The 139111-nt window shown below is 42.0% G+C and overlaps 4 protein-coding genes across 5 annotated transcripts; 1 reads left to right on the top strand and 3 right to left on the bottom strand.

Annotated features, from left to right (window-relative positions):
* Positions 1-41615: 41615 nt before the first annotated feature.
* On the bottom strand, positions 41616-64860 carry SPA17 (sperm autoantigenic protein 17). Of its 2 annotated transcripts, XM_038005047.2 has the most exons (6): positions 64721-64860; positions 63278-63458; positions 56894-56964; positions 46291-46377; positions 43071-43157; positions 41616-42152 (listed from the first exon to the last, which is right to left on the bottom strand). In XM_038005047.2, the coding sequence occupies exons 2-6, from the start codon at positions 63429-63431 to the stop codon at positions 42132-42134; spliced, it is 420 nt and encodes a 139-aa protein (XP_037860975.2). In that variant the 5' UTR covers positions 63432-63458; positions 64721-64860; the 3' UTR covers positions 41616-42131. The 2 variants fall into 2 exon arrangements, with proteins under 2 accessions (XP_037860975.2, XP_037860974.2); XM_038005046.2 differs by lacking the exon at positions 41616-42152 and having other exon boundaries at positions 42666-43157.
* Positions 64861-64916: 56 nt separating this feature from the next.
* Positions 64917-102653, top strand: SIAE (sialic acid acetylesterase). The gene is made up of 10 exons (XM_008021338.3): positions 64917-65051; positions 69090-69251; positions 77602-77777; positions 83552-83690; positions 88556-88733; positions 90170-90279; positions 90846-90979; positions 98486-98643; positions 99616-99811; positions 101192-102653. The coding sequence occupies exons 1-10, from the start codon at positions 64985-64987 to the stop codon at positions 101441-101443; spliced, it is 1572 nt and encodes a 523-aa protein (XP_008019529.1). The 5' UTR covers positions 64917-64984; the 3' UTR covers positions 101444-102653.
* Positions 102654-106337: 3684 nt separating this feature from the next.
* TBRG1 (transforming growth factor beta regulator 1) lies at positions 106338-116204 on the bottom strand. Its single transcript, XM_008021336.3, has 9 exons — positions 115845-116204; positions 114092-114162; positions 113174-113406; positions 112473-112609; positions 112032-112178; positions 108289-108386; positions 107919-108029; positions 107362-107504; positions 106338-106682 (listed from the first exon to the last, which is right to left on the bottom strand). Exons 1-9 carry the CDS (start codon positions 115992-115994, stop codon positions 106537-106539), a joined length of 1236 nt encoding a protein of 411 aa, XP_008019527.1. The 5' UTR covers positions 115995-116204; the 3' UTR covers positions 106338-106536.
* Positions 116205-117568: 1364 nt separating this feature from the next.
* Positions 117569-126682, bottom strand: PANX3 (pannexin 3). The gene is made up of 4 exons (XM_008021335.3): positions 126502-126682; positions 125141-125283; positions 120784-120998; positions 117569-118920 (listed from the first exon to the last, which is right to left on the bottom strand). Exons 1-4 carry the CDS (start codon positions 126680-126682, stop codon positions 118281-118283), a joined length of 1179 nt encoding a protein of 392 aa, XP_008019526.3. The 3' UTR covers positions 117569-118280.
* Positions 126683-139111: the final 12429 nt, after the last annotated feature.

Raw genomic sequence — 139111 nt, 5'->3', positions numbered from 1 at the left:
GTAGATACCAGGCCTAGACTCTGTGCTTTTCTCTTCCCAAATTAGAGCTGAGGAATTCGGGATTTGGTGAGTTTGCAGTAAAGTCTCCCAAGTTGCTAGGCAACATCCCTCTGCAGACTGCACTGCCTCTGGGCCCTTCTTCCTGCTGGTCAGAACTGAAGGGGGGGGGGTATCTTTACAACACTCCCCCCCCCAACCAACTCCCACACAGGCAACACAGCCCTTCCCTCTTCCTGAAGGACACCTTTGTGTGGGGTGAGGGTGTCTCTGAACACTGGAGGGCCCATAGGAGAACAGATACGGCAACTGTCAGTTCCATCCGCAAAGCAACCATTTCAGCAACAGCCCACTCAGGGCGCCTACGCAGAACTGGCCACAGTGCTGGCCCTGGGGGATGGGAAGGCTCTGAGGTGAAGAAAAGACAGAGAGGAAGGCAGAGCCTGAGATGAGAAGACAGACACTCACAAACTCAAATACCAGTGGCAGGAGCGGCAACACATATGGCCTCATAGAAATTACACACACAGACCCAGAGATGCAGACACACACACTGCCCACACACCCAGAGAAACACACCCTGCATGGGCTGTCACCCACTGACATCCAAAGACATGCTCAGCGTGGGCCCCTTCACCGCTGTGGGGCCGGGGCATCCACTAGCCCTAGTGAAAAGTCTCCTCTTCTGAGCCTCTAGGTGGCTGGGGTTTGCCAGCAAGGTGGACTGGTAGGACTCAGCCTGTGATACTCAAATAGCTGAGCTAGGAGAAAGGACAGATGCAGTAAGGGATGGCTGGGTCTGCCTCTGCAGGCTCTGGTCTTTGGCAGAATGATGCCAAGTTATACTCCCCATGGTAACCTGCCTGGCCTACGGCCTGGGTGCCACTGGTCAACATGTGGAGTATGACTTACTGGCCAGATGGGCTTAGACTCGTAGTTGTTCTTGATTTTTCGAATTTTAAAGCTTCTCATCTACGGTGTGCAGCCCCCATAGCTACTGAAGGAGAATGGCTGGCCTGGAAAGGAGATGAGCTCTGGAAGGGAAGGGTCAGGTTAGAGAGGCAGCTGGGGCATGTTGTTGGGTGCCGTGGGATGGAACCAGCAGGAAGCACAGAGGTGAGAGGGGTAGGTGAGGGATAGACAAAAGAGAGGATAAAAGATGGATTAGTGGGAAGCTCCTGTGGTCCAATACAGATTCTTCTTGGGACAGATGGAAGGGGATTTGGAGAGGGTTGGTCCTAGTAAGCAGGGAGAAAAAGCCAAGGCATGTGACAATCTATTTGCCAATAACTTGTGGCTTCCCCTCCTCGGAGTGGGCACCTTCTGAACATCATATCCCACTTCAAGCCCACGGAGGGACTCATAATCAGAAGGGGGCTAGAAAGTAAGAGGCCTGTGCCTTTGGTGGAGCTGATCTGGGGGCTTCTTAGGTCAGGATTTTACCCATTTGAGTGGAGGGGGTGGAGGTAGCAGGAAATTCAGTTTTCTCTGCAAATATTTCAGCTTTTGCTGTTGTAGTATTTTTAGCAACCTGGTTGGCAGAGGAGCAGCCCGGGTACATTTTTAAAGGGGCCTCTGCCAGGCTGGAGGCCTCTTCCCATCCTCACCCCACATGTCAGAAAGGAGAGGGGGAGAAAACACGTGGTTTAAGGGGTCCATTCAAAGGCAGAAATCAGGTTTGCTGGACATTAGGTGACCGTTAAGTCATTTTCACCAGTAGTCATTTCGTTTAGTCATTGTCAGCATCGTGATTGTTACCGGCATTATCATGAGGAGTAAATATTTATTGAACTTCTGCTATGTTCAGGGTGCTGCTAGGGAGACAATATGGGAGGCTTGATATAATATATTTGCTAAGATGGGGAAAGAACCACTATTCCAGAGTGAGTTCTAGGCTAAATCTGAATAGCACTTTACAAAGTGCTACCACATCTATTATTTAAAGTGGTGTTCTTGAGAACAGTGTGAGGAGGTATTAATCTTCCTTTCTTCCTTCCTTCCTTCCTTTCTCTCTCTTTCTTTCTTTCTTTTTCTTTCTTTCTTTCTTTCTTTCTTTCTTTCTTTCTTTCTTTCTTTCTTTTTCTTTTCTTTTCTTTTCTTTTCTTTCTCTTTCTTCTTCTTTTTTTTTTTTTTTGAGACAGAGTCACATGCCATCACCCAGGTTGAAGTGCAGTGGCACAATCTTAAGCAACCTCCACCTCCCAGGTTCAAGCGATTCTCCTGCCTCAGCCTCCTGAGTAGCTGGGATTACAGGCGCCCACTACAACACCTGGCTAATTTTTTCGTACTTTTAGTAGAGAGGGGGTTTTGTCATGTTTGCTAGGTTGGTCTCGAACTCTTGGCCTCAAGTGATCTGCCTGCCTTAGCCTCCCAAAGTGCTGGGATTACAGGAGTGAGCCACCATGCCCAGTCTAGGAGGTACTGTTATTTCTAACCTCTTTTTCTGAGGAGGAAACTGAGGCTGGGAGATGTTAAGTGACTTGCTATTTGTCCAGCATTAGATCTCTGTTGAAATGCAGAACTAGGACTAAAACCCAGGAGCTCTGACTTCCAATTCTGTGTTTCTCCTCTACAGTGCTCCTAGCATATGTTAAGCAAATCAGACGTAATCTCTTTTCTTTTGGATGTTGTAATCTGATGGAAAAAGTACATATATGTGTGCATGTGTGTGTATAAAATAATGAATGATAGATACCAAAGGAATTAAGCTGGCAGTACCTGTTACGGGAGTTGAGGTGTGGGAGAAATGACTGAGAATTTGAATGGTCAAGGAAGGCTCCCTGGATGATGGTTTGAAGCAAGTGTGAATCTAAAAGTATCTGAGACAGTTATCAATCAATTTGGAGAGTTCATTTTGCCAAGTTAAGGAAGCACCTGTTGACATATCCTCAAGAGGTACAGATGATGTATGCCCAAGGTAGTTGGGTATAAGCTTGCTTTACAAGCTTGTACAAGGGGTACAGCTTGCTTTTATACTTTTTAGGAAGACATAATACATCAATCAATACTTGTAAGATGTACATTGGTTTGATCTGGAAAGACGGGACAACTTGAAGTTGTGGTGGAGGGTGGTGGCTTCCGGGTTATAGGTAGATTTAAAATTTTTCTGATTGGCAATCAGTTGAAAGAGTTATTATCTAAAGACTTGGAATCAATAGAAAGGAAATATCTGGCTTACATGGATAAGCAGAGTTTTATCATGCAGACAAAGCCTCCAGGTAGCAGGCTGCAGAGAGAATAGATGATAAATGTTTCTTATCAGACTTAAGGTCTGTGTTGATGTTAATGCTGGTCGACTTTTCCTGAATTCCAAAAGAGAGGAGGGTATAATGAAGCATGTCAGACCCACTGCCTTCCCATCATGGCCTGAACTAGTCAGGTTAACTTTGGAATGCCCTTGGTTGAAAGGAGGGGCTTGTTCAGATGGATGGGGGAGCCTTAGAATTTTATTTTTGGCGTACACAAAAATACGATTTAGATAAGTGAAGAGGGCCAGTAGTGGGCAGAAGAGCATTTGAGGCAGGAGCAAATGTGAGCCATGCGCCACACTTAGTGTCCCTGTAAGTGCATGCCACCCCAGCCCAGAAGGGCCCTGAGGACAGCAGTCCCAGTCTCTTTCCTCTCACCCAGGGTTTTATGTCCAAAGCTCAGTGCTCTGAATTCATCTACAGTACCATAGCCCTGCTCTTCCTCAGAGCTCTAATGCACACCTGCCCCTTGCTTCTATAGAAGTGCCAGGTGTCTGGCTCCTCTGCCTTCATCCTATTTTTTCTAGGCCTCAGATGTAGTTCAAAGCCCTGGATGTGTTAGCTCCTTATTCCTATTTTGCTCCAAATACCTACTTGTTCTTATCTTTCCACCTCCCTTTCCTCAGCTTGCTTCCCCACCTCTCCTAATGTGTGAAAGCTCCTGATGGCTAAGCAATGTGTGTCCCTGCTGGGCCTGCACATCTTGCCTGCAAGCATTAGACCAGCACAACTTTTTAATAACAAGGCACCAACCATTTGAATAACAAATTCTAGAACAAACCTAATAATAAGCATTTCAGTGTTGGTCCAGACAAAGGCCTGTTTTAATTGATTTCTGCAAAAAGACTTACACGAGATGTAGTTTTTACCTTATTTCCTAGTCCATTTAAGGACGTTTGCTCCTTTTGTGGTTCTGCTGGATAGTCAGATACAAGAAGTTCCTGGTTTAACCAGCAATGCATGCCTGCTGGACCAAGTGAGGTTCAGGCCATTCTCCCTATCATTGTCTACCTCTAGGTAGAAGGAAGGGGGCACTCTTATCCAGGACAGGGATACCCTCGTAAAATCATCCAGAATGAGTGGCTCTTGCCTGCGTGTATGTGGTCAGCATCCCAGGCTCTCACTTTTCCATGCTGATGCTCTCTGGTCTGACAGCTCGGACTGATGGTTCTAATCTGGATCCACTGGCTATGGCTATGTCATTAATTTGACATCTAGTATTTATTGCTTCATATTAACACTTAAAAAACTTTTTTTTAATGTTAGAAACATAGGCAAATGTATGTTATGTTAGAAACGTAGGCAAAAGTAAATAAAGTAATGAACTCCCCTGTATGCATCATCCACATTCAATAATTCTCAACTTATCATCAAACTTCTTTAATTCATATGCCTTCCGATCCCCCATTATCATTTCAATGATACATATCTAAGCACGTCTCTCTGAAAAATAAGGACACTTCCATACTTATTTTTAAAGCATCTGTTAATTAGCCTTATATAAGTTCTGCGGGGAAACAGATTAGATTCTGAGGCTCCAATGTACAATATGGCAGCTACAATTAATAATACTATATTGTTTACTCGAAATTTGCTAGGAGAGTAGATCTCAAGTGTGCTCACCACACACACGTACACCAAAAATGGCACCTCTGTGTAGTGATGGATGTGTTAACTAATTTGATGTGGTAATCATTTCACAATGTATACATATTTTAAATCATCCCACTGTACATTTTGAATATATACAATTTTTATTTGTCAATTATACCTCAATAAAGCTTGAAAAATATAAAATGAAGGCTGGGCATGGGATTACATGCCTGTAATCCCAGCACTTTGGGAGGCTGAGGCAGGCAGATCAATTGAGCCCAGGAGTTTGAGACCAACCTGGGCAACATGGTGAAACCCCATCTCTAAAAAAAATGCAAAAATTAGCCAGGCATGGTGGTACATGACTGTAGTCTCAGCTACTTGGGTGGCTGAGGTGGAGGGTCAGCTGAGCCTGGGAAGTCAAGGCTGATTGTGCCACTGCACTCCAGCCTGATAGAAAAAGACTCTGTCAAAAAAAAAAAAAAAAAAAAGAAAAGAAAAAAAAGAAAAATACAAAAACATAGAGAAAAAACTAAGGAAAGAGATTAGAGATGTTGTCTTTACCACTGTAGCCTTAGCACAATATCCAGAACATAGTGGATACTCAATAAACAGTTTTTGAATAATTGAATGAATAAGCAGGAAAATGAATGAATATGTATCAGAGAAAGCAGGCAGTAAAGAAAAGTATATTGCTGTGGTCAGGCATGACGTTCTTTGTAGCAGGCCATGATTCTCTTAGAGGTCCAGGTATGTCTTCAGCAAGAACTCACAGTTAGGCTTTAAATAGGGAGGCAGCTCTTCATCTCTCTGAGATTTGGTGTTGAGGCTTCCATTTTGAGGAGCGGAGACAGAGAGAAAGTTGATGCTGAGGTGGCCTTTTTTGGGGAGCATTTGGGAGACAGAACAAGACCGGGCCTGAAAGCCAGGAAGGAGCCACGTCTGTTCCAATGTGTCTAGTTTAATGTCACTCTCTGTCTAGTTCCATTTTATTATTTCCTTTCTTTAACTTGGTTAAGCAATTCTACTTTGTCTTAGCTGTGCTAGGGGACATTCAAAGAAGAGAGGCCAGGGTGGGGCAGTCAGCTTGGTGGCAGCAGTCCTTATGGAGGCATCACAAGAGGAAGCGACTTTCAGCCCTCGTGGCCTTAGTGTCCTGTTGCAGGTGGAGATTTGTTTCCAGTGCTAATCTTGGAGGGTTTTATTTTTATTGAAAAAGATGAGACATTTCTTTCATTGGGTGGTCTGACATAGCAGATTCCAATTGCTTAAATAAGCTCATAGGCTAATGACTTCTGCCTACCAGGTCAAAGCGGCAGCCTGTTGAGTAGACAAAGACCACATTTTCACTGCTGTTTATAAGGAATTAAGGGCCTAACACCTATCATCTTCTCTAAACCAATCCAAGTCAGCCATCTGGGTGAAGATGGTGTTACCAATAACCATCTTCACTGAGTTTTCATATGAGCTTCTCATAGTAAGTGTTGGCATGTTCTGAAGTTTTGGACTTCAGAAGAAAGAAGACATTGACAGGATTGTTCCAGTGAACTGTCATCCACTATGGCCAAGATACAGATGAGCAGATATTAGAAGTCAGCCTTTGCAAGGCCTTGGTGGCAGGCCATGTGCAAGCCAAAGCTTCTTCAAGGGTATTCCCAAAGTGAAAGATACTTCACATACCCTGGACTTGGATCATGACACAGGAATTGGTCATATGAACAAATGTCTTTCTTGATGTAAAAATGAGAGTTTTTTTACCCAGATAAGCCCTGGCTCTAATCCTGGAAAGTGATGATTGTTTTGACTTTTTTTCTTCTTTTTGGTCAGACTGAAGCACTGAAAGGTAAAGGATTATTAACTACGAGTTTTTGTTATTCTGTAGTTTGGGTGGGACATTTAAGTTTAATGAGATAGGTACTGATAGTTATTTGGGTTGCTGTATTTGTGTTATTTTTGCTTTGTCTTCATGGGATTGTGTGTTGGAGTCGAGTGACTGAGGGGAGAGCTGGAACGTGAGCTGTTTTTGGATTGGGTTGTTAGTGGAAATGTTCTCTCTGCTTAGAGAAAAGGCATGTTTAGAGAGAAGGAAATGAAAGTAAAAACCACACTTCCTTTTGACCCTGGGGTCTTAAGATAACTCTTCCATAGATGTTCAGCGTTCATATATACCTAGTAGAAAGAGTCAAAGGTTTGTACTGGACACAATCCTATCTAGTAGATGTTCTTCAAAAGAGGAAGAATATAAAGCTTGATCCTTAAAGGAGAGACAATACTTTCTTTTTTTTCTTTTAATCTGAAGTCTCACTCTGTCACTCAGGCTGGAGTACAGTGGTGAGATCTCAGCTCACTGCAACCTCTGCCTCCCAGCTTCAAGCGATTCTCCTGCCTCAGACTCCTGAATAGCTGGGACTATAGACACTTGCCACCACTCCTGGCTCATTTTTGTATTTTTAGTAGAGACGGTGTTTCGCCATGTTGCAGGCTGGTCTTGAACTCCTGACCTCAAGTGATCCACTTGCCTCAGCCTCTTAAAGTGCTGGGATTACAGGTGTGAGCCACTGCGCCCAGCCTGAAGAAGAGAAAACACTTTCTGTTCCACTCCACTCCACAGGATGGTGGAGCTATGCTACTTTACTATTTGCTAAACACATGTCAGATCATGACAACAAGGTCCTGCACTTTGGATAATAAGTGGGATTGTACAGACCTTAATGAAACCATCCTGGCAGACACTGTTGCTTACCTAGTCAATATCCATGCACTCCCTGTTCTTGCTTGATGACACAACTGCAGTTTTGTTGGGGTGGTTATGGATCCAGACGTGACAATGGGCCATAGTCTAAGCCTGTTTAGGGCTAATCATGAGACACAGATATAGCCAGTGATATACAAGCTAATTTTTGCTGAGAAATCTGAAAAAGCTCCTACTTCCCAGATAGGAGAGGGCACATGGTATTACCAGTCTCTGTTTCTTATTCCCTCAATACAGAGCTGAAGTCTGGAGCTGTATCAGCTGTCTTATGACCATGAAGCAAAATGTCAATATGATAAAATCATGAGGAAAAAACCCCTCATAATCCTATAGACTTAAGCCACTATCATTCAGTCTTTCTATAACATTTATATGAATGAGGCTGGACTCGGTGGCTCACCCCTGTAATCCCAGCACTTGGGAGGCTGAGGCAGGCAAATCACTTGAGGTCAGGAGTTCAAGACCAGTCTGGCCAACATGGTGAAACCCTTGTCTCTACTAAAAATAGAAAAATTAGCCAGGTGTGGTGGCAGGTGCTTGTAATCCCAGCTACTCAGGAGGCTGAGGCAGGAGAATCGCTTGAACCCAGGAGGCAAAGTTTGCAGCGAGCTGAGACTGCCACTGCACTCCAGCCTGGGAGAGAAAGCGAGACTATCTCAAAGAAACAAAACACAGATTTATGTGAATGACTCCCTAATATGCCACAATAATACAAGACATGTTCGAATGCATCAGATCAATGCACCTATCTTTTTGACAAGATAGGGACAGCATGTGGAAGTTGTTTCCAAGGATTCTTTGATAACAGACCCTGAAATGTCTAAGTTGGGATACCTTATAATTCAGACATAAATTTATGCAATCTTGTGCAACCTTGATTTCCTAATGGGTTTTTCTAGCTTGACTTTGCTTAGCTGAAAGAACCATTGCAGGATTCCAAGTGACTGTTTGTTGTTCCCGTAGTCACACTCAGGCCTTTGTCCCCCGGTCTGTCTCATTATTTCTATCATGTCAGCCTCTCCCAGTTGTCCCGTGTCTGGAGTATGGGCTTGCTATAATTTGAATTACTAGTAACTAAGGAAATTCCTTTAAGACAAAGATGAGGACCCAGAGATAGATGAGGACTGGATGGGTTTAGGCATTTTATCTCTCAGCCAAATGGCTGATGTATATTGGTTTTTTTTTTTTTTTAGATGGAGTCTCTCTCTGTCACCCAGGCGGGAGTGCAGTGGCGCGACGGTGGCTCACTGCAAGCTCTGCCTCCCGGGTTCACGCCATTCTCCTGCCTTGGCCTTCTGAGTAGCTGGCACTACAGATGCCCACCACCACACCCAGCTAATTTTTTTGTATTTTTCGTAGAGATGTAGTTTCACGGTGATAGCCAGGATGGTCGCGATCTCCTGACCTCGTGATCCGCCCGCTTCAGCCTCCCAAAGTGCTGGGATTACAGGCTTGAGCCACCGCACCCGGCATATATTGGTTTTAAAAAAGTGATAGATGGTAGGCCCTTACTCCCTTATGAATGGCAGTGAATGGCTGGTCCTCATTCCACCCAGCTGACCACTGGTTTGGCCTGGTAGGCAGTAGTCATTAACCCACGAACATTGTCAAGGGAATTAGAATCAACCGCATCAGACAACCCAATGAGGAAACTTCTCTTCTCTTTCAATAAAAACAAAACCCTCCAAGGTTAGCACTGGGAGAATATCAATTAAAGGCAGAGTGAATGTTCATCTAGAGTCCCTCATTTGTGCAGCCTTTGGAGCTCCTTCAGTGGGTGGCTCCCGTCCTCCACCATTCCTGCAGACAGCACTCGGTAGTCTGTAACAGTTGCCAATCTCGTTATTCGGATATTCTGAAAGATTAATTAGATACCCTTAGGACAAGGACTCCCTGAAAGTTCTTGTCTCCCTTAAAATGAGTATTACTTACTTTTAATTATTAGATGGAAATGGCATATACTGACAAGCAGAAACCTCTGGGACACTGGTAGGGCACTACTTTTTATTATACATTTTTATTGTTGTCAACAAATGTATATATACATATATACAAGGGCTTAAAAATTTATCTTAGGCTGGGCACTGTGGCTCACACTTGTAATCCCAGCACTTTGGGAGGGCAAGGTGGAAGAATCGCTTCAGCCCAGGAATTCCAGATCAGCCTGGGCAACACAGTGAGACCCTGTCTTTACAAAAAACGAAAAAGTTAGCTGGGCATGGTGGCACACGCCTGTAATCCCAGCTACTCAGAAGGCTGCGGCAGGAGGATGGCTTAAGCCCAAAAGTTCAAGGCTGTGGTGAGCTAGGATCACACCACTGCACTCTAGCCTGGGCAACAGAGTGAGACCCTGCCTCTAAAAATAGAAAAATAAAAATAATTCATCTTAAACTAAAGCAAAGATTCTACAAATTTAGAAGGTCTTAAACCATTTTCCGGGAAGCACTTTCTGTGCCAAATCTTTTATTATGAGCATTTATTATGTGCCATCTGCTTTATACTAAGTGCATTACATACTGTATTGATCAAGACTCTTTGGGTGGAAAAGGATAGAAACTTAACTTACATTAACATAAGCACTGACTCACTGAAAGGGCAGAGGTGGAGTTCCAGGAATGTAAAATCTTATTAAGACTCTCTTCCTCCCTTTGTGTTTCTTGTTTCTGCTTCCTTCTGCATAATGCTGACATTTCCATAATGCTGGAACCGTGGCTGCAGGCAGCTCTGAACTTAAGCCATTATAGCCTTGGGACCAAGGAAGAAATAGAATTCTTCAATTCCAACCTCATTAATAATAATTGTAAAATTCCCAGAGGAGATCACTGATAAACCAGATTTGAGCCTTATGCCTATCCTAGCACCAATCCTTGTGGCTAGGTGAGGGAAGTATTATAATTGACCCAGCCTGTGGCACAACCGTGTGGCCAACTGGATTCTGTAACTGGCAGGGTCCTGCAGAACCATTTGTTAAGAGTGGGGGAAGAGCAGTTCCACAAAAGAAAAGGGTGTTTTGGACTGGATGACTAAAGAATGCACACGCATCTCAATACTTTATGTTGTGTCATGCCCACAATAATCCAAGCAAATGCCAATGGTGAAGAAATACCATTCCCCATGTTTTATAGGTAAAAAATATATATATACGGGGAAAAGAAAGGTTAAGTAACTTGAACAAGGCCATACAGCTGGTAGGCAGTAAAGCTGGGCTTCTATTCAAGTCTGTTTGACTCCAAAGCTGTCCCCACTATTTGGCCACCTCTCCTGCCTGGATGAATTTCTCCTCAATCTGTGTATCTTACTTAGAGTGATGAAGTCATGAAGACAGAAGACTAAATTTGCATATTAAGCAACATTCTCCCGCTCTGCTCCCCTCTGCGAAAGGTCATTTTGGCACTGAGGGCTCTCCCAGGGTTCTGCTTTCTTCTGGAATAACTGGCTCAAACAAAACTGGGGATGTTATGAAGCCACTTAACTGGGCTGACGTGGCTAGACCAGGGGCTTAGAACAATGCCGTCAGGTTTCTGGCTCCCTTTCCATTTTTCAGCAGTGCCTCCCTCAGGGTCTCTCTGTGTTAGATTTACCCTCAGACTGGCCTTTTATGGTGGTGGAGAAAGGAAGGTTATTATAATCCCCAAACTCTCAAGAGAAAAAGGAACTGTCTCTCTCTATGTATCTGTATATAAAATTTTGTGAAAGGGCTCTAAGCAACCTCTCTTGGGCATTTGCTTATGTTACTGACAAATACTCCAGGACCACACAGACTGGGGGAAGGTTGAGCCAGCCCTATGAAGGGACCCTGGCAGTCAAAAACATAGCCATGTTGACGCCTAGCAAGGCGCAATCACTGCAGAGTAAAGAGCTGTGATCAGCTCCCCCTTTCCCTATATGCCCTCTTGCTAAGTGGGTGCCTTATTGGCAGTTATTACACTGCCTTGTCATTTCTGTCTTACCTTCCTCATCAGGCTGTGACTGCCTGTAGAACCAGGATTTGGCCTTCCTTTTTTTTTTTTGAGATGGAGTCTTGCTCTGTTGCCCAGGCTGGAGTGCAACGGCGCGATCTCGGCTCACCGCAACCTCCGCCTCCCAGTTCAAGCAATTTTCCTGCCTCAGCCTCCTAAGTAGCTGGGACTACAGGCACCTGCCACCACGCCTGGCTAATTTTTTGTATTTTTAGTAGAGACAGGGTTTCAGTATGTAGGCTATACTGGTCTTGAACTCCTGACCTCAGGTGATCCACCTGCCTCGGCCTCCCAAAGTGCTGGGATTACAGGCATGAGCCACCGTGCCCAGCCTGGCCTTTCATTTTGACATCCCAGCATCTAGCATAGTGTCTGATACATGGTAGGAGCTTAATAAATATTTAATGAATGAATGAATATAATATAATGCTATGATTTATGTAATTTACAATGCTATGGTTAAGAAAACAAGCATTCTCCAAAGATCTGGTATGCACCACAGTAGTAAAAAAACTACCACTTAGATGCCATTGCATAATTGACCAAGTAAATTATAGGTACTTGGCCAACAAATTTTACGTATTCATCTCATTTAAACCTAAACACCATGGACAGTTATGTGCCACTTCTTATCAGCCTTGCACTTGACTGGGTGAGGGTGAGGGAAGTTCGCAACGTAGAGGACGCAGTCTGTACAAAGTGTTTGGTCTTATGGAGAGGCAAGACAATCAAGATAATTAGAAAACCTCTTTCAGATGATACATAATAAGTTCTTCCACTCAAATTGATGCTCAGGAGCTTCCTGGCCAAAGTCCAGTGTCTGTTTGGGGTTGCAAGGAGGAACTGGGGATATATTCAGAGCAAGGTTAGAGGAGTGACAACAAGATGAACTAAAAAAACATGATGTGTGGAAAGGTTCATGGAACGGGAATGACTCAGGTTGGAGAAGAGAAGACCGAGAGGAAACTGAATCATTTCCAAGACAAAGAAGGGCTCTCTTGCTGGGGGATGATGGCCAGCTGTCCTCCTTTGCCTCTGCTTGCAGAGCAAGGGGAAATGGGCTTAGACCGAAGGCAGGGCTAAGATTAGAGAGAAGGAAGAACTTGGCAGTGAAGGATGTTGTATAACCTAGTTTTTGAGACAACTTGGGGACTGAGGAGACTCCCACACGCCTGGTCTGAGCCCAGTGGACGTGCATGTGGGGTGATCTGGCTGACTGGCTGGGAAGGGAGGAGGAGGTCCTGAGGCTGCATCTTTCTCTGTGTCCTCGATTTCCCGTTGGAAGTTAAGTTCCCAAATTTTGGAGCTGGCAAGGCAGCACCTCCCCCACCCACCACGCACTGCACCAGTGTTCCTGGGCTGGGTAATAATGCCTGTCATTTCCTCTCCCGGGGGAGTGGGGCTGCAACCGCCCTGACAGCCCCGAGGGATTGAAGGCAACTAAAAATAGTGCATTAAATATAATCTGTTGAGGGGCACATTTGCATTGCTTTTCTTTCCCCCTCGCCTGTCTCTTCATCCTTCCTGGCAGGCCAGGCCCGGGTCTCGCTCTGGGCACTGGGAATCAGGTTCCGGGCACTGGCTGCTCTCATTTTGCAGCAGAAGGGCTCTCTAGTCAAGAGGTCCGAAGGAGAAAATTCATACAGTACAGTCAAGGGTCCCCAGGGGTGTCCCCTTCCACTCCCCTCTATTGCCCCTGGGCCTCTGGGTCCTTCAGGGCCTGAAGGTGCAGGGGGAGGAGCTGCAAGTAGGGGAGGCAATGTTGAGAAGGAGAGCCAGCCACGGCTTTGTTCTCCCATCAGCCACTTCCGTCTGCTACACAATCTCTCTGAGGTTAAATATTAATTAAGAGCAGAATGACAGTGAGAGCTGAGCAGTGTCACTTTCTGTCCCAACACAAATGCTAATTTCCTCCCCTGTAGAAAGTGACTTTGGAGTGGGATTGGCAGCGCAGGGGGAATAGCTGGGGAGAGGGGAGGAGAGGCAGTAGGGAGAGATGGGTGGCAGCGGCAGCAGCCCTGCGTCAGAACTATTAAGACTGATAAGGCAAGAAAGGTGTTTGTGCTGGGATTCCAGAGGGAAGACAGGACATATCCAGTCACAGAGGACACCATCACGGCACAATCCTAAGCTCTTCCCACTTTAACGATAGTCACCTAAGAAGTTGAGGTAAAGCTGGGTCTCCCCACTTCCCTAAGACTGAGTTCTTAATCTTGGGTCTGTGCACTGGTTTTGGGGCTCATCAAACCTGGGTGCTGTTTGCAAAACTGTTCCTGTGCACATCACCAGTTTTTTTGGAGACAGAGTTTCCAGCAGGGCTGGTATGTGATCCACAGTGTCATCCTCAGCATGTGGTGCCATCTTTGAGGTCAGCTTATGGTTTGAGATGGCTGCTGGAGTCTCAGCTGAACACCTAGATTTTAGGCAGGAAGCAGGAAAAAGTTGGTGGGCAGGAAAGACCAAAAAGTTCCACTCCAGTTTTCTGTCCCTCTTTTAAAGAGCTTTCTTAGAAATCCATTTCCATCTTACTGTCCATAGCTACCTGCAAGAGAGGCTGGGAAAATATGATAGTTTCGCTGACATGGGGCATCTCCATGTAATAGCAGTGTTTGTGTTTGTAGGAAAGAAAAGGAGAGAATGGTAGACAACTAGGAATTTCTGCTGCAGTGTCTGTCTCACAAAAGGTCAAGAACCTCGGATTTGGGGGAGGAGATGCTACCATCTCTCAAGGGTCTCTGTGCCCACTGCTCAGACAAAGCTGACTGGAGGAAAAAGCCTACCATGCAAATGCCTACCTTGGTACGAATTCCTAAGCTCACAATTGGTCCTCAGAAACTGGTCCTCCTGAGTGAGGTTGGCAGGGTTATTCTCTGACCAGGGCTTGGTTATTAGAAGGGAGGCTAAAAAGGAGATGCTTGTTCCATTGAGGACCATGGCCTTGTGGGGGGCTTTGCAGCATATGCGTGGGAACAGTTTTGTTTGGTCTCCGATAATTATCTTCTTCCTGGCAATACTTTCCTCCCTACAGCCTGGAACAGGTGGCTGAGGAGAGGGAAGACATTCTCACTTCTTAAGGAAAGATGAAGTGAGGCAGGCTCTGGGGTGTGGGTGTGGGAGGGGTGAGCTGGGCCAGTCTGAGATTCCGCTTGTTTGGGACTTAGATGGCATATTTTCCTCAGTCCATTTCTCTTAGATCTTTGAGCCTTTGCACAAGCTGTTCCATCTGATTGGAGTGGTTACCCATTGGTGGACTCTTAATCCCTCTCTAAGAGTCAGGTCCATGAAGCTATTCCTGATTTTTCTTGACCATTCTCTCTATCCCCCACCCCTGCCCCAGGAACCTTCTTGTGATTCTGTAATCCTCTGTACGTGTTATGTGATCTTCACAACCACACCTGTCACATCGTTTAAAACTATCGACTTGCTTTCCTCCACAGCGCTAAGAGTTCCTTCATGGTAGAAAATGTTTTGGACCATCTATGGTATATGACTTGCAAAGTGTTTGATGGGGATGAACAAACTTTACAAAGTGTTAATGAACATCTGCTGTGAGCAAAATGCACTGGAGATAAGAAGGGGATTAACATTAAAAATGACAAAGACAGTCAGGCATGGTGGCTCATGCCTGTAATCCCAGCACTTTGGGAGACTGAAGTGGGAGGATCGCTTGAGTCCTGGAGTTCGAGAGCAGCCTGGGCAACATAACGAGACTCCATCTCTACACAAAAAATTAAAAATTAAATGAGCATCATGGCACATGCCCGTAGTCTCAGCTACTCGGGAGGCTGAGGCAGGAGGATCGCTTGAGCCCAGAAGGTCGAGACTGCAGTAAGCTATGATCACACCACTCCACTCCAGCCTGGGCAACAGAGTGAGACCTTGTTTCAAAAAAAAAAAAAATGATGAAAAAAATGATGAAAAAAAATGATGAAGACACTGGCTTCTAGGAGTTCGCAGTCTAGTGGGGGAGATAGACCTGTAGATTACGGATCTGATAAAATGGTAACCATGATAAGGTGCAGGGATCTTTAGAACAGGGGAGGGAGAGATTAACAGAACTGAGGGGTTCTGGGAAGGCGATGCTGATTTGTGCCAAGGCTTTGAAGGAAAAGTCACATCCCTACCTTTAGGGCAGAGAAAGGGCAAGGACAAAGGAAAAAGCAGGAGTCATCTCTGGAGATCAGGTGTTTTGGGGTTGGATAATCCACATGGGAATCTGGGAGTATTTCTATTTGTTGGGTTTTTTTAAAACATGGGGAAGCTGGTGCTGTGTGTGTGTTAGGTCGATTTGAAGACTTGACCTTCGTCTGCTTTTTGTGTAAGAAGACTGGGCCATTTGTTCCTGTACGGATTGAAGGTGTTTGTGAAAGTGTCAGGACTGGGTGACGGGGCCATTCAGGGAAGAGGAGGCAAGAGGCCTGGGTGGGGACAGGGTCTGGGACGGTTGTCACCTTGGTCTGAGTGTTTTGGGGGCCTGTAGGAAGGAGGGCCCATGCTAGGCTCTCCCCTCACCCTTCCCTTTTTTGTCTTTCTTAAAATACCCTGTGTTCCTGCAGCAGTGCGGCTGCTAATCTAAAATAAAAACAGCAGGAAATGCAAATGGTCAGGTTCTCCTAGCAACAGGAGCCAACCCACGCAGGGCGTGTGGAGCAGAGCAAAACTGTCCTGAGGCTGGGATGCGGGTGGCTGGGGTAAGGAAAATGTCTTCTCGTACAGCTTGGCCCTTCCAGCCTCCAAGAGGGACTGGCTGGTGGGCAGCCACCTGCTGTGCAGAGGAAACCCTCACTGGGGTGGACTGGGACAGAGGACTGTGTGCCAGGGAGAAGGTGCAAGGGTTGGGGAGAGAACAGAGCCCTAGTTGAAGACACCTCCCGACTGCAGTGGCTGGAATGCTGCGTCTCAGAGAACCGACACTAGGGGTCTGACTAGGTGCATGGTTGGGAAGGGCCTGGATTTGTGTACACATTTCCATGTGTCCATTTCAGTAAACCTGTTGAGCCTTGTCATTTTTAAGATGATGAAATGAAAGGATGTACGGGGTTCAAAATCAGGAAACTACAAGATTCCTAGAGACATCTGGTTCCGTCCTCTTTTGTTACAAAGGAAAAAACTGTGGTCCAGAGAGGTAAGTGACATTCTCAGAACACAGACATCATTAGTGGAAGGGGTGGAAATGGAAAACAGGCATACAGGCGGAGACATTTTATTTGAAGTAGAAGCTGCCAATGTCTCTCCTCTGTTCACAGCTAGACAGTTAGAAGCCATGATAACCTCACTGGGCCCCTTGTGGGGTTGCAGGGAGAAATCGTCTTAGGCATATCAAAGAAGGCTGAAGACATTTGAGAGATAAATGGGAGTCATGTCCCCAGAGGGATGCCGTAGAAAAGTGAGCACCTGGAGGTGAGAGGGGCACTGGCTGGGGGTAGAAACCAAAGGATGTTGCTCAGAGTGCCATGCAGCTCCAGTGGTCGCTATGCACAGTCATTTGTTGGGGGTCTCATCATGGAAAAGGGTGAAAAAGAACATCACTGTGTCAAGGCTGCACAGTGAAACTGGAGAAGGTGAGGTGACTTGCTCAAAAGACAGCCCCAAGTGTGGGTGAACTTGGAAGAGAACCTTGGAATTCTGGCTCCCTGGATCCCAGAGAAGTCCGTGTGCCCTAGACAGTGTGGTTTCCTATTACATAAGCAACTCTTTTATTACTCACACTCGCTTCCTCCTGCAAGATTCCTACAGTATCTCCCCCTAGAAAACACAGTGGAAGAAGAGGGTTCTTAGTTCTAGCTGAGTCTCGGTGACTTGAATGCCTGGTCACTCCTAAGGATTCCAGGGTAACTAGCAAGGTGAATAACAGTAAGAAGCCACGTCAGGGAAATGGGTGCACTCAGAATCATGGGCCCGTGAATGATCTGCATGCTTCACTTCTCCATGGCTGCATGGCGCCCCATGGCCAGAGTACTCTGAGTGACCTCAGTGCCTTCCCATACTGCCTCATCCTTTCTGGCCAAAGCCCCAAATAAGGCAGTTGATGATTAGAAGAAAGAACACGGGCTTTGATATCTGCAGCCTTGACTCAAATTCTAGTTTAGTAACTGTGTGACCTTGGGGAACTTGCTTAGCTTCTGAGTATTGGACTCTTTAGCTATAAAACAAGAGCAATTATGTCTATCTCATAGATGCATGTAAAATGCTAGCATAGCCAGACATACAGTACGCACTCAACAAATATTGGTTTCTACACTTCTTACTTGTGGTTGCAGTTGCTCAGGGACCAGGTGGGAGTTTCAATTTCTATTGCCAAGGCAGGGAATGCTATTTTCCAGGTATTCCAAGATGGAGCTCAGAATGCAATGCTCCCACACACAAAGAATAGTTTGCCTTTATTATTGATTAAATAAGTTTTTATGGGTGGATCTGGGAATGCGACGTCTGTTTTTCGCCATTATATTCCCAGCACCTGATAGAGTAGACAATCCATAAACATTTGTTGAATGTTGTATATATGAGAAAAGCACTCTAAATTATAGACAATCAGCTTACAGAAGAATATTTGAAACATAATGAGGTTCATAATATTTGAAACATAAGTTCAATCTACTTATAGAACCTCTTTGAGGTCAGGCCTAGGAAGACAGATCTGGGGGCCCAGGGTGGTACCTGCTATGCTAGTGACTCTACCAAGCCATGACCCATTGCAGCCCAGCCCCTGGACAACTCCCTGGGTCAGACAACAGACTGCACAAATCCCTATACATGGGTTTCGAGGATGTGGGGTTGGGGGTGAGTTCTTCCCAGGAGACCTCTGGGTTGATGGAGTCAGTAAAGTGTATCATCATCACCCTTGGCCTTGGCCACGCGATCCTCTATTCCACCCTTCCGGCAGCACAGACGAGGGGCATATTCAACTGAGATCTCCTCCCTCCAAGGAATTGTTTGTTCTTCCGTCTTAGTCATAAAATCTCCTTTCCCCTGTCTCTCTCCTTCCTCCTTCTCTCTCTCTTTCTCTGACACACACACACACACACACACACACAAGTGCACGCACACACACACAGAGCTATGAATTTGAATATTGATTCTGCCATTTTAACTCAAAATTCTGTTTCTCAAATGTGGGTAGTGTTGGCTTACTCACTGTTCTCTTGTTGCTGGAGTTGTAAAAATCAATGTCCCATTGCTGAGATCGAAGCTCCCTGTGTCTCTGGGGGGCTCAGCAGGGACGATGGCCTCCAAGTGGACCTCTGGGAAATCTCGAGGCATCAGAGCTGAGGGCTCAGCATGCGAGGTCCCCAGGGGGCCACAGACCCCTCCTCCTGGGAAGAGTGCTCCTGCAGAGCTTATTTGCAATCTCCTGGAGTCCCAGACTCACCAAAGGATTCAGATCCTCTTCTTTTTGCTTCCTACATAGAGCACATTATAGACCTGCAAGAGGAATCAGAATTCCAGACTCCCTTAGTGAGAGACAAAGTGTTAGGTCTAAGCTTTTTTCTTTCTAAAATAAGGGTCCTCCCTGGAATCAGGCTGCCTGATAGCATTATCCGTGAAACTGGTGGAGAGTAAGAAAATCGTATTTCTCTTCATGGGTGGGAAATCAGGTCATCCTCTGCAAAGGTATAGAATACTCCCCCAGGCTGTGGAGAGCATGTTCTGGTTTCTACCCAGAAAAACTATAGAGGAAAACTGTGGCTGCCTACTACTGAGTATCAGGGGAAAAAGCAGAGATATTTTTAACATACGGAATATCAGTGAACAGAATGCTAAGGAACTAGAAAACTTATTCCAATAAATAGGAAGCATATGCTCTGCCTAAAGCAAACTCAGCTTTTGCTATATACAAATTTCATGAAGGAAAATAATGTAGGAAATTGCGGAAATATCTGACCATAAGTGGGCTAATACCACTTGCTATAGGGGACCTGGAAGGCTGTGCAGATGGACTGGGGAAAGCGACCGGTGCGCCACGGTGCGTGGAGCCGTTGGCCGTCTTGTCACGTGGGTCTGGGATCACCCAGACTCTCAAGAGTGCTGGGGGCACAGAGTCCAGATGGACACTCCCCCACACACAACCCCAGTGTGTAATGGGGTGCACGGCACTGACAATCGGAGCATCCCCGCTGGCTTCACCTCCCTGAGTCTCCAAGCATGGACGATGGCAGTCTCAGTGGCAGAGATTCCCGGGCTTTGGGTTTTATACCACAGGTTCTTCTTCTTGCAACCAGGAAAAGCAATTTGTACGCATCTCATTAGCGAGATGCCAGTAATTGGGGATATTAATTTTATTGCTAAACCTGACAAATATTTTACTGTCTCCTGTAGTGGGTCATTGCATCCCCAGCAGCCTATCCTTTTGTGCTGCCAGATGGAAAGGATGTGTGTTTGCCGTTTTCATTAATACAATTAGTACCTTAGCATCTCGCCTGCCGGCTCCCTGGCTTCAGGCTCCCTGAGACAGGGAGGAGAAAGGGAGACGAAACGGGAGGCCTGCCCGGGACGAGGCGCTGGGACGCGCGGTGCGGAGGGGCAGGCGGGAGAGTTACTGGGAACCGCAGCCGCCACCCGGGAGCGCAGCGCGGGGAGGCGGCGCTGCCAGGCGCTAAGCCACAACAATAAAACCGCCGCTGACAAGTGTGTGGTTAGGGAGCAACAACTCATTAAGATGCCTAAGACTCCCCCTGCTTCATCTCGGTCCCAGAGCAGCTCCCCACACAAAGGGCACCGCACACGTGTGGGCGCCGCTCCCACCCTTCCTCACCGCAACCTGACGGCGGACTCGCTGCTGCGGCCACTCCCGCCCCCGCCGTGCCCATCCTTGGTTCCCGTAGCCTCAAGCGCAGCCGCTCCCCAGGGAGGTGCTGGAAGGCCCCTCCGGCCAGGGGTATAGCAGCCTGTTCCCTTTCACTCAGGTACAGGAGCAAAAATCCTGCTCCGGCTGCAGGGGCCTGCACGTTGCCCTCTAAATCACTCACTCCCTTCTCCATTCCCGCTCTGAAGGCTGCTAACTTTGCCAAATATTTACTATGCTCTTCGCCCAGGCTACTCAGTCATCACAGGACTGTGACTGGCAGACGCTCACTTCTGATACGATTTCCCTCTCGGAGAGAATGCAGGCAATGGCATAAGTGGTGTGGTTTCCATTCCTTCCTGATGGTCCCACGGAGGAGAACTTGAGTAGAAGTGGGTTCTAATCCTGGTGGGAAACTCTGAGTTTAAGATGAACTTTCTCATTTAGGAATACTTCCTGAGCCTGGGATTTTTGAAACAAGGCTACATGGAAATATGCCAGGTGATTAGCTGTTTCGCCTGACTGGACCCGACTCACTCTTCCTTTCCAGCATATGACCGAACAGCTTTACTATTCCAAAGAAGCTTTCCTTGAACATTGCTGTGCAAGATAATCCTTCTAGAGAATGCACTACCTGCCGCATTCACTTTCCACTTGGTCAGTGTTATCCTGTGTGACTCAAAGTGAAAGGATAGCTTGCCTGGACCTGTAGCAAAGTCTTTTTTTGTTTTGGATCCCACTCAAAACAGACAGTCTTATTACCTCATCATGAGTTTCCCAATAAATGGGTAGAAGGAATACATTCGTAGGTGGTGTATGTTGATTCTAGAATCCAGAGAGGCTTGCCAAGCACTATGCCTCTTTTTTTGGTAGGTGGATGCAACCTGTTGTTTTTTATTTTTATTTATTTATTTATTATTATTATTACTATTTTTTTGAGACAGAGTCTCGCTCTGTCTCCCAGGCTGGAGTGCAGTGGTGTGATCTCGGCTCACTCAACCTCTGCCTCCCAGGTTCAAGCGATTCTCCTACCTCAGCCTCCCAAGTGCCTGGAATTACAGGCGCTGACCACCATGCCTGGCTAATTTTTGCATTTTTAGTAAAGACAGGATTTCGCTGTGTTGGCCAGGCTGGTCTCAAACTCCTGATCTCAAGTGATCTGCCCACCTTGGCCTCCCAAAGTGCTGGGATTACAGGCATGAGACATTGTCCCCAGCTGTTTTTTACTTTAAAAAGTATATCTTGATATGAACTAGACCTGTAGACCCTTATGAACTTCACTGAAGTGGCAAGCCTTTGAACATTCTATCATGTTAACAACGTTATGGACTAGTGTGATGTTCTATAAAATATTAAGACAATCAAGATTCTCCAGGCTATATGATGACAAAGTGCAGGAGCACTGCCATAGCCTGAGGTAAGAGATTGCTTCTGATTTCCTTTGGTGGTAGGAACGGGTTGGGGGGAGGAATTTGTTAGGCTAATATCTGCTTACCAGCTTCCAAGGGCTGCATTGTGGCACTGCTGATTAAGTGTGTAATAATCCATAGTCATTCTCCAAAACCATCCGGCTTTTCTCAGAGCCAGGAAGGAAGTTAAGTGGAGATGTGGTTAGAATCCCACCTCTGCCTGTCAAGCCTTTAATGGGTGGTACAAACTCTGCAGTTCCAGTTCCTCTGGGGTGGTGAGTTTACTTTGGGTTACTAGTTTGGCACGGGGGAGTGGGTTGGGTAGGGCAATTCTAGAGTCTTCTACTTGCTACTGGCTGCTCCCTTATGGCCATAGAATACCTCACTCTGTGAGCTAGGAAATAGATATGAGGGTCTTGGCAGTCTTTTGTGTTTTTTTTTTTTTTTTTTTTTTTTTTTTTGAGACAGAGTCTCACTCTGTCACCCAGGCTGGAGCGCACTGGCGCGATCTCACTGCCACTCAGATGTGAGGGTCTTTTAATTACTAAATATATCTATTTTAAATATACCTCCTGAGGCTGGGAGCCACAAAATGAATCCATGATCCCACTGGACTTAGACCAAAACTCCTTCTTTGACCTGGCTTCCATAAGCACATTCTGATTAGTGAAACAAGGTAGGATTTCAGGTTTTAGGATTAGTCAGTTTAATTCCTTTGTTACTGCCTTAAAGAAGGGAGTGTCCTCTGAGCCCTCCTGGGGGGATATGGCTAGGGAGGGGTTAATCAGGCTGCATATAATAGATCCATTTTAGCTTTCTCATGCCTGTTCACATTTAGACTTCTTCCTCTGTCTATAGGATGCCAAGGAAGTTCTGGCATTTCAACTTTACTGACTGTGGCTTGCTGTTGAGATTGACCAGTCTAGCTGACTATTAATGCCACTTCCCAAGTGCTCAAACCATGACATTAAATACTGATTCCTAATTGTGCACCCATGTCAATAAATTCCGCTTAATCCAGTCTTAAGTTACATTCTTCTTGGCCTCACAACCTTACAATCCACTTAAATGTTCTCCAGACTCCTGCTGATAAAAATTAATGAAGTTCTACAACTCTTTTGGCCTAAAGTCTATCTCCTTGAGGCCTAGCTTCTATACTTTGCAATCTGGACTATGCCGGCATTTTACTTTCCTTGTGGATCTGGAAGCAGTGAAGGGCAGTGGAGGTGGGTCTTGAGGGAAGTCACATGTTTTTTTTGGTAAGGGAACTGCCTGAGGAATAGTCATTGAAAGAATTTTATTCAATGGAATTGGGGTTGCAGGGTATAAACTTCCTCAGAGAGCTTTAGAGGGATTTTAGCACTCAGATTCTTCTCATCCATGTCTGCACAAATGTCTATATTGCATCTCTCAGGGTCCCCCCCATCTCTCTCCCATTAGTATCCTTTGCTTATTGTAAGAAATTGAAACTGAAGGATTTGAGTATTTAATTGGTTTTTCATCTCTGCAACTATTAACATCATTTTCTAGATGTGGTCTTCTTCCATGTCAGTCCATTGACTACAGGAGAAGGACTCCATTAGAGCTACTGGAGAGACTTTCTGATTTCCCATCATGTTTTCAGTTGGTATCCAAGGCTTTTAATATGTTTTTTTCCCCCTGTTTACTCTTTAGAGCCGTCAGAGACAGTCAGTTGACTCCACAGTCTTCATAATCACTATTGTCACCATGGTGACTAAGTATCATAGTCACTTTATTTCTATTGCCATCCTCCTTGAATTTATTCCTTGCCACCAACAATGGTAAGTCTAGTCACTGTTATGCCACTGAATGCCATGGATTACCAGTATCCACTGTTCTCCTGGTAAGGAGGTTAGTTTTGTGCTTCTTAAGTACAAAAGCAACAGAATATCAGAATCCTACTGTGGGGGTCTGTTTTCTTGGGCCCTTCCTGGTACCTACTCTTATATTTCTCTGGAGCCCAGAAGGCAACATGAGGCAACCACTAAGCCACACTCAAATGTGGCTAAGCTCTAGGTGCCAAGGTACACTAAAATGGGGGTAATTGGCATGGATTTAATAAAGGTAATATTTATAAAGATGAAGGCAGGGTGGCAGATTAAAAAACTGACTTCAATTCTTCATTCCTATTTGTATCTGTATCCTTTCATGCACTCTTGATGGGTGGACCATGCTTCTCTGCCTTGTGTCATTGGGCTTGGCCGTGTGATTTGTTTTAACCAATGATATGTGAGTGGGAATGACAGCATGCCAGTTCCAAGCTTAGACCTTCATAGGCATCACATATTTTTGTTTGTTCTTGTGTGCCTCTGCCACCACCACAAGAAACATGTTTGCTGGTCTAATGAAGATGAGATACATGGGGAACAGAGTTGCTCCAATCACCCCATAGATCTACAGTGGGAAGCATAGCTGCTCTAGCTAGCAAAACATGATGTAAAGATGCTCAACTGAGCCCAGCCTAACTCAGCCCGGCTCTAGCTGACCTGTAGATGTATGAGAAAAAAAATAGTCTTTTAAAAGACACTGGACTTTGGGGTAGTGGTTATGTAGCATTAATGTTGTAATAGGTAACTGACGCTCTGGAGTAATTAAAGAACAATAAGAGATGGAATAGAACCTCAGAGATGTTGATGGCAGGCTGAAGGATCAAGGGGAGGAAGCAGTTACTAGAACCTGGAGAGTAGCTAGAGGAGAGGATCATATGATAAGAGCTGTGGCTTTTGGTTGAGGGATGCAGGCAATCCATGAGAATTAGGGACGGAGGCAAGGGGAATGAATAGCATCACCTTGCTCTCCTCCTACCCTCTGATCTCCTCCTGGTGCCTGCCATTGTCCAATCTAGAAGTCCAGGCAGCTCATTTATGCAGGTTATTTAAAAAATCCTCCTAGTGCATAAACACAATGAAGAATAGGTCTGGAAGGGAAAATAGAAAATATCTAAGCCATTGCATGTCCAAAAATATCTTTGTTTTACCCTCATACTTGTAGGACAGTTTGGTGACATAGAATTCTAGTTTGAAATAATTTCCTTGAGAAGTCTGAAGACAATCCCACTACTGTGTATGTATCTAAAGGAAATAAAACCAGTATGTTGACGAGCTATCTGCACTCCCATGTTTATTGTAGCATTACTCACAATAACCAAGATATGGAATCACTCTAAGCGTCCATCAACAGATGAATGGATAAAGAAAATATGGGGCCGGGCGCGGTGGCTCACACCTGTAATTCCAGCACTTTGAGAAGCTGAGGCAGGCGGATCACGAGGTCAGGAGATCGACACCATCCTGGCTAACACGGTGAAACCCTGCCTCTACTAAAAATACAAAAAAAATAAGCTGGGCATGGTGGCGGGCACCTGTAGTCCCAGCTACTCAGGAAGCTGAGGCAGAAGAATGGAATGAACCAAGGAGGCAGAGCTTGCACTGAGCTGAGATTGTGCCACTGCACTCCAGCCTGGGTGACAGAGCGAGAATCCATCTCAAAAAAAAAGAAAAAAAAAAGAAAAAGAGAAAATGTGGTACATATACACAATGGAATACTACTGGGCCATAAAAAAGATGGAATATTGTCATTCATATGGACATGGATGAACCTGGAGGACATTATGTTAAGTGAAATAAGCCAGGTACAGAAAGATGAACACTGAATGATTTCACTCATATGTGGAATCTAAAACAGTCAATCTCATAGAAGTAGAAAGTAGAATGGTGATTACCAGAGGCTTGAGTAGTTGATGGGGGATACAGAGGTGTTGGTCAAAAGATATGTCACATAATGTGTCACATAATGTCACATAATGACATTTCAGTCAATGACAGATGGCATATACAATGGTGGTCCCATAAGATTATGATGGAGTTAGTTGAAGAAATTTCTGTAATCTAGTGATGTTGTAGCCATTCTAACCTTGTAGCACACTTATTATTATTTTTTTTTACAAATTTAGTATAGCCCAAGTGTACAGTGTTTACAGTGTTGATAAAGTCTACAACAGTATATGGTAATGTCCTAGGCCTTCACATTCACTCACCAGTCACTCACTGACTCACCCAGAGCAACTTCCAGTCCTGCAAGCTCCATTCATGGTGAGTGCCCAATATGGGTGTATCATTTTTAGTCTTTTATATTGTATTTTTACTGTACCTTTTCTATGTTTAGGTATGTTTAGATACACAAATACTAGCCATTGTGTCACAATTGCCTACAGTATTCAGTTCAATAACATGCTGTACAGGTTTGTAACAGGAGCAATAGACTATACCATATAGCTTAGGTGTGTAGTGGCCGGTATCATCTAAGGTTTGTGCAAGTACACTGTATGATGTTTGCACAATGATAACGTCGTCTAAACACAGAGTTCTCAGTATGTATCCCTGTCATTAAGAGATGTATAACTGCATAATTACAGTTAGGATAAATAGGTTCGAGAGATCTGTTGTATAGCACAATGACTATAGTTAATGATGATACATTGTATGCTTGAAAAATGTGGCCAGGCGCAGTGGCTCACGACTGTAATCCCAGCACTTTGGGAGGCTGAGGCGAGTGGATCACTTAAGTCCAGGAGTTCAAGACCAGCCTGGGCAACACGGCAAAACCCCACTCCTACTAAAAATACAAAAGAAATTAGCCAGGCATGGTGGTGTGCACCTGTAATCCCAGCTACTTGGGAGGCTGAGGTGGGAAGATCACTTAAGCCTGGGAGGCAGAGGTTGCAGTGAGCCAAGATCACACCACTGTACTCCAGCCTGGGTGACAGAGCAAGACTCCATCTCAAATACAAAATAAAATCAAAAGAAAAAAAATGCAAAGAGAGCAAATCTAAGTGTTCTTATCACAAAAATGATAACCATGTGAGGCAATGCATTCGATTTAACTGTTCCACAATGGATATATACTTCAGAACATCATATGGTACATGACAAATGCATACAATTTTATCTGTCAATTCAAAAATGTGCAGAATAGGCAAATATAGAGAGATAGAAAGTACACAAGTGATTGCCAGGGCCTGAAGGGTTGAAGGGAGAAGATGGGGGCAGAGAGAAACAGGGAATGACTACTAATAACTATGGAGCTTTTTGGGGGGTTAAAAAATGTTCTAAAATTGATTTTGGTGATGGTTGTAAAACTGCGAACATACTAAAAACCATTGGATTGTACATTTTATTTTATTTATTTTTTGAGACAGAGTTTCGCTTGTCACCTAGGCTGGAGGTCAATGGCGCGATTTCAGCTCACTGCAACCTCCACCTCCTGGGTTCAAGCGATCCCAGCACCAAGCACCATGCCTAGCTAATTTTTGTATTTTTAGCAGAGACGGGTTTCACCATATTGGCCAGGGTGGTCTTGAACCCCTGACCTCGAGTGATCCTCCCACCTTGGCCTCCCAAAGTGCTGGGATTACAGGCATGAGCCACTGTGCCTGGCCAGATTGTAGACTTTAAATGGGTGAATTGTGTGACATGTGAATTACATCTCAATAGTTTTATTTTTTAACAAAAGGGTTTGAAGGAATTTCCAGTGGACTCCACTGAGAGGTTTGAAGTTCTTTGGAGTTCTCACTCTTCATGTGTGAACTGTTTTGTCTCTCTCTGTCTATCTTTATCTGGAAACTGGTAGAACCTTGTTTTTGCCCCAGTCAAATTTTCACAAATTTTTACCATGCGCCTTGCAGTGGATTTGCTTTTATTCATTGTTCTAGACAATTATTAGTTTCTTTCAATCTGGAGACTATGCCTTTTGTTCTGGAAATGTTTCTTGAATTATTTCATCCATGTTACCCTATTTTGTTTCACTGCTCTCTCTTTCCAAATTTCTATTTTTTTTCTCTTCTATTCTTTCTCTTTGTATTTTTACTCTTATTTCTGGGAGATTTCCTTGACTTTTTTCTTCAATCTTTCTATTGAGTATTATTTTTAACAGAATTCTCTCTTTTTTTTTTTTTCTTGAGATAGAGTCTAGCTCTATCGCCCAGCCTGGAGAGCAGTGGTGCAATCTCGACTCACTGCAACCTCTGCCTCCTGGGTTCAAGCCATTCTTCTGCCTTAGCCACCCAAGTAGCTGGGAGTACAGGCACATGCCACTGCACCTAGCTAATTTTTGTATCTTTTGGTACAGATAGGATTTCACCACAGTCACCAGGCTGGTCTCGAACTCCTGACCTCAAGTTGATCTCCCCGGCTTGGCCTCCCAAAATGTTGGGATTACAGGCATGAGCCACTGTGCCTGGCTGAGTTTTACTTTAAAAAATTTTAGAATTGAAATATGCTTCACATAACATAAAACTCACCATTTTAAAGTGTATGCTTCAGTGGTTTTTATTATAATTACTACATTATGTTTTTAATATAATTAGTACCTGCATAATTGCACATATTACATCATCCCCAAAATATTTCCATCACCCTGTACCTATCAGCAGTTAGTCCCAACTCCCCTCTACCCTCAGCACTGAAAATCACTAATCTATTTTCTGTCTCCATATTTACCTATTCTGGACATTTTATACTAATAGAATCATAAAATATGTGTCCTTTTGTGTTTGGCTTCTTTCACTTAGCATAATATTTTGAGGTTCATCAATGTTCTAGCATGTAACAATATCTATGTCATTGTTTTTTATGGTTGAATAATATTTCATTGTATAGATGTACTGCATTTTGTTTATCCATCAGTTGATGAATGTTCGAGTTGTTTCTCCTTTTTGGCTACTATGAATAATGCAACCATGAACATGTGTTCACTAGTTTTGGTGTATACATGTTTTCAATTCTCTTGGGATATACCTAGAAGTGGAATAGCTGGGTCATATGGTAACTCCATGTCTAACTTTTTGAAGAACTGCCAAACTCTATTTATAGAGTTTTAAAATTCTGCTAACAAGCTTTACATTTCTAAAAGCTCTTTTTATTCATTTTCTGAATGTTTCTTTTTAAAAATTGAATGTAATATCTCCCTTTCCTCTCTGATGATGTCAATAATGTTTTTTTTTGAAATTTTCTTCTCCCTGCATAGTCTGTCTTACAAAGTTAATTTAATTTTTTTTTTTTTTTAATTTGTTTTCCCAAATATCTCACAATCCTTGGCCAAGCCAGAGTGATTCAGGAGTGGGGAACCAGAAAGCTGATTGAATCATGGTCTTGATCATGTGGTTTGGGTGGTCTCAAGTTGGAGTTTCAAAGTGATTTGATTGGACATTTGTTGAGAACTCCTAATGTCAGTCATCTTTAGGCCAGATGTTTTCAGAGAAGGACCTTCCAATCTCACATCTAGAAGGTTAGGATCTTTCCACCAGTGCTCTTGGGAGTGTTTGGGAAAGACGATCGGAAGTCTCTGTACTTAATGATCCAGAATGCCCGTAACTGCTGAATCCTCTTCTTCCGGCATGGTATTTCCGTCCTCAAAGGGGCCTGGTACCCTCCAGTCTAGAGACCATTCTATTTCCTTTGGACTCTACACCTGCAGATTTCTGCCAGTATGAGGGAGGGGCAGGCTCCCAGTGGCATCTAAGGATCAAATACTTCTCAAACAGCTTTTACCCATGGTTTTTGAAATTTAGCCCTCTCGACTTCCACTTTTTTTTCAAACAGTGTCTCTCTCTGTTGCCCAGAATGGAATGCAGTGGCATGATCTCGGCTCACTGCAACCTCTACCTCCTAGGCTCAAGTACTTCTCCTGCCTCAACCTCCTGAGTAGCTGGGATTACAGGTGCCCAACACCACACCTGGTTAATTTTTTTTTGTATTTGTAGCAGAGACAGGGTTTCTCCATGTTGGCCAGGCTGGCCTGGAACTCCTGACCTCAAGTAATCCACTGGCCTCGGCCTCCGAAAGTGCTGGAATCCGACTTCTACTTCTAGTTCTGGCAGTACCTGGTACTTGCGAATCCCGTGCTGTTTGTGAATTTTGTGATGCTAATTGTGTTGATTCTCAGCCTTCCTCACGGTGGGTTTGGGATTTGGCTCTCATAGTCCTGCTGGATGAATTTGGTTACCAGCTTTCAAAACGTGTGGATGTTGTCTTATTTCTTGTTGCCCTACCCATGTGTTAGTTAAAATCATTTGCTGTTGTTGTAATGGAGTTTTTGGAGGATGCAGAATTAGCTGTATATTTTCAGTCGTTCGTGTTAATCTAGAAGTCTCCAATCCATCTTTCTAAGTAAATAGATCAGACATTTTTATTTCCATCCAAATCAGTCACGGTCTAATCAGGAGACAGAAACCACTACACTTATTTTAACAGATAGAATTTAATGTAAATAATGGTTAGTCAGGTATAAAGAATTGTTAACATAGTGACTGAGAAAGCTCAGAGAGAAGACATAACTATTATGGAGATAGAAACTTCAAGAAGCAGCTACCACCCCTAGGCCCGAAGCCTGGAATTACTAAAACTCAGAAACTTGGAGAGACAGCTTCAGGGAGCTGAAACTTAGTTCTCTGAGGAAGAACCTGATAGGCTGGGGCTGGTATTTCTGGGGGAGCATGATGAGGCCGAATGCAAGTGTTAGGACACTGGATTCCACTGTTCCTGGACTGAATTGCTGCTCAGGAGTGAGGAAGAAGCAACGTGATACCGACAGGCATTGGAAGATTGTGCCACTCTCCACTTCCAGCCTTGAAGGCTCCTCTAAGGACTCCTACTGTCCAAGCCTAAAAAATTCCACCTGGCAGGGGACAAATGTGGTTTGAAGAGCCCGACTTCAGCATCACAAAGCCAACTAGAAGTGGGACTGGAAGCTGAGCACCCACAGCTTAGTAATTGGTATGGTCTACCCCATTGCTACTCAGATTCATATGCACACGACTAAACTCACTTAAATTTCCATACAGTCACAAAATTGTTTCTATCTTCCTACAAACAAAGGTATTTTCACTTTCTTCCCAATATGAGGAGACACAAAGTCCAGGCAGCAATGGTATTCATATGTGGGAGAGTCTCATGATCTGTTCTGGGCTATATATTAACTACTGGTCAAATTAAGTCATAGTTCAATCTGAATATTCTGTTTCTAAATACTACCTTGCTTTTTTTCCTATAGAGATGGGGTCTTGCTATGATGCCCAGGCTGGTCTCAAACTTCTAGCCTCAAGCCATCCTACCACCTCAGCCTCCCAAAGTGCTGGGAATACAGGTGTGAGCCACTGTCCCTGGCCTGAACACTACCTTTTCATCCCTGTTTTCCTCCTTAGTTTCCCTCAATTGGTTCAGAATTTGGGTTGGGAAGAAGGGGTATTATATATTGACCCTCTTAAACTCTAAGTGTGCTTATCATTGTGTTTATTAGCTATTGTGCCCATTTACATCTGTAAGAGCAGTATAAGTGAGTTCCAGTCGTTCCACATCATCCACTTAGTATTGTCAGACGTTTTAATTTTGCCAATCTATGAATGAGAAATTATATCTCACTATTGCTTAATTTGCATTTCCTTTGTGGAGGAGGCTGAGCATCATTTTGCCATATGTTTATTGAACTTGAGTTTCTCTTCTGCTTATGTATTTTTTTTTTTTTTTTTTTAAAGACAGGATGTGGTTCTGTTGCCCAGGCTGGAGCATAGTGGTGCCATCATGGCTTACTGAAGCCTCGACCTCCTGGGCTCAAGTAATACTCCCACCTCAGCCTCTCAAGTAACTGGGACTACAGGCCTGTGCCACCATGTCAGGCTAATTTTTTTTTAAAGTTTTTATTTTTAGTAGAGATGAGGCCTTGCTATGTTGTGCAGGCTGGTCTTGAACGTTTGACCTTGTAATCTTTCTGCCTCAGCCTCCTAAAAGAGTTGGCATTACAGACATGAGACACTTCTCCCGGCTGCTCATATTTTTTGCTTAATTTTTGAGATTTTTTTCTTGCTGATTTGTAGGAATTCTTAAAAAAAATTTTTTTTGGTGAAATATATTTGAAACATATAGACAAGAATAGAAGATAATTTAAGAGATATTCATATTCCCACCATCCAGCTTCATTAAATCTTAGCATTGTCTTATTTCTTTTAAAGAAATAAAACATATATATACTTGCCGTCCTTCAGGCCTTCTTCTTCAATCCTGTTCTCTTACTGTTCTTTCCCTACGATAATCACTATCATGAATTTAGTGTTTACCGTTCTCATGCAAAGCTTTTACACTGAGTAGGAGTTTATATTCTGGATACTAATCATTTGTTAATTTTATGCATTTTGAATTGCAAATATCTCCTCGCATTCTGTGCTGTGTTTTTCACTTTGCTTATGGTGTTTTTTGATATATGAAAGTTTTTAATTTTAATATGATCATATTTATCAGATGTTTCTTTTATGGTTTGTGCTTTTTGTGGTATAACTTTTCTGTGGATGTATGTTTTATCTCCTTGGTGAATGTCTATTTTTCCTTGAGGAAAGGACCATGATTTATGTACTTTTTTCATCCTCTACAGTTTTATTTATTTATTTCTGAGACATGGTCTCACTCTGTCACCCAGGCTGGTGTGCAGTGGCGCAATCTCCGCTCACTGCAACCTCCACCTCCCAGGCTCAGGCAATCCTCTCAAATCAGCCTCCCGAGTAGCCTGGAACCACAGGCATGTGGCACCATGCCCGGCTAATTTTTTATATTTTTGGCAGAGTTGGGCCTTCACCATGTTATCCAGGCTGGTCTCAAACCTTGGTACTCGAGGCATTTGGACCAGATAATAACGTGTTGTGGCAGGATCTGTCCTGAGCATTACCGGATGTTAGGCGGCATCCCTGACCTCTACCCATTAGATGCCAGCAGCACTCCCCTTTTCCACACAGAGCTGTGATGGATGACCGAAAATGTCTCCAGATATTGCCAAGTTTCTCCTGGGGGGTGACATCACCCCTGGTTGTGAAATACTATCCTAATTAAATGGTCCTAAATTATGGGTTCAGAAATAATGACAGGCTGCTGAGTGATGGAAGGTGCTGATTGGCTTAAACTAATCTAGATTTATCTCCAGGTTTGGGTCAACCTTTGTTCTGGGTTAATGCATGTTCTAGAAACAAAAAGAAAAGTTAGTTACTAGTAGAAAGGGAGAAGGTGGAAAAGTGGAAGTGATGCTAAATAATCAAGAAATGGTCACCCCTAGAAAATTCTGATATGAGGCTCAACGTGGCAGCTAACTGATCATTGCTACCCTTCTCCCATTTTAATATCCAATAATTACTCCAGAGCCCTCACCATCAGCTCATCCATTCCAATTTTCTCTTCCCTTCATCACTCAGGTATGTACGTTATAGCAACATTAGAAAGGAAGAGCTATGTCAGTGGTCCAGAAAAGATGGCAGGCACTGACATGGTATTAAGTTTTGTGCATATTAGGTGTTCAGTTGTTACTTATCTTGGTCTTTTTAGGATGCCATAACAAATAGCGTAAGCTGGGTAACTTAATAACAGAAATTTATTTTTTCACAGTTCTTGGGACTGGAAGTCTGAGATCAGGGTGCCAGCATAGTTGAGTTCTGGCGAGGGCTCTCTTCCTGGTTTGCAGTCGGCCACCTTCTCGTTGTGTGCTCACTTGGCTTTTTCTTGGTGCCTGTGTGAGTGGAGGCTGGGTCGGGGGCAAGCTGTCTGGTGTCTCTTCTTATAAGGGCCTACCCTTATAAGGGACCCCACCCTCATTAACCTCATTTAATCGTAATTATCTCCCAAAGTCTGTCTCTAAATACCATCACATTAGGGGTTATAGGACTTCAACATAGGAATTTTGAGAGAAACACAACTGAATCCATAGCATTACTAGTTGGGGCTTTGGTAATTGTAATTCATTTAGAGAAGAAATGTATATTTTTTTCTGTTATAGATTAGCCCCTGACAAGCATGTATGCCTATCATTGAATTTTTATACAGGTCACATTAGAGGAAGCAAAGGGTTTAAAAATGTGCAAGTATGCCAGAGATTCGCAACTTAATCAGTCATAGGTCAGGTTTTTTGGGCATAGTTTTGCATAGGTGGTTTACTAGAGAGTGCATTCGGGAACAATACCTGTAAGGAAGAGAAGCAGGACAGGATAGATGAGGTTGAACTGCGATAAGGTTGCAATAAAGGTTTAGCCAATCCCTTGGGTGAGAGCTGGGATGGCTCTGCAAAACTGTCTAAATTTGAGGTAAGGGATCAACCCTGGTACCAGAGCACTGCCTAGGCATTAGATGGGGGCTGCCCCTAGGGAAGGCACAAATTTAATGCTGAGGGCAGTTCTTAGAATAGAGGCAGCTTTAAGTCCTGAAAGAGTGGGGAGAAGGGGGCATATCTGGGTAGCACATTATAGCATTGACTATGTTGCCCAAGCAATCTAAAAGCAAGTGGCTCTAAACTCATTACTGGAACAACGGCACTGCAGTAATCATGCTTTCCTACCAACTGCTTGTTAAGGGTCCAGGTGAGCCTATTTTCTATCATTTCGAGGAATTAATAAACAAGTTTTTCTGATAACTTCCAAAATTGGGTTATTTGGTTTATTAAACTGGACTGTACTTCTTAGTGATATAGTTTCAGTGGTGTAAGATGCTATACTTTTTGTCATGAAGTCTTTGCCCAGGCCTATGTCCTGAATGATATTGCCTAGGTTTTCTTCTAGGTTTTTTATGGTTTGGGGTTTTACATTTAAGTCTTTAATCCGTCTTAGTTAATTTTTTGTATAAGATGCTATACTTTTTGGTCAGAAGCCTTCTGAGATAGGAGTGTGTCTTCAGGGGTAGAAGAGTGGCAGATTCTCATACCTTCCCCATTATATCTGACCCCCTTAGGGTTGTAGTTCATACACTTTCTGTGGTAACCTGATGGTCTTGCAGTGTTAATAGTCCTTTGTCAAAGTGTGTGGTGACTCCTGAAATTTTTGTTACAATAACATCACTCCCCAGCAGGCTTTAATTTTTTGGCTCTACACAACAGAGCTGCTTACTTTGAAGCATATTTCATTCACGAAAATAATTTCACATTCTGAAGTATTGTATTCTGCATGTACAACCTCTTCTGAGAACATCACAGGCATAAATAATTGCCAATCCGAGTAGCTATATTTGTTTTATTTATTTATTTTTTTTGAGATGGGAGTCTCACTGTGTTACCAGGCTGGAGTACAGTGGCGTGATCTTGGCTCACTGCAACCTTTGCCTCTCGGGTTCAAGCAATTCTCCTGCCTTGGCCTCCCGATTAGCTGGGACTACAGGTGCCCACCACCACGCCCAGCTAATTTTTGTATTTTTAGTAGAGATGGGGTTTCACCATGTTGGCCAGGATGGCCTCTACCTCTTGACCTTGTGATCTGCCCACCTTGGCCTCCCAAAGTGCTGGGATTACAGGTGTGAGCCACTACGTCCGGCCTCCAAGTAGCTATATTTGTAAAAAGCACCTCAGATTGGAAATGAGTTTATCAACATCATAAATTGATACAAAATGGATTATATATTCATTACAGATAGCAGGAAAAGGAAAACAGGAATAAAAGTAGAGTCCTAGTCCTGTTTATAATGCACTCTAGAAATATCCTCAAGCCAAGAAACCTACAGGTAGGGAATTAGTACCTAGTTTCTGTATTATCCCCACCCCCAGGCCGCCCACCCAATAAAACAAGAACATTGGAATAATTTTACAGGGGAAAATCCAAGTTTGAAGATAATATGGCATCTGCTGAAATATTTCCAAATGTTAGAAAGTTCAAGTGGAATACCTAGGAATTCATCTAACCAAGGTCAGAGATCTCTACAAGGAGAACTACAAAACACTGCTGAAAGAAATCAGAGACAAGGCCAGGTGCAGTGGCTCATGCCTGGAATCCCACCACTTTGGGAGGCTGAGGTGGGAGAATCACTTGAGCCCAGAAGTTTGAGACCAACCTAGGCAACATAGGAAGATCCTGTCTCTACAAAAATAAAAATAAAAAAATTAGCCAGATGTGGTGGCACGAGCCTGTGGTCCCAGCTACTTGGGAGGCTGAGGTGGGAGGATGGCTGCGGTGAGCCATGATAGTGCCACTGTACTCCAACATGGGCAACAGAGAAAGACCCTGTCTCAAAAACAAACAAACAAACAAACCCAAACAAAAAACAAATTAACAAGCAAATAATCCAATATAAAATGGGCAAAGGGCATGAACAGACACTTTTCAAAAGATGATGTACAATACAAGCAGCCAATAAACATATGAAAAAAATGTTCAACATCACTCATCATCAGAAAAATGCAAATCAAAACCACAGTGAGATAGATCTCACACTGATTAGAATGGCAATGATTACAAAGTCAAAAAACAACAGATGCTGGTGAGGCTGAGGAGAAAAGGAAATGCTTATACACTCTTGGTGGGAATACTTATACACAATTGGTGGGAATGCAAACTAGTTCATCCACTGTGGAAAGCATTTGGATATTTCTCAAAGAACTTAAAACAGGACTACCATTCACTCAGTAATCCCACTACTGGGTATATACCAAAGGAAAAGTATTCATTCTATCAAAAAGACATGCACTCATATATTCAAAACAAAGACATGGAATCAACCTAGATGCCCTTCAACAGTGGATTAGATAAAGAAAATGTGGTACATATATACCATGGAATACTACATAGCCACAAAAAAGAATGCAATAATGTCCTTTGTAGCAAAATGGATGGAGCTGGAGGCCATTTTCCTAAGCAAATTAACATAAGAACAGAAAACCAAATACTGCATGTTTTCACTTATAAGTGGGAGCTAAACATTGAATACACATAGACATAAAGATGCGGAACAACAGACACTGGAGGCTACTAGACGGGAGGCAAAGAGGGGGAACTGAGCTGAAAGTCAACTATTGCATACTGTGCTTACTACCTGGGTGACAGGATCATTCGTAGCCCAAACCTCAGTGTCACACAATATACCCATGTAACAAACCTGTACATGTACCCCTTAATCGATAATAAAAGTTGAAATTATATAAAAAAGGGAAAGCTCAAGTTGTTTTGAGGTATAGAAACTATTGGGTTAATTTTATTGTGGAATTGGGGAAATTACTGTTTAGTTTGCTTTAGAACAAAGAAAGTGAATGATGTAATAGTTTAGAGGCAGAACGACAGTGACAATTCAAGACCTTATCGTGGGTTCATCTCGGAATCACAGAGACATTGTTTGACTGAGCTTCATATCACAGTAGAACAGAGAAAAATTCCCTCCAAATTATGCTGGGTTTGTGTCTATTAAAAAGAACTGCTTGATGATGTCGACGGAAGACTCCTTTTCCAGAGGTACAGCGTTCATAAGAATGTTTTATGAAAAATTCATGTTGACAAACTCTCACACTTAGCTTCCCACAGAGAAAAATTTTGCATATATTTCTAAAACAGTTCAAGTTCTCTCTTTCTCTCCCTCTCTCATGATTTTTCATACTCTCCTACACCCAGAGCTCTTTCTATACAGCCTATAGTCCTCTGTTCTACCAGCTGAGCTATCAAAGGGTGCACCCAAAGCTCTTTCTTTTGGGAGAGTCTCCTTTTTGCATTGCATGGTTCCAAGAAGCACCATTAGCATTGCAATTTATGTGGCAGGCTACCCAAATTTCCACATTCCCATGTCTTGTTAACTCCTCCTATGCTGTTTCATTTTTCTTCCTTTTATTCTTGATACGTCTCTCCTCTTTGGTTTTGATGAATAATTCACAAATGCAGTGTAGTGAGAAGCCAGGTGGTGATCGTGGTGGATATTTGTTATTTGACAACATTCCTCTATTCCTCTATTTCCTATAGGAGACTTCAAATTTCCTCCACTTTCAGGAAAAATATTTTTGGGCAAAACTGACCTACTCCAGGGACAGGTTTTGATAGTCAAATGCATAAATTTATTAGCATATTCCTTTCCCCTGGCCTCAATAATCCATTCAAGGATAGATGTGTTACCCAATCAAAGCTAATTAGATGGCAGGAGATTTGCTAGGACTCCTTCAACTTCTGTTTGAGCCACTAGAGGTGATTCACTCCTTCCCACTGTATGTAAAAAAGGCACTAGGCAGTGAACAGAATAACAAATCTTTATCTTCATGGAGCATAGATTTTACTGACGGAAGCAGGCTGTAAACAAAATATATTAGATGGTGTCTAGAACTAAGGAGATACATAACAAGGAGAAAAACAAGTGCTTTTTTTAAAAGCTGTTTTTGGTAGGGGGTGGTTCAGGGAAGGTCTCATGACTTTTGCTCATTGACTAAAGACGTGAAGGAATGGGGCAATGTTTGGGGAAAAGCATTCCAGGCAGAGGGAATAACGTATGCAAAATTCTTGAGACAGTAGCATGCCTGGAATGTCTGAGGAAGAGCTCTGAGGCCAGAGTGGCTGGAGCCAAGTGAACAAGTGATATGGGGGTCAGAGGCAACAGGAGGAAAGATCTGCCAGGGTTTCGTAGACTATAAGGAAGACTTTTACTCTGAGGGAAATGAGGAGCCATTGGGGATTTAAAACAGAGGAGTGACATGACGTGACTTAAATTATAATAGGATACTCTGGCTGATGTGTTGAAAGGGGAAAAGGGTGTGTGATGGTTCATTTTTTTGTGACAACTTGACTGGTTAAGGGATGCTCAGATAGCTGATAAAATGTTTCTGGAAGAGATTAGCATTTGAATTGGTAGCCTAAGTAAAGAAGGTCTGCCCTCACCAATGTGGGCAGATTGACATTGAGGACCTACGTAGAACGAAAAGGCAGAGGAAGGGTAAATTCTCTTGGGAAGGGTGCACCACACTTTTGGCACATGGAGTTGACTGTAGTCAAATTCATAGGAAGTCCACAAAGTTTAAAAAAGAACTTTATTGGCAAAAGTACCAGTACCAACTAAAAGGCAGAGGAAGGACAAATTCTCTTTTGGAGCTGGGACATCCATTTTTCTCTGCCCTTGGACACCAGAGGTGTTGGTTCTTGGGCCTTGGGACTTCAGGACTCACACCAGCAGCTCTCCTGGTTCTCAGGGCTTTTGCCTTGGACTGAGAGCTACACCACTGGCTTCCATGGTACTCAGGCCTTCAGACTCAGACTGAATCACACCACTGGCTTCTCTGGTTCTCTGCTTACACACAGCATATTGTGGGCTCTCTAAGCCTCCATAAGTGCATGAGCCAATTCCCATAACAAATTTCTAGTCATATATCTATATATATCCTATCAGCCCTGTTTCTCTGGAAACCCTGAGTAACATGGTGGAAGCTGGGAGAAGAAGGGATAGTGAATGCTCGGCAGTTATGATAGAAGTCTTTATATATTGAAATATTGGTGCCAATTTTTCACTCTTAATAGAATCAGAAACAGAGAGAGATAAAGGGAGGCAAATCTTGAAAGAAATTGTGGGTGCACCACACCTTTTGACATGTGGAGGTGACTAAATTCATAGGAAGTTCACAAAGTTTAAAAAAGAACTTTATTGACAAAAGTACCAGTGCCAGCTAAAAGAGATTGACATTCTACAAGGTACAAACAGATTATTTGTCTCTAGTTTTCTACAGGCAGAAAGCAGGTTGAAGAACCCATTTATCCACCAAAAAAGGCATATTCTCTAATGTCCTTTGCAAGTGACTAAGGAAGATGAGGGAAAAAGAATGATTCCCTAGAGTGCAGAACCAAGAGCTATGGAAGATAGACTGGAAAGTCATTCTTAGGGAGTAGAAACAGTATGTAATCATGAAACATAATTCCCTCCAATAGAGGAACCTGACAAGCATTGTCCAATGAGGTTTCCTAATTGCTATGGACCAGTGGCTGTCACCTGCTTCCATTTCTCCCCTTTGTGAATAACAGTATTTTTTGTGATTATTGTCTCTATTCCATCATTTGTTGTATGTGATAAAAGGATACTTGCTCTTTTAATTCACAGGTCTCTATATCAAGAAGGACTATATCTGGACCTGATGTAGATCATGAGATCCTGGACTTCAAAGATGTGATGGAACTTTTAGGGGTTTTGGGATAAGAGTGGGTCTATTTTTGCACGTGGTAAATATATAATTATAATCAAGAAAGCAGATTATGGTAGATTAAATTACTGGTCCCAATTCTTCACTACCCTGTAGTAGCATTATGCACACATGAGCCTTTGCTATGGCTGCATGGTGAACAGTGTACTTCCTCATCCTCCTCACTTTGGGCTTCATTAGATGACTTTCTTTTGTATATGGGATGTCAGTGGAAGTGATATGAGCAAAAGCTTGAAATACTCTTGCATGCTGGGTTTTCCTGCTTGTCTTCTGTGACCAGCACGAAAAAAGCTTGTCCTGGATAACGTCTTTCAGCAGGGGCTCAGAATAGGACACGTGAAGAAGAGGCACTGTGCTGCAGCTGACCCTCGGGCCTACAGCCTGAAGCAGACCTTCCTCTGTCAACCCACAAACGCACAGCTTAGAGCTGACCTGAACCTAACCTTGCGGTTGTAGTCCAGCCTAGCTTAGCTATATTACCACTCACCTACAGACCCAGGAGAAAAGATAATTGTCTTAAACCACTGACTTTGGCATGGGTTGTGCAGTAGTAGTGAGATAATCACTGACCAATATAAGTTATTGCAATAATTCACAAGGCTATCATGGGAACTAGGACCAAGGTGGTAACAATGGCAGTGGTGAGAAGTAGACAGATTCTGAGTATCTTTCATAACTACAGCCCACAGGTTTTGCTGATAGAAGGTATATGGGGTGTGAAAGAAAGTGATGCATTAAAGACGAATTCAAGGTTTTTGGCCTGAGCAAATGGAAGAATAGAGCAGCCATTTTTGAATGGAAGAACTTGGGTGTGGGGGAAGTTTCAGATTTGGGGGCAATATCAGGAGTCATTTTTTGTATGTTACTTTTGAGATGCCTACAGACATCCAAATAGGGATGTTATGTAGGCAGCTGAATATAGAAGTTCGCAGGTAGAGGAGAGAAAGGTCTGGGAGTAATCATTAAGAAGATTGGATTTTAAAGCTATGAAACTGCAGGAAATCAAGTGAGTGTAGAAATGGGGTCAAAAGACTGAGCCTAAGGGCACATAGCATTTCGTGGTTGGGGAGTTGAAGAGTTACCAGTAAAGGGAATTGAGAAGGAACAGCCAGAGAGACAAGAGGAAAACCAGATAAGTTCTAATAAAGTGTCATTCATACATGTTGTTCTCGTAATATCACATCCATTGCTCGCCTTTTCCTTTTCCTCCTTCACTACAAATATCACCACCACTAGATCTGTGTGTGTGTGTGTGTGTGTGTGTGTATGGAATGCACAGTATTAGTCACTTTATGTGTGTAACAAGAGAATTTACTGAAAAGGCTAACTCATCTCTTTTTTTTTTCCTGCTATATACTCACTAGGGAAAAAAATCCCTTTTTTTCTCTTCTGGTCTCCTCTACAGGTCAGGGAATCTAAGTCTTTGCATAAATTCTGGGTCCTCCCTTGACAATTCTCTAAGCAGGATGGCTCTGTCTGAGAGGGGAAGGTGTAAGAAGCTGGTGCTTTCAGTGGAATGGGAGGGACGAACAGCTGGAATCCTGGAGGAGAACTGATTTCTTTTACTCTGTAAGCCTGGAGGAGAGGGGTTAAGGAGGGGAGGAAGGGGGATATTAGAGACTTGTGTTTAGCTAGCATGAAACTCTCTATAGTGGCAGCAAGATTTTGGAAGGAGAAAGGCTGCCTGTATGAGTGGACATTAGAGAATGAATGCCACAACCTTGGAAGCGTTGGTGTGAATCAACTGTTTGAGTGGTGATCACTTGGGGGAACCTCTGTTGCAGAGTCTGATAAAGGCTCAGTGCCAGGGAAGGGCAGTGAGGCACCTGAAATAAAACTGCTTTGCAGAGAGAGCATGTCTAAGCCTAGGACAAGGATCAAAGTATTTGTAGGAGAGTATTTGTTGTGACAACATATACCTGGTTTTAGAAGCTCCTCAGGACTGAGCCATCCTGGCTTGTTTTTGAGTTTTGGGGGAAGACTGACTTTGTGACTATAAACCAAGAGAGATGTAATCCTGGAACCAAATCATGGGTCATCCACTGTGGTGCAGGCAGGATTGGAACCAGCCAGAGAATCGCCTCAGTCTGCTGGACTATGCTACAACATTATGGTAGAAGGCAACAGCATTAACTAAATGGTAAGACTCCACTTTCTACCCTTTGTATTGGGAAGAGAACTGCACCCTTTGGTCTAAGACATGAACTCTCAGTTTCTTCGACAATCAAGGGTGGAGAGGCCTCAAAAAGGAGAGACTGAACTTTCTAAAAATAAGGCGCTGGGGATTTGAATGGTTCATTGAAAACATAAAAGAGATAAAGCCTCTGAGTTTGTGAAACAGGCATTACCATTTGTATACTTAAAAACTTGGGAAGTTTTAACTGAAGAAGTCAGCATGATATGATAGCTCTTGCTTTTTCCAATATGATGTTATTAGTCTTGTTCTGTGTGGTTCTGGAGAGCAAAACAATAAAGAATTGTAAATTGCCTGAGTGTAAGAACAAATATTCACTATTAATTCCCAGCACATGAATAGTGCTCAATACATTTTCAATAAATGATTGAATACATGTATGAAAAATGAAAGCCAGTGGGTTAAACTTATAAGGAGGCAGGGTTTTTTTTTTTTTCTTTTCTTTTTTTTTTTTTTTTTTGAGATGGAGTCTTGCTCTGTCACCCAGGCTGGAGTGCAGTGGTGCAATCTCGGTTCACTGCAACCTCCACTTCCCAGGTTCAAGCAATTCTCCTGCCTCAGCCTCCCAAGTAGCTGGGATTACAGGTGTGCGCCACCATGCCTGGCCAATTTTTGTATTTTTAGTAGACATGGGGTTTCACCATGTGGGCCAGGCTGAAGGAGGCAGATTTTTGTCCCAACTTATCTTTCTAAAAATTCCAAAATTAAATACACTATCATTAAAAAGCCGTGAAATTTTTTATCACTAGGAGTGAAACAGGAGCTAAAGAACATTTTTGGGGGATGTGATAGAGAGGATTTATTCATTTGATAATGGTTAAAACACATAACCTCTGAGATCTCTGTAATCTCAGATGCTTTTGTTCTGTAATTCTAAATCCAAGGGTCTCTGTAGATAGGCTTGAGACAAGTGTAAACAAACTCATGATCTCAGAGAAATCTTCAAGTGGCATGTTTCAATGGTATGCTTATTAAACAAATGCTCATGACAGATTTTCACAACAGCAATGAATGTTATTTCACAACATCAAATCTTCCTTCCTCAGGAAAAAATGACATTAACAAGAAGGTTGATGGATTTGGATTATTTTTCATGTGTCCTGGAGGTAAAACCAGTGTCCTCACTTGTTTTCCTCTTTTTCCTCATTTTGAAGACTATCTGTTTTCATTTTCTTTACCTCCTCTCTGGCTACGTGTCCCCGGAAGGCAGCTTGGATTTTGACAGCAGCAACCTCTTCTTTTTCCTTATCTTCCTCAGAAGAGTCCTTCATCGAAAGGAGAAAAAGTAAGAGACTCTTTAAACATGCCGTATTTTTGATGCCATAAAAATAATGCAACAAATTTAATCAATTTAGGGATGCAACTATCTGAGAGTTGTTGCTTCCTGAGGGAATTTCATATATTGTCACATGGTATATGTACCAAATGGCAAATGCCAAAATAGCAGGCATTTTATTCGCCTGAGACATAAAAAGGAACTCGGAAGTTTGAACTTCGACATTGTAGAGAGTGAGTTCTTCTTCCTATGAGGACTAGTCCATAAGAGTCTGGAGTATGAAGAATACAGATAGATATTAAAAGACATATCTTTTAATATGTCTCTGCAACAAAAGATCATTGCCAACTTTCTTTCCCCCAAAATAGTGTCTATTTAAGTTTCCTGAGCAATAACATTTTTTGGGGGGTTTGGGGGGACAAGAAAGAATCTTTGAGGCATAGTAAAAATGTTAAGGAGAAAGAATAGTAAATGTTATGTTTCAAAATAATCACAATCATATATAATGAATTAGAATAACTTCTCAATTTCTCAATGATTAGCTAATCATAGTTATACATTTAAAGTGAGGTGCCAAAGAGAAATCCATTTAGTCCAATAATGTCAGTTTTAACATGGTTGGGTGAACTTTGGCACATACCCTCTTTTAAAAAAAATTGGGTATAAATTTTTAGCTCTAAATTTACAGACAGTAAAATGCATGAATCTTCAGTGTACAATTGAATATATAGCTTTTAATATATCTTTTAAAATTATAGAAATGACATGTATACACTTTAAAAACTCAAATGTCACTGGCAGTGATAATTTTCTCCCTCTATCCAAATCCTGCCTCTGGGAGATACCCATTATTATGAGTTGAGTATCTACATCCTTCCAAAATTTTCTCTATATGCAAATATATTCATATGGGTATATATATATATATATATGTGCCTTTTTATTTTAAAAATGAGATCATGCTAATCACAGAGTTCTACAGCTACTTTTTCCATGTAATGATATATCTTGGTTCTCTTTTTCTGTGTTATTAGTCAGTGTATAACTCTGCTCATTCTTTTTTTATGACATCATTATATTATACTGATGTACTTTTATTTAATATTTACTCAATCTCATATTAATGGACCTTTGGGTTGCTCAAGCCTCCTATGCCCCCATTATAAACAACGAGACAAATCTAGCTCTTAAACTTTTAGATGCAAACAGAATGGTACAAAATTCTTCGAGACGACATCCTAATATAGGCAAACAAATACACTCAAGTTTGAAATCAATGAGATCCCTACTCAAACTCAAACTCATGAAAATCTGTGTAAGAGCACCTATGAAAGATGTAAGGAAATAAAACTCCCTTCTTGCTTGACTTCCTGTTACATCTTAATGTTAATCTTCCTGTTATATCTTAATGTTATTTCAGTACAACCTAATAGTAAATAAATAAAATCCATTTAGTCCAATAATGTCAGTTTTAACATGGTTGGTTGAACTTTGACACATATCCTCTTTTAAAAAAAATTGGTTATAAATTTTTAGCTCTAAATTTATAGACAGTAAAATGCATGAATCTTCAGAGTACAATTGAATATAATTGAATACAATGGAAATTGAATATAATTGAATATAACAGAAAACAATACAATTGAATAACCTGTACATCTTTTTTTTTTTTTTTTTTTTTGAGACTGAGTCTCGCTCTGTCGCCCAGGCTGGAGCGCAGTGGCCTGATCTCAGCTCACTGCAAGCTCTGCCTCCCAGGTTTACGCCATTCTTCTGCCTCAGCCTCCCGAGTAGCTGGGACTACAGGCACCTGCCATCTCGCCCGGCTAGTTTTTTGTATTTTTTAGTAGAGACGGGGTTTCACCAGGTTAGCCAGGATGGTCTCGATCTCCTGACCTCGTGATCTGCCCGTCTCGGCCTCCCAAAGTGCTGGGATTACAGGCTTGAGCCACCGTGCCCGGCCACCTGTAAATCTTATAGGGAAAAGCAATGCATCACTAGGTAGGAAGTAGGGTATTCCTTGAGGGGATATCCATTCTGGCTGCCAGTTCTTGGGCAACTACCTGGGACCTAAGACATAAAAAGGAACTCAGAAGTTTGAACTTTGACATTGTAGAGACTGAGTTCTTCTTTCTTATGAGGCCTAGTCCACAAGAGTCTGGAGTATGAAGAATATAGACAATGGTATACTGGTAAGTGTTTTAACAACTGGCTCTCCAGAAGAAACAAAACCCTGATTTGCACTGTTTGCCATGGTCTTAATATTCTCACTGTTGCTGACTTCAAGTTATTAAAGTGACATTACCGAACATAGGCCTTTTGGTATGTCCTTTTTTTTTTTTTTTTTTTTTTTTTTGAGAAGGAGTCTTGCACTGTTGCCCAGGCTGGAGTGCAGTGGTGCGACCTCGGCTCACTACAACCTCCGCCTCCTGGGTTCACATCATTCTCCTGCCTCAGCCTCCCAAGTAGCTGGAACTACAGGAGCCCGCCTCCACAGTCGGCTAATTTTTTGTATTTTTAGTAGACATGGGGTTTCACCGTGATCCGCCTGCCTTGGCCTCCCAAAGTGCTGGGATTACAGGCGTGAGCCACCGCACCTGGCTTCTGCTATGTCTTGACTGCTTGGATGTAGGACATCAGGCACAAAGGCATTTTTGTAGAGGGTTATGCATGGAAGACAAATAAGCCACATTGTTGTAAAGCCATTATTTTGGCTGTATGTAATTCCCTGTGATTTTTCCTTTTGTTATCTCTGAACATTTGCTATTGTGTAGTGGTGACAGCACCAATTAGTGAAAAATTCCCAAAGTGGAAGATGAATCTGAAGGATCATGACTAGGCCTGTGAGTTTTGTCTGCCCTTCCTCATAGGGAGATTTTTCCATCCATTAACAATCTTGAAAAATAAGATTTAATTTTTAAGGGAAAAATGAGTTTTTGATCATAAGAGGCATGGCTGAAAATGATCTACCAGTTAGTTTATCACTGATGTTAATTATCTGGAAAAGTAAAATCATAATTTTGACAATAAAGATAATAGACATTCATATTTAGAGTTCAATTTTAAATTGGGCAATATAATTATTTGTAGGAATCCAATAGTATATGAAAAATATTACATACTAAGATGGTGACTGATGTCTCTTCCTCCTTCCCAGATATCTGAGATTCTTCTTGTTTAGGATCACTTTTCTCAGGTGGTTCTTGCTCCTGGACAGGTAGAAGACAGCCAAATCAGCAATGTTTCCAAAATAGCAAAATGTTGTATCAAACTGCTTAGAAGTAATGAAATATTACTTTAAATTACTGAGAAATAGGGGGAATTAAATACTACATATTTATCTTTTAATAAGGAAAATACATTGAAACAAGAAGAAATAATAAAAGCTCTTAAGGGAATATGTGTAAACAAATATTAAAGACCAAATAATTGGCAAAAATGTTTGATCTGTTGCTTTGGAATGTGTATACCACTGTTTTATGTTAAAAATAAACCACTGTCCTATACTAAAAGTTGGTAAGATGATGTAATGAATCCTGAACAAAGTATAAAAAAGAGGTTCCAATAGTTTCTAAAATAGGAATAAAATAAATGACATTGTCTTCCAGAATGTGACATCAAATTGACTTTTTAGTGACATTTATGGATTAAAACTAGTCAAAGAAGTAACTTTTGCTGTGGAGTTTTGCTTTATGATTTAAATATAAAAGGAGAAACCACCTCTGCCTATTTTGACGTGGCTATTTAAGTCTTCCTCCATTGCTAATTCACACCTATGGAAAGAGTTTCTTTAACCCATAAAACCAAAATTTAAGTATAAGTTAATCAAATAAAGTCTTTAAAATTAAAAAAAGAAACATCCCAAAATTGCTATGTGATGCAAGGATTTTAACATTTTTCAACATTATTCCTTTGATATTGATAAAACATGAATACAATTAAAACATGAGCACAAAGAATCTAGTAAAATGGAAATACACAGAACACACCCATATCTGCAGGCACAAATGGATGGAACTTCACTTTCAAACTCGTGTAATAAGTGACAACTCCTTCTTCAGGAAATTCCCCAAATCTACTGGAGAACACCACCAAAACTTGAACTTTGTTAATTCTTTTCAGTTCTAATATCTGCTGTGCTTTGTGGCTAATAGTACTACCTCAGTTGTCTAGAGCAGTGTTCTCAAATTTTAATGTACCTACGAATTATTCTGGTGATCTCTTAAAAATGTAGATTTGTAGACCTGGAGTGGGGCCCAATACTTTGAATTTCTTCTTTTTCTTTTTTATTTGTACACATTTATGGAGTACATGTACAATTTTGTTACATGTGTGGATTGGTGATCAAGTCAGGGCTTTTAGGGTGTCAGTCACCCAAATAATGTACATTTTAGCCTTTAACCAATTTCTCATTATTGTCCCTTCTCCCACCGCTCCTCACTCTTCTGAGTCTCCATTATCTATCATTCCACTGTCTATGCCCATTTAAACACATTTTTTCAGCACCCACTTATGAATGAAAACAAGCACTACATGTCTTTCTGTGCCTGGCTTGTTTCACTTAAGATAATGGCCTCCTGTTTCATCCACGTTGCTGGAAAAGACATGACTTCATTCTTTATTATGGCTGAATTGTATTCCATTGTGTACATATCCCATATTTTCCTTATTCATTTATCCATTGGACAGACACTTAGGTTGATTCCATATCTTTGCTGTTGTGAATGGTGTTGCAAACAACATAAAAATGAAGGTATCTTTTGATGTATTGATTTATTTTCCCTTGGGTAGATACCTAGCACAGAGATTGCTGGACTGAATGGTCGTTCTATTTTTAGTTATTTGTGAAATCTCCATACTGCTTTCGTTAGAGGCTGTACTAATTTACATTCCTGACAACAGTGTATAAGAGTTCTCCTTTCTCTGCATCCTTGCCAGTATCTGTTATTGTCTTTTTCATAATAGTCATTCTGAGTGGGGTAAGATAATATCTTATTGTAGTTTTGATTTGTACTTCTCTGATGATTAGTGATTTTGAGCATTTTTAAATATACCGGTTGGACACTGTATGTCTTCTTCTAAAAAAATCTCTATTCATATCCTTTTCCAAGTGCTTTTTCCTCCCTTCTCCCCTCCCTCCCTCCCTCCTTTCTTTCTCTCTTTCTCTCTCTCTTTCTTTCTTTCTTTTTGAGACAGGGCCTCACTCTGTTGCCCAGGCTGGAGTGCACTACAGCCTTGGCCTGTGGGCTCAAGTAGTCCTCTCACCTTAGCCTCCCAAGTAGCTGGGGCCTACAGGTGCACACCACCACATCTGGCTAATTTTTTGAAGAGATGGGTTTTGACATGTTGCGCATGCTAATGTCAAGCTCCTGGGCTCAAGCAATCTTCCTGCCTTGCCTCCCAAAGTGCTGGGGTTACAGGCATGAACCACCACTCCCAGCCCTTTGCCCACTTTTTAATGGGATTACTTATTTTTTGTTGTTGTTGAATTGTTGGACTCCCTTGTGTATTTTGGATATTAGTCCCTTGTTGGATGAATAGTTTGCAAATATTTTCTCCCATTCAACAGCTTATGTCTTCACTCTGTTGATTATTTCTTTTACTGTGCAGAAGCTTCTTAGTTTAATTAAGTCCCATTTGTCTATTTTTGTTTTTGTTGCCTGTGCTTTTGTGGTCTTAGTCATACATTCTTTGCCTAGACCAATATCCAGAAAAGTTTCCCCTAGGTTTTCTTCTAGTATTTTTATAGTTTTAGGTCTTATGTTTAAGTCTTTAATCCATGATGAGTTGATTTTTGTGTACAATGGGAGATAGGGGTCCAGCTTCATTTTTCTACATATGGCTCTCCAATTTTGCCAGCACTATTAATTGAAGAGGATGATATCCTTTCCACAATATATGTTCTTATCAGCTTTGCTAAAGATCAGTTGGCTATATGTACATGGTTTTATTTCTGGCTCCTCTCCTCTATTCCATTGATCTATGTATCTGTTTTTATACCAGTTCTATGTTGTTTTGGTTACTATAGCCTTGTATTAGGTTGGTGCAAAAGTAATTGCTGTCTTTTCCACTGAAAGTAATAGCAAAAATGGTAAATTACTTTTGCACCAAACTATAATATCATTTGAAGTCAGGTAATGTGATGTTTCCAGTTTTGTTCTTTCTGTTCAGGATTGCTTTGGCTATTTGGACTCTTTTTTGGTTCCATATGAATTTTAGGATTATTTTTCCCAATTCTGTGAAAAGTGAGTTGGTACTTTGATAGGGAGAGCAATGAATCTGTAGATTGTTTTGAGAAGTATGGTCATTTTAAAGATATTAATTCTTCTGATCCATGAGCCTGTGATGTTTTTCCATTTGTTTGTGTCATCTTCAATTGGTTTCATCAGTGTTCTGTAGTTTTTCTTGTACAGTTTTTTCACCTCCTTGGTTACATTTACTCCTATGTGTTTTTTAAAGGTATTATAAATGGAATTGCCTTCTTGATTCCTTTCTCAGTTAGACTGTTATTAGTGTATAGAAATGCTACTGATTTTTGTGCATTGATTTTGTATCCTGTAACTTTATTGAATTCATTTAACAAATCTAAGAGTTTTCTTGTGGAGTCTTTAGATTTTTCTAGATATAAGATTATATTGGGATTCAGGCATGGTGGCTCATGTCTGTAATCCCGGCACTTTGGGAGGCCAAGGCAGGATGATCGCTTGAGGCCAGGAGTTTGGGACCTGCTTGAACATAGCAAAAGCCCGTTTTTACAAAAGACAAAAACATTATTCAGTGTGGTGGCACATGTTTGTAGTCCTAGCAACTCGGGAGGCTAAGATGGGAGGATCCCTTGAGCCCAGGAGGCCAAGGCTACAGTGAGCTATAATTACACCATGGCACTCCAGCCTGGATGACAGAATGAGACCCCATCTCTGAATATATATACATATATATATCAGCAAACAGAGATATGTGACTTCCTCTTTTCCAGTATGGATGCTTTTTATTTCTTTCCCTTACCTCATTGCTCTGGCTAGGACTTCCAGTACTATGTTGAATAGGAAGGGTGAAAATGGGCATCCTTGTCTTGTTCCTGTTCTTTGGGGGATTGCTTTCAACTTTTTCCCATTCGGTATAATATTAGCTGTGGGATTTTTGTATATGGCATTTATTGTTTTGAGGTATGTTCCTTCTCTGCCTAGTTTGTTGAGGTTTTTTATCATGAAGGGATGTCGGATTTTATCAAATGCTTTTTCTGCATATGGTTTTTGTCTTTCATTTTGTTGATGTGATGTATTACATTTATTGATTTGCATATGTTGAACCATCCTTGCATCACTGGTTTAAAACTGATTTTATCATGGTGTATTACCTTTTTGATGTGCTGTTGGATTCTGTTTGCTAGTATTCTGTTGAAGATTTTTGAATCTATGTTCATCAGGAATATTTGTCTGTAGTTTTCTGTTTTTGTTGGGTCCTTGTCTCGTTTTTGGTATTAGGGTGATACTGGCTTCATAGAACGAGTTAGGAAGAATCCATTCTTCTCAATTCTTTGGAATAGTTTCAGGAGGCTTGGTATTAGTTCTCTTTTGTATGTACGACTGGGTAGAATTTGGCTGTGAATCCATCCAGTCCTAGGCTTTTTTTTTTGGTGGTGTTGGGGTGGGGGAGATTTTTATTACTGAATCAATCTTGCTACTTGTTATTAGTCTGTTCAGGTTTTCTATTTCTTCCTGGTTCAATCTTGGTTGGTTGTATGTTTCCAGGAAATTATCTATTTCCTCTACGTTTTCTAGTTTGTGAGTGTATAATTGTTCATAATGGTCTCTGATGACCATTTGTATTTCTGTGCTATCAGTTGTAATATCTTCTTTTTCATTTCTGATTTTGTTTATTTGGGTCTTCTCTCTTCTTGGTTAGTCTAGATAGCGATTTATCAATTTTATTTATCTTTTCAATGAACCAAGTTTTTGTTTTGTTAAGCCTTTGTATGTTATTTTAGTCTCTATTTAATTTAGTTTTGCTCTGATCTTTGTTCTCTCTTCTGCTACTGTTTGGTTTGTTCTTGCTTTTCAAGTTGCTTGAGGTTCATCCTTTGATTATTAATTTGTAATCTTTCTGCATTTTTGATGTAGGCATTTATTGCTATCAACTTCTCTCTTAGCACTACTTTTTCTGTATACCATAGGTTTGGATATGTTGTGTTTCCAGTTTTCATTTGTTTCAAACAGTTTTTAAAAATTTCTGTCTTAAGTTCTTTTTTAATCCAATAGACATTCAGAGACATGTTGTTTGATTTCCATGTATTTGTATCATTTCCAAAGTTCCTCTTGGTATTGATTTTTAGTTTAATTCCACTGTGGTCTGACAAGATACTTGATATTATTTTGACTTTTTAAAATTTGTTGAGACTTGTTTTGTGCCCTAACATAATATGGTCTATCTTTGACAATGTTCCATGTACTGATGAAAAGAATACATATTCTGCAGTTGTTGGGTAGAATGTTCTGTAAATGTCTGTTAGGTCCATTTGCTTAAAGTCAGGTTTCAGTCCAATGCTATTGTATCAATCCATTCTCACAGTGCTATGAAGAAATACCTGAAACTGGGTAATTTATAAAGAAAAGAGGTTTAATTGACTCTCAGTTCTGCATGGCTGGGGAGACCTCAGGAAACTTACTATCAAGGCGGAAGGCACCTCTTCAAAGGGTGGCAAGAGAGAGAATGAGAGCAGGGCAAAGAGAGAAAAGCCCCTTATTAAACCACCCCCGAACCCATGATTCCATTACCTCTACAAGATCCCTCCCATGATATGTGGGAATTATGAGAACTACAATTCAAGATGAGATTTGGGTGAGGACACAGCCAAAGTATATCATTTGGCCCCTGGCCCCTCCCAAATCTCATGCTCTCACATTTCAAAACAGAATCATGCCTTTCCAACAGTCCCCCAAAGTCTTAACTCATTCCAGCATTAACCCAAAAGTCCAGGTTCAAAGTCTTATTTGAGACAAGGCAAGTTTGTTATGCCTATGAGCTTGTAAGATCAAAAGCAAGTTAGTTACTTCCAAGATACAATGGGAATACAGGCATTGGGTAAATACACCTGCCCCAAATGGGAGAAATTGGCCAAAACAAAGGTGCTACAGGCCCCATGTAAGTCTGAAATCCAACAGGGCAGTCATTAAACCTTAAAGTTCCAAGATTATCTTCTTTGAGTCCATGTCTCATATCCATGGTGTGCTGATGCAAGAGGTGGGCTCCCATGGCCTTGGGAAGCTCCACCCCTGTGACTTTGCAGGGTAAAGCTCCCTACCTGGCTGCTTTCATGGGCTGGCATTGAGTGTATGCAGCTTTTCCATGTGCACAGTGCAAGCTGTTGGTGGATCTACCATTCTAGGGTCTGGAGGACGGTGGGCCTCTTCTCACAGTTCCACCAGGCAGTGCCCCAATGGGGACTCTGTGTGGGCTCCGACCTCACATTTCCCTTCTGCACTACCCTAGTAGAGGTTCTCCATGGGGGCTCTGAACCTGCTGCAAACTTCTGCCTGGACATCCAGGTGTTTCCATACATCCTCTGCAATCTAGGTGGAGTTTCCCAAACTTCAATTCTTGACTTCTGTGGACCCACAGGCTCAACACCACATGTAAGCCACCAAGGCTTGGAGTTTGCACCCTATGAAGCAATGGCCTGAACTGTACATTGGCCCCTTTGAGCCAGGGCTGGAGTTGAAGCAGCTGGGACACAGGGCACCATGTCCCGAGGCTACATAGAGCAGGGGAGCCCTGGGTCTGGCCCAGGAAACCATTTTTCCCTCCTACACCTCCAGGATTGTGATGGGAGGTTGCTGTGAAGGTCTCTGACATACCCTGGAGACATTTTCCCCATTGTCTTGGTGATTAACATGTAGCTTCTTATTACTTATGCAAATTTCTGCAGCCAGCTTGAATTTCTCCCCAGAAAATGGGGTTTGCTTTCTGTTGTGTCATCAGGCTGCAAATTTTCCAAACTTTTATGATCTGCTTCCTCTTGAATGCTTTGCTGCTTAGAAATTTCTTCCACCAGATACCGTAAATTATCTCTCTCAAGTTCAAAGTTCCACAGATCTTTAGGGAAGAGGCAAAATGCTGCCACTCTCTTTGTATAGTAAGAGTGACCTTTACTCCAGTTTTCAATGAGTTCCTCATCTCCATCTTAGACCACCTTAGCCTAGACTTCGTTGTCCATATCACTATCAGCATTTTGGTCAAAGCCATTCAACAAGTCTTTAGGAAGTTCTAAACTTTCCAACATCTTCCTGTCTTCTGAGCCCTCCAAATGGTTCCAACCTCTGCCTGTTACCCAGTTCCAAAGTTACTTCCACATTTTTGGGTATCTTTATAGCAGTGCCTTACTCTCTGCAGTACCAATTTACTGTATTAGGCTGGGAGCAGTGGTTCATGACTGTAATCCCAGTAATTTGGGAAGCAGAGGTGGATGGATCACTTGAGGACAGGAGTTTGAGACTAGCCTGGCCAACATGGTGAAAACACAAAATACAAAAATTAGCTGGGCGTGGTGGCATGCACCTGTAATTCCAGGTACTCGGGAGGCTGAGGCAGGACAATCACTTGAACCCAGGAGGTGGGGGTTGCAGTGAGCTGAGATTGTGCCACTGCACTCCAGCCTGGGTGACAGAATGAGACTTTGCCTCAAAAAAAAGTCATTGTATTAGTCTGTTCTTATGCTGCTATGAAGAAATACCTGAGACTGGGTAATTTATTAAGAAAAGAAGTTTAATTGATTCACAGTTCTGCATGGCTGAGAAGGCCTCAGAAAACTTACAATCATGGTGGAAGGCATCTCTTCATAGGGTGTCAGGAGAGAGAATGAGAGCTGAGCAAAGGGGGGAAAAGCCCCTTATTAAACCATCACCCCCCATGATTCAATTACCTCCCACTGCATCCTTCCCACAACATGTGGGGATTATGGGAACTACAATTCAAGATGAGATTTGGGTGGGGACACAGTCAAATGATATCAGTTACTTTGTTTATTTTCTGTCTAGATAATTTGCCTAATGCTTTCAGTGGGGTGTTGAAGCCCCTCACTATTATTGTATTATAGTCTACCTCTGTCTTTAGACATAGTAATTTTTTTTTTAATGAATCTGGTTGCTGCGGTGCTGGGTGTGTATATATTTACAATTGTTATATCCTCTTACTGAATTGATCCCTTTATCATTATAAAATAAACTTGTTTGTTGTTGCTTTTTACTGTTTTTGACTTAAAGTCTGTTTTACCTAATATAATTATAGCTATTTCTGCTTGCTTTTGGTTTCTGTTGGCATGGAATATCTTTTTCTACCTTTTTACTTTCAGTCTATATGTTTTTACAGGTAAGGTGAGTTTCTTATTAGCAGCATTTAGCTGAATCATGTTTTTTTTTTTTTTAAAGAAATCCATTCAGTCAGTCTATAGCTTTTATGTTGAGCATTTAATCCATATATGTTTAAAGTTATTATTGATATGTAGAGTTTTGTTGCTTTTGTCATGTTGTTAATTGTTTTCTGGTTATTTTATACATTATTTGTTTCTTTTTCTCTTACTGTTTGTCACTGTGGATTGGTGGAATTCTGTAGTGGTGCTATTTCATTCATTTCTGTTTCTCCTTTGTGTGATTGCTTTAACAGTGAGTTTCATACTTTCATGTGTTTTCATGATGCTAAATGCCATCTTTTTGCTTCCAAGTTTAGGATTTCCTCGAAGACTTCTTGTAGGGTCAGCCTCGTACAGACAAACGCCCTCAGCATTTGCTTGTTTGGGAAATACTTTATTTCTCCTTCATTTATGAAGGCTAATTTTGCTGGATATAGAATTCTTGGCTGATGGTTGTTTTCTTCCAGCTCTTTGAATTTTCATCCCATTCTCTCCTGGCCTGTCAGCTTTCTGCTGAGAAGTATGGTTATTAGTCTGATTGGGTTTCCCTCACAGTTGATGAGATGTTTTTCTCTTGCTGTTTTTAGAATTCACTCTTTGACTTTAGATAGTTTGATTCTAATGTGCTGTGGTGAAAACTTTTTTTTTTTTTGCATTGTATTTGTTTGGGGAATCACTGCACCTCCTATATCTGGATGTTTAAATCTCTTGCTAAACTTGTGATGCCTTCATCTATTATTGCATTAAATAGGTTTTCTAAGCCTTCTGATCTTTTTGGCCTTGGGGATACCAATAATTCAAATATTCAGCTGATTTATGTTGTCCCAAATGTCTTAAAGGCTTTGTTTATTCTTTTTTATTTTTGTCTTACTGGATTGTTTCAGACATGTAATCAAGTTCTAAACATTTTTTGTTCTACTTAGTCTAGTCTATTATTAAAGCTTTTGAATGTATTTTATATTTCCTTCAATAAATTCATCAATTCCAGAACTTATGTTAGGGTTTTTTTAAAAATAAAAATCTATCCCCTTGTAAAATTTTTCATTCATATCCTGAATTGTTTCACTGAGTTCTTTGTATTGGTTTTCAGATTTATCTTCCACCTCACTGACCATATTTAAAAATCAGTATTTTGACTTCCTTATCTGATACTTTAAGAATTTCATTCCAGTTACGATCTATTGCTGGAGAATTGTTGTGTTCATTCTGGGGTGTCATATTTCCTTGTTTTTCATGTTTCCTGTGAGACTCTGAATTTCTATCAAGTTTCCAGTTGCTGCCAATAATGCTGATACCACACAGCCTTTCTCAACCAGCATTCATTATCTAAACCATGGAACACAGAGAATATTTTGAGTGGCTCTTTTCTCAATTCTCCCAAGGATGGTACCTAACCAGAACCATTCTAGATACAAAGCAGGACACCGATTCCTTACATGCAATTAGTGCTTTTGGTTTAGGCCTTAATTTTTTTGAGGAAACTTGGTTGAGAAAGCTGTCTTTGTAAAGCTGCTGAAGAGAAAGATAGGCTCAGACTCTGAAAAAACTATACCATTACCATCTTTAATTCTTTTTTTTTTTTTTTTTTTTTTTTTTTTTTGAGACGGAGTCTCGCTCTGTCGTCCAGGTTGGAGTGCTGTGGCCGGATCTCAGCTCACTGCAAGCTCCGCCTCCCGGGTTCACGCCATTCTCCTGCCTCAGCCTCCCGAGTAGCTGGGACTACAGGCGCCCGCCACGGCGCCCGGCTAGTTTTTTGTATTTTTTTAGTAGAGACGGGGTTTCACCATGTTAGCCAGGATGGTCTCTATCTCCTGACCTTGTGATCCACCCGTCTCGGCCTCCCAAAGTGCTGGGATTACAGGCTTGAGCCACCGCGCCCGGCCACCATCTTTAATTCTAACCAGTCTATTGTATCAATGATATAATATCAATGATAATGAAATAATTGGACTAATAGTGTTTTGGTCTATGAAATATCATCTATTAATTCAGTAATTATTTGTGGAGTACCTGCTATTGCTTAGCACTACTTCAAATGATGCTGAAAACATTTGAAGAATAAATGATGAAATAATTATTCATAACTTTTAAGCACCTTCTTCCTGGTGTTCATTGTTAAACTTACGTGAAATATCTGTACATGACTCAGATACTTTAGAAAAATATTCTCATCAAAAAATCCCAGCACAATTAAAAAGATTTAATAAGCTATTTGTGATGCCTCCTCACATAATTCTCACAATTCTGGGGATAGCCTAATAATCACTAGCTGTTGACAGACAGAAGAAATAGCCAAATCCAATAGCTTCAAAGGACCATACCTCGAATGCCGGATTGTTATAGAAGCGGTCTTCTACCTTACTCCCCCATTCTGCTGGATCAAAGTTGGTTTCTAAATAATAAAAATATAGTAACTTCAGATTTACTTGAATTCATTAAGGTAAATGTAGAATAGTAACACAAATATAAGTTTCTCTTTTCAAATTATAGGTTCTTTACTGACAGTCCAAAATCTTATTGACATTGTACATAGCCTAGCACTGCAGACATTACCCGTGATTATTAAATATATAATAACCAACTGAACATTGGATGAGCCTTTGGGGATATTTAGAAAAGCACTAAAAACATAATTTCTGCCTTCATAGAATTTATAATAAAAAGGGAAAAAGAACAAATGCCAGTACTTAAATATAAATGTAGACACTTAGAACATGTATTAGTAAACACAGAAAAATGTATAAAACTAAATGCTAAGTTGTCAGAAAGTTTGGAAAAGTGAAGGATGGGAGAAATTTTTTTTAATGAAGTATATTATGTAGACAGTTGACGTAGACAAGGAGAGGTATTTATTTTTACATAATTTTGTCTTTAACTTTATATTATGAAAAACTTCAAAGTTAAAAAGTAGATAGGATAACAAACTCCCATAAGCATATTGTCTAGATTCAATGATCAACCCATGATTTATTTTATCTATAACCTTTTCTTCTAATTATTTTTCTGCACTTTCTTCTGATTATGTTTAACCCAACCCCTCCCTTGCATCCTGTTATTTTATCTACAATTATTTATTTCACAATGTATCTCAATATATACTCTCTTAAAATATAACCACAACACCATATCATACTTCAAAATACTAAAAATATTAACAATTCCCTAATATCCTCAACTATTCAGTCAACTATCCAAATTTCTTCCATTGTCTGTTTATTTGTTGGTTCAAATCAGGACCCCGAAAATGGGCATGCACAGCCCTTTGTATGTCTTTTAAATTTCTTTTAAAGGAAGATCCCCCAGTCCCTATTCTTTCCTTGCAATTTATTTGTTGATGAAATTAGGTCATTTTCTCTTTGGAGTTTTTCACAGTTCAGATGTTTCTGATTATCCCCATGGTGGCTTTTAACAAGTACTTCTGCCTTTGAATTTCCTGTAGACTGGCAGCTAGATGTATAGATTTGATCTGATTCAGATTTGATGGTTTGATTTTTTTCTGCAAGTATACTTGATTGGCAGTGCTGTGTAATTCTGTCATAAAATTTATAATATCTGGTTACTCTTTTTATAATTTTTATTGGCCCCCTGATGATCTTTGCTTAGATCATTTCTTTAGGGGTTGTGAAATGGTAATGCTCTAATTTGATCAATACTTTTTTATTTTCTGGAGTACTCATTAAAGAAAACTTTTTCTCATCAACTGTTTGGTTACTCTGAAGAACAGTTCTTACAGAAAAGAAAGGTTAAAGGTTTAGTTCTTTCCTTTTATTTATCAGTTTTCAGAATAATCAGTTGGATTCCTCGGATCCTCTCAAGATGACCAATGAGTTTTTTCTTTAACCATCACAAATTCACGAATGTTTAAGAAAATGGATTCATTTCAATCCAATGCACATATTATTCTTATTGATGCTCTAATTATTAAACATTTGTCCAGTGGTAGCTTATTCAGGTGCTCAAATGTTCCTGAGTCCTTTGGAAACATCTCTAGCAACCTTTGATAGCTTCCTTGTTTTCTGGTATGGCAAGACGTTCAGCCTAATCTTGTATATTTCCTGCCAAGTTCATGAAATTAGCTTGTTCTCCAAGAAGCCCTCATTCCTGGGAATGGTATTTAGAGATGACAACCTAGAAGCTGGGTGCTCACTGGTACTAGGTTGGTCATTGTTTTGAGGCCTTTAATGTACAGAGCTAGAAAATACTTCTTTCATTTTTTAAAGAGAAAACATGAGGTTACACTGATATTTTTCAACTCAAATTTAAGATTACAGGATTTTATTAACCTCTTTCATCTTCATAATTGTATGTTATTTTTCCTACACCAAAAATCTTATTCCTAATAACACTAGCTTAGTTCCTTACTTGCTTTGTTCTACAATACATAAATTCAATATATAATTTCAGAATAACCATACCATAATATGATTAACAATGATTACTGAATGCAGCTTAAGGGTTTTTTTTTTTAAAGTTCATTTTGTTTTTAGGATATATGCACTAGGCATGTACAGTCAAATTGCTCCATTGTAATATCACTTGAAATAATTCCTTTCTGTGTGGTTATGTCACCCGATCTATACTAGTTAGGCTCATGTGTTTCACTTTGCTTTTACATTTTAGAAACTGCTTTTCTTGGCCTGGTGCGGTGGCTCACGACTGTAATCCCAGCACTTTAGGAGGCCAAGGGGGACGGATCACGAGGTCAGGAGATCGAGACCATCCTGTCTAACATGCTGAAAACCCGTCTCTACTAAAAATACAAAAAAAAAAAAAAAAAAAAAAAATTAGCTGGGCGTGGTGACAGGTGCCTGTAGTCCCAGCTACTCGGGAGGCTGAGGCAGGAGAATGGCATGAATCCAGGAGGGAGCTTGCAGTGAGCCGAGATCAGGCCATTGCACTCCAGCCTGGGCGACAGTGGGAGACTCCGTCTCAAAATAAATAAAAATTAAAACTACTTTTTTTTTTTTTTTTTAATCTTGAGACGGAGTCTCGCTCTGTTGCCAAGCTGGAGTGCAGTGGTGCGATCTCGGCCCACTGGAACCTCTGCCTCCCGGGTTCAAGCCATTCCCCTGCCTCAGCCTCCCAAGTAGCTTAACAATTTTAAATTTAAAATTATAACTATGTAAACTTTTATGATTCCAAATTCAAGATATTTTCTATAATGTTCTCTCTAATCTACCCTGTTCACTTTCTCCTAAAGGTAAATGTTAAGTTTTTAAAGATTTACTTTTCCATTTAAAAATAAAAACAAAGCTGGGCATGGTGCTTCATACCTATAATCCCAGCACTTTAGGAGGCGGAGACTGGCAGATGCTTGAGCTCAGGAGTTCAAGACCAGCCTGGGCAACATGGCAAAACCCTGTCTCTACAAAAACAAACAAACAAACAAAAAAAACAAAAAAAACCCCAAAAAACAAAAATTAGCCCAGCGTGTCTGTGCATGCCTGTAGTTCCAGCTACTTGGGAGGCTAAAGTGGGAAGACTGCTTGAGCCACGATCCACAATTATACCACTGCACTCCAGCCTGGGCGACAGAGCCAGAGCCAAACCCTGTGGCAAATACACACACACACACACACACACACACACACACACAGAGATATATTCATATCAATCTCTTTTGTTAAATGATAGCACGCTGGCCAGGTGTTGTTTCTCACAGCTGTTATGCCAGCACTTTGGGAGGCTGAGGCAGGAGGATCATCACTTGAGCCCAGGAGTTTGAGGCCAGCCTGGACAACATTGTGAGACCCCCGTTTGTATTAAAAAAATGGTAGCACACTAAGCACACTTTTCCCCATCTTGCTGTTTTCACTGAATATATCCTGAAAATCACTGTACAGTATCATCCATAGTATTATCGAGAGGTCTTTCTCATTTTTGAAAACAGCTATATATATAACTCAGTTGTGTAGATGTATTATAGTTTGTTCACTCAACCTCCTATGGATATTTGGGTTGTTTCTACAAAGAATGATGCACTGAAAAGTGTAGAAGTGGCACTTCTGGGTCAAAGGTTTAATACATATATAATTTTGGTAGGTATTGCTAAGTTCCCCTCCTGGAAGTTATGGCATTTTACTTATCTACCAGCAATGTATATAAATGCATATTATCCCACAGCCTACAGAGTATGTTGGCTCTTTGCCAATGTAATGGAGGGGTTGTTATTGGTAGCTCAGTGTAGTTTTGATTTGGACTTCTGTTACTATGGATGTTTGAATATCTTTTCATAAGTGCCATTTATATTCATTTTTGTGTGAATTGTTTGCTCATATCTCTTGCCAATATTTTCTGTTGGGTTCTATAAGCCTATAACATACTGTTTTTACAAACTATTTATTTATTAGGGCTATTAACCCATTGGGATGTAAATGCAAATATTTTTTGTCTTTTGTAGTTTTGTTTTCCTCACAGTGCTTTTTCTCATGTAAAAGTTTACTTTTATGTTGTCAGTTTATAACAATCTTTTCTCTAATTGCTTCCAAATTTTTAATTGCAATTAAAGCAATTTAGCTAGCAAAATTTTTTCTTCTCTTATAGAGAAATTCATCCATGTTTTCTTCTAGTATCTGTATGGTTTCTTTTAAAAAACATTTATATACTCGACTAATTTGGAATTTGTCCTTGTATATGACATAAGAAATTGATCCAATTTTATCTTTTTCCTTCTTTATCTTAAAATAATAAAAAGTCCACCTTTTTCCTAGTGACCTGAAATACCATTTAAATCATATACTAACATGTTTCCTGTCACAAAAATAACAATTAAGAGTAGTAACCACCTATGATGAATGCTGGCAAGGGAATTCTTGCATTGTGTGGGAGACTGAGCCAGAAGTCCACAGTGATTACTTTTTTTTTCTTTTTGAAGAGACTGAATTCTGATACTTATATCTTCTGGATAATTTGCCTCTGGTTGACATGGGTGGAATTGGGTGTGGTGCTTACAATTTTTTCAAATGGTTTTACTAATTGTTTTTGAGAGCTAGTGTCCTGAGACCATTAATCTGAATCATTATTTGCTTTAATTATTGTGATCCAGTAACAATGATGCAAATGTTTTTCTAATGGAATGTTTCTGAGTTCTAAAATTAAATAAATGACTAAAGACTTTTACTGCATGAATTTGTAGTTAATCTTATAATAAAATTAATGTTCATTACAATTCACCTCTTTTCCCAAATAATTTTTTTCCCCTTCCAACTTTTATTTTAGGTTCAAGGGACACATGTGCAGATTTGTTACATGGTTAAATTCTGTGTTAAGGGGCTTTGGTGTAGAGACAATTTTGTCACCAAGGTAATCAGCATAATGCCTGATAGGTAGCTTTTCAATCCTCACTCTCCTCCTACCTTTTCCCTCAAATAGGCCCCCAAGTCTATTGCCAAATGATTTCTCTTAATAACTTTCCTCTTCTACATATAGTTTATCAAATGTGCTCAGTGGAAAATATTTAAAGTTTCAGATTGTGCAACAAATATTCACACTGACCGGATATGGAAAAGACCAGCAACGTTCAGGAAACTGGCAGAGATTTTGAGCTCTGTGAGGGCAGGGCATAAAAAGCAAGGGGTGGAGCTATGCAGTGTGTGTGGGAGTTGTTTTAATTCCACCCTTGTGCCAGGTTTTCTTCCACTATAAAATGATTACAATTGAATGTTTGTTTGCTTGTGCCTGTTTCTAGTCACCTTTACCACTCCGTTGGAATACTGTAATAAAAAGTAATGATGACAAGAATTTGCACAAAATGGATATTCTAATCAAGAATGGCTTTCCGGGGGTTGGGGCGGGGGTCACAGGAGTGGGGAAGGGGACTCACTGTGTTGCCCAGGATAGAGTGCAGTGGCTATTCACAGGTTTACTCATAGCTCACTACTGTCTTGAATCCCTGGGCTCAAGTGATCCTCTTGCTTCAGCCCCTGAGTAGCTGGTACTAAAGGTGCGCACCACCATGCCTGGCTAAGGATAGGTTTTTAGTACCAAACTGGTAAAGTCCTGACAGTCATAAACCTTCAAGGTTGGGGATTTATAAATTTTATTATGGGAGTGAAGGAATTTTGCTTTGGCTTTCAACCAAAGAGTTATTGTTAGTGGGGATCTGGGTCTCTGTGCAGGATGGAATTTAGCATAAAGAATATAAATTACGTTTCCAAGCTGGTAGTTCGCCTTTCAAAGCAGGTTGTCTGTGCCGTTATTGCAGAAAAGTTTCATATACCCCAGTGAATATCAGTTTATTTAAGGAGTGCAGAATTCTTTTTGCAGCACTTATAATACTTACAAATGGAAGGAATCAAAATTGAAAGGAAACTACAGATACTCATCTCAGGAATAATAGTCAGCTGCCAGGGATGCACAAGAACAGTGTGCTGGAACGTGACGAGGGTAGACTATATGATCTTTTTTCCCCCACTGATTTCTCCCGAGAAATGTATGTTCTTTTGCAGTTACCTTCCACACTGCATGCCCGTGAGAAATACAATGAAGATGGTCTGAATAATCAACTGGTAATCTTCGATAATACGAAATGAATTTAAGAAAACATATCAAAGAGGTACATACTGTTTCAAAGAGCAAGAACTGTTAATGGAAACTCCCTGCCTCATAAAGGCTTTCTGCAGAATGGAGATGGTCTTAAGCAAGTTTTACTATAAACAAATGTTTAGTTTCTTATTTTAAAAAATGACTAATTTTAGAAAGCTTACTCTCTCTTTTCTCTAGAAGGCTCTCAAAATAGGCTGCTGCAAAAGCTGGTATATTGTCCGGTTGCTCTCTCAGAATCTCGCGTGTCAGCCCTTCAAGAAGATTCCCAAATCCTTGTGGAATTCGGTAGTGGGTGTTGGAGAATGGAATCGACATCTTCTTGGTAAGAACTGCCTATGGAACCTAAAGATTCATTAAAGAATACTGTCTTTAAATTTATCTGATTTTACTTTTATAATCACAACTATGCCAACAAATTATTTCTGAGACCCACATTTTTTTAACTTGAATTCTTTTTTCTCTAACACAACCCAAGTCCATCTATTTCTTCCAAAGGGTTTTGTAATCTCCATTATGGATTAGAAAAATACAAATACAGACCCATTCACTAGGCCAAATCATTTTTTTAAACCTTACAAAAAACCCATAATTTTCAATATGTCTTTTTCTCTTTACCCTTTGTATTCTCAAAAGGTAAGGGTAATTTTTGCTATCACACAGGAATTTAGAGAGAATGATTGTTAAAAACTTAAATTGAATTCATTATCAATTGCTGAGAAGACCCTGTTTGAGGTCTATTTTTTTTTTTTTTTTAAAGAGTAGAAATTAGTCCTGGTTCTAGAAATTAATTTGTTGAATGAAGAAGTTGCACAACCTTTCCCTTTGCTGCCACTTCTGAAGCATGGCCCACAATGCTTCGAACACCTTTGTACTGTGGAATGGGGTTGTGCCTGCGTGTGTGTGAGGGAGGGATGGGATGGGATGGGGCTGTGTGCCACGATTTTGAAATCCCAGCCTCTAAAGTTTTAGAATTCTTGTATTTTCCGGTTTCTTCTTGACCAGGCTGTCTCTTTCTGTCTTGCAATACAAGGGCCAGATTAAGGGTAGCTGCTAAGCAGTGGGCTGAGCTGCTGAGTATGAAAAGACCTGGCCTGTTAACGTGAGAGTGTGCGTCAATGCGGAATAGAGGTGGAAGCCGTGGTAGGGGTGCAGGCTGGGAGAACTAGGCGGTTTGATGAGACTATGGAGGGTTCTCGTTTCATCGCTTTTTTCTTTTTTTCCTTTGAGACGGTGTCTCTGGCCTGGAACTCCTGGGCTCCAGCGATGCTCCCGCCTCAGCCTCCCGAGCAGTTGGGATTACAGGCGCGCGCCACCACGCCTGACTCCTCTCTTTTGCTTTTTCTGAGGGAGCAGTAGATAGAGGTATCGAACCATTCTAGGGTGGTGAAAAGGGCTGGCGAGATTCTGAACCAATGTGGGCAGAGGAGGGCGGGCGGAGGGGCAGATGTTGAGGACCTGGGATTTCAGATTCGTGCAGAATGGGCTGCCTCGGCTCCAAACGGCCCAGGGCTCCGAGGATGTGTCTGGGATGCAGAGAGAGTACAAGAGACGAAGGGAAAAGGCTAGGTCTCGGTGTCGGAGAGGAAGTGGGGAAGCGGCCTCACCTCCTTTCTCTCCAAGCAGGTGCCGCCGGTTCCGGTTGTTTTTCTCGTTGCTGGGTAACCGTTTTTACTTTAAAAAAAAAAAAAACAAACTACGGCGGCCGAGAAGGGGAGCGCACGGCCCAGTCCTGAGGTCGCGGGAGGCTCCGAGGACTGCAAAAGGGTGGAGCCGGCCTCACCCCCGCCCAGGCCCCGCCCCTGCCCAGACCCCGCCCCCGCCGGGAGCCCACCTTCCCAGTCCCGAGCGGCGGGCGGATCCTTGCAAGCATGGTGGCGCCGGGGCTTGTACTCGGGCTGGTGCTGCCATTAATCCTGTGGGCCGACCGAAGTGCAGGTGAGGCGGCCCGGCTCGGCCGGACCCCTGCCCCTCAGCCTGTGCGGGCTCCGAGACCCCGTGTCCCCTGGGGGACACGGATCCGCGCCCCTTTCTCAAGGTCGACGAAGGAACCTAGCTAGGCTAGGTGCTCGCGTCTCCGACCTAGGCCCGGTCTGCAGGGGTCTGCTGGGTTGGACCCCGGCCTCTCCACTTTCTCCACCCCCGCTCACCATTCCTAACATGCAGCCTGTGCGCAGGAAGAAAGTGCGGTTTGTCTCAGTGGGGAGGCCCAAATGTACCCAGAAAGAGGCTTTCGGGGTCCTGGAGTAACTGCAGGGGAGCTCGGAGGAAAGGAGGGGAAGCTAGTTAGATAATATTTGGAAACAGGTGACTGAATCTTCCAAAACATTTCAGCGCTACCCCCTCAGTGGTGCCCTTGGGGAGGGTTTGCTTCAGGCGGGGTTCCTTAGGGGAATTAAATTTTACTCGTTTAAGTGGTTATTAGGGCTAAGAAATACAACCCCCTCACTAGCTCAGACTATTTAAGGCTCAGTTTTGATTTCTGGTGCAGCTTACAGATATTGGTGGTGAGATAATGTGAGTGGCATAGGGGAGGCTGCTGGCTCGCTTTGTGCAGGTCAGATCTTGATCTTGCCATTCGAATACCTTAGGCTGGATACTGGGTCACAGTATGGAGAAAGCAGAAGGTACAATCTGTCTGATAATGCAAACTGAAGTGATAATAATGTTGGATTTCTTCCTTTCTTTTTAAAAACTCTCAAAGCGTGGACCCCAGCGATCCCTGTTAAGAAATGAAAGTTTGGGCAGGAGAACAGCGTGCAGAAAAATGAACGCTGCTCTACCTGACAGCCGGAAAAGTACCTAGATTCAGACAAACTACAGGCCATAAATGATTGTTTAGAGTCTAACAAAAGTGCAAAATGCTAGCACTCTGTATGCCATTTCCTGACTCTTATCTCCACTCAGTGACCTTTGAGATCCATCTTATGAGGTAGGGAGAAGATATTTTATTAGATTGTCAGTTAAAGGCTGTTTATTTTAGTGTCAGTATTTTATCCTCCTTTGGATAGTATTGTTACATCACCTTCATTAACATTGGTCACATTTTTCATTCGTTAGTACTCTACTTGGTTGCATATTCTGACATTTTTCCTTTAAACCATTCTCCCTGTGCCCATGTTTACCATGTAATACTTGAGATGTACAAAATTATATGTAGCAATAACACAATAAAATGAACACCTATGACAGCAGCACCCAACTTAGAACTAGAACAGTGCCAGTCTATTGAGCCTGGCATTGTGCTCCTTGTCAGTGCCTCCGGAACTCCTCACCAGAGGCAACCACTGTCCTAATTGTGTTATTCCACTTTTAATGATTGTCTTTTCCCCATAACACTCATTCCTGTTTTTCTACTCCAGCCCCAAATGAAGGAAAAAACTGAAGACCTAAAAAACCAAATGTTGGCTCACACCTTTAATCCCAGCACTTTGGGAGGCTGAGGTGGGCAGATCACTTAGAGTCGGAAGTTCAAGACCAGCCTGGCCAACATGGTGAAACCCCATCTCTACTAAAGATACAAAAAAAAAATTAACCATGTGTGGTGGCACACGCCTGTAATCCCAGCTACTCAGGAGGCTGAGGCAGGAGAATCGCTTGAACCCTGGAGGCGGAGGTTGCAGTGAGCTGAGATCGCACCACTGCACTCCAGCCTGAGTGACAGAGCAAGACTCTGTCTCAAACAAACAAACAAACAAACAAAATCAAATGTTAAATGTATGTGTCTCGCGTTTGACATGAGGAATGACTAGCCTTGCTCTCTTTCTCATTCTCTCTCTTTTTTTTTTTTGTCCATTGTACAATTCCTTGATGTTCCATGTCTACTCTAATGAGCTTAGAATTTAAACTTTACAAAGACAAGGAATATGATTTTTTCTTTGATTTGCCGCAAGTATCTAACTTCGGCAAAAAGGGAATTTCAAGTTTGGAATCAAGTGACTTGTTTTCTAACTTCGTCATAAACTATGTTATTTGAGACCAAAGGACATTAATGTTTGTGGTATGTTTAGCACTGTGCCTGCCACAGGTAAAGTCTCTAGTAGAGTGGAAGCTCCCTGCAGGCAAGGATTTTTGTCTGTTATTATTATTATTATTTTGTCATCGTTATATCCCCAGTGCTTAAAATAGTAGGTATCAATAACTATTTGTTGAATTAACTAATGAACATGCAAGCTATTTTAAAAAATTGTTTAATCTGCCTTTGGTCTCAGTTTCTTGATCAGTAATATGATTATACTTCTTGATCAGTAAGTAACATGTTTATACTACGGTTATGAAGATCCTTTCCACCTCTAAAACTCTTTAGCCCAGCACAGAGTCATTCACAAAGATGTTCATTAAGTGTATATTGGTGAAAACAGACAGACTTGGAAAGGTATTTCCCCTAGCCTATGGGCTACTGACTGCACACAAATGTGCAAGCTGCAGCCATTCCCCTACCCCCACCCTCTCTCTACTTAGCTCTTATTTATGTCTGTGGTTTTCCTTTTTTTGGTTCCATATGAAGCACCTACCCAAGACAAGGCCCTCCCACACATGTGCCTCCCCCTTCCCCCCAGCAGGCTGCCAACCTGCTTATGCAATTCTGGGGCGTTGTATTCTTTTCTTAGAGCATTTTGCTCATGGTAGCTGTGCATCTCCAACCCAGTAGGCCTTCTGGGTGATCTTTCATTGTCATGTAGGTTTCATGATCACAGTAGGTTTCATGATATTTGAGCTGAATCATATATAGCTCATAAGAGAGAGCTGAAGATTTTTAGTGACTTGCCTGTTATTCCAAGAGCAGGATAAATAGGCCACGGAGCTGTGTAGGCGACTCCATTAGCTGTGCTGCCCTGTTAAGTATAGCCGAAGGGGCCCTCATCATTTGTAGCTTCCAGGGAGGAAAATGTCAGCCTTGTTAATTCTGATTCTTTTTTCTGCCTATCATTTTTGTTTAAAATGCTTAAAAAGATCTTAATTTTGTTAATTATTATCTTTTAGGTAATTTTGGGTCTGTTTTATTCAGATAAATTGGGATATAATTTATTTTTTTCCTTGTTAAGTTTTGATGAGGAACACGCTGAGATAATTTGGATGGATGTTTGTTATTAATAAAATACTTCTATATAGGCTGGATGTTAAAAATAGGAACGATCTCGTTAAAGCGAGTTCTTATTCAGTCTTGTTAGTGACTCTCTAGAATAGAATCCAGTTTCTAGTGTGCTTTATCTTGTCCTTTTAGTATAATTTAGCTTGTGGAATGGGTAAAATTGTGACAGAAGACTTTTGTTCAGACATGTTGACCTTCTGTCTCTCGCTGACCTTATTTATGTGTCTTGATTTATTTGAATTTACCTGAGAAGGACGCTGACTTGTCATGAATATTTATAAGGGCTTATTTAGAATTTTTGATGCAGTACACTGGTTTGTCAAAAAACTGTGATAAGGGGCATTATTTGAAGGAAATTGGCATTAGTGGCATGGAAAAGGGGAGATAGAGAAGGGGAAACAGATTAGGGAAGGCTGTTTGGAGAGAGGCACGCTGCTTTATTCCCAGCCATTAGGAGTGGGCGTGGTAATGGAAAACAGGGAAAGGAAGTGGTTTATTTTTCTCATAAACACCGTCTATAGGGTGCATGAAAGGAACATTTTAGTGATTTAGCGGGACAGAGCCCAGTGTTAGGGCCAGGCCTGAGAACAAAGACAGATCAAGAGCTCTGAAGGGGAGGGAAGACTATGGTCTGTTGGTTGCTTTGGGCTCTGGGAGTTTTCCTTAGTGGTCATCGTGTACTATGATGCATACTGTTGGAAACTGTTCTTGTTATGTTGCTTGCCTAATTAGGAGGAAGAAGATCTAGTTTTAGACGATTAAAGGGACTTAGTATGTTAAAATTCTCGTGCATAAAGACTGTATGTTCTTTGCTGTTTCACTTGATCCAGTTGGTGCTGTATCTCTCCAATGATGCTCCCCTCAGTGTTTGCTAACGTTTTTAGGTATTGGTTTTCGCTTTGCTTCATACATCAATAATGATATGGTGCTGCAGAAGGAGCCTGCTGGAGCAGTGATATGGGGCTTCGGTACCCCTGGAGCCGCAGTGACCGTGACCCTGCGCCAAGGTCAGGAAACCATCATGAAGAAAGTGACCAGTGTGAAAGGTAAGGCAGCCCATCTTCTGTTCAGCTATTGCCCTCTTCTGCCACCTGCTGGATTATCTGAAAATGAATGCTCATGCTGTAGCTCACGTTATCCATCCATCCGTCTGTACATCCGTCTGTCCATTCATCCATAAAAGTTATTTGAATTTTGCCATGTGCTGGGCATTGAGGATACAAAGAAAAATAAGACTGAGTCAAAGTTCCTATTCTCAAGGAACTTACGGAATAATGGGAATAGATACCAAGTTATATAGGACAGTGTGATGAATGCTATGATGAAGGTACATGTGGGGTGTCTTGGGGTACAGAGGAGAAACATTGAACTCAGACTAGGTGGTAAGGGAAAGTTTCCACAGAAGATGATATTTGAGCTGAATCACATATAGAGGAGAGGCAGTATGGAGGAGAGGGTAAGAACTCTGGTAGTTCTTGCCCAACAACATTCTTACCTTCTTACATTCTTACCTTAAAAAATCTTAAAACCCAACACTAGCACCATGTAAATCCCATTTCTTATTTTTAAACCACAGCAATTCTTTGGATTTCTAAGTCAGCATCATTTACTGAGAGTGCCATAATGTAACAATGTAAGACTTCATATTGGTAGTCTAAAGCTCTGGAAGTTACTGCTTTCAGGTCCTGATTCTGTCATTTCTATGGCTGAATAATCTTGGACATGTAATATAACATCTCCGTGTCACAGTTTATACGTAAAATGGAGAGCGTCATGATACCTACAGGATTACTGTGAGAATTAAATGAATTAACACTTGTGAAGTACTTGTAACAGTGCCTGGCACACATCTGCAGGGTAAGTTTTCGTAGTCATGATTGTTACTATTACTATTCTTATTTAGTCAGTCATTCAAATATCTATTGAGAGCCTACCATGTGCTCTCATGAGTGAGACATTGTGCTAGGTAGTGGTGATACAGTGATAAGTAAAACAGATATGTCCTCTCCCTTAATGAGGCATGCAGGTTAGACAGGAAGACAGTAAGCAGTTACAATTCAGTGTGATAAGTGTGTTAAGTGTGATAAGTACCACAGTGAGGAAGAACAAGGTGCTTTGTAGAGAATAGGGATAATTATGTAGTCTGAGGCTCATCTTGAGAGGTGAGCAGGGCACACCAGGTAGTGAGAATAGCCTGGCAAAGGCATGGAGGCCTGAGTGTACCTGGGCCATGGGAGACATGCCAGGCAGGTTGGGTGGTCTGGAACACTGGGGGTGTATGACTGGGCAGATGACAGGAGATAGGTTGGAAGGGCAGGGAGGCTTGTCTGTCATTGCTAAGGAGTGTATGTTTTATTCTAAACAGACAGAGTTTTAAACAGCAAAATAATATGATCAGATATTTTAGAAAGCTCACTCTGGCAGCACTGTGGAAGATGGATTGGAGATTAGTAAGATAGAGGTGGTGGGCCCTGTGGGCAGGCTGCTATGATATCCAGGCAAGAGATGATGACGGTTTGACCTCATAGAGTAGCTGTGAGGATGTTCAGGAAGGTGAGAATTCGCAGTTTTCATGAGCAGGGAGATCCTTACAAAGGAGTGAGTCTCTGTCTAGAAGAGGTAAAGATGTAGAAGCCGGTGTGGAGGAGATGAAGCTAGAAGTTATGGGATGCAGGAAGGCACGCTCAGGGCTGGATGTTACAGATAGCTCTATAGCTGTGTGATGTGGAGGTGAGAATGAGACAGATGAGGAGGCTGCTCAGAGGTGGAGGTGGAGTTCAGGTGCAAAGTGGTGGTTGGAGCAGTGGCTAGCATATATATGTGACAGGGATGCTTGTGGGAATTGCACTGGCCCCCGAAAGCAAGGATTGTCTGGTTAGTTTTATCAGCATACAAAACTGGTGATCCAATCCAGAGTGATCCGGATCCTGATGCAGTCTCTTCAAAATTCATTTCCATTCAGCAAACATTTAAAAATACTATATGCCAGGCATTGACATAAGGTAAGTGCTTCTAATTCTTGGGTTTTAAGACTTTTTAAGGTAAGAATGTTGTTGGGTAAACTAAAAGACCGAAAGGGAAGCTTCAGCTGATTGAGGCATGCTTCTCTGTTGGATCTAAACGCTGTCGGTGACTTGCAGGATGTCCTGAAAGTGAAGGATTCAAGGGACTCTTCGTGCTTTCTGTTTGTGCCGGGCCACCTTAGAAATGAGGAGCACTGTGTACAAATAATGGCACTCTCAGTAAATGATGCTGACTTAGAAATCTAAAGAACTGCTGTGGTGTAAAAATAAGAAGTGTGATTTACATGGTGCTAACAAGTTACCAATAAATATTTAGGCGACAGAAAAAACACAGTGCTGTAGAGATACATACGGAAAGCGTACAATGTTGTGTAGCATTTCAGTTTAAAAATCCTCATACATTGTTTTTAGATTTTTCTCCCTTCATGCCTGTTTCAGAAAACACAGTGCTGTAGAGATACATACGGAAAGTGTACAATGTTGTGTAGCATTTCCCTTTAAAAATCCTCGTGCTTTGTTTTTAGATTTTTCTCCCTTCATGCCTGTTTCAGAACTAGTATTTGAGGTGGGCAGAGATGAGGCAGGAGGCTAGGTGGAATGAAAGGTAATAATTAGGGGAGGAGCCTGCCTTTTCCTTTACAGTGATTGCGAAGCTGCTCATTTATCTTGAGTTGAATTTGATAAACACCGAGTGAGGGCTTACTGTGTCTAAAACACTGAGCCAGAAACCCTAGGAAAGTATAGAGAAGAATACAAATAGTGCCCATCTCTCAAGAACTCACTCCCCCATTCCATCCTTTCACATTTAGTAGTTTAGGCTCAAGTAGTGCTCCAGCTGCTTCACTGCAAGGGGATGTATCATGCGTAGTTAAAAGAACCAGCAGCAACTTAAGAGAATTGAGTGATTCATGGGTACGGATGATAATTTCACAGGAAAAGGGGTTGATGTTATTGGTGGTGGTGGGGACCTGTTTATTAGACTTTCCACATTTACTTGGTAGAAAAGGGGAAGGTATTTGAGTTTAGAGAGATCTGCAAACCTGCTGCAGTGGGTATCTTGCTTTGTTCTGCCCGTGAAGCAAAATAGATGAAGTGTTAATTGGAATAAAGGAGGTAGACATGTAAGAAATTTCATGGGCAAAATATGTCTCTCAAAAGACATACCACAGAGAATACTGAAGGGTGGATTTCTGGTTTAGATTTTAATGAGGACTCTGAGATTTTCAGCCACATTACCTGAGTTTGCTGCTTTGTCTACCTCTGGTAATATTTAACTTATTACCCATAGTCCCCTAGAAACCCAGAACAAAGTAAGATATAACAGCATAAAGGTGGTTGTCCAGCGGACTGACACTGAGACTTTGGGAAAATTAACACCTGAGGGATGATTGGGACCACAGTCAGGTACTGGGTTGGTTCCAATGATGTTGTCAAATGAGGTAAGAGGATTCTTTTAGACACAAGGAATACAAGCAGGGAAAACCAGGCATATCCTCTCACTTTGACATACATGGTAGGGGTATGTGTATGTAGGTGATAAAATGGGGGCGTGTCTGTCTATATTTGTCATCATGATTGAGGTAAATAGATATATTTTCTCTACCTTAAAATAATACAAAAGCCTAAAACCCTCCCTGCCCCTGGTTGGCATGCATACCAATTTTCTTTTCTTTTTTTGAGATGGAGTCTTGCTCTGTCACCCAGGCTGGAGTGCAGAGGTGTGATCTCAGCTCACTGCAACCTGTGCTTGCCAGGTTCAAGTGATCCTCCTGCCTCAGCCTCCTGAGTAGCTGGGATTACAGGCACCCGCCACCACGCCTGGCTAATTTGCATACTAGTTTTCTATGCTACCTAATAAATTGCCACAAACTTAGGTGCTTAAAACAACACGCTTTTACTATCTCACAATTCCTGCGAGTCTGAAGTCTGGTTATGGTTTAGCTGGATTCTCTACTCAGGGTCTCACAAGGCTGAAATCAAGGTGTGGGCCAGGCTGTGTTCCCATTGGAGGTGCGAATAGAGAGTTACCTGTTTCCAAGATCCCTTGCGTTGCTGGCACAATTCATTTAGGTGTTGAGCTCATGGCAGCACCTCTACTGTTTCAGATCTCTGACCTCTAGATCCTCTTTGAAAGAGCTCACCTTATTATGTATGCCAACCCAGGAAAATCTTGATTTTTATTAAAGTCAAATGATTAGGGACTTTAATCACATCTGCAAAATCCCTTCACCTTTTCCATATAACATTATCTAACACAAGAGTGACATCTCATTCCCTTTGCCATTTTCTGTTGGTTGGGAGCTGGTCACAGATTCTGCCAGCCACACAAGCCTGTGACTTTGGGGTGTCACCTTAGGATGTGTCTGCCACCACAGGCTATAGTGTAAGTAACTTGCATGGGCAGTTTTAATGATACAAAAGCACTTAAGCTTTTTTCCCTTTGCATTCATATTTGGTGGTGGAGGTGAACTTAAGATTACAACAGAATAAATGTAGTTTGGTGAAGGGCAGTGTAGGCAGTAAGGCCTTCTTGACTTCCAAGCCATTTCCACAAACCACTGAGCCACTTTGCAGCTAGTGAGGAACTAGGGTTCTGTTGGGTGGGGGTTGGGGGGAAGTGAACAGGGGCTCTTTTTTCATCTCTAGGTTGTTCTCGGGAAGGGAATGGTCATGGATAATTTTCCTTTTTCTCTTCTTGGCATCTGAGATTTTGGCACAATAATAGAACAAAATAATTAACATCTGATGTGAGTAACAAAAAGAAAAAACAAGAAAGCACTTTATGACTATGTCTCTAGACAAATTATTTTCATTTTTTCCTTTGATCGTGTGCTTGTTCTTCCCATTTTGAGGTGGGAGTGAATTGTGAGGTGGAGAGAAGGTGGAGACAGAGAGTTTTTCACTGCCCTTGGCTGGAATGTGAGAAGAGCAACAATAAGAAATAGGCCACCAGAGGCCAGGTGCGGTGGCTCACGCCTATAATCCCAGCACTTCCAGAGGCTGAGGCGGGTGGATCATGAGGTCAGGAGATCGAGACTATCCTGGCCAACATGGTGAAACCCCGTCTCTACTAAAATACAAAAAAAAATTTAGCTGAGTGTGGTGGTGTGCGCCTGTAGTCCCAGCTACTTGGGAGGCTGGGGCAGAAGAATTGCTTGAACCCGGGAAACGGAGGTTGCAGTGAGCCGAGATCATGCCACTGCACTCCAGCCTGGAGACAGAGTGAGATTCCGTCTCAAAAAAAAAAAAAAAAAAAGGAAATAGTCCACCAGAAATGCTAACCCTTAGACATGAGAATGTAAGGCCCTAGTCAATTTGCATGGCTCTCTTGTCAGTGTAACCCAGGGATGGGGTCTATTTCCTACCATTTAATTGATGGAGTACGTGGCATACTAAGCACTCTAAGTAGCTGTATAATGAAGGAAGGGAATTAATCTTCCTAGGTGGCACAAGAAAAAATGTGAGGAAGCAGAGATTTGAGTGCACGGAAAATGAGGATTTACAGAAACCTGGGCCTGGCCTGGAATTGCTGATAGCAAGTGATTAGGGCCCAGAAGAAGGATGGAGAGCAACTTGTTCAGAAAGCCGATCTAGATCAGTAGAAAAGCAGCTGGATGGTGAACTCTTTGTGGTTAGTGACTCAAGTTTATTATTTGGACTCAAGCTTATGTACTTCATGGGTCACCACGGTTTCTAAAAACTCTTAACCAAACTTGATTGGCCTGTGGTGAGCTCTGTTTCAACAAACCAGTCCTGAACTGATAAGCCAAGGACTAGGCAGTTCTTATGAAACACGGTAGCTTTTGCCTTTTTAATCCCACCCTTGCTTTTGGTCTAAGAAACAGTCTTCACAGGTGCTGCTGTCCTTTGTATATACTTACATAGGAGCAAATCCTTATTGTTCTAAATGAACCGTCTCTGAGTTGGTTTAACCATTAGTAACCTCTCTGGAGTGCATCAGGGTTTCCCTGACTTGCCTGGAAGTTAACTGTTCTTAATACTTGTTATTGTCAGAGTTTACTTTACTTTTTTTTTTTGAGATGGAGTTTTGCTCTTATTGCCCAGGCTGGAATGCAATGGTGCGATCTCAGCTCATGCAACCTCCACCTCCTGGGTTCAAGTGATTCTCCTGCGTCAGCCTCCTGAGTAGCTGGGATTACAGGCACATGCCATCACACCCTGCTAATTTTTGTATTTTTAGTAGAGACGGGGTTTCACCATGTGGGCCAGACTGGTCTCAAACTCCTGCCCTCAGGTGATCCACCTGCCTCGGCCTCCCAAAGTGCTGGGATTACAGGCATGAGCTGCTGTGCCTTGCCAGAGTTTTCTTTTATCAAGTAGGAAAGGAAAAAAGCTAGAAACTAACATCTTGAGGACTAGCCCAGGAGGAAGTTTTCTGAGGTCTTTGTGGAAGTTGGAAGGCGGTTCCTCTGGGAGGCAGTTCTTGGGAATAAGGCTCAGGACTTGATGCCTAGTTCTCTCTACTCCTTAGGCCCTAGAGGGAGTCATCCTCTGGTTGTAGTAGGATGGTATTGCCATGTTTTGCCCAAATAGTTTGGCATTGTCTTTTTATTACTGGGTAGCAGAGTTTTTTAGAACCTCTGGTGAAGGTAGTTTTCTTCACCAGCCATGTTGTCAGGATTGAGGCTAAGTGTAAATACCCAATTAACAGCAGTGAATAGGAATCAATTGTCTAGCAATAGAAGGCTAAGAAATAGTCCTTGGTTTTCTGGGGGTTGACCTCACCATCATAAGTGAATAACGTTGGTGGCAGAAGGGCAGAGCTCCAGTAAGATGTGTCAGTACAGGAAGCCTGGAAAGACCTTGGCAAGCCTGGAGTTGGGACAGATTGGAGTGTCTGCCTGCTCAGAAGTGTGAGCCATATGGAACACATCACACCTGTGCGACACAATCTGTCCTAGCTGCCCACTGTTTCCAAAACAGTGATTTTTCTGGTTTAGGTGAATTATACATTTAATACGTTGACGTGTGGCTACTGATGGTATAAAAACAATACCGAACATTTGGTTTTAGATTTAATTAACCACTTTGGGATGGGAGTAGCAAGCTCAGTTGCTTATGCTTTTAAGAGAAGCAAGCATGCACCCTTCCCCTGATGTCTTAGGGCTTTTGGACATTTTCCCCAGGACTCTGAGAAATCCTGTATGAATTGAGTTTTTATTAGTCATCTGTTGTACATTAGGACATCTCATGCTTCTGCTTAGCTCTTGCTGATTGGAAAGAACTTTGCAGTGTCTAGTACATAGTAGGCCCTTGGATGGTATTTTTAGAATTATTATTCCTCGTAAATTGGATGTAATCATTTTAGGATGTTCCATTTCCAGTTCTTATCAGTCTTTCCCTTTGAATTTACATTGATCTGATGGGTATGAATTATAAATCAGTTCATATTCTTTAGCATAATGCCAAGAATATTTATTTTAAAATGTTAATTCTCATTTTTTTTTCCTGTTTTCCCAGTCTTGTTTTATCAACCTTGTTCATGTTGTTTGGTTCTCCTTGGCACAATTTTTGCCATTTTGAAGATATTTTCCTGAAGCTTCTAAGTATGTTGTTGGCAGGGGTGGTCTGGTGAGTGATGAGAGGTAGGAGGGTGATAGGGTGGTTCTAGGGAATATGCTATGAATTTCTGAAATAGGGTCTCAGATAGCTTCTCATCTCCCTAGTTGAGTCCCAAAGCCTTAAGTCTTGTAAATAACTCTGTGAAAATAATTAATTGGGCAAATTGGAATATCGTTTTCACAGAGACATTAATTTATATGCCTCCCACTACTTTTTGATGTGTCAGTTTCTCCACTCAACAGTTTGCTGTTCGGAAAACCCAGACCACTGGTAGTGTTAATCCTTGTTAGCAACACAGGAGGAAGTGGGGAGTGAAGGCACAAGGGTGATACTGTCAAGCCAGGGTAAGTTCCAGATTATCATTGATTTTCTCTACCCTGTGGTCACATTCGATTGAGTAATTGCAAGTTAGTTTGGGGCACTATAAGATGAAATTATGTTAATTTTGACAGCTGGATAGTATAATAAGAATTTCTCTTTTATGTTTTCTATTAAACTCTTGAATTTTAATCTGCATGTATTTTTGTCTATCCTCATTTAGGATTATAACTGGGTAACTTACTTTTTTTGTAAATGCTTCAGTTAAAAGTAAGGAGGGATTGGTACAGATTAAGGATAAAAATGCTGCTGCTCGTGTTAGTTCTATCCTCTTAGCTGAAATTTGGCCAATCTTCGTAACTTTGAATTCAGTTTATTACAGAGGCTGGGAATAGCCACAAATGAGTATAATTGGGGTTTAATTTCATTTTAATTGATTGATTAATTCCTTGGAGTCCTGTTACTATTTCAGCTCACTTTGATACCTGGATGGTGGTACTGGATCCCATGAAGGCTGGAGGACCTTTCGAAGTGATGGCACAACAGACTTTGGAGAAAATGAACTTCACCCTGAGAGTTCATGACGTCCTGTTTGGAGATGTCTGGCTCTGTAGTGGGCAGAGTAACATGCAGATGACTGTGCTACAGGTAATTTGGAGAGTCTCAGCAATAATACATAGTGTTGGTGATGAAGAAGGAAAAGAAGGAGGAATAAGGGCACAACAAGGAGAAACAGGGCTGTTTCTATTTAGTGAGTACCATGAACCAAGATCTGTTCTAAGTGCTTTGAATGAATTCATTAATTTGACTTAACAATCTTAAGAGATAAGTTATTGATTAAATTGCTAGTTATTGATTGGTGCTAATGTATTCTATATAGGTGAAGAACTTAGAGGCAGCATTGTTTTCTCTAGCACTTTCTCCACAACTGAGGTTCTTCTCAAGTTGATTTTTATTTTCTTGCCTTTTTTTTTTTGAGACGGAGTTTCTCTCTTGTTGCCCAGGCTGGAGTGCAATGGCGCAATCTCAGCTCACTGCAACCTCCACCTCCCGGGTTCCCAAGTAGCTGGGATTACAGGCATGCGCCACCATGCCCGGCTAATTTTTGTATTTTTAGTACAGATGGGGTTTCGCCATGTTGGCCAGGTTCGTCTCGAACTCCTGACCTCGGGTGATCCACCCGCCTCGGCCTCTCAAAGTGCTGGGATTACAGGAGTGAGCCACTGAGCCCGGCCTGTTTTCTTGCCTTTTAATCATTCCTTTGAGAAATATTAAATTTGAGATGTAAACCTGAGAGTTGAGAACTAGACCATTACTTCAATTCATCTCTTTTAGAAAAATTTATGAAATATAATACGTTCATATACTCTATGATTTATTTTGTTTCTATTTCTTAGTTTTTTCTGTTTTTTTCTTTTTGTAGTCTACTACTACCTAATGCTACTAAAATGATCTTGCTCTGAATATATCTACTTCATTTGATCATTAGTTTTCTGATTTAGAATTTAAATTCTTGCATTAAAGTCTTCCTTATCAACATTTTATTTACTCTTATGTTCTGTCTTATTTATATATATGGAAGGCCCCCCCCCTTTTTTTTTTAAGAGATAAGGTCCTTCTTTGTCACCCAGGCTGAAGTGCAGTGGCATGATCATAGCTCACTGCAGCCTAGAACTCCTGGGCTCAAGGGTTCCTCCTGCCTCAGCCTTCTGGGTAGCTGGGCTTACAGGTGTTAGCCACCATTCCCAGCTGATTTTTTATTTTTTATAGAGATAGGGTCTTGCTATGTTACCCATGGTGGGCTTTTTGAATTAAAATGTTTATTAAACTGAACTTTGACTGGACTCTCTTTTATCATAAGAGAGAGCAAAATCAAAGTTTTATTTCTTGATAGAAAGGATGGTTTTGTATAGAAGCAGAATTGCTGTTAACTCATTAAGGAAAACAGTGTTTTTCTTAATGCTGTAATTGCAGTTCCCTGTTTGCACAGAAAGGCATAGACCAGATCTGTTTGTATCTATATAGTCGTTTTCTCAACAGCAGTCTATGCCAGGGGATCCCATCCCATTTTCTGTCAAGCTAAATCAGATTTTGATTGTTAAGAGTAAACATATTTTTTCTGCCTAGAATTGACCCCTAAGCATCTTCTGTATAAAGCTAGGTCTCCAAGCTCTGGGATATAGGGGAACAGAAAAAAATTCCATATGAAACATCGAAGTGTTAATATTTATTTTTTATTTTTGTTTAAATCATGCACTTAGTTTGCAAGATAACATTTTAGGTGCTGACAGTACCAAAAGCCAAGTTTCCAGTCTCTTAACAGTCTGTGGAACCTTATTTTTTGATTAAAAGGATGTTCTACATGGTTTCCCCTTTATTCCTTTTGCTCCTTTCCTCCTACAAACCCCCAACACGCACACATACATCACACACACACATCACACACACACACACACACACACACACCCGCGAGTTTTTCTCCTTCCCTCCTTCCATGTGACTTTTCTGAGGAGGTAAGATTTCCACTATAACCTACCACTCTTCACATTCAAATCAAGGAAATGGCAGATTGTATGCCCATCTTGTTGTTAGGGTAAAGTGGAATTTTAAAATTGAGTGTTATTTATAACGCTGAGTGAGATGTTTATAAATGGAGAAGAGTCTAAATGTTCATCTGTCGCCTCCTAAGTCAGGGTAGGTCTTAAGACTTGGATATTTCTAGTTATGCTCAGAAAAAGATGGCCAATATCCATCAGGAAACCCATTTTTCAATATCTCAGAACTCCCCACATTCCTATTTTACAAACAGAGAAATTAAGATCCAGAAGAGAAGGGCTGGTACCACATTCCAACAAAAGATTCACAGGACTTATGAGGCTGGCTTTTTTTTAAATAGTTATCTCCTCAATTTTAGAACTGCTACCATAGTAGAAGGTAAAATAACTTACAGAATTTCCAAATTCTTTTAAGTAAATAAAGTTTCTGTCCTTCTGTGTGTGTGTGCGCACACACACACTCACATGCATGCTTTGCTCCCCCATGCAGACCCCATGCCAAGATTCTCTGAGGAATAGATTCTTGACGTGTCTTCATTAATTCAAGAATGTGGTATAAAGGTTGCAAAATGAACACCAGTGAGCAGCTGCTTTGATGGTGAACGGTCCAGTCCCTAGAGAGGAAGCAGTGCTCTCTCCAAGCCTCTGTGGCGTTAATGACTTCAAATACCTTGGTATTCATTTACATCCTCATTTAAATACTTGGTAGAAAAATAATTACACTGCGGTGTTTGATGAGATGAAATCTGATCTCAGCAGATGGAGTAAGTCTTCCCCTTTCATCAGCAGGGGAACCAAGTGTCATTTAAATGAAAATCTTCCTGCAATCTCTTTATTCCTAAGTTTGCTGCCCATATCCCCGAGGAAATGCTTTCATGAAAAAGGCCTAGTCATTGGGAAAGGATACCAGTTTCTGAAGTAATTGTCATTACATTGTCAGGTACGGAAGGAATGGTCCCCACCCCCATTTTTGTTGACACTCTCTGTGGCTTTCAAGTTTGGGCTTGAAATTACACGCAAATGTGAATTTGAAAATGGAAGTTTTCCAGTCAATGTTTTGGATCCAGTTCCGTGTGCTGGTATCAATACAGGAGAATGCCAACCATTCTGACTCTGTCGGCCTCACAGTACTCTACAGTGTTAGCAACGGGTCTAAAAGACAAGGAGCATGTTCTCCCATGCTGCCTCCCAAGCTGGCGTCTCACTGCGATGAGGCACTTGAGTTCCCAGTCAGTGCGGAAGCTAGTGTGGGTGGAGAGAATGAAAGCAGTTTCATCCACTGTTTCCATGGAAGCGACATAGGATCCTGAGTGCTTAGTGCAGAATTGAATTCCAAAGGAGGTGGCTTTTTACAGGTACTTGCTGCTGAAAAATAATTTCCCTGCTAGATACACTGTGAGTGCATTAACCTGTTCTTACTCCTTCGTATTTACTTTACGTTAACCTGCCAGGTATGATCCTGAACAAACAGGTCTGGATTTCCTATGGAATTTTCTTGAGACCATATGTAATCTGTCCTGAGAATGGGAAGACCGGTAACCCTGATAGCCTAGAGCTGCTGCTACCAAGGGAGCATTTCAGGTTGTGACTCCCACTGTGACCAAAAGAGCTATCTCATTTCCATCTGGCCATCTTATTGGGCACAGCCGGCTCACTGGCAAGTCCAGAGAGATTCAAGGGGCAGCATCTTTCAGTGAATTGCACCATGGGACACCCGCCTGCTTCAGCGTTTCTCTTACGCTGTGGCTGGAGGGCCAGCTGTATTCTCTGCGGTGGGTGGGTGGGGGTGGAAAGCGAGCCAGCTGCACACTCTGTGACCAGTGGCCAATGGAACGTACCCGGCCTCCTGTGCCTCTCACTGCTGTGGTAGCCCCGACTCAGCTGGAGCACCTGCTCCCTGAGGCGAGCGGTAACTGGACTTCCTGATGCTCCTGTTAGCCCTTTGTTTTGGGAGAAGCTGGGCTGGTGCAGGGGGATAGAAAAGACTCAGGAAGAAACACACAAATAAAAAAACAAAACAAAATATTTCTGATATATTTGTTTTAAAATAAAAAAATAACTGAAAAGTCAGGATGAGAGGAAATAGCACTTGTGCGTAAGTTCATAGAGCAATGATGCTTTACTGGACTAACAAAGAAGGAACTGAGGCCAGGTGCGGTGGCTTATGCCTGTAATCCCGGCACTTTGGGAGGCCGAGGTGGGTGGATCACGATGTCAGGAGATCGAGACCATCCTGGCTAACACGGTAAAACCCTGTCTCTATTAAAAATACAAAAAATTAGCTGGGCATGGTGGCAGGCGCCTATAGTCCCAGCTACTGGGGAGGCTGAGGCAGGAGAATGGCATGAACCTGGGAGGCAGAGCTTGCAGTGAGCCGGGACCGCACCACTGCACTCCAGCCTGGGCAACAGAGCAAGACTCCAAAACCCTAAGCCACTCCTTTCATACTCCTGACAATTGATGAGGTTTAATAAAGTGATTTGGGAAAACATGATTTATCTTTGGATGGACCCTTTAATTCCTTGGGACTGTTCTGAGCTGTTACCTTGAACACCACCTTTCCAGTCTCCATGCCCCCCTTGCATTTCTTTGGTGAATTACTAAGACTGAGCTGAGGATACCGTCAGCCTGCAGTATCCACCAGTTCCACATGTGCAGATCCAACCAGCCATGGATAGAAAATATTTGAAGAATTAAAATTAAAAGTGACAGTACAACAATAAATAATACACCTTGAAAAAACAATACATATGGGTTGAGTATCCCTTTTCTGAAGCTCCTTGAGATTGGAAGTGTTTTAGATTTTGGATTTTTTTTTGGATTTTGCAATATTTGCATAGACATAATGAGATATCTTGGGGACAGGACCTGAGTCTAAACCTGAAATTCATTTATGTTTCCTATATACCTTATATGCATAGCCTGAAGGTAATTTTGTACAATATTTTAAAATAATTTTGTGCATGAAACAAAATTTGTGTTATTTATGTGTGGAATTTTCTGCTTGTTGACATAATGTTGGCACACTAAAAATTTTGGATTTGGGGGCATTTTGGATTTTGGATTTTCAGATTAGCGTTGCTTAACATATATAACAAATATTTACATAGCATTTACATTGCATTAGGTATAAGTAATCTAGAGATGATTTAAAGTACACAGAAGGATGTTTGTAGGCTATAAACAAATATGCCATTTTATACAAGGGGCTTGAAAATCCTCAGATTTTGATGTGCTGGGGTTTGGTCGGGGGTGGGAGTGTGTGGTTCCTGGAACCAGTGCCATGTGGATACAAAGGATAACTGTATATGCATTTTGAGACTTATTCCAGTATGGTTCAGTTGTTCAACTATGTTTCAGTAGTTCAACAGTCATTTCTCAGCTGTGTTTCTTTTGAGCAGGCTTCTCTTGTGTGGTGTGAATTAGACAAATCTACCTCCTCACAGCCTTTTTGGTTCCACATAGTATCCTAAGCACCATTTTAAAAAGAAGTTAATTGGTCTGGTTTTGTGTTATGAGATACTTTTTCAGAGTAGAAGTATTTTAGTTTCAAGGTATCAGAGTGTTGTAAGTGCTGGGCAATATTCTTTAGCCTAAGCTACTTCACAGCTCCTCTTGTCTAACATAGACCTGCTCCTTAAGATCACAGATTTCATTATGTTCCTACCGTCTTTGGGAACATGATTCATCATGGTCTCTTTTGGTAAAAGTGGATCAAGGTGATTCAGTCCAGCCCATTGATTTTGGTTTATTAATATGATCTCAGTATTTTGAAGGCTTAGCAGCTCAGAGGATTGATGTTTAATAAGAGGTGTCAGGCTAGTTCACCACCAGCTAGGTTAAATGATGTTTCAATTTCTTTTCCAGGTATTTAATGCTACAAGGGAGTTGTCTAACACTGCTGCCTATCAGTCTGTCCGCATCCTCTCCGTCTCTCCCATTCAAGCAGAGCAGGAGCTGGAGGACCTTGTTGCTGTTGATTTGCAATGGTCTAAGCCCACCTCAGGTATGTGACAGCTTGAACGTGCTGTCTCTTATATAGTGGGTTAGTGCCCTAAGTGGATTCTGTAAGACTGAATTTAGTTCTTATATGTCTATTTATTATTACTCATGCCTTTTATTCCTTTCTTATTGACTCTTCATCCTTCCTGATGGTGACTATTTCAGGTTTCTTCCCAAGACTACCAACAAATCTTCCCTCTTGCTGTGGGGAAATGACTCTTCCTTCAACATCTTCAGTGAAAATATCGAGGCCCTTTGGCATGGGCTCTGCCAGCATCTCTCGCCAATGTCTTCACTCCAAATCCTCTCCTCTTTCTTCCCTTGTTTCTATGTCTGTAGACAACTGACTGATCTCTTTTCAGGGCTAACTCTGATTTGGGTTCTCCTTTCTCCCGAGCCTTCTTTAATCCCTTAGGCACTGTGGTTTTCCCTTCAGTCCATTCAGCGTGAGCTCTCCATTTCTTTTTTTTTTCTTTTTCTTTTTTTGAGACGGAGTCTCAGTCTGTCACCCAGCCTGGAGTGCAGTGGTGAGATCTCAGCTCACCCGCAACCTCCGCCTCCTGGGTTCAAGTGATTCCCCTGTCTCAGCCTCCCCAGTAGCTGGGAGTACAGGTGCCCGCCACCACGCCGGGCTAAGTTTTGTATTTTTAGTACAGATGGGGTTTCACCATATTGGCCAGGCTGGTCTCGAACTCCTGACCTTGTGATCCACCCACCCTGGCCTCACAAAGTGCTCGGATTACAGGCGTGAGCCACTGCACCTGGCCACTCTCCATTTCATGACTGCTTTGTGTCAGGATCTGTGCCAGGCCCCAGGAATACAGCAGTGACCAAACAGACACACAGTCCCTGCTCTCTGAGCTTAGCCTTTCTTTTATTCTCAAAACACAAAACAAAACAACAGTAAACATCGCAAACACCCTTCTCAGATGCTTCATCTTTCTCCTTTGCTTTGTTAAACCTTTCTAGATCATCTTCTGTTTTCATTCTTTTCACTCTCTTTCCCTGTGTTCACTCTTCAGCCGTTTGTCACCTGGCTTCTGCTTCCACCTAACAATTTGTTCACCTTGATGTTACTATCGTTCTTTTAATGAGAAAACTGAGACCTCTGCCACATTCGGCACTGTGGACCACCCCCGTTAGAAACTGCATGTCCCTCCTTGCTTGCCTGGTGCTTTCTTTTCCTAGTTCTCCTCCTCTATCGTCTCCGTCCCTTTTTCTTTGCTTCTTCATTCCCTTCCCTCAGAGGTGGTCCCTGTGTACCCCCTGGACTTTTTCTTTTTCTCCTGTGCATGCTTTCCTTGGTGCTCAGAAGTTCCTACATTTACAAGTAGTAATTCACTTAAATATTTGAGTGCCTACTATGTGCTCAACACAGTTCTAAGTGCTGGGGATATCGTAGTGAGTAAAACAGGCCAGAATACCTGACCTCGTGGAGCTTACAGTCTAGTGTAAGGGAATACTGAAAGTGAATCATAAAATAAGTAAATTATAGACAAAGTATCTGATGCTATCCAGTCTTACACTATCTGAATTCTCTCTATAAAAGAGCTCAGGAACTGAATGGATTCAGGTAAATTTTTGGATGAATCCTTTGCTCTATAAACTCTTACTACATGGTATCCAAAACTCAGGACTCAATCACATTTGGATAATGTATTATGCCTTGCTATCTGAACTTGTTTTCACTTTGTGAAATCAGAAACTGAATGAATAAATGTGGATATCACAGGATAGGTTAATGGGTAACATGTGCTAATGAGACAAAACAAATAAATATGTGAGGGAAGGGAGGCAATAGGAAGTGTTTGTGCTGGGATGGGGAAAGGCAACATTTCAGTAGCAGCCTGAAAGAGGCGAGGCAATGCAGATATCTAGGAAGGGCACAGAGGATCCATCTCTCCCACTTTGGGAATCTCTCCTGCCTGCTCTTCCCGTATTTTTTTTTTTTTTTTTTTTTTTTGACAGAGTCTTACTCTGTTACCCAGGCTAGAGTGCAGTGATGTGATCTTGGCTCACTGCAACCTCCACCTCCCAGGTTCGAGTGATTCTTCTGCCTCAGCCTCCCAAGTAGCTGGGATTACAGGTGTGCCCCACCACGCCCAGCTAATATTTGTATTTTTAGTAGAGACGGGGTTTCACTATGTTGGCCAGGCTGGTCTGGAACTCATAGCTTCAAGTGATCCATGATCTGCCTGCCTCAGACTCCCAAAGTGCTGGGATTACAGGCATGAGCCACTGCGCCCGGCCTCGTACCTCTTCTTCTGTTATCACATCACTGCTGCTGGGAAAGGTTTTCTGATTTTAAGGACTCTTGTAATTAGATTGGAGCCACCTAGATGAGCCAGGACACTCTCCCCGTCTCAAGGTCCCTAACCTTAATCGTGTCTACAAAGTGCCTTTCATCATGCGAGGTAACACAGCCACAGGTTCCAGGGATGAGTGTGTGGACGTCTTTGGGATCTATTATCTTTCCTACACCCCACATTCTCATTCTCAAACATTTTCAAGTGGGTTTCCATTTTCTTTACTCCAAGATATGACTCCAACCTCCTCTTCAGTCTTATCTTCCGCTGTTCTCTTTTATAATCTCTGCTCCAGCCAAATACTCTCAGAATATTTCCTATTCTGTGTGGCTTTTCACGTATTTTTTCTTCTGCCTAGAGTGCCAGCTCTGTTTATTAAACTCCTGTTGATGGTTTAAGGCTTCCCCAGCTCTCTTCTTCCCTCCTGTTTACCACTCCCCTCTACCTACTGTCAGTGAAACCACAGCCACTCTCAGTCAGTCAGCAAACACTGACTCTCCATCATGTCCTGGATGCTGGGGATACAGACGTGAATCAGGTGAAGTATCTGCTAATAGTGTAGTGAGCTAAGGGAAACACTGAGCAGATGGTGACTGCAAGGTCTAGTGATGCACAGAGTATCGCGGAAGCGCGGTGCGGGGCGGGGAGGTCAGTCTTTATTAGGCCTTTTAGGGTCTGCCTCTCATTTAATACTCTTTCTTTGTGGTAAAACTCTTTAATACTTGTTTGTACTTCTTGAGGCACTTACCATCTTTTGCCATATATTTTATTCAACTAAATACTTGTCTTATTCTTTTTTCTTTCTTTTTTTTTTTTTTTTTTGAGACAATCTTGCTCTGTCACCCAGGCTGGAATGCAGTGGCGCCATCTTAGCTCACTGCAAGCTGTGCCTCCCAGGTTCAAGCGATTCTCCTGCCTCAGCCTCCTGAGTAGCTGGAATTACAGGCACGTGCCACCACACTCAGCTAATTTTTTTGTATTTTTAGTAGAGATGGGTCTCACCATGTTGGTCAGGCTGGTCTCAAACTCCTGACCTTGTGATCCGCCTGCCTTAGCCTCCCAAAGTGCTGGGATTACAAGCATGAGCCACCATGCCCAGCCCTATTTGCCTTATTCTATCAACTATAAGACCTATGAGGAGAGGTTCCATGTGTCTCTATATCACTTTCCTCACTGTCTCCCATCCATCTAGTAGTTCCTGACACATGGTAGGTGCTCAGTCCATTTTAATTCTTTTGGAATTGATTTGAATCCTCACTATCGCACTGTCTACTTTTGGAGTGCCAGAGACTTAGCCATAGTCAGTCTTGAATAAATCTTGGGCTGAACTGATCCCATGCTGGTGTGTGCATGCATGCCCCCTCTTCACCAGCTTTCTCCTAACATGAAATTGCTCACTCTTGCCTCTGTTGGTTACTGGGCAGTGTAATTGGATGAATGAGTTAGACTGTGCTGAGAATTTAAACACTAGTTTTGGCTTCTGTTGCTTTCCCTTTAGGCCAAATTTCCCATCACTTATCTGTCCATGTTTTCTTTACCATAGCTCTTTATTTTTATTTTTTGACTTTTATTTTTTATTTTTATTTTTGAGACGGAGTTTTGCTCTTGTCACCCAGGCTAGAGTGCAATGGCATCATCATGGCTCACTGCAACCTCTGCCTCCCAGGTTCAAGTGATTCTCCTGCCTCAGCCTCCCGAGTAGCTGGGATTACAGTGCCCACCACCACGCCCAGCTAATGTTTGTATTTTTAGTAGAGATGGGATTTCATCATATTGGCCAGGCTGGTCTCGAACTCCTGACCTCAGATGATCCACCCACCTCATTCTCTCAAAGTGCTGGGATTATAGGTATGAGCCACCGCGCCCAGCCTCTTTGCCACAGCTATAAAATTGGATATAAAACCACCCAGAAAAAAAAAAAACACATTTCTTTTTAAGTTGCCCCCTGCTTGCTTTTTCCCTTCCACAGAGCTCAGTGGGAATGAGTGGCTGAGTAAGAGGGGACACATAGAAGAGAATAGCATGGGGACGTGATGGCCTTCCCACCTCTCACCTATTTGCGGGAGAGCGTTGATTATCCGAGAGTCTGTGGATCCTGTAAGTGATGGGAAGCACAGGGAAGCCTATTGCCTAGCCAGAGAGTTTTAACTTCCATGTTATGTAAGTGAATTATTTATACTCAGACTGAGAGCAAAATCGCTATCATATCTGCCTGTCTCCCAGGCAGAGAGTGCTATCTCCTCGTTATGAGAACAAGCGTTTTGAGCAACTGAAAAAACATGAAGACAGATAAAAGGAAACTATCACTAAGGTTACAGTTTTCTCCCTTGGAAAAGATTCTCCTAGGGAAGGTTTGGAAGAGATAATAGTGTTCAGACCAGCATATTGGTCTTAATGCTGTATCTTCTCTGTGCCTCTCAATCTTATCCTACTTTTGAAAGTCTTAGAAAGGAACAGAAGAATGACCTCTGCCCACCCTTCTCACCTAGACCCACCTAGCAGCTGCAGTTTGTATCCATCGACCTTTCTCTGGCTCTTTTTCTTTAACCGTTTCTCTACACAGAAAACTTAGGCCACGGATATTTCAAGTACATGTCAGCAGTGTGCTGGCTCTTTGGGCGTCACCTGTATGACACTCTGCAGTATCCCATCGGGCTGATCGCCTCCAGCTGGGGCGGGACACCCATTGAAGCCTGGTCATCTGGACGGTCACTGGAAGCCTGCGGGGTTCCTAAACAAGGGTAAGACAGCATTCTCCAGTCTGAGAAAGAGCCTACCAGGGAATTATGTAAGAGAGAGGGTCATGGTCCTCTGTGGGGAGTTAAGTATATGTTGAATGTCCCCACATGTGTCGAATGTGTGTAATTTATTCATGCACAGGGAAAGCGTTATTCTCACTGTCATTGCCACCACAATTGTTTGAGAACATGTAAAAAAATTATCTTTTCCCCTAATAATAGTAATAGCTAGTGGTTACTGAAAGCTTTTTATATGCCAGACACTGTGCTAAGCACTTTATATATGTCTTAATTATAATATTTTGAATATATATTATTATATATTAATATACTGAAGTGTAGACATTAGAGACCATGGGCGAAGACACTAAATTTCAGAGAGATTTAGCAACTTGCTCATGGGCGTGACTAGTAAGTGGCAAGTCTGGCTTCAAGGTCTGTGCCCCTCACCATTGTGCTGTATTGCCTAGAAGAATAAACAATCTAACAGGAAGAACAAATGTTGTAAACATGTACTCAGAGAAATGTATCAGTACACTGACTGTGAACACCCGCTTAGGAAAGGCTGGATCAGGAAGAATACTTGGAGAGGGAAAGGGCTAGCGAATACAAATCCTGATACTAACATCGATGTAGAGATGAGCTGTATGTGACCTGCTTTCCCGGACCATGTCTCATTCACGCTGGGAAGGCCTGTGGGAGGAGGATGGGTTTCAGCTCTTGGTATAGTTTGGGTAAAAGCTTGCCTGTGGGGGAGTGAAGATATTCAACTTGGAACAGGAAGAATGGCCTGCAGTAGAGTAGGAGTGAGCGTTAGACCAGCTCTCTGGGGGTGGAAGGGATAATCCTGAGGGTGTGGGGATGTGGGCTTCTTACACGCAGCAGCTACAGGATAAATTCATATAAATATTCCACAGAGAAATCTGAGAACGTGTTCAGAGCCTTAAAAAAGATGCCCTTTGCCACAGCAGTTTCATTTCTGGGAATTTATCTTATGGATATAGTTAAGCATATATGCAATGACTTAGCTATAAGGAAGATACTCCTGGCATTGCTTATAAAAGCAAAAAGTTTAAAACAACCTAAATGTCCATTAAATGAAGGTTTATTTAATACAAGTTAAGTAAATTTATTGCTCCCCCCCTCCATGTGAGATACTCAACAATAAAACACTCCTTCTCTGTGGCTGTAATTACCTTAGAAATTACCTTTAATTACCATAGAGAGCTGACTGATACACTTATTTTGGGAATAACCCGGAGGTGAAATTCAGAGAATATTCACATATTTTCAAGAGAAGGAGTTTCCATTCAATTTTAATTCTGTGTTGCTTTCATCAGAAGTTTGCCACAAGTGAAAGTGGATAGATGCCCAATTAGGGACCCTTATGTGATCAATCACTGGCTCTCTGGTGACACTTGTGCATCGTATGATTTCAGGTCTGTTCCATATAATTCTGTAACTGGTCCCAGTAAGCACTCTGTCCTCTGGAATGCCATGATCCATCCACTGCGCAATATGACTCTGAAAGGGGTGGTGTGGTACCAGGGTAAGTGTTCAGTGTACTCTTTCTCCATTGTATCAGATAGCGTTTGCTGTGTAACACAGCACCCTAGAACGTGGTGACTTAAAGCAACAATCACTTTATAATTTTATTCAGCTCACTGTTCTGCGGGTTAGCAGGTAGTTTTTATGTCTGGGCTGCTTCAGCTATTTCCTGCTTGGACCTCGTTTGTGTCTTTGCCCACCTGGCAGATTGTCTGGTGACTGGATGACCTAGGATGGTCTCTCCCTAGATGTATTGTCTGGGGGCTGTTGCAACATCGTTCTGAGGTGGCCTCTTATCCTTTAGCAAGCCAGTATAGACTCATTTGTTGTTTATGTAATAGTCTCAGGATTCCAGGGTCAGCAGGAGAGGGCAGAGCCCAAACTTGAAGTACTTTTCAAGCCTCTGCATGTATCACATTTGCTGATGCCCCATTGACTAGAAAAAGGCCAGTCCAGAGAGACCGTGGGAAGACCACTGCCTCAGGGCATGGATAGAGGGAGGAGAGTAACGTGCGGTCATTTTTGCAGTCTACTCCAAACTCCCCTTACAATTTGGACTGTTTTTAGGGGAGTCCAATACAAATTATAACACGGACCTGTACAATTGCACATTCCCTGCACTCATCGAAGACTGGCGCGAAACCTTCCACCGTGGTTCCCAGGGGCAAACAGAGCGTTTCTTCCCATTTGGATTTGTCCAGGTACGACGTGGGTAAAGGCTTCTCTGTCCGTGTCAACACCTGTTCCTGTGTTGAGAGGAAGAGGTTTAGGGGCATTGGTGTGGGGATGTGCTATTTAGATGTGTTTCCTGGAGTTCATCTTCCTTTTTCGCCCTCATAACGTGCTGGTCAAGAACTGAATGTAAGGCTTACTTCATCTCAGTTCACTGATAGGACAATTAAATCTTCAAAAAAGTTGATAAGTAACTAATATTTCTTATTAAAAAAGGATTATAGTTTCATTGAGGAAATATTAAAAAGATAAGCAAAAAAGAAGCTAAAAACATTGATAATGTTCCAATCCAGAAATAAGCAGCTCCCTTCTGCTCATTTATTTTTGAAATAGATCTGTACGTTATCTTGCATTTTTCTCTTTAAGTAATATTTCAATTAGAGATAAGTAGTAAACATTTTTTTATGTCAATAAATATTAATCTTCAGTGCAGTTTGTAATGATTGTAGAGTCTGAAATATGGTTATATTGTAGTTTATTTAACTAGCTCTCTGTAGATCGGGCATTTAGGTTGTTTTAAACATTTTGCTTTAATAAGCTTTGGCATGTTTATTTTCCTTGTTGCTCATTGCATATATGCTTGATTATTTCCGTAAGGTAAATTCCCAGAAATGAAATTTCTGGGTCAAAAGGTACACCTTGATAAGGCTTTGAACATGTCCCCAGATTTCTCTGTAGAAATTGATGAATTTGTATAAATTTACACTCTTAGCAACTGTCTGTGAGAATGTCCACTTCCCCACCCCTTCCCCAGCTTGGTGTTATCCCTTCTACTCCCTGGGATCCACCATGCTCTCTCACTCCCGGGCCATTGCCTTGCTCCTTACCTTCCATACTTTCCTAGTTAACTTTAATCATCCTTTAGGTCTCAGCCTACATATTAGTTAGGAAGCCTTCTGTGACTATCCAGAGTCTGGGTTAGATGTCCCCTTTCTCTCTTACTTCCCCTTTTTATTTGCATGAGGTTGCCTATGTGACTACATTTTCCTGGGTCACACTTACATCCCTAGTACGTGTGTAGTTGATTGGCACTCATTAAATAGCGGCTTAACACATGAATGAAAAAAGATAGCAAGAGAAACCATACATTTAATTAGAGATAACTAGTCAGAAAGATTCTGCTTTCAGCCTTGCATAAAAAGAATAAACATATTTGACCAAGTTCATAATTGCCTAGCCTCCACATGTTCATATGACCTAAACTTTTTAGCAGGGTGGTAGTGCTGGTTTTTCTAGAACGTAAGAAATCAAACAAGTAAGGTGATATAAAAACAATGCCCATCTTACAACATGACAACAGAGTAGGCTTTGCTGTGTAAATGGGACACCCATGGTCCCAGACACCTACCTCCGCACGCCCCACAGATGCCTTCTCACCATCCTCCCAACTCCCCTACCTTGTCCTTTTCGCTGTACCTTTTTTTGAATATTTGTATAGACCTTTTCACTTAAAATACCTTTATGATTATTTTCTTTCTTCTTTCCTACATTTGTCCTGACTTTGAAATGAGATTATTCTGCTCATTATTTTCAAAGTAGCAGCTCCTGTCACCAGTTCTGCATCCCTGTTGGTGGAAACTACACTTGGCCCTTGGAAGTACTTTTTTCTCCCTTGGCCTGTGCACGTGGTGATTTGAGTATGACTTTAGCCAACTCATACCAAAAGTATGTGTCAAATGCTTATTATATGCTGTGAGTCTTGTGAGGTGCTAGAAATATAGCAATCAGGCCGGGCGTGGTGGCTCACGCTTGTAATCCCAGCACTCTGGGAGGCTGAGGCAAGCGGATCACCTGAGGTCAGGAGTTTGAGACCAGCCTGACCAACATGGAGAAGCCCCGTCTCTACTAAAAATACAAAATTAGTTGGCCGTGGTGGCGCATGCCTGTAAATCCCAGCTACTCTGGAGGCTGAGGCAGGAGAATCGCTTGAACCCAGGAGGCGGAGGTTGTGGTGAGCATTGCACTCCAGCCTGGGCAATAAGAGCAAAACTCTGTCTCAAAAAAAAAAAAAAAAAAAAAAAAAAAAGAAATATAGCAATCGGAAAGACCTGGTTCTTGTACTTATGCCTTACAATTTAGTGAAAGTCCCTTAATCTCCAGGCTTTCACTTTATTATCACCAACAAAAACATGCTGGTTACTAGTGGAAGTCTGGAAATATAAACATATCCCTTCGAAGGGAAATACCCAGCATGACAACATAATGGTTTGGACTGAGTCTGAGCGAGACTAACTGCATTCCGATGCTAGCTCTGACCCTTCTGGAGCTACGTGATTTTGAACACGATATCGGACTTTTGTTATTTTAAATATTGAGTGAGTTCATCCATGTAAAGCCTGGAACCTACCGGATAATGTTAGTGTTGAATATTGTTGATAGAGAAATCAGAAGATCTGGAGGGACAGTTGGTCTGTAAGGAAAGAGGAACTGGCTTCACAGAAGTGCTAAGAGTGAAATGATGGTTGCAGTGACTAGAGTACAGCTAGAGATGGAGGATGTGAGCTCCATGGAGAGACCAGGGCTGGACACGTGTATCCCAGACTGGTTTGTAGAAAGGTCACCTGGAACCTGAGAGAGAAAGAACAGGAGGCCAGGGGCTGGAGTCCCAGGGAGTGTGGTTTTTAAACAGGGATTTCGAGGAACCATTGAACATACCACAAACTGCAGCATGTTATTTGTGAGCGTGGCCAGCTTAATATTCTTTGGCTGGTCTACGCCTTTATTAGCCGCAGTATTTCTACCACCCACTGTGGGAGACCGATTAGAGCCCCACTGTATCTCAGGTTAGGAAAACCGGAATTTCATTTGGGTGTGGAGTACGCCGGTGCCCCCATGTGGCGTGTTTATAGTAGTGCAGTCAATGAAAGAGTGAATTGCTGCAAGAATTCTCAGCAAACTGCCATTTTGAGAAAATTCCCTTGGCTTGAGGGGCTGTTGTTAGCATTGCTCCCTGTTGAGCTTCAGGCTAGTTTTTTTTTTTTTTACCACAGTTCTTTCTTGTGACTTGTTACTGTGATCTTCATTATGACCCTGGCTGGCGCACGTGGTTGCACTTTGTCTTCTGGGTGTTGTGTGGAAGAAGTAGGATGACTTAAGATTTTTAATTCCCATTTTCTAGTCTTCATGAGATTCCACTGTGAGGCTTCAGCAGCACCTTTTATCATTTCCTATGTTAAAGCTGATTTGCCTAAGAGAATTTTAATAAGAGAATTGGAAATGGCCTATTAGTTCCGTATCATATCCAAGGCTCCGTTCTGTTATTATTGCAACCTCTCCGTGTTCTCCTGATGATTTTCTCATCTTTCTGGAGCAACTCAGAGAGCAGAAAATATCCTCGATTCAAAGTTGCATTTGGCCACATTCGTAGGGATGATGTCAGGTATTTTCTGGGCTGTGTGAGTAATAAGGCTGGGTGGAACAGTCTGTGTAAAATGTAGTCCTCTGATGGGGTCAGACATTTTGAAATGGAGTCAAAAAAAACAATGTGGTTGCTGGCCCAGACTGCTTCCCAGTTTGTGGTTTGACTTACAGTTAGATCATGGTTTGTAAAAGAGAGATAATAGGTTGATGCCTCTCATTGGCTGGAACTGGTGCTAAGAATAAGATGCTATCTAAATCAAAGGACAGGGTGATCTGAGTAAACATCAGAAAAAGAAGGAAGAAATAGTTGGACTGCATGTATCATAGTAATAGTAAAGATTTTTTCTGGGAGCCTCTGTGTTTTGCGGGAGTAGGAGTATATCAACTTTCCGTTTAGATGAAAACAAATCCTGTTAACTCACTCTGCATTCAGAATCTGACCACTTCTCACTACCTTTACTCTTCCTACGCTAGTCTAAGCCACCATCATCTCTCCCTTGAATTAGTGCCTCCTAACTGGTCTTCTTCCTGCTTCTACCTTTTTTTTCTCCTCCTTTAGGATATTCTCAGTATATCAAAGTGACCCTCTGAAGTGTAAGTCAGGTCGGAAGGCTCCAGTGGGTCTCCGTGTGCTGAGGTCAGCAAGGCCATACATGACGTGCCCCCTGCCTGCATTACCCGCCGACTTCACCTCCTAATTCTCTCTGCCTTGCGTACGCCACTCCAGCCACACTAGCTACCTTACTTTTCTTTAAGCACGCTAGGCGTACTACCGTCCTGGGGCCTGCCATTTTCTTTTCCATTCTGCCTGGAAAGTTCTTTTCCTGCTATTTTAGTTTTCTATTGTGAGCAAGAAATGACTGCGTATTTTATAGCTTAAAACAATACAACACACATTTATTACCTCAGTTTCTGTGGGTGAGATGTCTGGGCCTGCATGGCTTAGCTGGATCTTCTGCTGAGGGTGGAAGTGAAGGTGTCAGACAGAGCCGGGGTCTCATCTGAGGCTTGGAGTTCTCTCCAAGCTCATGTGGTTGTCGGCATAATTCACCTCCTTGAAGCTGTAGAACTCATGGCAGCTTACTTCTTGAAGGCCAGCAGGGGAGGGGGGCTGGCTTCTAGACCCTCTTTGAATGGCCTCACCTGATTAGGTCTGGCTCACCATGAAACTCTCCCTTTTGATGAATGTGAAGTCAGCTGACTGGGGACTTTACTTGTAACATCTGCAAAATCCCTTCACTTTTGCCATATACAACATAATCACAGGAGTGATAACCCATTACCTTTGCCATAGCCTATTAGTTAGAATCAAGTTACGAGTTCCCCCTACCACAAAGAGGAGAGGATTGTATAAGGATGTGGCTCCCTGTGGGTCATCTGCCTAACATACCCAGATATCCTCATAGCTTCTTCGCGCATCTCCTTCTAGTCTTTGTTCAACTCTGACACTCTCTCCTCCTTCCCTATTATATTTTTCTCCAGTGCACTTGTCACTTTCTCATAGGATATGTAGTTTACAGATCTATCTTGTTATTCGTTATCTCTCTCCACTAGAATATAAGAATGGGAAGGGATTCTTGTGTTTTGTTCACCGCTCTATCTTCTAGGCCGGTATTAGTGCATGACACAGAGTAGGTGCTCAGTAAATATTTGTTAAAAGCATGAATAAATAAATAAGCTGACTGATAATACATGAGCTGTGGATCCTTCACAGGCTCTTTCTGGAACAATATTATTCCCCAGATATTCTGGTGCTACTTGGATGCCTGAGATGCCACACAGTTAATTCAGATGCCGTGGCTTCCGAATGATGGATTTTACCCTTTCTCTTGTGCCCCACATCCAGTTGGTTGCCTGGTTTTGTCAGTTATTATTTCTCATCATCCCATTCCACTACTATCTCTGTAGATTAGACCTTTGTTTTTGTGTCTAGAATATTATAATAGCTGTTTAATCAGTCTCTCTGTGTTAAGTCCTTTATTGATGGAGTCTCGCCCTCTTGCCCAGGCTGGAGTGCAGTGGCACAATCTTGGCTCACTGCAACCTCTACCTCCCAAGTTCAAGTGATTCTCCTGCCTCAGCCTCCCAAGTAGCTGGAATTACATGCATCTGCCACCACTCCCGGCTAATTTTTTGTATTTTTAATGGAGATGGGGTTTCACCATGTTGGCCAGGCTGGTCTTGAACTCCTGCCCTGAGGTGATCCACCCGCCCTGGCCTCCCAAAGTGGCGGGATTATAAGCATGAGCCGCCATGCCTGGCCTTATTTTGTTTTTTGTCAGAGCCATTTGTATGATCACTAGAACAATCTTTTGAAATGGTCCTTTGATCATGTCAATAATTCCAGTGGCTCTGTAATTTCTTAATTGAGATGAAATTCATATAACATGCAGTTGACCATTTAAAAGTTTGAGTTCAGTAGCATTTTAGCACATTCACAATGTTTGCTGCTGTCACCTCTACAGTAGTTCCTTATTGCTTAATACGAAAGTATCAACTATACAAACACTTGCCTTGCTATCTTTCCAACTTTGTCTTTCCTTCACAAATCCTCCAGTCCAGCTGGATTGCCCTTCTCTCAGAACGACCATTCTCCTCCCCACCTTTGCATCTGACATGCTTTTAACATGTGAAGTGTGAGCAGTACTGCCTGGAGTGACTCCTCATATTTTTGGTGCCCATTTCATTTGTTTTTATGAATTCTGAGGCCACGTTTTCCTATAATAATCATCTTTGCCTGTTCTAAATGTTTAGTACTTGCTATCTGTGGCACTGATTTAACATTTAATCCATAGTATTTTATATGTTTATGAAACATAAACCCATTAAACCCTTATGTTTATTTCTTATGTGTAGGTCTGTGCTCCTCAACAAAGCTGTAAAGTACTTGTACCAGTTAGCTACTGCTGTGTAACAAACTACCTCAAAACCCCCTGGCTTAAAATAGCCTTTCTTATATAGGTAGCTCTTGTTTGGGGAGCTGGAGTTTGGGTGATTTGGCTAAGCTGCAGATCTTTAGGCTCTTTCAGATCGCCGTGGGTCAGCAGGGGAGCTCTTGTCCTTCTCCAGAAGCTCTTGTCCTTCTCCAGGGAGCAGCAGGCTAGCCCAGGCACGTCCTTCTTATGGCGATAGCAGCAGTGCAGTGAGCAAGTGAAGCCATGTGGGGTCTCTTGAGGCCTAGGCTAGGAAGTGACACACCATAATTTCTGCTTCTGTCTATTGGTCAAAGCAAACCACATGGCTGAGCTTAGAATCAAGGGGTTGGGAAACATAGTTGTCCTGTTAACAGGAGGAACTGCAAAGCCACATGGCAAGAGGGTGTGGATACAGGAAGGAGTGAAGAATTGGAGTCTTGGATGCAATTTAGCACGCGCTCAAGGGTAGATTTTTCTGTGTTTCCCTACAGTGCCTAGCCCTGTATTGTATACAGATGTATCAGTTATCTATTGCTTTGTAACAAGCTATCCCAAAACGTAGGGGCTTAAACCATCAGCCATATTTTTTGCTCATGATTCCTTGGGTTGGCCAGGGTGGGGCTCACCTGGGATGGCTCATTTCTGCCCTGTGTGATACCAGCTACGTTTGCTTATGTGGCTGCAATTTGAACTGGAGGATCTAGAAATCCATATGACTGGCCCCTTGTCTGTGATAGCTGGAACACTAGAGCCTGCCTTTCTATGATCTTTCAATTTCCAAGGCCCCTCTCACTCCATAAGCTCTCCAGCAGGGTAACTGGACAGTGTTTACATGACCAGCTCAGGGTTTCAAGAGAATGAAATCAGAAGGCAAGGCCTCATAAGGCCAAGACTCAGGAGCTGTACAACATCATTTCTCCTGCATTCTATGGGTCAAAGCAAATCCCAGATTCAAAGGGAAGAGAAACAGACCCCGCTGCTGAGGTGTGGCAAAGTTGCATTGCAAGAGGGCACATGGGATGAGAGGGACTGTTGCAGCCGTCTTTGGAAAGACACTGCCACAACAGTAAGAATTTCAGTAAATACCTGTTGAATGAGCATTTAAATGCAATGAGAGAAGCAGAAGCAGAGTCTGCCAGTGAAAAAGAGTCCAGTTTGGGATTCTGATGCAATAAAATGAACCATGTCTCTGCTTTTTAGTTATCTTCAGATTTGTCTAAGAAGAGCTCAGACGATGGATTTCCCCAGATCCGTTGGCATCAAACAGCAGACTTTGGCTATGTCCCCAACCCAAAGATGCCCAATACTTTCATGGCCGTAGCTATGGACCTCTGTGATAGAGACTCGCCTTTTGGCAGGTATGATTGCTTCTTGGGCTTTGCATGAACAGTGTGTGTTCTTTGTAGTCTTTCACTCTGATGTTCACCGGTGAGGGGCAGATTAGACTGAGGATTGGCACTTAGAATCACCTATGCTGGGATGTGCTGCAGATGTTTGCTGCAGTAAAAACAACAAACATCTCAGTTCTTTGATGCACCAAAAGTTTTCTTGCTCACTGTCTATGTGAAAAGAAGGTCAACAGAGACTTTGCTCACTGTGATCATTCACAGACCCAGAGCAATAGAGGCTCCAAGTTGGCCTGTGCTTCCACAGTCATCTTAGAGTCTCATCCTGGCAGTTCAGTGCTTCCACACAAGTCATTTCTGCTCACATTGCACTGGCCGAACCAAGTCATAAGGCTATGGTTAACTTTAGGGACAGCAGAAATGGAATTCCAGCACTCCTCTGGCCGCAGAGGGGGAATACTGGGGTATCTGTGAGCAGCCCCAGGGAATCCCGCACAGTAACTGTAGGACTTGAGGGGATTTCACATAGGAAATAGAGTCCAACACACAGTGTCTGGATTATAGGAGGAACTTGATTGATTTATGGAATAAATGCATAAAAGCTCTAGGGGACCAAATAATGAACAGTTCATTCAGAAGAAACCTGACTTTTAGTGGTTAGGAACAATCTTATGAGTTAGCTCTCTTAGGTTAGTTCTGGTATCTTTCCTTCCTCCATGTCTTCCTCCCTCCTCCCATCCCTCCCTTTATTCCTTCCTTCCAAGCCATCTATTGTTTTAAGGTTTCCAACCCATAGAAGGCCCAGAGCTCCATCTGTGGCTACCATTCACCGTTTCCCTTAAGCTGACTAGCCACTGATCACGGAGTTCAGTCAGCTTTATTCTTACTTTCATAAAGGGTGCTTTGTATAATCCCCCTTTTTAAAAAAATGTGGTTATTGTTGAGTCTAAACCCAAGGTTCTCTACTTGTTCCTCATCGTGAAGCATCCACCCGCGAGATAAACAGACTGTGGCTTATCGGCTGCACCTGGGGGCCCGTGCTCTGGCTTATGGTGAGAAGAACTTGACCTTTGAAGGACCACTGCCTGAGAAGATAGAACTCTTGGCTCACGAGGGGCTGCTCAATCTCACATATTACCAGCAAATCCAGGTGCAGAAAAGGGACAACAAGATATTTGAGGTGAGAAGAACAGCAGAATAAACAGGGGTTCATTTTGTGGTGGAGTCAGGATTTCCTCCACACCGAGGCCGTCTCTTTTGTTATAACATTACGATGTGGCAGGTCTTGGTTGGTTGGGGCTGAGCTTATTTCAGAGCCGCAAATAAACAGCTGTTAATTCATTAGCTTAGAGGCACTTTTGACAGACAGGACAATCAAGAAAGGGAAAACAAGTCCATATTAAAATGGACTTTAAAAATTTTAAATTTCCTTTTAAATGTTTTCTCCCGAAGCAACCATCTTTGCTAGGGCAGGGCCTGCAGCTTTATTTGTAGGTTACCTGTTGAAAGATCCTTGCTCCAGAAGCTTCACCTCATCCTTGGGTGTATTTTTTGTTACACTCTCCTAAATCCTGACAGTCTCTGAGTTGAGGTTCTCCTTTGAGAGGCTTATTCTTAGGTATTTATAACTTAGTGTGACTTACATAATGAGACTCCTTTTAATACCTAGCAGGGGTCATTCTGCTGTGGAATTGGGGCCATTGATGAAAGAGGTTATTTGGAGTCTCTGATAGTTGAGGGTGGGGGGTGGAGGCATTCCTATGTGGAACATTTAAATGAGTGACTTTGGGAATCATGAGGCCTTAGGTTGGGAAGGGGTGTGTGAAAAGAATGCATTGGAGAAGAGAAAAGAATATTAAAAGCAAACTTTTACCTACATAGGAGTTAATCTAGGGCTGCTGTTTCTGAAGTCCTAACTACGGTATCCACCTGCCTCAGGTGCTTGGTTGGCACTTACCCCACTTAGCTTCTTTCCACACTGGGTTCCAGGTGGACTGAGAAGTCTGCAGTCTGAGCTCTCCTCTTTTAGTCAGTTGCTGGTGGTCTGCCCATCCTCTGTTCCAGGACAGAATTTAACCTTTGGGTTCTGGATGATTTGTATTCCCGTTTCTGGATTGCCTTCTGGCTTGAGAAAGGCTTCGTATCTGGAGTTCCTTTATGCCCCTTCTTCATTCTGCAGCTCCTTTGGGAGTGCCACAGAGCAGCAGCAGCAGCTGGGCCACTCTGTTCACTTAAATTCCTGCCTGCCTTGCTATTTGGCAAGAGGGGTCACCCAAAGAATGTTCAGGGGAGCCTTCCCTAAATGCCTCATGTGATCATGCTTGTCTCCCTCAGCAAATGTTTTGTTTATTATTTATTTAATCACATGAACATGTATTATCAACCTGTGGCTGTACTGACTAGATCCCAAGTGGGCTCAGGTTTCTTCTGGTTACTGTAGGAGTAGGTCCTTGGTGATGAGTGTCTCCTTTCCTCCCATCCATTCTGTGTGAAAGAGCAGTGCCGCTTCTTAGAAGACCCTTCTGACCTAATCATTCCTATTTTATGGCTCTCTTATTAGATCTCCTGTTGCAGTGACCATCGATGCAAGTGGCTTCCAGCTTCCATGAACACCTTCTCCACCCAGTCCCTGACCCTGGCGATTGATTCTTGTCAGGGCACCGTGGTTGCTCTCCGCTATGCTTGGACCACGTGGCCTTGTGAATATAAGCAGTGTCCCCTATACCACCCCAGCAGTGCCCTGCCAGCCCCTCCCTTCATTGCTTTCATTACAGACCAGGGTTCTGGACATCAGAGCAATGTTGCTAAATGACTGTTTCAATATGATCAGAACTTAGATATAAGGATGGGTCCTTCAGATTTTAGCATTTAGGAGTTTCAATAATAACCATTGCTTTTAAAGGAAATTAATAGAAAGCCTCATTGAATGGCTTCCAGCTAGCACATGGCTGTTTCTATATTCTGATGAGCCCAGGCTGGTAGGTAACTTGAAATGCTTGCTTTTTTTGTCCCCTAGTTAGTCGAAGGGTCTGTATTGGACTAATTCTGAACTACAGACAAATTGGACCTCAATGTCATTCACTTCCCTCATATTAATGGGAGCGAAATATCTAATACTTTTGCTCCTTGTTATCCAGAGTTGTGGGATCTCAGGATTGGAAGATTTTAAAGGCCGCATAGCCTAGCTAGTGTTCATGTGTTCTTTTTTTTTTGAGACGGAGTCTCGCTCTGTCGCCCAGGCTGCAGTGCAGTGGCTGGATCTCAGCTCACTACAAGCTCCGCCTCCTGGGTTTACGCCATTCTCCTGCCTCAGCCTCCCGAGTAGCTGGGACTACAGGCGCCCGCCACCACGCCCTCATGTGTTCTTTACAAAATTTCTGACAGGTGGTTACTGAATCTCTGTATGAACTTTCCATTAAAACTTTCCAAGTTTTTCCTTATGTGGAACTGAAATCTGTCTCCTGTGAAACTTTACTACTATCGGAGTCTTTCAGATAATTGAAGACAGATCTCTTTGTATTCTCTTCAAGCCCAAACCAATTCTGTTCCTTCAATGTAAATAATGATAATATGAATGTTTAAGAAATAGGAAACATGTACAGGCACTTTGGGAGGTGCTAAGTGACTGCCCTAAGGAATGAAAAGCAAGGGCCAGGCGGGAGTAGCCCAGGGAAGGCACTTGGGCTGCCAGGAACAGGAGGGGCGGGAAACTCTGGCTTAGGAAAACATGAACATAGGGGCAACAGAGGCAAATGTGTTGTTCGAGTTAAATATAAATCTCAGGTTCTTTAAAGGTAAAAGGTTTAAGGATAATCCATTTGGAAGAAAAGAGAGAGTGAGGCTGAAAGTAAAGCCACATGACAAGCATATCGAAAAATAATGCAGATGATACAAACATGAAAGAGACCTTTTGTGTTTATTATTAAGAATCTTAATGCAGTTTACTGATGGATTAAAAACAGTTAACGGTGCCTGAAAATTATGTTACCTATTAGAAATTGGAAATAAAAGCATAATCACTAGTGATGTGTATATATTTGTATCCAGTCAAAACTTGCAAATTGTCCTTGAAGTGTGTGAAAAGGAACAAGAATGCTATCTGTGGGTAGCTTTCCTCCCCTTAATGTGAAAAATGAGAACTAAAGCAAAAAGCATCACTCACTCTACATATACAATGTATTTTACGTAGTGTAAAAAATATGGTTTAGGTAGTGAATACATTAATGAAATCATATGTAAATTTATTTTTAGTGGCTGAATAATTTAAAACATTATGTGGAATATTTCCCCCAATTTAGGAACTGTTTACTGTTTGAAAATGAAATTTATAATCACTCTGTGGAGTGAATGATGGTTTTTGCTTTAGTTCTACCCCTCTATAGAATTCCAGGGGGTTCTGGTGTAGCTCCAAACAGCAAAAATAACTTTGTCAGTGCCAAGATTTTATTTAGTTAAAAAACAAAAAATCTGCACACTTTACAAGGAACTTTGGCTCCCCTGAGGACTTCCTAGCATTCAATTCATTCAGTTAACTCCTGTTGCCCATGCTTTGACCTCTTGTGCATCTGGCCCCATAGAAACTATGAACCTCGGCCGGGTGCGGTGGCTCAAGCCTGTAATCCCAGCACTTTGGGAGGCCGAGATGGGTGGATCACGAGGTCAGGAGACCGAGACCATCCTGGCTAACACGGTGAAACCCCGTCTCTACTAAAAAATACAAAAAACTAGCCGGGCGAGGTGGTAGTCCCAGCTACTCGGGAGGCTGAGGCAGGAGAATGGCGTAAACCCGGGAGGCGGAGCTTGCAGTGAGCCGAGATCACGCCACTGCACTCCAGCCTAGGCGACAGAGCCAGACTCCGTCTCAAAAAAAAAAAGAAAGAAAGAAAAAAAAGAAACCATGAACCTCGTAACAGATTGATGCCTGAGAAAAAGTCCATCTACATGGCCACTCCTCCACCCCCAATACACATACCCCCATGGGCTGTTCCAATTCAGGGGCAGCTAGAGGTAGCCAAGAACTCTAAGCCCAGGTTCCGTTCACCTCCAGGAACCTAGAATACATAGTGTGAAGAATATGGTTTAGGCAATGACTATGTTAATGAAGTCATGTACATTTATTTTTAGTGGCAGAATAATTTAAAACATTATGTGGGAATTCACTGTATTTCCCCAAATGTAAGAACTTTTTAGTTTTAAAATGAAATTTATAGGCACTGTAGAAAATTTGGACATTAAAGTATAAGCAAGTAAAAATCACCCCCAAATTCATCATTCAGAGAAACTATTTTGCTGAACTGTTCACTTGATTTGAGTTATATAATTTTGATTTGAGTTACACACTACATATTATTTTGTAATCTGTGTTTTTGACTTACTTTACCAAAATAATTTTCTTATGTAAATATAGATTTAGAGTGTTTCAGTTTGTGGAAGCTTCATTTTATTTAACCAATTTCTTATTAATGGACATATGGATTTTTTAACAATTTTCTACTATTAAAATAATACTGTAATGAATATCACATGCAAACATCATACCACACTCGTCCATACCACATACTATTTCTTAGGGTCCTTAACGTGGAAGGGGATAAATATATATTTAAAATTTTGATACCTACAGCTTAACCCTCCCAAAGGATTAAATGACTTACATTCTCACCAAGGAAGTCCTTTTGTTCCCTCACCTTCATTGACACTGGATGTTGTTAAAATAAAAAAAATCGTTAACAATCTGACAGATGAAAAGATAGTTTAAGTATACGATGGCAGTGTTTTTCAATTTATTTTATTTTATTTTTTTGAGATGGAGTTTTGCTCTGTCGCCCAGGCTGGAGTGCAGTGGTGCGGTCTCGGCTCACTGCAACCTCTGCCTCCCAGGTTCAAGTGATTCTCCTGCCTCAGCCTCCCAAGTAGCTGGGACTACAGGTGCCCACCACCACGTCTGGCTAATTTTTTGTATTTTTAGTAGAGACGGGGTTTCACCGAGTTAGCCAGGATGGTCTCGATCTCCTGACCTTGTGATCCACCTTCCTCGGCCTCCCAAAGTGCTGGGATTACAGGTGTGAGCCACTGTGCCTGGCTTTTCAAGTTTCTTAAATCCATGATCCATAGTAAAAACATTTTACACATATCTCCATACAAATATATGTATATGTGGTGTACGTACACACTATAGTTGTATACGCATGATAGTTGAAAAAACAGTGTCAACCTTTCTCCATGTGATGCATTCCAAAAATTGTAAATGTCTTTCTAAAATGAGGCTCTTTTAATATGGGTATTACTCAGGCTGTAATAGTGGGAAAATATTTGTTATATGAAAAAAGCAGCATGTACCATTTCTGTGTTAAGTGCCAGTATGCGCAAGCAATTTATGCAGAGAAAAAAAGAAAAACACATTAACATTTTAAGCAATCCCCTTCCCACCCGATTCGCTATGATAGAAATGTTGTTTCTTTTACATTGTAAAATGTATATAACTTATAAAAAAACTATACTCCAAATCATAAGATACCAGTTAACTTGGCTTCTGAGTTTACACTGGCCAGTGTGGTGTGCTCTAAACACTGCTGCCTGATCCCTCCTTCTGCTGGTCAGATTATTACTATAAAATACCAACCCCATTTGTGTTGTCCTCAGTTGGCAATTATGAATGGTAGTGCATTAGCCATTTCATTCTCACCACTCCATCCCCATTCTTCTACTTCTGGGTCCTTTTGTCCCTCCCTTTCCACACAGCCCTTGGCAACCTGGTGGTGGGTACCTAAGGCATCCCACAGGTAGTGCTGAGTTGTTAGCTGATACAGTGGACTTCTACCTTAATGCTATTAACAGGGTCCAAAAATCCAGTTGCATGGAACATGGAGTTATATTACTACATGGCTAATGAAAAGACAGGACTAAGTCTGTTACAGAGGATGGGAATCACCCCCAATTACATGTGAATTTGTGTTATCATATGGTTTCAATGTATTGAGCTTTAAAAGGCACATTCTCTGAGGTGCGATAACAAAGGGTTAAAGAAGGATGTGCAAAATGTGAAGAAAAAGATGAACAGTGTACCTTAGACTGGACTTTCCATCTTGAGTTTAAGCAGAAGATTGGATTTTGATGATACTGACATGAAAATAAAGCAGCAGCCTGGGCTGCAGGGGCTGGGACTTGATATCCCTTGAATTAGGATCAGAATCAAGAGTAGAAGTTTGTCAGAACCTCCCTATCTCCCTCGTTAGCTGCTGCTATAGACTTAATGTTTATATCTCCCCCAAATTCCTAAGTTAAATCCTAACCCCCAGTGTGATGGTATTGGGAGGTGGGGCCTTTGGGAGGTGATTAGGTCATGAGGGCAGACCTTCATGAATGGGCTTACTGCTCTTATAAAAGAGACCCCGGAGAGCTGCCTTCCCCTTCTACCACTCAGATAGCAGGAAGACGGCTGTCTAAGAACTAGGAAGTGGGCCCTCACCAGACATTGAATCTGCCAGCACCTTGAACTTGGACTTCCCAGCATCCAGAACTGTGAGAAATAAATTCATGTTATTTATAAACCACTCCGTCTATGGTATTTGTTGTAGCAGCCTGAATAGACCAGACAGCAGCTCTCTATCACTCTTGTTTATAAGAGGCTGAAGTTGACTCTACCTCAGGCAGAGCTAAGCAAAAAAGATTATATCCTGATTACAACAAGATGAAAATAAACAGAATTGACAAGAGAAATTTATTACTAAAAATAAAGCAGCTGAAATTTTTCCCAGGGAAAACCGTCACCACAGGACCCTCCATGATGAAATATGTGAATATCTTCTTCACTTCTGAATTGCTGCCTTCTTCCATATACCCAAAATTTTAGTTTAAGTTAAATTAATCACGATGAAAACGATGTGGCATCTGATCCCTTCTTGTTCAATCTGAAGACTGAATTGGGCTACCCTGTGATGGAGACTTCAAGTGCTGCAGGTGAGTATCTACCAAGGGTTCATGTGTCAGGTACATGGGCTGGTAAGAAGACACAAAGGCTGCAGGCTGAAGCTCTGGGAGGTCCAAGGATCCTGGGGAAAACAATTCCTTAAGTTCCACTGCTGCTTGGGAGTCTGAGCAGACTGTTTTGGTCAGACACATACCTGTCCTTTCAATCAATTCCTTAACACCCTTGCATTTGACAGCTCAATTTTGCCTTTGTTATGACAGGGCAGATACTTTTACAATGAAAACTGGTTGAAACAGATGAAGTGACTTGCCTAGGGTTATATAGCATATTAGGCAAAGAGTGAGAATTTCAATTCCATTTTTTAACCCAGGGTTTTCCCTATATGACCTCAAAGCCTGAACCCTTGATCACTCCACTCATTTGTGGGAGGAATTCATGGAACACAGGCAGGGCCAAGGCCTTCACCTGACCCCACTGACTTCGCTTGAGATGTTATTCCCTGCACAGTAAACTCTCCCCTGGTGTTCTGCTCCGGTCTTGCTTAGCTTACAGAATAAGCTACCTTCGTTTCTGGGGTACCCTGCCTTACTATGATCGCAGGTGCCCCCCATGACATTGAGTAATCTCGGAAGCTATGTAGGCCGCAGGTCCCCCTCTGACTCAGCACTCTGCAAGGCTGATTCCGTGAAAGCTTTTATCACTCAATGCATAGATATTTAGGGTACTCGGCTATGCGTGAAGGTGGGAAGGTAGCCTAAACACAGTCAATTTTCAAACCAGAAAGGTAAAGTTAAAGATACCTGGCAGAAGGGGATCATTCTGATCTTCATCAAAGGTCTGTCTCTGAAAGGCTTCAAAGCTCATAGCTGCATCATTCTCTGGCAGCCCCTCAGGTAGCTGCCCGTCTCCAGGTTTGCACACATCAAATTTCACCCACTGGTAACTGCAGAAGCAAGGGAAATCACCCTTGAGTTATCTGCTAGACATAAATACCCATGCCTACCTCCAAAGGGATCAGGTAATTTTTCTTTATATTCCTCCCAGATATATCTAAAACACATTAGCTAACAAAAACCTAAAAGAAACAAGCAGGCCTCTTTAGTGACAAATCATTCTGTGAGATTTCCCACCCCTTTTGCTGTCATGGTACACACATAAAATAATCATAATCAGTGAACAGTGGAGTCCTGGCTCTTGCTCACCTGTCCAGAAGGCTAAGGGGCCAATACTGAGCCATAGTGGTTGAGAAGCAGGCAGGCCTTGGACACAGCAGGTGAGTGAACAAAGTAGTAACTGCCAGTCCCTGGCCGGCTGATCACTTAACTTTTCTCAAGGGAATGAATTTGACCACACTTACTTGATGCATTTTCGAGCTCCTGGACAGCTCTGGATCAAGTTTTGGATGGCTGGATGAGAAAACCCAAAAAAGTCAGCTCCAGCTGGAAGCAGGTTAGGCATTAGTTTCCCCCTAAACAGGAGAGGGATAATTTTAGTTTGAGAGCTTAGCGGGAGATGAAGATGGGTTTAAGAACAGAATAGTGGTATGAACAAACAGGATAAGCTTTCTTGACTTTGATAATGTGGAGGCTCTAGTTGGTATGACGTCAGGAGGATCCAGCATAGGTTTCCATAAAATGAGGTATCTCTACTCATTAAAAGCAAGAGAAAAGGTTTCACTGTACCAACAGTGATCTTTTAGCCTGTTTTCAAGCTTTTGGTCAACTTACATAGTAGCACTTATAGTCCTGAGCAGTTCTGCATGACAAGCATCTGCAGAAGAGCTGACGATGGCATTCTGGGGGTCATCTTCAGGAACAATTTCAAACTGAGAAGGATAAACGAGCAATGAGATCAATCCTCAAGAAGGAAGGAAAGAGGCCATACTACTCTGTAAATATTTCTTTACTCTGGAACTTGAAGCTGATGTACACCATCTTCAAAAGGGACACACATACTCTCCTACAGGGCTGCTAAAAATTTAAACAAATCCAAGTACCTAGAGAAAGTCCTTGGACTGTTTCAGTTCTACCCTTCTTGGTTGACAGCTTTCCAAAAGTAAGCATTTAATTTCTTATATGCCTTTCCAATCCACTTACTTATATCCTTAAGTACAAATACAAATGGTATTTTAAAAACAAATGAGATCACTCTCCATGTAATCTTCTAAGTCAATTTTACAAGATCTAGGAGAAACAGGCTGACTGCAAACTGCCATTTCATTATATTTGCTTTCATTTTGAATGTTAAAATATCTTGGTTATATTAATAAAAAGAAACTGTTGCATCGAAATTATACTAATTCTGAGGAATTTTTGCCAAGAAAATATTTTTGTAACATATGTAACAAGTTAACTAGCTAATTTAATTATTTGGCCAATTTTCTATAAAGCTCAATGATTTTTTTGCCAGGAAAATATTTCTGTAACAATTTCTAACTAGTCAATTAAATTATTTGACTAGTTATAAAGTTCAGTTAAACAGTTTCTAGTTCTTCAATGTTTACTTCAGTCGAATTATCCTGAACAGGATTAATTTATTTTCTGTATAATTTTTTAGAATGATATTGAGCACTACTGATTTCTAAAAAAAGTCAAACCAATTTTTACTGAGTATAGGTTCTACTACTGTTAGTTTTCTTCTGTGGTTATTATTTCACTGGATTCAATTTCCTGTGTCAAATTTTAGAGATCTGTCAATTTTGTCAGTAATAAATTCTCTTGTGAGTAGTTTCAGTCAATGGTGGTTTTCTTATTTCAACCAATGGCATATCTTGCCAGGTTAAGATTCTAATGTTTTATATTTATTTCTCAGCTAATAAATGAAAACACTGTGAGCAATTAATTTCTTTTTTTTCTTTCTTTCTTTTTTTTTTTTTGAGACGGAGTCTTGCTCTGTCGCCCAGGCTGGAGTGCAGTGGTATGATCTTGGCTCACTGGCTCACTGCAAGCTCTGCCTCCCAGGTTCACACCATTCTCCTGCCTCTGCCTCCCCAGCAGCTGGGACTACAGGTGCATGCCGCCAGGATCGGCTAATTTTGCTGTGAGCAATTAATTTCAAATAGCCCAGGACTGCTCTACTGTTTAGTATCCATCATGTCAATTTCAATTATTTTTGTACTGAAATTTCTACCTTATTTGAGTAAAGAGCGTTAAAGGTAGAAATGTTATACTATAGTCTTGAAGATACTTCCTTGTTAGTACTAATGTATAAATCTACTTCATTCTTTTAATTGCTGTACGTACAAGGGTGGATATATTTTACTTAACCATTTTCTCATGATGGGTATTTAGGCTATTTCCAATTTCTTGCTATTGCAAATACTGCTACAATGTACATTGTTACATGTTACTTTGTTCACATTTGCACATTTCTCTAAGTGCAAATATGTACCTAGTACAGTCTAGATACTAGACTATCTAGACATATTCTGGGTCAAATGACACATATTAAAATTGTTGATATTGCCAAGTTGCCCTCCCAAAAGACTACCAATTTTCACTCCTACTAACAAGTACTCGTTTTCCTCCACCTCAGCCAGCACTGGATATTATTAATCCCTCTGATATGTGCCTATGAGCAAAATAAGATCTCAGTTTTGTTTTATTTGCATTTCCCCATTTACTGATGAGGCCCACACTTTACCATCTGCACTGTTTCTGTGAAATGCCTGTGGGTTTTTTTTTTTTTTTTTTTAATATTGCTGTTTCTTACTCTACAGGAGCACTTTATCTGGTATTAATACTTTGTCATACGTTTTCTTCCTGTTTATTGCTTGTGTTTTAACTTTGATCATGGTGTCTTTTGCCATTCAGAAGTGTTTACATTTTTTTTTTTTTTTTTTTTTTTTTTTTTTTTTTTTTTTTGAGACGGAGTCTTGCTCTGTAGCCCGGGCTGGACTGCAGTGGCCGGATCTCAGCTCACTGCAAGCTCCGCCTCCCGGGTTTACGCCATTCTCCTGCCTCAGCCTCCGGAGTAGCTGGGACTACAGGCGCCCGCCACCTCGCCCGGCTAGTTTTTTGTATTTTTAGTAGAGACGGGGTTTCACCGTGTTAGCCAGGATGGTCTCGATCTCCTGACCTCGTGATCCGCCCGTCTCGGCCTCCCAAAGTGCTGGGATTACAGGCTTGAGCCACCGCGCCCGGCGTGTTTACATTTTTAATAGTTAAATATGTTATTATGCTCCATTATGGTTTCTAAGTTTCATGTCTTGCTAATAAAGAAAGCCTTTTCATCTCACCCTAAGATTACAAAAAATTCTTTTACATTTTCTTTTAACATATTTATAGAATATTCAATAAAGTTAAAGTAATAAAAAGTCATATTGACATGTATAGACAAATAGATCAATAAAAAGGAATCATCTGGAAACAGATACAAGAATTACATATATTTAGTGTGTGTGTGTGTATATATATATGTGTGTGTGTATATATATATATAACAGCTGCTTGACGTTAGTTGGAACAAAATTTGAAGCTAGATTCCTAGCTCACAAACCTAAAAATAATGTCGTTAGGTTAATGACCTAAAAAAGAAAACTAAAAACTACACAGATTCTTCTTTTTCAAAAATGTTTTAGCATTTTGTTTTTCAGAGACAATTAAGAATCAGCTTGTCAATTTCTACTTAGGATTTTGACTAGATTTGCATTGCATTTATAGATGCATTTATAGATGTATTAACGATATACATATGGTATATCGTTACAATAATGAGTCTTTCTAAAGAAACTGTTGTATAATGGAGGTCACGTGAGCTCTCAACTATGCCTAACAGTGCTCTGATAGGCGTGATGTAATATTATCTACAAGAAGTCAAGCCGTCTCAGGGTTCTCCCAGCTTCTGCTCAAAGGTTCCTTACCTTGCCTCTACTTCCTTCTACCTTACTTTCTAGGGATCTGTAACTTCCTCAGTGAAGCTTAGAACTCTGAAAATGGTCTATTTTTTTGTTTTTCCCCAACAATCAGGAGATGATGGTTGCGGAAAATGAACTGTCTCAAATCTTAGCACTGAGAAGGATGAAAAAAGGTATTTAGTAAGACTAGGATTTAAGACTCTCAGGTCCTTAAGAGTATTTGCAGCCAGAAACTAATATGCAACTTCTTTGCTAACTCCATCTTGGTCCAACTTGATATGGCAATGTATCAAACTAATCTTCCCTCTATTTTGGCCTGTACCTCACATAAGTAGGCTTGATCAAGCCTCACATAGTCACAAAGTCAGCAGCTGAAGTAGCATGGTTCAAGGGAAAAGGGCATCAGTTTTAGAATGAGACAGATAACAGATTCACATCCAAGCTCAACCACTTATTAGCAGAGGTGCGACTTAGGGCCAGCCACTTTTCAGGATCTTGGAATTACCCAAATGGTGATTATACGTATCTACCTTGTAAGGTGTCAGAACAGGTAATACATATCCTGGCATAGAGAAGGTTCGAAAGACAAACAATGGTTATTATTAGAGGGGGTACCTGAGGCTGCACACCACCATCCTTGATCTGACAGGTATATAGACACTTCTGGTCTGGGCACTTCATGCTGGCATATATTCGAGTACTGCAGTAGCCCACAGGGTAGATGGCACTCTTATCATGAAAGCCAGGTCGGTCGGTGATGATCTATAAAAAACATTCCCCCAACCTGGGATTGAGGTCACTGAAGAATTGAGAAGTCCAGTTTCCTGTGGTAGCCTTTAGAACCACTTTGGGGCTGCGAAGAGTGACAAATCACACAAAGACAGAGAGTAGGCTGTGTAGCAGACAACACTGACCTGGGTTTGCAGGGACTGGAGACATTCTGAGGTTGGTACGGATCAGCAAGGGGCTGCTGCTAATGGGAACAGGGAGGGAAGGCTCAACCCCATTCCCATATTTCTCTGATTCTCCTCTCTAAATATCGCTGGTCTCACTCACCTCCCCCAGGCTATATACTGTTAGACCCCCTAGTCCGATGGGGAACACAGGCCGTCCTGAGGGATCCAGGGCAATGGGCTGAACCAGCTTGCGAGCACCTCCCTCCATTTTCTTTTTCTTGCATGTTTTCTTCAGAACTGAAACGCAAATCTGGGGTCACCCACTTTAGGCCCCTCCCAATGTTGAAGGGAAGGGATAAATTTGCATGTGAATGGTAAGGGTAATAAGCCAATCCTGGTTTTATATACTTACTGAATGGGCATGTGGGGCTTTCGCCCAAAGCCCTGAGTATCTTTCTAACCTGCCCAGATTAGTGCTTAAGAGCTAAAGGCCTTATCCTTTTTAAGGCCTCTCATTTCTTTTGTAAGATCAGAAATTTCCCAAGCCAGCAGTGTGCTCCAAAGGCCACCTAGCCCATTTCCCTGCCTCTAGGAAAGACTAAATGGAATGCAACCTAGAGAGTTGGGGGAAGGGGAGAGTCTCAGTCTGCTCCCCTTGCATTTAACAAAGACTAGCTGGAATTTCTCCACCCAAAGTGGCTCTAATACATTTGACATTTGTTTCTCAAGGACTCTTAGGGCTCCTTAAGAACCAGATGAGACTCTAAGTATATCTGTAGCTGTGTCTGTCAGTTAGTACCAGGTCTAACTGTCATTAGTAGGTGAGTCACTGGGACAACTGATATCATCTCCCCAAAGTACCTTCCAGTTTGTTGTTCTCTTTGCCTTTTTCTTTTTTCTCCTTCTTCGATTTCTTCCCAAATGGTTCCTCAGCCCCAGTGCTGGGTCCTGAAATAGGCCCAGCTCCCTGTATAGTTCCCACAGAGCTGGCCACACCATAAGTCAGGGGCAAATTGGAACTGTGGGAAGGAGCTGCAGCCTGTACTTCCCCTTCAGTTAGAGCCTGAAGCTGGAGGAGCTTCTTTAGCAAGTACCTGAGGTCAGGAAGGAAAGGAGCAGAGAAATGAACTTCCATATTGTCTCAATTCAGTATTTTACTCAAGTGCTGGGAAAAGCCAGAACTGTATACAAAGATTACTATGATCATAAAAGAAAGGTTCTTATTAGACCCTACGAATCATAAAGCCCTGGAGGATAATCAATGCTTCAAGAGGCCAAGGATAAGAACTGTAGTTTATCTCTTGCATCTGGACGGTTCCTCTACCTTGATGTTGGATGGTGTTAGGCTTCTGAAAGGCACATTATTTACAGATGTATATATACCCATTGTGCTTTGCACAGAATAGTATGTACAGAATAAATATTTGTAGAATAAGAGGCAGTTGCTTTTATCACTTGGCTTTTATAATTGGGCCATAAGATTAAATAATCTTAACAAGATTATTTATTAGATGTGGCAAGACAGCTTTTTCAGAAAGATCAGTAGAAGAGTTGTCTCATCACGTAACTTGAGCTGTCTCATCACGTAACTTGAGCTGGCTCAACGTAATTTAGGTGTGCGGGAACCAATGCCATAGGTTAAGTTTCTCTGTACTTGATCAAGTGGCCAAGGGGCTGTGTGATGTGCATAAATCCCACTGGGAAAAAAAGCTCCAGAGCAGTAACACCATTATCAATCACCAAAAAGGTGATGCTGAACACAAAATGAAGCCAGCTCACCTTCTTTCTTCTTTTGCTTTAAGAAATTTTTCTTCAAGACGAGCAATTTCATCACAAATAGCAGCATTTTCCTTTAAGTAAAAATTTGAATATAATCATATAAAAATGAATAAACAATCACATTATTATGCTGGGAAGAGGATCCATATTTCAAACCAAAAAAGCTTTATTACGGAGTGAGAAGGAGGAGCTATTCTACCTTGTGACAAACTATAAATAAATCCATAGGTAAAGGTAGTCAGGTTCTACTATGGGCAGGGTAGCTATGTAATTTATTATCCAATCTGGGACACCTTTGAGTGAAAAGGGGGTACTATTAATGCTTATGCCAGAACAATATGGTAAACCAGGACTGTCCTGGGCAAGCCAAGATTAATGGTCACCCTAATTAGTATAGCCTTTGGCACAGAAGAAGGCATACTGCTTAAATCCACAGATGCTTAAATTAAATACTATAAATATGAAGACTATCTATTCTCAAGTGCCTCAACTCTTGAGAAACTTATAAAGCCAGTCTAACCCAAATAGAGAAAAACTGGATGGAACAAATTCAAATTTAGGGTGTAAAATTCTTAAACTTCATAATCTACATATATGAATTCAAATATTATCTTTTTTTTTTTTTTTTTTTTTTGGTAACTTATGACTCAGTCCATCTCCCAAGCTCCAATCCTGAAAGGAATGATGAATCTGAATGCTCCATAGGTGGAAACTCAGATTCTCAATGTTCAAAACATCGCTTTTTCTTCACAAAATCTTTACGTATTTGATGGAACCAACATCCTTGAAATAACATAAGTTCCAAGCTTTAGGTACCTTTGACATATAGGGGATAAAAGAAAGGGAACAGTCAATCAGATGCCAAGTTCTCTTAGTTCTACTTTTCTTGTTTCTCTCCAGTGCAAATAGCAAGCAATGCACATAGCAAGTGCTGAATAAGTGTTTTTGGAATGTGTATTCTAATTTCTAAACTTTTCCTTATGCTTCCAAATATACTGAGAGATGTTCAAGCTTTTGGTAGAGAGATCAACTGTTGACTTGGATGTGGGGGGACATTTGAGGACTCCACCCCTATTTCCAAGCACTGAAGCAAGCCAAAATATTCTAATATACAGTTATGGCTGGCAAGCTATATTAAGTTTATTCATTCAATAAATCCAGTGCTTCTACAATAAAAGAAAGGAAGAAACACTTGGAACACTCAAAAGTTAGAGGGGGGAAATTACTGAAAGTTTCATGTACCTCTTTGGGCAAGGGGGCAGTTATGGGGATGTGAGGTGCTCAGAAAATAGTCTATATACTGGAAGTCATAAAATGGAATCAGGGTTATTTAAGTTGGAGTCAGGGCTCTGACACAGTACCCTTGGGCAAATCATCTCTTTGGGCTTCAGTGTTCTCATTTTACAAATAATGCCTAATTCTCAGGGCTGTATCTCGAGAATCAAATACATTTCCTAGAGTTCTGCAGTAATAACGATGACTAAAATTTATTTGCATGTCTTTTAGGCACCAAGCATTTTTCTTTGCTCATTTAATATTCACTATTCTGCAAGGTAGTTACTAGCTCATTTACAGATGAGGACACAGAGAAATCACGTAATTTGTCCAAGGACACAAGGCTAACAAGTAGTAATGTATACGGAAAAGCCAACACTATATTAATACTGTCATCCTGGGAAGGGGGAACAGCTTGGGGAAAGATTTTGTGAGGGGGTCTCCAGGCGGCGACCGGCTGGACGCGGGTCAGACTCACAAACACAGTGGCCTTGGCCGCTTTGCGCAGCCGCAGGTACTTCAGCCGGTACTTCTCGTTCTGGCTCTTCTTCGTGAGCTTTTTCATCCTGGCTTTGCTGGACTGCAGCAGAGCCCGCGGGGAGGAGGCGAGGCCGTCCAGCAGGCTCATGGTCCAGCCCCGCTACGGGGGCCCCAGGACGCTGCCGGCATCGGATCCTAAGTCGGGGAGCGGGCGGGAGCGCTGGCTTAGTCTGTTCGGGGCTAGCGGAATCGTGGCTCTAGGAATCTAGCTCTCTGGGACGCTCCCAGGGTTGACCGCAGGGCCAGAGACTCCGGCAACCGAACCGGCTCCCGGCGCCTCCCAGCACTTCCGTGTCTGTCTTGGAAGTAAACCCTTCCCGGAAGTTACGTCCCGGTGTCGGCAGCGTGTGACTTCCGGGGCAGGGAGAGTAGGGTGGTCTGGGCGGTGCGATCCCGGGCGCCAGGAGGAAAGAGACATCTGAGGGCGAGTGCTGGATGAGGAAAGGAGGGAGGGCCGGCGGCGGGAATCGGAATCCGGGCCTCGGGCGTCTGTGTGCTTAGCTGAAGGGTACTATAGTTGAACTAACGAACTAACAAAAATCTTACCAACACTAGCTGTCCTTCACGCTCCCCCGGCGGGCCACTGCGTTTCAACACGTTTTTCATGCCTCGTGCAGACAGGCTTTCCCAGACTGTCTGGGAAAGAGTCCCAAGTGCTGGGACTCTGCTTCTTTCCCTGCCTCGTTCCTTTCTGTAGCTCACAGAAATGTGTTTGCAGGGCCTCCTAATGCTATGATCTTCCTAGGAGCTGGGAACACAGTCGTGAATAGGGAGGAAGGCCTTGGCTCTTTCTAGTAGGGAAGATGAGAGATTCAACATGCAGTTTTAATACTGTCTCTAAGTAGGCACTCAGTAAATGTTTGTCTAGTGAAAGCAGAAGTGTATTTCTGTACATAGTATGTACATTTATATGGTTCTAACTTTACAACCAAGGTCTATTAAAATTAAGGAGGATAGAAGAATCTTTAGGGTGCGGTATTGGTGAATGACCCAGGCTGGATGGCAGAAGGCTTGCATCTTCTTCCAGCGATGCCAATAACTAGTTCAGTAACTCTGTAGTTTTCTTCTCTCGGAACTAAACATAGTCTTTAGATTGTAAACTTTATAATAGTGGAGGTGAATGGGATTTCTGCCTTGTAAAGTACTCTACTGATATATAATGACTGTTATATGTTCAAAATGTAGACCTTTTTTTTTTTTTTTTTTTTTTTGAGACGGAGTCTGGCCCTGCTGCCCAGGCTGGAGTGCAGTGGCGCGATCTCGGCTCACTTCAACCTCTGACTCGCGGGTTGAAGTGGTTCTCCTGCCTCAGCCTCCCGAGTAGCTGGGATTACAGGCGCCCGCCAACACACCCAGCTAATTTTTGTGTCTTTAGTAGAGATGTGGTTTTACGATGTTGGGCAGGCTGGTGTCAAACTCCTGACCTCAGGTAATCTGCCCGCCTTGGATTACAGGGTGAGCCACAGCGCCTGGCCGAAAATACTGACTTTTAGAGTTGTGGAAATTCAGGAAATATGTTACATAGTTAAAACAATAAGTTCATTGAACTACTGGAGAAAAATCTAACACTATAGTAAGTAATATGTAGTCAGAATAAAAAACTGGTTCAGAACTGATGACCCAGGTACTTAATTTCTGAAAACAGTAAAAACAGTGACAGGGTCTTGGCAAAATCGTTTTAATACAGACGAAAGCTTATGGAATTCTTGTTTTGATCGTATATATTGTAAAGTGCTCTTGTTTGACCTGAGTGAGTTTTTAATAGAGCAGCTCTTCAGGGTGCCAGTGTTTCACAAACATACTTAAGGCAGCCATATATATTCAGTTTTGGAAAATACCAGGATTATTTTTAGCGCTTAAAAAACCCACACTAATGCCTTTGGTAATATAGACTGGTTCTTTACCTTGGAACTTGAAAGTAGTGCCAGAAATAGGAAAAGACTTTTCTTTCCTTTTTTTTTAACTCTTGTTTGCTAATTGCCTGATTTATTTGCTGTTGTGCTGTATTTTGTCCTTGCAGGCTTTGGGGTCTGGACTTTATTTGTATTATTTATTTTCATATACATGTATCACATCTAGTGGGAAGAAAAGTGCTATCCTTTGTCCTAGTTTGCAGGCTGTTTTGGCCAATGGACTTCAGTGGGATTTGCATGAAGATATTTTTTGTTTCTTCTTCACATTTATTTCCATGTCTTGATTATGTCTTCTCACTTTTAGGATAACATGATAAAAGATATATGATTCAGTTAAGTTCAAGCTTAGCAATTTTAAAGTGTGTATTTTTTTTGTGTGTGTGTATATGTGTATTAGTGTGCATGTCTTATGAGGAAGGAGAGAGACTTTCCACAAAATTTCTGGCTCCATGGTTTCTTAACTATGGGTGTTCATCACATGCCGGGTTGGTGAGATGTTTGGGTTTTGAGGGTTCTAAGCCAGCCAATAAAGTCATAAAATCAACTACTGTGTCAATATTGTGCTTCTGGGTGGTCGTATCCTTTAACACACATAAGACACTCAGCCAGCTAAAAGAGATGAGCTCAGAGATGTTAGCTCGGAGAAAAAGAAGGATCACATTGAGGTCATTGATGGGACATCCTAGCATCTTTCTGCTGAGGAGATCAAAAGCTGGGAGCATCTCATAGACAGATAAGAGTCGTTTGTCCCACCGACATAGCCGTGCGAGGTTGTATATGATCACTGGAACCAATACGGTGTATATTGCTACACTGGAGAGGCTAACAATCCGGAAAATGGACAGCGATGTCAGCCTGCACGTGATGAGGCTGGGGACATGGGTCTCATCACTTAGCAGCCCTGTCTTGATGGAGCAGCTGAATTCTTCCTGGAAGAAGACATCCAGATGGAAATGACCAAGGTATAGGTAAGTTGCGGAGGTGAAGAGGAGCAAGAGGGAGTTCCTCAGGAGGTAGGTAGCCACTAGTGAATGTGAACGCTGCTTACATGCCAGGTACCGCTCTAGCAAAGGGAATTCAAAGTATCGTTCTTTCCGAGCCCTGGGCAGTGGAAGAAAGGAGGCAAGGTTAGCAGTGACCGTTTAGAACCATACTCCAAGAGAGGCATGTGACAAAGTAACAGATCTGTTTTCAACATGGCATTCTTGGCTCCCATGAAAATCTGCCTTCCCGGAGCATAACCATCCTTCTCCCCAAAACAGGGACATATGAGTGTATCTTGATTCTCTAGGTACTGACTGCCATGTGAAAAACCCAGTGAATGATCAGAGAGTAATGATTTATTACACTGGATTTCTGCCATGTGAAAAACCCAGTGAATGATCAGTGAGTAATGATTTATTACACTGGATTTCTGCCAAGAAAGGCAGACTAAAGTTCTAAGCTGAAGTAGAATCTTTAGGTAGCAATAGGCTTATGAAATTAGCACTGAATTGGGGGTCTAGCTGAGTGCATTCTGGGCCGGGCATGGTGGCTCTTGCCTTTAATCCTAGCACTTTGGGAGGCCGAGGTGGAAGGGTCCCATAAGCCCAGGAGTTTGAGACCACCCTGGGAAACATAGCGAGACCTCATCTCTATGAAAAAATACAAAAATTAGCTGGGTGTAGTAGTGTACACCTATGGTCCCAGCTACTTGGGAGGCTGAGGAGGGAGGATTGCTTGTGTCCAGGAGATTGAGGCTGCAAGAAGCCAGGATTGTGCCACTGCACTCCAGCCTGGGCAACAGAGTGAGACCCTGTCTCCCCCACCAAAAAAAAGAAAAAAAAAAAAAAAAAGAAAAGTACATTCTGGTTCTTGGCCTGTGTACTCTGTGTATGATCTTTGGGCCAATTCATTCATCTCATGTAAATAATTTGGCTCACAAATGTTTGTTGAGAGCTGTGGTGTTCAGGTACATGTAAGCCAGTCTGTGCTCTGAAGAAGCCTAGAGCCTGGCTTGTGGGGAAGGGGCAGATCAGACATGCAAATATGGAATAAAAACAGCACTTGGTTTGTTGCTAAAATAGTGGACACAAACCACAATGGCTGTAAAAGTTAGGAGAGGTAGGTAACAGTGTGGCCTTCAATGTTCAGAAACCTTTATGGAAAATATTGGCTGAAATCTGGGCTTCAAAAAATAGGATTTGTTTTCCAAAGATAGAGCATGTGCATAAATATGGAACAATATGATTCATATGTTAGTGCAATTGTCCCCTTGGGCCATCTAGCCTGGCCACTCTCTGTAAAACTACACCACTCTCCATTCCTCCAGCTTCCTTCTGCCCCCACTTTACTTTTTCTTTTCTTCATACCACTTATTATCTCAGAACATAGATTGCACTCCCATGTTCTATTTGTCTGTTTCCTTAATAGAATCTAAGCCCCACATGGATAGGTACAGCTTTGTCTCTCCTGCCCCCATCCCCCAACACATACACGTGAATGTGTCAGGAGCACCCAGGACAGCGCCTGTATGCAGGTGGAGGAATAATTACCTAGATAAATGATTTGTTCAGGGGAAAAGGAGGAGGCTGCCTGGGTGCAGTGGAAGGTTTCTGTCACCTGGCAGTTAGAAGTTTGAAAAAGTAGTTGGTGACAGTGTGTTGAGGGCCTTGCACACATATCTGGGAAAGTTTGAGTATTTTTTGGTAGGCATGAAGGGAGCTATTTAAGGTTTCGAAAGGGAGTAGGGTATGAAAGTGGAATTCTAGAGAGATGAATCCCTTTCTGGGCTCAGTGTACACTACAGGAAGAGTCCTTTCTCTCTCCCTTTACAGAAACAATAGAAAGTTAATGAGATGATGTGTTAAGCACTTTGCCCTCTTGAGAGGAATGGCATGGAAGATCATTTAAAGATGACTACGCAAAGATATCATTTAAATTCTTGACTGAATTTCTCAGAAAAAGGTGGTAGAGACAACTCACTTCTCCAACTCATCCCAGAACACATAGGGGTCAGAGCTCTTCTGCCGGATCTTCAGCATGTGCTGCACCAGGCGGATGGAGCGATTATAGGATTTGTCCAGTTCGCTGATGATGAACAGCAGATCGGAGCTGAGGGCTGGCACAGCTGCATACTGCCACAGCAGCACCGGCAGGTACATGAGCAAGGCCAGGGCCAGCAGGGAGTAGGGGAGGGCCTGCAGGGCGAGAGCAGCTGAGGAGGGAGGCCGGGGCTGCCGAGACTCTGAGTGACAGCGCTGAGTGAAGGGCTCTCCTTTCCCCTGTTCCTGCCTCAGCAGGGGAAGGCTGTGTGGGGAATGGGCTAGCCCAGGCCCAGCCCCCGAGGCACCCTACTGACCTGGCTGAGTATAGGGAGGCCTGCTTGAGAAGGAATGTGCACCTTCATGCTCCCCTGGTTCGCTTTTCTGATCCAGGGTCTGTGTGGGTTCCCAGGGAGAAGAGAGAGTGAGAAAAGAGAGAGGAAGGGAGGGGAGGGGAGGGCAAGGGAGGGGAGGGGAGAAGAGAAGAGGAGAGGAGAGAGAAAAGGAGAGAGAGAGTGATCTGCCTACCTCCCTCAAAGTGGTCTGTGCAGCTAGCTAGCCAGGGATCGCGGCCAGCAGAGGCCGTGTCGTCCTAAGGGAGAGAAAATCCCATTTCCTCCCTGTCGCCTTCCTGGACTTGTCTGATGCACAGTGGTCTTTTCCAATTTTTGGATTCTTGGTAATGCCAAACTACACCATCAGACACTGTCTTGGGATTCTTTGGGGGCTCTTTCAGCTATGTAAATCTATAAGCTGACTTTCACGAATTCATAAGCCTTGTCTCCTCAATGACTGCATCGTTAGCTACCTGCAATAAGGGACTGATACGGGTTGAATTGTGTCCATGTCCTCCCTCCATTCATACATTGAAGTCTTAATTCTTGGTACCTCAGAATGAAACCTTATTTGGAAATGGGGTTGTTGTGGATGCAATTAGTTAATTTAAAATGAGGTCATACTGGAATAGGGTGGACCTCAAATTCATTATGATTGATGTTCTTTTTTTTTTTTTTTTTTTTTTTAATGCCAGGTAAAGAAGCAGACATGCACACAGGGAGACTGCCCAGGGCACTGTATCTACAAGCTAAGGAGTGGGACCTGGCAGACCTTTCCCTCGCAGCCCTCAGAGGAGCCAATACAGATGGCACCTTGATCTTGGACTTCCGGTCTCCAGAACCCTGAGATGATAATTTTGATTGTCGAAGCCACCCAGTTGGTGGTGCTTTGTTTCAGCAGCCCTAGCAAATTAACACAGGGACTTTTCCTTAGGTTTCCTCGTCATACTTACCACACCTAGCAGGGTTGGGCCCTGTAAAGTAAAATCTCTACTTGTAAATATTTTCATTTATTTATTTATTTATTTAATGTATTTTTTGAGATGGAGTCTCGCTCTGTTGCCCAGGCTGGAGTGCAGTGGTGGAATCTCAGCTCACTGCAACCTCCGCCTCCTGGGTTCAAGCCATTCTCCTGCCTCAGCCTCCTGAGTAGCTGGGATTATAGGTGCTCACTACCACACCCGGCTAATTTTTGTGTTTTTAGTAGAGACGGGGTTTCACCATGTTGGCCAGGCTGGTCTTGAATTCCTGACCTCAAGTGATCCGCCTGCCTCGGCCTCCTAAAGTGCTCTGATTACAGACGTGAGCCACCACGTCCAGCCTGTAAATATTTTTTAAAGCTACAGTTTTGCTACGTGCTTGACATGCGTTACTTTATTTGATCTTCACAAGGATGTCATCAGGTAGATACAATTTAGTATCTCTATTTTACAGATAAGACACCAAAGCATGAAAAGATTAAGTAACCTGTGCAGGGTTGTACATCAAGTAGGTAGGAGAGCCAGGATTTGGAACTATAGGCTGTCTGATTCTGGAGCTTATTCCCTAAATGACTACTTCACTTACAGCTTCTCCTGAACCAGGGATGGTTTGTTATTTCAGAAGAGAGTTTGAAGAAAAAGAGGGAGGATACATAATTGATTGCATCTGGGTAGAAAAGAAAGGTGTGGGGTCGGGCGTGGTAGCTCATGCCTGTAATCCCAGCACTTTGGAAGGCCAAGGCAGTTGGATCATGAGGTCAAGAGATCGAGATCATCCTGACTAACAGGTGAAACTCCATCTCTACTAAAAATACAAAAATTAGCTGGGCGTGGTGGTGGGTGCCTGTAGTCCCAGCTATTCAGGAGGCTGAGCAGGAGAATCACTTGAATCTGGGAGGTAGAGCTTGCAGTGAGCCTAGATTGTTCCACTGCACTCCAGCCTGGTAACACAGCGAGACTCTGTCTCAAAAAAAAAAAAAAAGAAAAAAAAAAGAAAAGAAAAGGTGTGTGTTTGTGTTTTCTGAATTAAACAGGAAAGTTATGTTAGGAAAAGCACACCAGGTTCTAGAGAAAACTAGAACGTTTTTGCTGCTAAGAAAGGGCAAAAAGAAACGCCTGTAATCCCAGCACTTTGGGAGGCCAAGGCGGGCGGATCACAAGGCCAGGAGTTCGAGACCAGCCTGACCAACATGATGAAATGCTGTCTCTACTAAAAATACAAAAATTAGCCAGGCGTGGTGGTGGGCACCTGTAGTCCCAGCTACTTGGGAGGCTGAGGCAGGAGAATCGCTTAAACCTGGGAGGTGGAGGTTGCAGTGAGCTGAGATCGCGCCATTGCACTCCTGCCTGGGGGATAAGAGCCAGACTCCGTCTCTGGAAAAAAAAAAAAAAAAGCGGGGGCGTTTCTTGAAAATGAACCCTTCCTTCATACTAGAGATTCTTTTGCAGTAGGTAACAGAAGTGGAGCCTGAGAATTTGGGTTTAAAGGACTTCCTGGTGGCCAGGTGCTGTGACTCATGCCTACAATCCCAGCACTTTGGGAGGCTGAGGCAGGCGGATCACCTGAGGTCAGAAGTTTGAGAGCAACCTGGACAACATGGTGAAACCCCATCTCTATTAAAAATACAAAAATCAGCTAGGCATGGTGGCGGGCACCTGTAATCCCAGCTACTCAGGAGGCTGAGACAGGAGAATCGCTTGAACCGGGAAGGCAGAGATTACAGTGAGCCGAGATCGCACCATTGCACTCCAGCCTAGGTGACAAGCACAAACAACTCCATCTCAAAAAACAAAAAACAAAAAAAAAAAAAAGAAAAAAGAAAAAAGAAACAGAAAAGCTTTCTGGTGATCTTGATTATCAGGCAATTTGACCCTTTTCTTATATGTGAATTCCTGTACCATAGAACTTTTTTTTTTTTTTTTTTTAACCATCTAGATCCTTCCTGAACTTCCAGTAACAGAAATCTCATTAACTCTTTCCATTAAGTCTCTGGTTTTGTCTCAGTCCCAGAACTGTGGCAATTTGACAGCTTGTAAGCTGTCATGCCTGGAAAATGCTATACGTGTCTTCTGACTAAACCTCATGAATCACGCATACATGTTACCATTGCCTCTTCCTAAAACCCTGCTAGGATGACAATGAGACATAAAAGAAGACATATTTTTATAAGGTCAAAGAGAACAGGAGAGGAGACAAGGGAACCCAATATTGAAAACTGGAAAGCAGTTGCAAGATAGAAGACACCAGCTCACGGGGAGGATGGGGAGAGGAGGCAGGGACAGGCAGGCTGTTGTCACCACAGAACCAGGAGTCGGAGACACCAGGTCCTTCTGAAAACAAGAGTGCAGGAGGGGCTGAAAACAGGGAACTTGCTGGAAAAATCTGTGTGAGAAACAGCCTACAGATCCTTTCTGTAATGTGAGGCAGTCAAGCGGCTGCTCTTTCCCTCCCCTAACAGGCTTGATGGTTACTCTCTGGAGAGATTAAACCAGATTAAACCCTGCTCTTGGGTCCATGGAGGCAGGGGAGCCATGCTGGGACGGGGGGAGCAGCTGAGTGAAGTCTGAGTGGTGAGACCCACAGCCAAGTTCCTAGAGGATTGGTAGGCAGGCTTAATTCCAACGGCACCCCGCCCTTCCCCACAAATTAAGGTCTGAATGACTCCTCTAGGAGGAAACTGATGAGCCCAGGAAAAAGGACTACAGAGTCAATATTCCAGAAACTAATGAAATAGACCAAAGGGATCACCTTAAACCAAAGTCTACCTGTTTATGTGCCTCACCCTTAGGCACAAAGCTTCCAATTAGATACAAGTGGGTCACCAAAGATCACCAGATTCAGAGAATGCCTGAAACATGAAAGCAAGTGACTAAAATAAATGGGTTAGGGGTGGTGGGGATAGAGGCAAGAAGGAGTACAATGAAGTGGTTCTGCCCTACTCCACTCAACCGTGAAGCTGGCCTTACAGAGAGTTTGCTTTACCTTGTGGGGCCAGAGAGATTTCATCTTGTCCTGACCAGGCCCGTCCTGCTCATGGTGAACCAGTGAGTCCCAGCAGGAGCTGTCCACGTAGGCTGCCTGCCAGATGCTGAAGTTACTGGGAGAGAAGCAACTGATCGGAGACCCTGCAACAGGAACACAGTTTTGAGGCCGCCTGAGTTGGAGTGGAGGAGTGGGGACTCAGGGGCAATCATCTAACTCTTCCTGTTTCTGTTTCTGGCAGGGACTGTCTTCTTCCCACACCTTAGTTTTCTGGGTTGAGCACTGCCATGTCACAGTAGGACAGGGCACTCCTGGACGCATCCCACTGTATGGCCAGGGCTTGCCAGTGCTGACTCAGCCTTTTGGGTCTGGCGGTTCTTTGCTCTCAGAGTACCCCCTGGGCTTTTTGTGCTCCTGTAGTCTGGTACCAGAAGGCTTGTGGTTTGATGGTGATGTCTCTTTCCTGAAATAACTGACATCCTTTAGGCTCTGAAATGTTGAGGATTGATTGCCTGGGCTTCTGAGCCTAAATGAAGAGAAAGGGTGGGCAAATTAAGCCGGAAGGAAAGTGGGCTTGGAGGAGAGTTCCTGCTTCTTTGTTTTCATGTCAGTCTGCAGAAAGAGGCAGAAGTGGGAGCCATTTCTTCTCCCCTGGTTGTGGATGAATGAAGAGGTGGTGGGAGGCTGGCACACCTGTTTGGGAAATGTAGTAAGCTAATGGCATTGCTGGAAAGGAATGCCAGAAAGAAGTCTCAGTTCTCAGGAAGTCCACGTTCTCTTTAACAAAAGTGGCGGATTTGCTGAGTGAATCCAGCACCTGAAACCCTAGATGTATGTGTATGCTAATATCTGTGTGTGTGGCTCGGGTTCGTAGACAGGAAGCAATGGGTTTATCCAGCATCTCCAATGTGCCTGGCTCTCAGGCACTTAATACATATTCTCAAGTCAATAACCCTGGAGTTGGGGGGTTGGGGTGGGAAGAGGGCCCAGAGCAAATAAGAGACTTGGCCCAGCTAAGATGAAGAGGTCTAAGGTCCTAAAAACATTACCAGGGGTGTCAACTTCTTTCATTCATAATGAAAACCAAAATAAAGGTTTGATCATTTGAAATGACATAAAATATATGAATATTAAAATTACAACTTTTTTTTAACTGTAACATTTTGCAGATGACTTTCAAAATATTTTGGTGCCTCTGCTTTGCTGGTCTGAACTCATGCATCATCTGCCTTTTGGATAATCCAGCCCAGCCCAAAGCCATGGAATCCCATCACTGTGCGCACCATCTCACTTCAGAGCCCATGCAGAGAGTGACATGAAGGGGAGTCTCTCTTGCGCACTGGGTCTTGGAAGCAACTTACCAGAGGAGAACTCCTGGGCGAATGCCAGGGACATCAGCAACAAGGGGGAGCCCACAGCTACGAACTTGACTATCCGGTCCAGGGGCAGTTCCAGGCGCAGTCCTTTGAGGCGGGGGCCCCTGCGGTCAGGCAGCAGGGCATCCGAAAGCATGTACTCTGCAGCTGTGTGTGCAAGTGACATGATGCTGCTGAGCTTGGGAGTGCCGAGGTGGCAGGAGGGGTCCTGGGATAGTGGAATGAAGAGATGGCAGCTTCAGGCAGCTGGCTTTGAGCAGACAGTGCCTGCTGCCCCAGCCTTATGGATATCTATGCTGGGAGCAGGCGATGGTTCTCTAAATAACTGCCCAGGCCTTGAGCCAGGCCCTGCTAATTAGAGGGAGGCACAGCCTTAGCGGGTCCTTGCTGGAGGAGGGTCGGGCCTCACCTGGGGCTGGTGCCATACTGTTGTCTGGATTATCCTAGAGCAGATGGAGTTCTGTGGCTTTATGCTGCCCTGTCATTAATAAAGTATTTTCAGCGGGGCGGTGGAGAGAAGGAGGGCTGTGGAACCAAGCCCCCCCCCCCCATGTAATTGGTGTGGAATTTGGAGGAGGATTGCTTAAATGTTTTGAAGGCACTCATTTTGTGGTTTGGGGTGGGAGTCGAGCCCCCGCGACCCGGCTGGGATTGCTACCCTACACAGTAGTCTTTGTCCCAGTGATGGTTTTCGCTCTGGGCCCAGACTCTTTCCCAGAAACTTTTCTGTGTTTGGTGTTAGATTTCCTTCCCTGACTCTGGTCTTTTTTCCAGAATGTTTCAACGACATATTTACAATTTCCAATTCCTTTTTAGCCCATGGGTTCTTTACAAAGCTAGGGGATGCATGGCAGTGTTGAGTCATGGAAGGAGCATAACCTTTGAAATTTGGAGGGAAAACTCCTCCACTGTAGACCTAGGAGTACCCAGGTTTTAACTGTGTGACTTCAGGCCAGTCACTTTTAGCTCAGTTTTCCCATCTCTCAAATGGTAGTATGTAACAAGCTTACAAGATTGGGGGGATTGATTAAGAGTATTGTTTGTGAAGGTGCTTTGTAAACTGGAAAGTGTAGCAGAAGTGTCAGCTCTTATTTCAATTTGGTGGGGGTGGGTGAGTGGAGAATAGGGCACTCTTGTCTCTAGTGTTGCCCTTAAACTGGCAATAGAGGCTCTTAACTTTATCCTCTTTGGTTGTGTCCTTCTCATCAGGCAACAAGTACATGGGCCCAAACGAATGTGTCCATTCAGAGTGTGTGCAGCCAGCTAGAAACCACTCTGTAAGGCTCTGCCCAAATGGCCCCAGCCTACTTCCCAGACCTGTATGGGCCTTTTTTTCAGGGGTAACCTCCCAAGGGAAGATTGTGCTGCTGGTGTGCACATCTAGGCCCAAGGAATGGCTGGCTGTCAGGGTTTGGATGCAATTTATAAGTCTTGGGGTGTCCACACGTGCAATTGTGAGGTTTTTTGCAATGTGGGCGTTAGCTGGGTTGGGAAGAGAAGATTGGGCCAGGGACCTGGGAGAGTCTGAGGATTCTAAATTTGAACCTGGCATTCCTGATCATTATGAAGCTGGGGTGTGTGTGTCTATATATGTCAAGCAAGGATAACATATTTTATTCAACAGTTTGTTACCTTGTTTTATAACTTTTAATATTTTAGATATATGGTATGTGGACCTCTATTTGAACTTTTTTTTCCTAGGCCACAAATGTTTGGGCTGGGCTTACCTCTCTCCCACCCCACAGGCTAGAGGCCCATTTGGATTCAGAGCTGCCCTGCGTGTGCTAACTGGATCGTATGAGTCATGGGGCAGCAGGAGGGATCCTTTATTTCTCTTCCCCATTTCCCTCCCCACACCACATTTCTGTATCTTTGAATTAGCCATGTTTTTGCCAAATGTTTATTATTAGTTTGTATGCATGTATGTCCTTTTACTTTTTAAAAATACATTTTTATTGAGAAATAATATACACACCTTAATACTGTGTCTAGCGTACACTACTTGTGTGATGGGTGCACTAAAATCTCAGACTTCTCCGCTATACAATTTGTCCATGTAACCAAAAATGATTTGTACCCCAAAAGCAACTGAAATAAAAAATTTAAAAAACCAAAAACCAGAGAAAAATTCATATACCATAAGGATGCAGTTTAATAAATATTCATCTGACCAAGAAACAGAACATTACGAGCACCCCGGAAACCACCTCTGTGCTCCTTTCTTCTAGCTTTTCCAAACGGTAAACATTATATACACTTCTAATTGATTAGTTTTGCCTTTTTATACGTTATGTAAATGGAATCATGTGCATGTGTTTATGTGTCTGGATTCTCTGCTCAGCGTATTTTTGAGATTCGCCATGTTGTTGTATGTACCAGAAATGCATTTCTTCTGTGTAGATATATAACAATTTGTTTATCCATTCCTAAGCTGACAGATATTTGGGTTTTCAGATTCTGGATGTTAGAAGATACTGTTGCTGTGAACATTCTAATATGTGTCTCCTGGTGAATACATGTATGCATTTATGCTGGGTACGTACTGAGGGGTGGAATTGCTAGGTCGTAATGCTATGCATATGTTTATCTCTATAGTTTTTCAAGAGGTTGTATCAGTTTACACTTTCACCAACAGCTTATGAAAATCCTAGTTGCTGCACATCCTTGACATTACACCTTTGGAATTAAAAAATTATTAAAGCCATTTTGGAAGGTGTGTAGTAGTAGTACACTGTGGTTTTAACTTGAATATCTCTGTCGACTAATGCAGTTGGCTACTTTGACCGTTTGGATATTTTCTTTTGTGAGTGTATGTTTGAGTCTTTTGCCTTCTTTAATGTTGGGTTGTCTATCTTTTGCTTATTGATTTGTAGTACTTTTTCAAATATTCTGGATATGAAACCATTGCTAGCAACATGTTTTATTTATATCTTCTTCCACTCCACTGGTTGCCTTTTCATTCTCTTAATGGTGTCTTTTGATGACCAGAAGTTCTAATTTTAATACAGTCCATGTATTATTTTTTTTTCTATGGATAGTGCTATATGTATTCTGTTTAACGAACCATTGGTTATTAATTACGATGCCTTGAAAAATGTTTCTGACGTCTTCTCCAAAATATTTTTGTGTTATGTTTCTCATTTGAGTCTGCAGTTCATCTGTAATTTTTTGTAACGTGGTATGAGATAGAGATCAAGAAATATTATTTTCCATATGGCTATCCAACTGACTCAGCACCATTTATTGTAAGACCAGTCTTTTCTCATTGCAGTGCAGTGTTGTCATGGTCATAAATCAGGTGACTCTGTTCCAGCTGACAATTTGTCTTTTTTTTTTTTTTTTCTCCACACTACACTATCTTAGCTAGTACAGCTTTATAACAGGTCTTGGCACCCGTAGTGTAGATCTTCCAGTTTTACTGTTCTTCCGGATTGCTCTGGTTATTTTTGATCTTTTGCATTTCTACATGAATTTTACAATCAGTTTTTGAATTTCAGCAGGAAAAAAACCCGCTAGAATTTTTCGATTGTGACTTTAATTTACAGTTTAATTTGGGAAACATTGCCCTCTTTATAGCATTTAGTTTTCAAATCTATGAACATGGTATATCCTTCCATTTGTTTAAGACTTCTTTCTGAAACTGGGCACGGTGACTCACACCTGTAATTCCAGCATTTTGGGAGGCCGAGGCAGGTGGATCACCTGAGGTCAGGAGTTCGAGACCAGCCTGGCCAACATGATTAAACTCCATCTCTACTAAAAATACAAAACATTAGCTGGATGTGGTGACAGGCACCTGTAATCCCAGCTACTTGGGAGGCTGAGGCAGAGGAATCGCTTGAACCCGGGAGGCGGAGGTTGCAGTGAGCTGAGATCATGCCACTGCACTCCCGCCTGGGCAGCAAGAGTGAAACTCTGTCTCAAAACAAACAAATAAATAAATAAATCATAAAGACTTCTTTCTGTGCATAGCAACTTTTGGTTTTAAGTGTGGGTGTTTTACACATCTATCGTTGGATTTATTCCTAGGTATTTGATGTTTCTTGATGCTATTGCTAACCATGTATTTTTTAGAAAATTTATTTTCTAATTGTTTGTTGCTCATATATGGAAATACAACTGATTTTTGTACACTGATCTTGTGTATGTCAATCTTATTGAATTCATTTATTGATTCTAATAGTTTGTAGATTAATTTAGATTTTTAAAAATCTATACAACCATATCATTTATGAAAAATCAGTTTTCTTTCTTTCTTTCTTTCTTTCTTTCTTTCTTTCTTTCTTTCTTTCTTTCTTTCTTTCTTTCTTTCTTTCTTCATCTTCATGCCTTTTATTTACTTTCTTGCCCTATTACACTGGTTAGGCCATCCAGTATAATATTGAATATGAGTAGTGATAATGGGTATCCCTGCCTTGTTCCTTCTCTCAGAGGGAAAGTTTTCAGTGTTATTATTGAGCAGGATGTTCATTGTAGGTTTTTTTCCTTTTTTTTTATTGGTAGGCATTCTTTTTCACATTAAGGAAGTTCTCCTTTATTCCTAGCTTGCTAAGTGTGTTTGATATGAATGAATATTGCATTTTTAAAAATATGTTTCTTGCATACTTTGAGATGCTCATATGATTTTTAACTTTATGTGTATTATTGTGATGAAATATATTGATCGATTTTTGAATGTTAAATTACTCTTGCATCTGTGAAGTAAATCTCACTTGGTTTCAGTTTGCTAATATTTTGTTAAGGATTTTTACATTTCTATTTAAAAAGGAGAAAGAACTTGATTTAATTTTCCCTCTTAATAAGGTCTTTGGCAGGTTATGCTGGCCATACCAAGAGTTAGGAAGTCTTTCTACTTTATCTGCTTCCTCTTGTAAGAGTTTGTGCAATATTGGTATTATTTCTTCACTAAATATTTGGAAGAATTTGCAGGTGAAACCATCCAGTCTTGGGATTTTCTTTGTGTGGAGTTTTAGTAATGGATTTAATTTCCTTAGTCAATATTTGACTGTTCAGATTTTCTTTTTTTAACTTTTACTTTATTTTATTTTTTTTTGATATGATATAGGAAGTCTCACTCTGTTGCCCAGGCTGGAGTGCAATGGCGCGATCTCGGCTCACTGCAACCTCAGCCTCCCAGGTTCAAGTGATTCTCCCACCTCGGCTTCTGGAGTAGCTGGATTATAGGCGTGTACCACCATGCCCAGCTAAGTTTTGTGTTTTTAGTAGAGATGGGGTTTCACCATGTTGGCCAGGCTGGTCTGGAACTCCTGACCTCAGGTGATCCCCCTGCCTCAGCCTCCCAAAGTGCTGGGATTACGGGCGTGAGCCACCACGCCCGGCCTGATTAATCAAATTTTCTAGTTTCTCTTATCACAGCTTAAATGCACTAGTTTTTTATTGTTGCATAAAAGATTACCCCAAAATGTAGGGATTAAAACAAAAAAAGTTATTATCTCAAATATTGTATAGATCAGAAATTTGGGAGGGGCTTAGCTAGGTTGTTCTGGCTCAGGGTCTAGTGAAGGTGTTGACTGGGGCTGCAGACATCTAAGGGCTTGACTAGCTGCAGGATCTGCTTCCATACTCACTGAGCGATTACTGGCTGGGAGTCTCAGTTTCTTGTTGAGTGTTAGCAGTAGACCTCAGTTCCTTACTGCATACGCCTCTCCTTAGGGTGACATGGGTGCTGGTTTTCCTAGAGCAGATGATCCTTGAGAGAAAGCAAACAGGAAGCGACAGTGCCTTGCATGACCTAATCTCGGAAGTTGCAACTGCTATTTCTGCTTTTTACTATTCACTAGAAGGAAGTCATTAAGTCCCCATACCCACAGAGAAAGGAATTAAGCTACACAGTTTAAACGAGTGTCAAAGAATTTGCGAACTATTTTAAACCATTATATTAATAAGTTAAAAATTTGAGAAAATTGTCCATTTTCCATTCGAACTGTCAAATTTGTTGGCATACTGGTAATCATAATATCCTCTTATATCAAATTGTATTACGTAATTTTATATATATAGCCAAGTTGAAAGAATTTTATAGTGAATGCTTGCAATCCTTAATTCTATCCTTAGCACTTCACATGGTTTGCTCTGTTATGCATCTATCCAGCCCCCGTGCACCCATTAATTAATCTTTTTTTGGATGAATTTCAGAGTAACTTGCAGACATTGATACTCTCTTCCGTAAACATTTCAGCATGCACATCAACTATACTTCAATGTTTATTTACAGGTTTTTGTTTGCTTGTTTGCTTTCTGAGACGGAGTTTTGCTCTTATTACCCAGGCTGGAGTGCAGTGGCGTGATCTCGGCTCACTGCAAGTTCTGCCTCCCGGGTTCAAGCGATTCTCCTGCTTCAGCCTCCCGAGGAGCTGGGATTACAGGCACCCGCCATTACGCCCAGCTAATTTTTGTATTTTTAGTAGGGACGGGGTTTCACCATGTTGGTAGGGGTGGTCTTGAACTCCTGACCTCAGGTAATTCACTCACCTTGGCCTCCCAAGGTGCTGGGATTACAGGCATGAGCCACCGCATCTGGCCTATTTACAGTTTTTTTAGAGGTAAAATTTACATACAATGAAATGAACAAAGTTGAGGTGTGTATACATGGAGTTTGACAAATACATACATCTGTGTAATTCACACCCCATTACAATTAGAACATTATCATCACTCCAGAAAATTCTGCTTGATTATTTTTTAAAGATCCTAGTTTTCTGGCAGAAATATCCATAACTTTCTTTTCTTTTTTTTTTTTTTTTTTGAGACAGAGTCTCACTCTGTCGCCCAGGCTGGAGTGCAGTGGCACGATCTTGGCTCACTGCAACTTCTGCCTCCCGGGTTCATGCCATTCTCCTGCCTCAGCCTCCCGAGTAGCTGGGATTACAGGCGCCTGCCACTACACCCAGCTAATTTTTTGTATTTTTGGTAGATATGGGGTTTCACCATGTTGGCCAGGCTGGTCTCGGACTCCTGACCTCCTGATTTACCTGCCTCGGCCTCCCAAAGTGCTGGAATTACAGGCGTGAGCCACTGCGCCCAGCCCATAACTTTTATCTATTTCATCCATCTTATATTTTCTTGATCTTGCTAATCAGAGTTATTTTAAAATTCCTATGGTTAACTCCAGAATCTGGGTAGTCTGTGGATCTGCTTTTACTGTCTACTTTCTGTCTTCTTTATTGGTCATATGGTCTCATCTCCTTGTATGTCTAGTAGTTTCACATTGTATGCTGAAGACTGTGTATACAAAACCATAAGAACCATACATGTTCCAGATGATGCTATCGTTCACTAAAGATGGCTCACTCTTCTATTAGGTAAATAGGGTGAGAAGGTGATTACAATTCTACCAGGAACTGAGCATTGTTAGGCCTGTGTTGGAATTTTAGTAAGGTTCTGTCTACGTTTAGTTTTCCCCGTTCCTAAGCTTGACCGTTCCGGGTTTTTGACTGAGAACCTGTTGGGTGTTTTAAGATTGAGAGGTTCTATCATCCTTTTTAGAAGATTGAGAGGTTCTATCTTTAGAAGATTCTATCTTTAGAAGTTCTATCTTTAGAAGATTGAGAGGTTCTATCATCCTCTTTAGAAGATTTCCATTTAGCACGTTAGCCTCCTACTGCTTCAAAATCTGGCAAATGTTAGACACTGGCTCAGTGAGTTTGGATCAGTGAGTTCAGTGCAGACCCCGTCACTGTGGAGGGTCTTTGTTTTCTAAGCATCACAGAGTGTAGCAGTTTTCACTTTGTATTTTAGAAACTTCTGTTCTAGTCTTCAGTCCACCTGACTCCAGTGCTCAGTCCATGTCCTCTGGGGAAAACTGGCCATGTGTGTGAAGTCCCTCAAGTTTCTGATTGTCACTCCATTTGGTAACAATCGTTAAAAGCTTTGATGGTTTATTTTTTTCCTCAACAGAGGCCCTTTGCTTGGGCAAAGTCTCCTAGAAACAGAAAGAACTTATTATCTTACTGCAAAATGGTTCTATCTCCTCTGGAATTTCAATTCATCTCATTCTCATTTCTTTCATAGCTTCCAGATATCCATAAAACATACCTTTTGTTATTAATACAGCTTTTTCTATTTGTTGCTCCAGGAGCATTCACCTGCCATACCATAACATATTGCACGTTACCTGAAAGTTTGCGCTTGGTAATTTTAATATACATAAGTGATATTCCATATTATATTTCGTTCTGTTTCTTATTTTTGAAACTCAGGCCGGGCGTGGTGGCTCACGCCTGTAATCCCAGCACTTTGGGTGGCCAAGGCGGGCAGATCACGAGGTCAGGAGATGGAGACCATCCTGGCTAACATGGTGAAACCCATCTGTACTAAAAATACAAAAAAACTAGCCGGGTATGGTGGTGGGCGCCTGTAGTCCCAGCTACTCGGGAGGCTGAGGCAGGAGAATGGTGTGAACCCAGGAGGCGGAGCTTGCAGTGAGCCGAGATCGTGCCACTGCACTCCAGCCTGGGCGACAGAGCAAGGCTCCGTCTCAAATAAATAAATAAATAAATACTCAGCACTGTGCCTTTAAAGTCAATCCATGTTGTTATGTCCACAGCGAATCTGTTTCTACTACTGCAAAATACTTTACCTACTCACTTGCCTATTGATAGAGACTCATTTTGCTTCCACAAATAACTTACATTTCCCCTTATGGTCCTAAAGGAAAATTCAGCTGGGATACATGTCCAGGTCTAGAATTTCTAGGTCCTCTAGGGCTACTGGTGTAAAATGATATCTTGTTACTTTAATTGGCTTTTCTCCTGATGACTAATGACTTTGAGCTCTTCATATGTGCACTAACTATTTCTGAGTAACAAATTACTTTAAACATTAGCATCTTAAGGCTGGGTGTGGTGGCTCATGCCTATAATCCCAGCACTTTGGGAGGCCAAGGTGGGTTGATCACGAGGTCCGGAGTTCAAGACCAGCCTGGCCAAGATGGTGAAACACTGTCTCTACTAAAAATACAAAAAATTAGCCGGGCATGGTGGTGGGTACCTGTAATCCCAGCTACTTGGGAGGCTAAGACAGAGAATTCCTTGAACCCAGGAGGCAGAAGTTACAGTAAGCCAAGATTGTGCCACTGCACTCCAGCCTGGGTGACAGAGCGAGACTCCATCTCAAAAAAAAAAAAAAAAAAAAAATTAGCCTCTTAAAACAATAAGCATTTATTATTTCCCAGGTTCTGCAGGTCGGGCATTTGGTAGCATCTTAGCTGGGTTGCTGTGGCTCAGAGTTGCTCAAAGGTTACAGTCAAGAGGTTGGCTTTGGTCATCTGATGTCTCAGTTGGGGTTGGAAGAGTCACATCCTGGGTGGCTCACTCATGTGGCTTTTGGCAGAAGGCTTCAGTGTGACAGGAGGCCTCAGTGCCTCACCACATGGCCCTTTCCATAGGGCTGATTGAATGTTCTCACTACACGGCACCTGCCTTTCCCTGGAGCAAGCAATCCAAGAGAGGACAAGGCAACAGCATGAATGCTGACCCATGTCAGACCCATGGAAAAATCCCAGAGCTTGCCCTTTGTAAAGCTGATGTGGAGGATGCTGGAGAGAAAAGGAGTAGGAAACAAGAACCGTTAATCTAGTGACTACAATGTTGCATCAAGTAAAAAAGAAAATTGTCCTATCAATATCATACGTGCTAGCACATGAGGGAAGTATGACTGATGAATAATTCACACTAGTACTATTTTAATACAAGGCAAAACATCTATTGTTGTACCAGTCAACTCCATATAAACACTACAACTACCAGCAGGGAGCTGACTTGATGAAATGTGATGACAGCAGTTGCTGGTCCGCATGTTACACTTGGCCATGACTATATAAGCATGAAGCACTACAAAGCTGTGACATGCCATCCTCATAGGAGATGATGGTCTTCTCTAACACAAACTTCATCAGTGTTTTAGGAGCACTAATAGAGGAACTGCAGTGATCCATAAATGATAAGTTTCTGATGAAGTAGTACATGGGAGGGTGAAGCTGAGAATTAAGGGAAACCAGAGTGATGAAGGTGAGGGCCCCCACTGTGGTGCTCAAACAGATCCCTAGAAGAGGGGGAGCTGGAACCCTTGCTGGATTTTTCCTGAGAATGAACTCCGTCACCGTAGAGTGACTTCCTGCTGCCATTTTTCTGGTGGAGCTAGGTATAAGCATCTCCCCTGAATGACCTGTTTCCTGCGTTTTACTCATGCCATTATTACTAATGTTCTCTAGGAATCATATCAGCCAGAGAATGTTCCAGAGATCAAATTAGTTAGAATAAACGAGTTAGACTCGGAGTTTTCACTGCCTATAAGCTTTTCACATATTTAAAGATGAAAATTTTTATGTTTTACTTCTTGGGTTTGGATGCTTCCTTTGCTTCTGAAATTTAATCTCCCTTTTTGTATAGGTAATCCCAAAATATTCACTAGACTTTCAAAATATAAAACTAACACTATTCCAAATCTAGAGCGTACAGTGTAGTGTGGTTATAGTTAAACTACTTACCGAGTGACAAGTCATTTTCTTATCCATAAAATGAAGAGTAACGCTGTCAACTCGCAAGGCATGTTGTAAGCATAAAGGGGGATAGTGTGTATGAAAATGTTTTTCAAATGCTTAGTTGCTATAGAAATGTAAGTTGCCCTCAAGCATCTGTAAGTCATCCTTAGTTTTTCCCTGGACTTGAAACTCTGTGACCTAACACAGCAGGTGTCCTTCCACTTTGGGGAGGTTGGTTAGCAGCGAAATCAGAGGGAAGTGGATGGGGTGAAAATGTCATGTGGTGGTTCCTGAGAAATCATTTCAAAAAGGAGTACAATCTGCACCCTGACAGGCCATGCATATCAGCATTAATGGAGCTCAACAAGTTGAATTTTAATGCACACAGATGTAAAAGTCAGAAGACCATGAAGAAACATTGCTGTTGATGTCTGCATGTGCCATGTCTGTGGTATTGGCACAATGTCACCAAAGAAGAAAGAAAAGAATAAAGAATTTTATACATTCACCAAAGCATGCATGTTATCACAGTTATATATTTGTGAAAAATTGCATATATATTTGTGGGTATATGTATTGAAAATGAAAGAAAATATGAAAAGAAGTAGGATATGCCACTTTGTATATTTATGCCAATAAGTAGGTTTGCTTTGCATATGAAATTGAATCCAATAAATTTGTACTTGGGCTTAAGCCATGTGGTTGTGGAAAAGCCAGCATCTATGACTCTAGGCAGGAGGTTGTATTCTGCTACACAAGGAATAGTTAATGTCAGCTGAGAATTTTGTTGTTTATTTGGGCAAACTAAACTTGGAATGTAGTTTATCCTGAGAAAAATAAAGGAACGAAGAAAAATAGATAAGATCTATTGCCTCCTTCTATGCTCAGAGGAGCTCAGGAAAATTCAGGTTAGGTCAGGGTTAGAAGTAGGTGGAACTAGAAATAGAATATAACATGCTCACAAATCAAAAGAAAAGTAATTTGAATGGGGAACTGGATTCTCTTCCTCTGTGTGCCCTTTACATTGAGGTCCCAGAAAGTCTTTGTGTCCTTGACTTCCTCTTTCCATGTCACATTTTGCCCCTGAAAAATCTCAACAGCTCTCATTGCTTCACCATTTTTCTATTTTTTAGCTTTGATTCCCAAATCACTGTTTATTGGTTTTCCACTTTTAGGGTCAACCCATGGTCAGGGCAGAAAGGCATGTAGCTGATGATAATTGTATGTTGCTGCCCAAGAGGCATGCTAGAGGAATGCTGGGACATTTAAGACGAAAAGGCAGATTAAAGTTTGGCCTTCAAAAAGCAATTGCTTTTAAATACTATCAAGAAAGTGAAAAGGCAACCTATAAAATGGGAGAAAATATTTGGAAGTTATATATCTGATAAGAGTCTAGAATCCAGAATATATAAATAACTTTTAAGATTCAACAACAAAAGACAAACAATTCAATTAAATGGGGAAATGACTTGACCAAATATTTCTCCAAAGAAAATATATAAATGGCCAACATGCACATGGAAAGGTGCTCAACGTCATTAGCCATCAAGGAACACAAATTAAACCTACAATGAGATGTCACTTTACATCTGTAGGATAACTATAATGAAAAGGTGGACAATTGTTGCTGAGGATGTGGATAAATTGGAATGCATTATATAATGGTGCAGCCACTGTGGAAAATTTTGGCAGTCACTCAACAAATTAAACATGTGACCCAGTGAGTCCATTCCTGAGTATATACCCAAGAGTATTAAAACATAAGTTTACACAAGAACACAAATATTGCTGGTAGCATTATTCATAATAGTCACAGAGTGCAAACAGTCTAAATATCCATTAACTGATGAATGAATCAACAAAATATAGTATATCCATGCAATGGAATATTATTCAACCATAAAAAGTAATGAAGTACTGATACATACAACAACACAGAAAACATTATGTTAAGTGAAATAAGCCAGTTGCAAAAGGCTGTGTGTGTGTATATATATGTATTTATGATTCCACTGACATGAAATGATCCAAATATGCAAATTTACAGAGAAGGAAAGTAGATCAGTGTTTGTCAGAAGCTGGGGAAAGAGAGGA

This window comes from Chlorocebus sabaeus, chromosome 1 (genome assembly GCF_047675955.1).
Source record: "Chlorocebus sabaeus isolate Y175 chromosome 1, mChlSab1.0.hap1, whole genome shotgun sequence".
Lineage (NCBI taxonomy): Eukaryota > Metazoa > Chordata > Mammalia > Primates > Cercopithecidae > Chlorocebus > Chlorocebus sabaeus.
The sequence above is the reverse complement of the archived record's forward strand: the minus strand, read 5'-3'. Positions and strand labels throughout refer to the sequence as shown.

What these genes read in the sequence shown, in the direction of transcription:
- TBRG1 (XM_008021336.3), bottom strand. Translation starts at nt 115,994, where the DNA reads ATGAGCCTGCTGGACGGCCTCGCCTCCTCCCCGCGGGCTCTGCTGCAG. An exon ending in CGGCCAAGGCCACTGTGTTT is followed by an intron (nt 114,163 to 115,844) that starts GTGAGTCTGACC and finishes TTTTACTTAAAG; the next exon opens with GAAAATGCTGCTATTTGTGA. An exon ending in CAGTATATAGCCTGGGGGAG is followed by an intron (nt 112,179 to 112,472) that starts GTGAGTGAGACC and finishes TGTTTTTTATAG; the next exon opens with ATCATCACCGACCGACCTGG.
- SPA17 (XM_038005046.2), bottom strand. Translation starts at nt 63,431, where the DNA reads ATGTCGATTCCATTCTCCAACACCCACTACCGAATTCCACAAGGATTT. An exon ending in CCTTCTAGAGAAAAGAGAGA is followed by an intron (nt 56,965 to 63,277) that starts GTAAGCTTTCTA and finishes TTTATTATTTAG; the next exon opens with AAACCAACTTTGATCCAGCA. An exon ending in ATAACAATCCGGCATTCGAG is followed by an intron (nt 46,378 to 56,893) that starts GTATGGTCCTTT and finishes CTACCTGTCCAG; the next exon opens with GAGCAAGAACCACCTGAGAA.
- PANX3 (XM_008021335.3), bottom strand. Translation starts at nt 126,682, where the DNA reads ATGTCACTTGCACACACAGCTGCAGAGTACATGCTTTCGGATGCCCTG. An exon ending in CGCCCAGGAGTTCTCCTCTG is followed by an intron (nt 125,284 to 126,501) that starts GTAAGTTGCTTC and finishes TTCCTGTTGCAG; the next exon opens with GGTCTCCGATCAGTTGCTTC. An exon ending in AATCTCTCTGGCCCCACAAG is followed by an intron (nt 120,999 to 125,140) that starts GTAAAGCAAACT and finishes CTCGCCCTGCAG; the next exon opens with GCCCTCCCCTACTCCCTGCT.
- SIAE (XM_008021338.3), top strand. Translation starts at nt 64,985, where the DNA reads ATGGTGGCGCCGGGGCTTGTACTCGGGCTGGTGCTGCCATTAATCCTG. An exon ending in ATGGTCTAAGCCCACCTCAG is followed by an intron (nt 83,691 to 88,555) that starts GTATGTGACAGC and finishes TTCTCTACACAG; the next exon opens with AAAACTTAGGCCACGGATAT. An exon ending in AGGGGTGGTGTGGTACCAGG is followed by an intron (nt 90,280 to 90,845) that starts GTAAGTGTTCAG and finishes GACTGTTTTTAG; the next exon opens with GGGAGTCCAATACAAATTAT.